The sequence below is a fragment of the Phaenicophaeus curvirostris genome, chromosome 8 (assembly GCF_032191515.1).
Source record: "Phaenicophaeus curvirostris isolate KB17595 chromosome 8, BPBGC_Pcur_1.0, whole genome shotgun sequence".
Taxonomy (NCBI): domain Eukaryota; kingdom Metazoa; phylum Chordata; class Aves; order Cuculiformes; family Cuculidae; genus Phaenicophaeus; species Phaenicophaeus curvirostris.
In genome coordinates, this window is record NC_091399.1 from 35031153 (window position 1) to 35159229 (window position 128077).

General features: G+C 40.5%; 4 protein-coding genes across 4 annotated transcripts; all 4 read right to left on the reverse strand.

The window, feature by feature from the left end:
* Nucleotides 1-65452: 65452 nt before the first annotated feature.
* Nucleotides 65453-84024, reverse strand: OMA1 (OMA1 zinc metallopeptidase). The gene is made up of 8 exons (XM_069861832.1): nt 83405-84024; nt 82729-82957; nt 81518-81691; nt 81322-81429; nt 80521-80649; nt 76195-76269; nt 74187-74336; nt 65453-67067 (listed from the first exon to the last, which is right to left on the reverse strand). The coding sequence occupies exons 1-8, from the start codon at nt 83911-83913 to the stop codon at nt 66849-66851; spliced, it is 1593 nt and encodes a 530-aa protein (XP_069717933.1). The 5' UTR covers nt 83914-84024; the 3' UTR covers nt 65453-66848.
* Nucleotides 84025-91719: 7695 nt separating this feature from the next.
* On the reverse strand, nt 91720-95779 carry TACSTD2 (tumor associated calcium signal transducer 2). Its single transcript, XM_069863093.1, is given in 8 exon segments — nt 91720-93770; nt 93773-93908; nt 93911-93980; nt 93982-94043; nt 94045-94373; nt 94376-94426; nt 94429-94545; nt 95548-95779. Coding segments are annotated over 8 exon segments (1071 nt in total). The 3' UTR covers nt 91720-93696.
* Nucleotides 95780-98478: 2699 nt separating this feature from the next.
* Nucleotides 98479-116702, reverse strand: MYSM1 (Myb like, SWIRM and MPN domains 1). The gene is made up of 20 exons (XM_069861868.1): nt 116620-116702; nt 115151-115226; nt 114882-114952; nt 114483-114560; nt 114324-114350; nt 113722-113800; nt 112930-113028; nt 110926-111689; nt 109632-109762; nt 108371-108474; nt 107411-107488; nt 106208-106296; nt 105834-105888; nt 105702-105752; nt 104897-104971; nt 104421-104609; nt 104052-104184; nt 101698-101803; nt 101525-101582; nt 98479-100715 (listed from the first exon to the last, which is right to left on the reverse strand). Exons 1-20 carry the CDS (start codon nt 116679-116681, stop codon nt 100551-100553), a joined length of 2490 nt encoding a protein of 829 aa, XP_069717969.1. The 5' UTR covers nt 116682-116702; the 3' UTR covers nt 98479-100550.
* Nucleotides 116703-119108: 2406 nt separating this feature from the next.
* LOC138723313 (CARD- and ANK-domain containing inflammasome adapter protein-like) lies at nt 119109-121398 on the reverse strand. The gene has a single exon (XM_069862262.1). It carries the CDS (start codon nt 121396-121398, stop codon nt 119137-119139), a length of 2262 nt encoding a protein of 753 aa, XP_069718363.1. The 3' UTR covers nt 119109-119136.
* Nucleotides 121399-128077: the final 6679 nt, after the last annotated feature.

Consider the following 128077-nt stretch of genomic DNA (forward strand, 5'->3'; position numbering starts at 1 on the left):
TGTTGAGATTAGAGCAAGGTACTAGGAAAAACACAGCAGGATGTTTAGTATCAACTTCATATACAAACACATGAGCTAGAACAGCATTACAATAGTGAGTGATTAGTATTTATATTTTAGGGGCAGAAGACAAACACTACCTGGATGCGATCGCATCTCTGTAGTTTTAAACTGTTAAATGCATCATCGAGGATTTCTGCCTTTCTCTCCAGCATTAGCAAGTGATGGAGACTAAATGGATCGTTGATCTGTTTCAATACTGAAAACTGGCCCAGGATATGAAGACTGCCCTTTTGCACAGGCAAACACCTCAACACCTTATCTGCTCAAGAACATAAGTGAATTTCAAGCCCTACTTGGTAACCACATACACTGAGACAAAACTTAATTTTCCACCCTCCTTTTTCATATATCTTGATTTTCTCCCCCATTTGTCTCTGGAAATTTCTGAATTTATCTCTTCAGTTTTATGAGTCAGACCTTAGAGGGCAAGAAGCTGAAACCTTGATGATCTAAATTAACCTCTTTGATATTGCAGCTGCTGCTAGAAAGTAGAGCAGACCTTATCTCTAGAGTTGCCATTACGTGATATTTGCCTAGAATTAAAAAAGACGACTGTTAGTAACAGTAGAATCCAATTAAAAATTCATTTATAAATCCCTTGCAAACAGGGAGATGACAGGGAAATGGTAAAGCAGATCAGTATTGATCGCACAAACTGGAATATTCTTATGGTTTCTCCATGCATATCAAAAAATGATCATTTCCTCCACACCTTCTCCCTGAAATATGCCCTGAGGGTTTCTAATTGATTTATAAGCCAGTGCCAGCTTTCTTCCCAAATAGGCAAGATCACTTACCTCAAAATTTAGGAAATATAAAATCATTATCTACACTACTTAAGAAGATACTCCTCTTTCCCTGCTTTTACACCTTATATCTCCTGTCATAATCTCTTGCTTATTTGCAGGGTAATAGCAATCAGATATCTCACAAAATTGTTCTAAGCCCTTTCCTTTGTCTTGTGCATCTCCTCCTCCCCTCTATGATTTAGCATTCTGTACTTGGAGCAGAATTCTCCCCTAGCTACAGATTCTAATATGCCCTGATCTTTCCATTTCTAAATCAGATCCCAACTGGAAACAAAAGCAATTTTACAAATAATAGGAAAGCCTGAGGTTTGGTATGGAAAAGCTCAAATGGGCAAGGGGAAGATGTGATCTTTCTGCGATGCAAATAATGTTCTGTATTAAATGTGTAACCAAAAATAAAGCTCCCTGAGGTATATTTGCTAGTTCATACAAGAAGAAACATCTTTAGCATATAAACATAGAGTGTAGATCAAAATATTTCTCTGTGAAGATAACCAAGGATATAATTAGCATGGTTCTTAGGCTTAGTTTTATTTTTTAAGAAGTTTGACTTTATGATGTTTGCATTGAAAATATTGGCATGTTGGGGTATTTGCACAAAGGTAGGTCTGTGTACAATCAACCATAAAATGCAGCTGGGAGAAATGTTAAACCTCTTAAATGCCTTAAACATACAAATGTAAGAAAGTTATGGTAAAAGCTGAAAGTCAGGGTCATTCTCCTCCCTTAATGCAAATGTCCAGAACCAGCATGAGAGTTTGGTAATGGTGGACTGAGATTCACAAAGAGCCCAATGCATACTAAACCAAAGCTCATATTTTTAGCCCTTTGCTAGATCTCCTGGACCTTTAAAACAAAATTCAATTATTTAATTTCATTAAATTTTAATATAGATAATTTATTGACTGATTTAGGGGAGGGGCAGAAATATGTTTTGGTGTTTTCTTACTATAGGGCCAGTGTTACTAGATTTGGTGACTGCAGCTGAATCACGTGAAGCTACGTAACTCGCTGGAGTGAAGTACAAAAGTAAACAAGGTGGCTGTACAGCCACGACTGCTTTGTCTGATTCTGCAGGCAACGGAATTCCATATGTGAGACCTGAAGAAAGCAAATAGCCAGCCGTATGACTTCCAGCATCCCTGAGATAAGTTAGTCAAGACCTTTGGAATCTCAGACTATAACCACATTTCCCAGGGCTGGAGAATGTAGGTAGCCTGCTACCTACAGCTCTTGGATATCTACCAAAACAATGCACCCATGCTGCTGTGTTTTCCTCAGAGGCAATTGGTTTGCATGAGATCTGAGAGAACTTAATGGTCTGTCAGATTTGGTTGAAATTAGTTGAGAGCTTCAAAATTTTTCAAAGAAAGATCAATCAATCATGCATAAAGATAGAGAGATCCAATATGCCCCACTTTCTTATAACAGTAGAATAAAAATTATAGTCTTTAGCCTTTCTAATTGCAGTCAGGCCTAAATTAGTCAGATCTAGGAAGCAGAACCCAGAAAAGCAGCCTACAAAATGAGCCAAAACAACAGCTCGGAAGTATGACTTCTCAGAGTCAACCTGTTCAGAGTCAAATCCAGACAGTCAGAGCTGATCATTTAAATTCCAACACTTATGAGTGTTTAATTCTTCAGATAATGAAGAAGGATGTGAATCGTGGTTCTGTGCAATTCAGTCTGAGTCAGTCTGGCACGAGAACTGCCTGTCAGTCCAAATGGACAAACACCCTATTTCTGATAGTCCCACATTCACTTCCATCAAGGCAAAAGCAGCAGGAAGAGATCAGTGAGTCCCCCACACAATCAGTCCCGTGAGCAGCTGAGCAGTACCTCGCCTGGGCAAAGGTTACCTGGGGATGTGAAATTTTGCTGATTGACTCAGGGATCTTATAGGGAACCAGATGCACATGCTCACCTTCAGTTCTGCAGAAACCTTTTACAATTCTTGGTTGGTTTTCTTAAACAAGGTTACTGGCTGTGCACATAAGGGAGGCTGCATTACTGTCTCAAGTATTTCTATTAGAAAGGTGCAATGCTCAGCCTTTCAGTGCAGACCATGCATTCTGCATTATGGTAAGAAAGAGGCTTTTATCTTAACAACGTTGTTCATAAAAAATCAGTGTCATCAGAGACAACATATAAATCACAAAGGACATAAATATTATTAAAACTATTTTTTAAAGAAAATGAGTGTTGCTAGTGTTATCTAAATGAAAATGCCAGTTGATAGGTAAATGTAGAGGGTACTCCTATCAGGTTTGCTCTAAGAGAGACAATTATTATAGAACTGATGGAATTTCTCACACTGTTTCCAGCTGCCTGGTGCTGTCTGCTACCAAGGAAAAGATTCTGGGCAGTAGTGAACACAGAGTTGAGCAAGTACTGACAATGTTTGATGGTCTTTAAGGTCTTTTCCAAACTAAATTATTCTATTATATGAATTCCTCTACTCCAGCACTCAGACTTCAGAGTTTAAAAAAAAAAATAATTCTCCTTTAATCACTTGGTCTTCTTTGATGCATATTCCCCACCCAAAATGCCTGTCTTATCATCTGTCTCACACCAAAGAGTAGCCTGCCATTTCCATATTAAAATAAAGTAGTATTATAAATGAGTAAATTCAGTTAATATATATTCAGCCCGTTTGTTCAACAAGACCCCTAGATTCTGAAATTACATCAAGTTAATTCAGCTGTGGGTCAGCTGCCTGGGATTGGGATGTGTATCTTTATTTTAATTTGGATGTAGTGAGCATCCTTGGCTGAAAGAAACTCCTTTTGCAACATGTCAGCAGGAGACAATGTATTCAGCTCCTTAATTATGTACTTCGGTACAATCACATAGTATTATGTACAAAATCACCACACTGCTGAAAAAAAAGCCCGAAATGCTAATTAGTTCACAAATTAACATTGATTTGATTTAATGTTGAATAAGGGTTTGCAGCTTATACTTATGAGAGAACCTCACTTTCAGGCATGCTCAGACACTCATGTTTTAAATAACACTGTGCAGCCTGTACCAGGTGCACAGTGGGTTCATTATCGATGTATAAAGATGTACGACTTACTCAAAATAAAATCAAACACAGAGACTCCAGCACAATGTCATCCTGCAATACAATATCCTCTGGGACTGAGCTACCAAGTAAAAGCAGAATGTAACAATCACTTGTCTTTGTGCTGCATCATGTTGGGGAAAAGGGAGCAGATCATATTTACAGTATAGTGCCCTTTCCTGTCACTGATGTCAGTACTGACAGATGAAAACCAAAATAATAATGCATATTCTAATAACATTTTGAACTCTAAGTCATCTTCATGGAAATAACTCAGCTTTCAAAGAGCACTGAGGATTTCAGTCCCAAACCACTCCCATGTAGGCAGGGAAATAATGCCCTCCCCATCCTGTCCTAATTCTGTTCATTCAAGGGGTGTTTTGACACTGATGGAATCATAGTGATGGTTTCAGCCAGGGAAAGTGAAGCAGCAAGGAGTTCAAAGGAGAATTTTTAAAGGCAGCTGTTCAGGCTGGGACAGAGAATATGAACATTATTACTGTCTGCTCCAGCATCTGAGCAGACGCAATGCTAATCAATTCAGCTCCTGCTCCTGGAATTCTGAATCCAGTCTTGTACACAGGTCACCTCACTTTGGAATGGGTATGTGAGAGTAGTCAAGGGGGCTGGCAGCTGCCAGGCCTTCACTGCCAGTGCCAAAGGCAAGAGTCCCCCTTTGAGGCCAGTGGACGCAAGCACTGAAAGAGGAGTCAAGCAGGATGGGTGCAGTTCATTAAGTAGTTCACAGACTCACAGAATCACTAGGTTGGAAAAGACCCACAGGATCATGGAGTCCAACCATTCCCATCAATCACTAAACCATGCCCCTCAGCACCTCATCCACCTGTCTTTTAAATACCTTGACCACACTCTGATCCAGGAAGGGGCAAGATGTCATAAGTGCCACTTTCTGTCAATGGGGAAGCGAGGTCCATCCATGTGCTGTTACTGCAATCACTCTGGCTACTTACAGGGAAAATGTTTCAGGAGAACAAGCTGCAGCTAAAGGAAAAGCCTTTATCCTGTGGACATTCCTGTGCCGCCAAAGGGAGCAAGAAACTGCTTTCTTAAAGGCGGCGGCCTGGGGATGCCAAGACAATAGCATGTGGAGATAGGAGTGAAAAACAGACCAGTCATTTGAATTCTTCATTTTGGTGAAAGCTTATTTGCGGCAGAAGTAAAAGATGCCATGGCTAAAGGGGAGGCAGAAGATGGAGACTGATTGACAGAGCTGCGCAAACCACCATCAACTTGTTTGAAATGTTCCAACTTCCAATACCACTGGAGTTAGAGAAAATAATCCTTTAGTACACCATGGCAAGAGAGTGAGGCACTAATGTATTTATCTTCTAGATCAAGGAATAGGCATAGCTGTACAGGAGCAAATGAATATAACTTGAACGATCAGTTTCTAAGATTCCAATAGCTCCTTATCTTTCTCTCTGCAGGCTTGTGTTGGTATTTGCATTATCTCCTTTTGTGCAGCTTAGAAGTGTGAACACCTATAAGCCTATCCCATAACATTCAGCTTCTTTTACAAAGCTACAACAACCCAAACAGCCTGCAGATAGAAGTTTTGACAAGAACCAAGAAATGGAGAGCCAGAACAGGTCCACGCCCCAAAGGAATGAGCCACAGGGTAACACACTAAGCCTATTGCAGCGAAGGGACGCTGCTTTCCCTTCTCAGCACTGTAAGACAGACCCACAGATCCTAAAGGATCAGTAGCAAACTTTCTAATAGCTATTGTCTTTGCTGAAGCTGTAGGGGCCCTGCTCTCCTGAGGGACTGAAATGTTTTAGTCTACATGCTTAAAAAGCCTCATGCATTCTGCAGTCTGTGCACAGAGGACAACTCATCCACTGACCAGCAAAGTGCTTAGAATCATAGAATCATGGAATAGTTTGGGTTGGAAGAGACCTTAAAGATCATCTAATTCCAACCCCTCTGCCATAGGCAGGGATGCCTCCCACTAGATCAGGCTGCTCAAAGCCCCATCCAACCTGGCCTTGAACACCTCCAGGGATGGGGCAGCCACAGCTTCCACGGGCAAACCATTCCAGTGCCTCGTCAACCTCATTGTGAAGAAATTCCTCCTAATGTCTAGTCTAAATCTTCCCCTCTCCAATTCATAGCTCTTCCCCCTCATCCTATCACTACATGCCCTTGTAAAAAGTCCCTCCACAGCTTTCTTGTATGCCCCCTTCAGGTAGGAGTCACCTGGATTGCCTACATCTTTCTATGCTACTTTTCCAGCATATGTCAGGGTGGTTGAAGTCGCCGAGTAGGATGAGAGCTTGCAAGCATGAAGCCTCCTGTAGCTGTAGGAAGAAGGCTTCACAGGTTGGCTCTCCTTCATGAGGTGGCCTGTAGTATACACCAACCACAAGGTTCCTGTTAGTTCCTTGGTCTTTTATTCTGACCCACAAGCTTTCAACCCGTTCGTGGCTACTCTTCAAAGACAGCTCTTCACATTCTACTCATTTCCGGATATAGAGGGCAATGCCTCCACCCCTCCTTCCTGGTCTGTACCTTCTGAACAGCCTGTAGAGATCAATTAGCCCCACTCCAGTCATGGGATTTGTCCCACCAAGTTTCAGTGATGGCAACCAGATCATAGCTTTCTAGTGGCACAGTAGCTTCTAGCTCCTCCTGCTTGTTGCCCAAGCTTTGTGCATTTGCAAGAGGCCCTTCAGCTGGGCTGTTGGCTGCATCACCTTCTTAGTGGAAGACCCATTATTTCTTTTAAGGTGTTTTGCGGAAGTTTCCTTCCTGGCACCTACTACCTCAGGAGACTCCCACTTGCCTCCACGGGACTTCAGCTGTGCCACGGCATCCCCAGCACACCCTTGGGCAGCAGGTGGAGGGCCCATACCAGCAGCCCATCCCTCCAACTATCGTGTGTCCTCCCACTGCTTATCACAGGCAAACCTGATATTATGCCCTCCCCCTTCACATCTAGTTTAAAGCCGCATCAATGACCCCTGCAAGCTCCTGAGCAAAGACCCTCCTCTCACTTTGAGAAAGGTGGCTCCCACCTGATACCTGCAAACCTGGTGCCATGTAGGTCATCCCATTGTCAAAAACCCCAGAGTTATTATGGTGACAATTTTTTGACAACGGGATGCATCCTTCCCTTTGTTTTCTATCTATGTAGGTGCTCTCTCTGCAACACAACTAAGCCAGTGGAAAACAAATGATTGTACTGACAAGTAAAAGAAAGCAAATATCAGATTTATGTAATATGTAATGAATTATTTGGCTTACACCTGAAAATATATCTAAACATAAATATTGTGGGTTTAAATCCTACTTGAAAACATGGTTCCTTATTTTTTTATGCTAACTTGACACTTATTAAGAAAACATAGACTGGGTATAAAACTATATTCAGTGCAACAGAGCAAATGTTAAAATCACGACAAAAGAATCCAGGCATAAATTTATATTTGCTAGGATGAAAATCTAAATGCAAAGTAAGTCTGATATTTTTGCTATTCACAGCTGAGAATTAATTTTATTAAATAATTTTGCAGTTTTCTGGTTCACTGAGTGCACATTTCCTGATAACTCCCCAAGAAGGGAAGTATTTTGTATCTAGCAACTTATACCAGTACATTGCTTCATTCAAGCAGCACTTGACCTGCAATACACATATTCTGTTACAGTTCATGTTTTTCACCCTGTTTGGTTCTCTCTCTTCTGCATTTGCTTGACCTAGTAAACTATTCAGCTCACATACACCACAGTTCACATAATATAATTGTTGAGTGTCACAAATGAATGCCTACAGGAGACCACCCCCAAAAATACATAAAAGAAGGGAAGTCATTATTAAAAAGGTTAATCTTCTCCACTGCTGCTATCGGTTTTAATAGATAAACTCAGGACCTCTTTTTGTTTCTCTTACACAAAATGTCAGCTTCTGCAAACCATTGCCCTCTATGCCCCACACTAAACATGTTACAATTGCATTATCATAAAGCATTATGTAAAATAAAGTGAGATTAACTTTCAATTATTTGGGTCAAAAATTATTCCAAATTGAAACTCATTCCCTGCAGTGAATCAGGTTAAAGAATAAAAGCTCTCAAGAGCAGGATTTAAGATGTTGCACTAACCCACAGACAGTATCTTCACAATTTGCGACCAGCACCAGTGGCTCACAGGTGGCTCAGCCTATATGAGGCTGGCTGTCACCTTAATGCATGCATAACCTCTTACCCTGAGTTAATGTAATATACAACTCCCATTTTCAACAAAAAGCAGCTCTATACCAATGGCAGGAACTGGAAGGCATCTGATTTTTTCATTTGCTACACACTAAATAGAATTGCTAATACAGTAGTAGCTATTGCATTAATAAACCAAATCAACCGATTAGAGAAACCTCTTCACTCTCTTCTCTCCTAAACTTACTGCAATGAGTCAGTCCTTTAAAAGTGATCTACAATTCTATTTTCTGCCAATAGACTTGGGACTTCGAGAGCTCTTATTTACTGGATGGTCACTGGGGATTAGAAGTGAAGTAAACTTGGCTCTAATTCTGTATGTGCAGTACATGACTAGATTTACATCCAACAAAACAATATACTTACCAACCACTGAGAATGATTTTTAATATACGATAACAAAATTGACACCAAAATATATGCACACCCACCACAGTGAAAACGTGTACAACCCCAGTCACTTTAACTAGTGTGGGTCACCAAGCCAGCACCCAGCTCCCCTCGAGATAAAGGAGGAACAGTAAGTTGGCAGAAGCATATGCCAGTCTTATCTGTTGAAGCAGCCATTAGAAGAGGAACGTTCTGTATTTCTGAACTGCATTGTCAGTCCAGTTTAGGACCAAGTTCTGCTCAGCAGCTCCTAGTAAAGGCAGTGGGAGCTGTACAAAGGCACCTCATACAATACCTCACCCATTGGAAACTACTTCCCTTTGCCTCTGCTACAGAGAAAAGAACTGTAACTCAGCACATAGTGAATTATAAAGGTGGGGTGGAGGAAATGTAGTATTTTTCTTCTGGCAGATGCTCAACTGAACCCAAATCTCCTCAGACAAGCACTACAGCTTTTCTGGAGAACCGGTTACTGCAAACTGGGACATGAGAAAACAGACACTTTAATGTGCTTGGCCTTTCAATCCTCTAGCAGAGAAAAGCCCTGACACATACTGTTGCCTGGTTTGAATTTAACTTGTGATCCTGGAGTAAGGGCAATTCACTATTTCATGATTCTATGATTATCAATGCTGTTCAAATTACTGGTAGACAGTAATCTGCATTAGTGCACTGCGCTTACGAGGAGCAGCACATTTTCATGCTAGCAACAGGAGAGAATAGCCTTTAATTCCTCCAGAAGGGGCTCTTCTCAGGCAGAAATAGGTCAGTCACAAGCCAGAGCACAAAAGGGCTTGTATTCACACAGCTGGAACTCTCAGGGGCACTAGGTGACTTAACCTTCACAGGTGCATTTCTCAGTTAGTCGAAGTTATGCAGTAAATACAGTTTTAAAGAAGCAAGACTTAAAGGAGTCCAGTATTTTTGTGGAGAGCTTGGTTCTGTCAGTGTGCCTGCATTACACTTCTGTCCTCTGACTGGCATTCCACATACAAAGCCCCAAGAAATGCGTCTTCAACAGAAGAATTAATAAGATTGCTGGCATTTTTAAATGTCAGTCAGTTTTTACACAAGCTCTCTGCCGCTGGAAAAATAGGAGAGCCACAATCCATAATTGTCCAGCGGGACTGTCTTTTTAATGAAATTGTTGAGGATTCATTTAGAGGATCCTCTGGAATGGCCATCTCTTCCACTGCTGTCTGGGGTTGCTCCCACAGCTCCTGTCCAGCATCAGTAGGAATGTCAGCTGAGACAGATGATAAGATGAAATGCTATCCTCCTCCCAGGGTAGGCATCAGCACCTCCAGCTCTCTGGGGAGATTCAGCAAAGAGAGTGCAAGGGGCCCCAGGGCTAAGGAAACAAGGAGGTCGGTGACTTCTCCCTGATAAATATCTGCCTTGGAGACACCACTACATGTACGCACTGCTGCCCCTTGTTCCTGCACTGAGCAGGGCAGGTGCTGAGAGGATGGGGTAGCTCCTGAAACAAATGTACTTTTATTGCTTATCCAAATTATTTTGGAATGGTAAAGAGAAAGGGGAGAGTAAATTTCGTCTGGCCTTTAAGTCTCAACTTGAAATTCATGTACCACAATTCAAGATATGATTCACAGGGGTCAGATGCACAGCCCCTCTTAACCCTAACTAGATTTATGCCTCTAAAACCCCAAATATTTTAGAAAATTTTAGTTGTATTTTAAAAAGTACTATAAAAATACTATCAGACAATTGCAGGTGCTTACTATTCATTTTCTTGTAGAATTCTTAAAGTCATACCATCAGCCAAGCTCTCAAAGCAGCCTGTCAGATTGTACCTCACTCCTGCAGGGAGACATGTTATCAAAATAATCTAACCTCTTAATTCCTCCTGTTTTCATTTTTCAAAACCCCAGCAAGGACAAAAACCAGACAAACAGCAAGAAACAGCAAGCATTGCCCAAGTTCATGGCAAAAAGGGACACAGATCAGTGAATCATAAACCGTCTACAGCAAAGTCAGGACATTTAAAAGTAAATATGTATTCAAAGTCAGCTCAGACTCTGCAGCTAATCCTACAGCCACAGGGGGTCCATACCTGAGTAGGGATATGCTGATCTTGATTGCTCGTGTGACCTTTCCTGCCTGTGCTCCAGTGCCACATGGTGAGCAGAACAAGCTGCTTTTGCGCTGCATGAAAGCTGCAGGGTTAACCCTGGAGGCAATCAACACATTTCATCCTTAGCAGGACCGCGATGGAGTATATCACATGCTACCACTGGTTATCAGGAAACCCTCTCCAGTTCCTAATTTACATATGCATAAATTAATGATCCTTATAATTTTTATTCCAATAAATAGGCAAGCTCTTGTAGTACACGAGAATTTAAATCTTCACTCTAATTTTAGGCTTAAATCCTATCCAAATGGGCACAGTGAAGCAGTTTGGCTGCATGTGGAAAAGAAATCACAGCCTTTATCCTCCGGTTTTTGGAGAAGCCAGGGCAAGGGATGGAAATCAAATGGCTTCCCTCTGAGTCCCAGAGAAACTTCAGCCAAACCTGTGTTTATCAATTAAGTTAACTGCTCTCAATATAAATACTCAACAGGAAAAGGAATTTGATCAGTGGTTCCTGCAGTCACCTGGGAATGTAGCATCATAGAATGGTTTGGGATCGAAGGGACCTTAAAGATCATCTAATGCCAAACACCTCCCACCAGACCAGGCTGCTCGAGGCCCCAGCCAACCTGGCCTTGAACACCTCCAGGGATGGGGCAGCCACAGCTTCCCCAGGCAGCCCATTCCTGTTCCTCAACACCCTCATTGTGAAGAATTTCTTCCTTACGTCTAAATCTTCCCGCCTCCAATTTAAAGTCATTCCCCCTCATCCTGTCACTACAAGCCTTCGTAAACAGTCCCTCCCCAGCTTTCTTGTAGCCCCTTCAGGTACTGGAAGGTCACTATAAGGCCTCCTTGGAGCCTTCTCTTCTCCAGACTGAACAACCCCAACTCTCTCAGCCTGTCCTTGTGTGGAAGGTGCTCCAGCCCTCTGATCATCTTTGTAGCCTCCTCTGGACCTGTTCCAACAGCTCCATATCCTTCTCAATGTTGAGGATTCCAGAACTGGACACAATACTCTGTACTGGACACAATACTCATACACCTCTATTCCACAGAATTCCTTCATGGGATCACTTCGGTTGCATTCTTATGCTATAAACAAGTTGCTTGTTTGTCTTTAACACAAACTAGTTCTTTGGCTGTAAAATCTGGGCCAAGAAAATTTCTGTCAAAATAGAGCTAGATGAAGGCAGCCCTAAGGACAACTTTGCTTAGTTTAGCCATGATAAATCTGCAGCACTTTTTCTCTGCTGGGATTTTACACCATGAGAGCTGTGTCTGTCTTTGTATGGTGAAAACAATTATTTTCCTCTCAATTGGCAGGCAGCATAAAAACTAAGTGCCTGTGTCTCATTTAATAAAACTAATATTTGTACTCTGTTCCTGTACACATATATAGGAAAAGGCTGTGCACAGCTTTTACAATAGCACTGACATTAGAGTTAGCTTTTTCCTATTCATTATCATTGGAGCTTTTTCAATATCCTCAGCTGCATCTCCCTATCTGACAGCCAGCTACAGCATCAAGGGAAAAAGACAAAACACCAAAAGCCCTGAAAGAGGCTGGCCAGAGACAACACAAGGCAATAACATTTTAAAGAAAATTCAAAACATTTCTGGGTTTGAATTTAGGAATAAGCTTTTCACCATTTACAGCCCAAGATTGCAGCAATGATTGCTAATAGACCTCTGTGAAGAGTAAGAAATTACATTGATTAGTTTCCAGCAGTGCCATTTGCCTTTGCAAAAAAGCCTGAAGTAAAATGAGTGTGAGGGCTTGTCCATGCTGTGTGAAGGGAAGAATTCAAATTCCACAGCACGCTGGGGAACCAGATACAAACCCGTTACCTGTGACAAGGGCGCCCAGCTGAGTACAAGTGCACTGGGCAGCCTGCTTCCTCTGTAAAAGTCTTACCTATATTTATTGTCCATTTTAACCTTGAAGGGTTTCTAATGATGTTTACCTCTTTTTAAATGATGGCAGTAAAATCTACTGGTCAAATAGTTGCATGTTTAATGCAAAACCACTTTATGCCAACAGTGAAATGCTAAATGCAAATAAACCTACTATTCATGCAACCCTGCCTGAAAGAGACAGATTGATTTTTTTTTCTAAGATAAGGGGGAAATTGTTAAATAAGATTTTGCTGATTGTCCCAATCATATTTTCACTTCAGTCACATATTTACTGACCACTCACTGGCAGAACTGGAATAGAAATTCTGCCAAACTTATGTCAGGGAAAAGTATGCTGAGCGTTTCTCAGAAAAAAATGCTCTCCTCTAATGCTTTAGCAAGAAGAAAAGGCGTTGACTACATGGTTTAAGAGCTGAAGGGTTCTTGCAGGATACAGAGACATGACAGTCTCATGTGGCTCTCAATGTACAACTTCAGGCTTTCCTTCAGAAGGCTTAGATTATCAGTTTTCCCACCTCGACGCTTTTGAAGAATCTGTTGTTTGATATGTGTGTGAAGAAAATGTCACCCAAATAGAATAGCTATACACACTGTTTCCAAATAATTGACAAGGATACACTTAATGCCTGCGAAGGTCTCAGGCACAGTGGTGAAAACCAGTATTGAAATGCTTAGGTAGGCAAGTGGGTATTAGATACTAACAGAATTCAGAACAATTGCACTAAAAATGACCTTTTTTTAACTTGTCTTTGCTTCCACTGAAACCTACTGCCATGCAGGGATGGCCTTGGCCACTTATTCAGCAAAAGAAGAAAAATCAAGGCTTATTTGTCAAATGGCAAAAAGTGAAAAATACAAACCTTTTTCAAGACTTGCAGAAATGCTTTATCCACTGGATATAAGTGATGTAAAAGGCTTTTTCGCTTTACTATTCACCTTTAAAAGAAAAGCTTCTTAAAAAGATGTATTCACCATATCAAACCAAAAGCAACAAAGGTCCAACAACTGTTATAAGTGTGAAATATGTGGAAAATTAAAGCTGCTGTGCAAACTCTGCCAGCAGCTGGAACTGCCAACGTCCAACCTCAGTTGTGTAACTGACACTGGAAGGAACCTCTGCAATAATGAGCAGCTGAGGAGTGATCTTCATTCATATCATACAGCTCTCATGCACTGGGATATGTTAATTCACCCAATCTCAGTGTGATATAATTTAATGATAAAATGTTTTATTTCTCTGCCTGTAGAGCACAGTAAGACTGTGAGAATCCTCAATCAACTGAGGGGCCACACACGCACATTATGAATGCCACCACAGCATCCTTTTCCATCTGAGAGCTTGTGCTTGTCAGACAATCTTCCTATGATGTGGGTGCTGTTGTCCTTGTCACCCTGCTCAAGTTTGACACAAAAGAGAAATGATACTCACAAGCATCAGAGAAAAGCAAGTGATTTCTACCCAAAAGCTCATACAGTTGGAGGATTACCCTTTCGTATCTCTCTCTTGTATTTTAGCAATGCAAGGGTGGATGGAAAATACGTACACCGCATCCTGCTCTAGCTCTCTTCTCCCTTGCTTGTTACTTTATCTTTCTTTTACTTTCAGCTGTCCTGCACAAAGAGCACAGAGTGCAGCAGTTGAGCCCTGGGGGACATTCCCCTCCATGAATGAATAAAGTGCTCGCGTGGAAAGGCTTAAGCAGAGTCAAGACTGGAAAGAACAAATCTCTCAGGACTAACAGCTCTGGGTTAAGAAGAAGGTCTAACTATCTCTTACCTCTTCATATTGCCATGAGTATGGTTCTCTATCTTAACCCTGTACCTTTAATTTCTGACACTACCACATATGATTTTATAATGAGCCCTTTCTAAAACTTGTTGCTTTCACACAAAAAGAAGCTAAATGGTAGTCTATTTTCTATCCTACTTTCCCTGCCTAACAAGGCAGATTGACAGGCAGACTGACAATAAAAGTAATGCAGGGTTTTTACTTCATGCCTGCCTACACACCAGTCACTCCCATGCTCTGGAAAGACATTTGCTACCTGCTGTGTTGGTCTGCCTCCTTCCACAGGGTAACTGCCTTGGAGACAGCTGATGCATCTGCTTTTGCTCGTACCTTACCCTTCACAACGATGGAATATGATTTGAGGTGCATTTCTGAGGTGTCTCTCAAGCAGGAGCACACACAGACGGGTGCACATATGCACAGACATACATTAGCACGCATGTATCTATGAGCTGGTGTTGAGCTGAATTCCCCTCAGCTTTTCAGTATCTGTACTCTGAGTCTCATTTGCACAGATAACTTGTCTTTAAACACACAGTTGCACTCACAAACAGTTAAATGCAACATAATAGTGTTCATGTTTACAGCCACTTCACTGGGCTTAGACACCAATGCTGCAGCAGGGCATCACTCAGTAGCTCACTACATGGAAAATCCAACAAAGCAGCAGTTACAGATGAAGCGAGCTAAAAGAAAACAGAGTCTGAATGTGCATCACACACTTAATCTAAACTGTGGAAGTGGGGACGGGAATTTCTAGAAAACCTTAAGGGAAGATTACAATGGAGTTATTTTCAGGGAGGATTAGGGCTTAAGGTTGCCCATTTCTAGAGAGAGCAAAGGAAAAGCCATTCAGCTTGAGTGGTTGGGACTATGTAAGGACAGAGAGATCAAAATGATGGGGAAGCAGGTGGAGACAGAAAGCTGAGAAACTTGTCAGAGGAGAAACTGGACCAGGGTCTCTGCGTGCTGCCTGGAGGGGATATTCCTGTTATCTTTGCAGATGTTTGTTCAACAGATAAGCAGCCACCTGAATTTGAATTTAAGAATGAAACTAGTATGTTTTCCACATGCCTGAAACCATGCAGCCAGGTCATAATTTTGAACTTAGATGTTCCTAGCCGCCTTTTGAGATGCCAGTGTCAGAAGGTCCAACCCACACAGCTCATAGAGTTAAACAGATATGTGATTTAGATGACCCGTGCTGGAGTCCTGTCGCCAAACCATTTTTGGTAAGGTTATGAGTTATTTTTCAGAGGGATATGAATTTATAGGGAAACCTCTGCTTTAGGGACTGCCATCAGTTGTTGGGCAGTTGGATGCCTGCAGCAGAGCTGGCTGCAATAAGCAGTAGCCAAAATAACCTTTCTTACAACATCGAACTGACAGCAGGACATGCTTGCATTCTAACCCCTGCTGTACTCTTGACCCTCTTCATGGTCTCATTCCTATCATTAAAAAGTTGGCTTCTTAAATAATCTCTGCGATTATTAAAAATCAAGTCCTGATGTAAGAGGTGGCTTTTGCAAATGTTGGTCTTTGCTCTTCTGGTTTACTTTTCGTATCTGTGAAATGTGAATCTGATGCATGAAGATAAACAGTGCAGTTACCTCACATAGGAGGCCACTTCAAGGGTGAAATATGTCTGAGTGTAAACACTACTTTCTGAAAATATTCATTAGCAATGTTTAGTCTAAGGAAATCCCTGTGGCCATATGGGCTCCAATAGCCTTATTAATCTGCTTCGTTAGTGCCAAGCAGAAAGTTGCATTTATTAGACCAGTATCATTTTTTTAAGCAGCAGGGGCTTCCCCTCTTCAGTGTGTGCCTCTGTTTGCAGGATTCTCTTTCTCATGTCCCATGTACCTGCACCTCTTGCTGTGTACCTTCCCCAGCACACTGATGGTAGACTGACACCTAATTTCATTCACCTCTCCTTTCTTAATGCACACTGGCAAACCTGTTTTTCCCTGCAGCAAGGCTTAGTCATAAATTCATCTGGAACTTTTTACAGTGCTGTTGCATTTGCATGCTAATCAGCAAAGTCTTCATCTCCCAGCCCAGAAGACTGATCAAGCTGTAGGCTTACCAAAACCCTTTGCTGGCAGGGCTAGGAATCCTTTATTACTCCACAAGTCCCTCTGAGCTTCATTTAATCTATCAAGATTCAAATCTGCCCTATAACCTTGTTTGCCCCCTCTCCCCCAGCCCTGGCCAGTATCACAATTTGACATCCCCAGGTCAATGCCATGGATTTTCTGCCTCCAGCTGTTCCTTTCTATTCCCCTGTGCTAATACTGGTTACTACAAGGATAAGATTGGATTTTGCAACTCATGGATGAAACACTGGAAGGAAATGACCATTTTAACAACTCCTGCTCACTGATGTTAAAGTGATGATATCATTTTACCGTCATTCAGGACACTTCTAGATCTTGGCACTTACCAAGCCAAACAAAATTTGATCAGTTTTAATGAGAAGATAAATACATATTTACATAGGTGATGCCCAATCCATTTCTTCACATGAGATTAATAAACACTTTGTTTATATGTTGTTCAATTTAATCTTTTTGTTGATAGATATAATTCAAAATATTTAAAAGTAAATGGAAAATTTCCATGTCCCTAATATAAACCTAGCCTAATTTCAGTGCAGTAGCAAATATTTGTTTGGGGTCTTAAAAATGTTTTTTTCCAGTTACGTTCAGCCATCATTTAACAGTACTTTTACAATATATTTGAAGCAGTCATTTCTGGCCCTAAGTTTCACAACAGCTGAGCTCAGCTTATGAGATTTGAACACAGACCTGAATTTTTCAAAGACCTCCACCTCCAGTATCCTAGCTGAGGCTCATCTCCAGCACAATTACATGTGAAGAAAATCCGTACCTCCTCCCTACAGCACAGAAAAACTGGCAGGGTCCAAGTTTTTGCTATTTTGGGCTCCTTTCAGGTTGCAGAACATACACCTTGCCCTGAGCACTGCCCTGTTGGCTTTCCTGAACAGAACAGCTACAGTCACCGTGGGTTATCCAGTTGAATGCCATCTGCTTTCCAGGGTTCCCCAGACTAATAACATGCATGAAGCTGTTTGCACATCTTTGTTTCATTAATAAATCAGGAATTTAAATAAGGGAAGATCATCCAGCAGTCAGACTGTGGTCTTGGTATTTTTGTGTTCCCATCTTTCCCTGCTAAAGATTTCTGTCAGGCAGGGTTACATTCACGTCGCCTAACTCTAGATATCTAAAAGTTAGTTGCCATAGGCTCTGAAAGAAAACTCATGTGCCAATGATTCACCCTCTGGAGAAACCAATTCTTTCTCATTAACTATAAAGGATACATAAGGCTAGCTTCTAGATGCCTAAATTCAGTGGGATGAATCCCACTTTGGTAATTAAGTCTCCTCCTGTAACAATAACATCGTCCTACTTCCAGTATGCTGCATAGGATCTGAAGTTGAATGAAAATGGTGAGTCTAGACATTTTTTCACTGCGGACTTCCAATTCATCCAGTCTCCCATCTACAAATTAAAGTAATTTTCAGAAATAGCACTGGAGAAAACACCAAGCACTGTAAGCACTAATGTAAATTTTCCTTCTTTTCTGCTGGAGGAAAAATCTTTGCTGACAAGAAAGCTTCTTGCTCCCCTGGGTGAATGTAGCTCTGGCTCTGTCTGTTGAGACTGACATAAAGATTATTGCTTGAGATCCTGCTCTTTGTGCTGTGGACATCTGGGACAGGGATTAAAGCCACTGAGCTCATCTGACATATAAGAGACCACTACCCCCTTGGAAAAGGGTAACAGACACCATCTGATTGCTTTCAAGCCAGCTGCCTTAAGGGTCAAAGTTAGTATAACCAGTTTATGGTTATTTAACACACACCGTCATTTAACAAATAGATATGTAGTTTCAGCAGGACTGGGCCTGAATGGACAAACAGAAGTTCCCTGTATACAAAATGAAACCTTTAAAAAGCTACAACTTCATACCAGAAATGTTAAAATTAAAAAATTCATCTTAATACATGTTTTCCCTTGGTGTATGTTGAAAATAGCTTTCACTTTTAATATATTTTTGTAAGACTTTAAAGGTGACTTCCACAGGAGGTGTCCTACATTGTTTTCTCCCTTTCCTGCTTACTGAGAACTGAACCAGATGGCATTTTAAGGATTGTTAAGCGGTACTTTAAACAACAACTGACCACACTAAAAAGCCCAAACTCTGGAAAGACTTAGTCCAGACCAGGCACAGGCCCTAAAAAACATTAATGACCCAGAATCAGATGAGAAAACACACTGACATCTGACTTTGAAAGCAGCTCTCCCCTTCCTTTCTTCTGGGATAACAGCTCCCATCTTCAGCCTTCTCAACAGGGAAATTAATTTGAAAATGGCTGCTTGAGGTTTGAAAGCTGGTATCCTTAGGGAAGCACGGTACCTTTAAGTAATCCTAAGTATTTCTTCATGTATTTTCAATCCCAGTAACTGACAGCCTTAACTGGTGTGTAATAGCTAATGGACCTCAGTAGGCACCCAGCTGAAATAATAACCGACCCTTGAATATAAAAAAGCAGGAACTCAGAGCATCTATAACAAGTGAATTTCCTTGAAAACTAGGATTCGTGTAATTGGCGTGCTTTTTTCCCAACACAGCAGACCCCCATCTCTAAACGCATTGGGCCCAATTCTGCTTTCAGCCACTTGCTCTGTCAGGCTTAGTGGATTTATAGAGGTGGAGGCATGGGAAGAATCATACTTGCTGCATTTAGCTTTAATTTTAAAATAAATGAATTTTCCAGAACAGTGACAGTATTGACCTTACATATTATCCAAATAGAAATTTTAATGAAACAAGTATAACACTGAGTATAGCTATAATAGATATGCAAATATTGGTCTTTTCTTAAAGGTCTTCCTATCTGGTCACATGGATTTTTCTTGCATATGTGGGGGTGAACACAGAGATCATTTATTAGGAGCACAGAGGAAAGGATGGCTGCACAGCCATGGAGAATCAGACCATCAATTAGATTTTCATTCTCATTTCATGAGAATTCTCCCTTGAACAATGATCACAGGAGAGCTGTAAAATTTGTTCCCTTCTTAATTTCTTCTTGCTGTGTGACAGCATCTGCCTTTGCTTTCCTCTGGCTCTCAAAAGCAAGCCCTGCTCCAAGCCAAGCAAAAGAATTAAACACATTTTATTTTAATTGTGCTTGACTAAACAAGGCATAGGTGTAGGGAATCACATGGATGGTGACACACCAAATTGTACACAAACCGGGTTAAAAAAACCCAAAACCAAAACCACAACAACGGTGTCTCTGAAGGTTCCCAGTCCTAGCAGACCAAAATTGCATTTTGCTTACTTTAAAGCTCAAAGAAAAGCAAGCAGAAGGCGGTAACTTAGCCTAGATTCATGCAGAAGAGTACAAAGGTTATGAAATAGAAGGTTCGAAAAACAGTCAGAGTCATCAGCTGAGAGGGGGTTCAAATATCAGCCTAAAATCAGGAGTTCCAAAATAAAAGTCAAACAAAGAAGACCACTGAAAGTAGCTTAAAAGCACATGATCTGAAATCTCCTTGTCTGTCTACTAGCCAAAATCAATTACCTACCTATTACATCTGCATAAAATTTTATTGAACCTTATTGCCTAACACCAGATGGTTAAAGGTATTTAGGTACCTAAAGATGCAGAGAGGTGTCTTCTGGGAGTTTCCACTCTTCCTAGACATCTAGTTCCCATTTACATGATTTCCCTGTGCTGTTCTGGCTGCATGCATCACCTCTCAAAATCAGGACTTGTGAATGAGATTCCCCTAATGCTTCCTTCCCCAGCTTTCAATTTCTACAAAAAATTCTGGGTGTACATTTCCTGGTAGAACCTGTGAATGTTAGAATGTTCCTGAAAACTTGCCTTGTAACTCCCTGAAGTGGTGCCTGATTTGTATCGAAGACCGTCTTTTCCCAGGCATAGAAACAGGGCACTTAAAACCTTTCTTTTCGGGAAAGTGGTGCTACTTTGTGGTTATTTATACACATTTGTATGTAGCAGGTGCATGGAGTGACTCAGAGCAATAACATTATCTGTTATTCAGAAATGACAGTTGATCATCATTTGCAAATGATCCGCAGGGTGCAGATCCTGACATTATACAACGGTGCTGTGGAAAGATGCTTGGGTTAGAGAAGAGTTTACCCGGGACTCCATTAGTTGGACAAAATCCTCATAGGCTGAGCTCTTAAACCTTCTTAGAGCTTGTCTGAAACCCAGTGAAAGACAAACAAATCAGGGTAAGACCCCTGTCTGGGAGCAAGCAGACATCAGATTCTGAGAGCTCTGTCTCTTCCATTCCTCGCCCTGTTCCCAGGACTGTTGCCTGTGCTGCTCATTTGTGAAGCACGAGCATCAAAAGGATCATAGCCCTGCCACTCCCACTCAGGCACAAGAGCTGAAAGCCTCCAACAAAGCAGAGCTGCACCCCAACAGCGTCACAGCAAGAAACCCTGGACAGAACACTCTCTGGCCACTGTGCAGCTTTACGACCCCAGGTCTAGAAAGGGCACCAGCACATGCTCTCCAGGACTTAAGGAGAACAGACTCTACAAGGTATTTTTTAACACCTGCCTTAACCTAAATATTTGACACACCCATCACTTGCACGGACAGAGGATAGATCCTGTGGTGTCAAGAAAAGGTTGGGCAGATGTGCATGAAAAATGGAGCTGGGGGGGACTCCTGCATTTGAACCTGATGCCCTGCAAGAGCAAATAGACTGAACTGTGACATTGGGTTTACTCAGCACTCCTGAGATGCGACTAAAAAACTCTGCCAGACAGCTTGGTTGCCTGGTTGTCGTGCACACAGCTCTGCACTAGGTGATGACTCTTCAGGCCTTGGAGAGGATAAGGTGCAAACATCACGTGGGTGTGCATATTCCAGACAGGCAGCAAATAGAAATCACTGTAGTGGCTAAACATAACTGCTGTTAGAAATGGAGGAGACATCCAGGGAGAGGCCATAGCCTGTCTTCTCCTGGTTCTTTATTCATGCCGCCTCTGCCCTCCCTCCCTCCCTTTTGGCCTGTTTGAGTTGAGGTTCAGGTTTCCTCTGGGATAGTGCAGCCTAGACAGCCATCCATGAACTGCTACCCAATGTCAATCCTTCTCTCAGATCCATGTCATATAAAACTAACTAATAATAACTACAACACTGATTCATTTTCCCAGAATTCACTTCTCATGCTCCCCCCGTACACCAAACTCTGCAGCCATTTCTTAACGAGGCTCTGTGTCGCTCCTGCTCTTTGCTTTCTGGGGAACATCCTGCTGTCTGGTGACTTTTATGGTAACATTGCTCCTTCCTCTTTGGAAATTTCACAGGGCCTGGCCTGGGCTCCTTTCTCTTCCTTTGTCTCATGGCTCTCTCTGGCTGTTCCACTACCACCTCTGTGCTGACAACTCACAAATCTGCGTTTCTCACCCTACACACATACATAAATCTCTTCAGCACATCATCCAGCATAATCCCCCTGCCAGCTCAAGGGCAACTTGGACAAAATTGAGCACCTCATTTCTTACATCCTCCACCCTCCCCCTTCCTGCCTTTCTCCATTATTTTCTTAATTTCTCCTCCCTCTTCACTTCCCTCCCCTTCTCCCAGGCTAGCAATGTCAGCACTACCTTTTATTCTTCTGCTACCTCCTTCTCATGTGCAAGCTGACAAGATTCAATGAACTCTCTCCTGCATAGTATTTGATCCTTTCTTTCAGTCATATCAACTCAACATTTGCCTATACCCTTTTCATCGTCACAACTTCACACTTCTACAACTACAGCCTCCTCTTTTCCTTCAGGCTGTTTAAGATCCGTGAAGTTTCCCCTCCTGCCCATCCGTTAGAACTTGGTGCTCCTTCTGTACATTGTTTCATTGACTTCTATTGTACCAACATTCTAGTTGTGTATCTAAAGCTCTGCCTACCCAGAGAGCCTCCCTTATCCTATATTCCTTTTTGTTCCTTGAGTTTGCCAGCTGTGGCAAACTTGGTCTCCATGCCTCGTGCTGTATAGGGCACATTCTCTTTGTTCACAGATTCGAAATATCAATGCGTCTTTGTCTGCCCAAACCAGAAAAGCCACGACAAAAGAAGTTTTGTTTTATTTTTGAAGTGTGTGTTAGATGGAGCTATTTACAATCTCCAGAAATCCTTTCCTGAAGTATGACAGCCCATGTGGTTTGGAAGAAAATTTAATTCTGGTAGGTAAGCTTTATTGCAAAAATTGTTCCTCGCTCCTGCAAAATGAAGGTAACAACGCACTGAGACTTCTAGCTGTAGAGCCGCAGGTACTTGGCATAATTCCATGCGTATCCAAATTTGAGTTTAAATACCAGTGTTCTGTCACAGCTTTCTTGCATGGGAAAGGGGAGAGGAGAAATTTAGGGTGCATCTGAGTCAAAACCAGGGCTCCAGCACTGTCCCTGGGAATGTCAGCATCAATAAAACACACACTAGGCATCCCTCTGAAGAGCAGAAGGCTAGTGTGAGACATGGCATACAGAACGGCACACCTTTATTTTTTAGAGCAGGCAGACAAGAGACTGGGTCTCAAATATGCAGGTTAAGAGGAACAAGCCATAGCTCCTCTTATCTGGTAAAATCAAACCTTTAATTTCTCTGGATATTTTTACAAGATACTGAAAAAAAACCCATTTCACTCCAAGGTCAAAGAGACTGCTTCGTTTTGTGCTAATTAACTTCCTGATTTCTATTTCAGGATGAAAACCACTTATCTACTTTGGTTTGATCCACACCGATTTATTTCCTCTATATTTACTATCCAGTTGCAAACTGAAAGGCAACTCTTCAGCCCTCTAGATGAAAGCTGATGTTTTGCTCCCATCCCTCACTAAGAGTAGTTTCAGCTGGGCCTTTTCATCTTCATGGTATAAAAAAGACTTTTTTCTCAGTTCTGTCTGGATCCCTTCCAAGTGTCTCTCATTTTTCAGTCTTTCTCTGAAAATAAAAAAGGACCCTCTGCAGAGAACTATTTTCTAACCTCTCCTTTGAGTCCCTTCCCAACGCAGTCAGTTCACTGGATTCCCTGTGCTCTTTGTATTTCCCAGTAGGAAATGGCTTGGAGTCTCACATTCCCCTCAAGTGCCCTCTGAATTCCTCCTCCTTATTCAGGGCACTGAGATGAGTCCCGTGCAAACTACCCCATCCTACACACTCAAAAAGGGCCTGTTTTGCCCTTAATGGTTCCTTAAGACTTCTCAAAATAAAGCAAAATGAGAAAAAAATCAAACGCATTTGCTCAGAAAGGAAAACCTGTCAAAGCCACAGTTCCATATATACCTATAAGCCTGCAGCAACTCAAGACCTACAAGGTTTCTCATTGTACTTAATGGGTTTCAAAAAACAAAGGCATTTTGTCCATATCTAGGGGAAATCCTGTGAGCCTTCCCATCGATGTCACTGGACTCGACAGGAACCCATTTCAGTGCAACACACGGTATATAAAAATTAACTCTTAATGCAAGCAGGTTTTAGCCCTTTTCAGTTCCTGAGAAAATCTTCCAGTGTGTACCAGCCTCTCCAGAAATATCAGCAAATGAAGAAGCCCCCTGTTCCCGCAAAACAGAAATCATTTGTTCTGGTCAGAACAGAAGCAGAATGAACAGCAGGGAAGAAAACAAAGCTGGGTGCTTCCACAGTCGTTGTGACATACGTTCCCAGATCCTGCAGGGGTCACAAAGCAAAAATGAAGACATTTTGCACAGACAGGTGCAGGCACGGCTGTGATTAATCAAGCCATAATTAGGGACCTGTCGGCAGGCACTAAATATATGTTCTAAGGCTTCAACCCTCTTAGAAATCTGTGTATGGAAAACTTGCCAGGCAGGAAATTTATAAAAACAGTGAGTGTTTGGATGATGAATGCATATAAAAAAAAGAAACTTTCACCAGGCTAAGATAATGACAAGTCTCTCAATTGTTTCACAACTGTAAGGCCAACTGTATCCTGGGCTGCATCAAAAGAAGTGCGACCAGCAGGGCAAGGGAGGTGATTCTGCTCCTCTGTTCCTCTCTTGTGAGGCCCCACCTGGAGTATTGTGCCCAGTTCTGGAATCCCCAACATAAAAAGGACACGGAGCTGTTGGAACGGGTCCAGAGGAGGCTACAAAGATGATCAGAGCACCTCTGCTATGAGGACAGACAGAGAGAGTTGGGGTTGTTCAGTGTGGAGAAGAGGAGGCGCTGGGGATACCTTACAGTGACCTTCCAGTACCTGAAGGGGCTACAAGAAAGCTGGGGAGGGACTTTTTATAAAAGCATGCAGTGATAGGACAAGGGGGAATGGCTTTAAATTGGAGGAGGGAAGATTTAGACTAGACATTAGGAAGAAATTCTTCACGATGAGGGTGATGAAACATTGGCACAGTTGCCCAGGGAAGCTGTGGCTGCCCCATCCCTGGAGGTGTTCAAGGCCAGGTTGGATGGGGCCTTGGGCAGCCTGGTCTACTGGGATGTGTCCCTGCCCATGACAAAGGGGTTGGAATTATGTGTTCCAACCCAAACCATTCTATGATTCGTTCTATATTTTTTTCTTTCTACTTTTCTGAGTTTATTTAAGTATTTTAGTATCAATTGACTGCATAGTTTAACAGACAAATCCTACTCTCAGCCCATTCAGCAAAATGGGTATAATTTCTTCATCTACAGAGGAGTAGTGTTTTTACTGTTTTACATTGAGTCATGCACCTGCAACAGCCTGCAGAAGCATTGAGGGATTCAAATACACTCTGAGAACAAAACGGGTCCCCTCTTTCATTGCCCTCACCTTACATACCTTTGCATTTAGTCAAAAGGGAAGCATGTCTATTTGACCATGAGCAGAGGGTAGGAAGTTCAGTATAGCATCATTTTACAATCTACACGTGACTTAGTGCAAAGTCAAGGCTTCAGATATTGTACTTATTTCTATGCAAATGTAAGATAAGGGATCCCCTGCTCTGAGTACGGCATCAGCCTGGGGCTGAACTGATCGGTACCTGCCACTGCAGAAACTATTATGGTTGGTACTCAAAGGGAAGAAAGGCAATTTGGGCAGCCTGATCTAGTGGGTGGTGTCCTTGCCCATTGCAGGGGGGTTGGAATTAGATGATCTTTAAGGTCCCTTTGAACCAAAACCATTCAATGATTCTAACTAAATCTTGATAAGTCTTGAGAAGCACCATGAGATAGGTCCTGGGGAAGCCCACAAAATGAAACAGAGTTATCTTGAAGGTCTTAAAGGGGACCTACAAGAAAGATGGGGAAAGGATCTTTATCCAGGAGTGCAGTGATAGGATGAGGAGTAACCATTTTAAGCTGAAAGAGGGGAAATTTAGATGAGATATTAGGAAGAAATTTTTCACCATGTGGGTGGTGAGGCAATGGAACAGGTTGTCCAGAGAAGTTGTGGAAGCCCCATCCCTGGAGATATTCAAAGACAGATTGGATGAGGCTTTGAACAGCCTGACTCAGTGGGAGGTGTCCCTGATCATGGCAGAGGGGTTAGATCTCAATGGTCTTTGAGGTTCTTTCCAATCCAAACTACTCTGTGATTTTATGATTCTGTGCCAGCTAATGCTGCCCTGTTCAGGATAAAACAGCTGTGGGGCTGATGCCACTGGTTTACAACCACCTCTCTGACAGATTTTAATTCTTCACATGGATATCCTCCTCTCTCTGTTTCATAGAACACATTTCTGCCTCTATATGAACTAGTTCCTTTACATTATAAGACATTTCTTTTGTACTGATCTGATACGTACACGTCTCAGTTCCCACAGCTCACAGACAAACTGTCAATAACACGAAAGTGCAAAATGATGGAGGTCGATGCTTAACAAAATGTCCAGTCACCAGCTTCTCAGCAGGGTTTTGTAGCCAGCGCTGACTTTCCCACTAATGCATATTAGTTATTTTGAAGCTAGTTCAAGCACAACTTTATGAGCTAAAAAGTCACTTTTGCATAGGATTTTCAAATTAAGATATATGTTGCCATGTGTGCTGACACCATGATTTGTGATACTGAGGCTGTGGGTTATGTGATTAATATTGTGATTGAATTATACCACACTATACTAGGTAACACTACAATCTTAAATAAAAAGGGAGTCCAAGAACTAAAATGCTGCTCTGGACAACCCCCTAACCTACAGACTCACAATCTGGAAATTCCATAGTCCGAATCTTTGTGTATTTCTTCCTCTCAGTGATCAATCGCTCTACCAAATTTACAGCATTTTATTTCAAATGGATATTGGTTAACATTTTCTGAGGAAGGTAAAGTGATAGGTGTCTGATTGAGTTCAGTGTTATTAAACGTGAGGGGAAGTCATCTAATGTCTGTTTAATTGTACCTGCCTTTGGTGAGTAATATTGATGATTAATCAATTGACCAAAGGGGACAAGCTGAGAAGGGGAATAAGGCTGAATCGATGTCCAGGAGAGGATGTGAAGTAAGATGGACTCTGAATCGATGGTGTTGCTACTTGCTCAGTTAGGCTGGTGATTGGGATGTGCTCTCTGCATGAGCTCACGAGCAATGCAAAGAGGTTGCTTCACAACAAAGACATTTCACTGCTTTTTATTTATATTGATTTCCCGGTGAAGTGTGTCTTGGCATTAGGGATTCCCACAGAGCTAGGAAGAAATATCAGCTTCTTTCCTCAGAGTGTCAAGAAATCCTGAATGATATATCTTGTCTTCAGAGAAGAAGAGACAGGAGCAAAGGTTTGGGTTTGGCTCTAAGTTGCCTACTAGAAAGGAAGAACTCAAAGTGCATCATTAAACAGGAGGAAAATATAAAAGTATCTGCAGCAGAAAAGCTGTGATTAGGAGGGAGGAATATGTAAAAAATGTCTGGACAAAAGAAAGACAGATTGATGAGCTCAGTGCTGTTAAAGGGAGTGTTATCTGATATGGTAAAATTTATTTTTGTATTTATGTAGGGCTTTTGAAGTTAAGACAGGTGCTTTCTGTAGATGCTAAAACATCACAAGGATACAGGCTTTCTTCACACCCCACTCCCAGGCAAGCGGTAAACCGATGAAGCACAACTGGAAGAGGTGCTGTCCTCTGCTGGAAGGAATTCCCTTGGCTTAGCTGTGCAGAGCTGTTGAGGTAAAGTGCAAAGTCTCCTACATTAGTGACCTGTCGCTTACCACCAAAGCAGGAGGGAAGGGTGCTTTGCTGGGCAGCACTTCAATTCTGAGGTAGTGCGTATTAACTCTGAAAGATGTGAAGCAGCATGTGGCTATCAAGTCGTTTCAAGACTTCTCCCTCTTTCTTAATGATGGGAAACTGGATTAAACACAGAATAAATGGCAAAACAAAGAGGAGCCCAGACATCCAACCTCCTAGACAGGAGTTGTACAGGCTGTACCAGAACAGCCATATATAGCCAATCCCTGCAGTACCAGTTTGGAATGAGCCTCAGTAATACTGATAAATCATTTAGGTATTGATAGAAATGAAGACATTGCTAATATTGAACTCTGCCTTGCTGCTTTCCTGTACTTCCTTTAAGACTTGTTTGGTTTAAAGGAAAATCTGTGTTATACAGCAGGTAAAACAGGCTTGTGAGTAAATACACTTCCCAGAGAAGCTTATGAGAACAGGCAGAAAGGGCTTGGAACTTTACCCAGATTCTATTGCCAGGTGATATTCAAACTCTGGATAATCCTGAGGACTCACATGTAGCTTAAATCTTGCAGAGTCTGTGTGTCCGTGACTCATTAGTACTGCCTGGAATATTCCCCCATATCAGTATGTGGTAGTAGATAATAAACTTCACTCTTTAAGCTGCTCCTGAATGTCATAACACATCCACCTATCTTACAAACTAGAACAAATGAATATGTATATCTTTATCTCTTTTCTATTTCCCATCTGCATGAAACATATGCCACATACAGTGATTCCAAAAGATCAGAACGGGGTCTATAGTCCACATGCTAAAATTCGTAATAAAATATGCATGATGAAACCTTACAGAGCACATCACATTTCAAGCCAGGAAAAAAAGTCCTCAGTTTTTAATGAGAGTTTAATTAATGTCAGATGGGCTCAGTTGGTAACATTCTTGCCTCTGGTGTAGAAGGTCATGGTTTTGAGCCCTACATTAGGCTCTGGGCTCATAACCAATGCTGACACTGCAATGTACTTCTGCTACACTGTTAGAGGTTCTGACCTTCAAATGAGGTGTTTAAACTAAGATTCCTCCTGCTAGTCTCTAGTGGTTCTTCCAGCTGGAAGCTAAAGATGTCCTGGCACTTTTTAAGCAGCACAGGGAATAGCCCTTACATCCTAACTTACCCTTGCTGAATAAAGTAGGTTATAATACACAAAGCAGCAACTCTTAGCCATTACTGACAGTTGACAATACACGCTAATGAGACTGCTCTGTTTATTTATGCACTGACTCCTCTTACTATACAAGAAATTCTCAGTGCTTTTTCATAAAACAGTGAAGGACTTTTTCTCAGTGTTTGAAGAGGAGAAATATAGAGAAGATGTTATAAAAGCATTAGGAGTGTTGATTTTCAAAATGAGAATGCCCTGTGTATTTTACGAGAAAAATTGTCTCTCTTAGAATGGGCTAATATTGTAGGCAAGGAGATGAAATAAGAAAAATGTGAGGCTTATGAAATAGATAACAGCTGTTTTAAGACTTCTTGCAAACTATATGTTGCATGAGTGACCTTCAGCAGTAATAGGGTTAAAAATCTCAGGAAAAATATTGATGAAATAGTAGTCAGATTGGTATCAATCTACGTGATCCTGTTAATCAGCGGAGTCATCACAAAAGACATCATATGAACCCATCAGGAAATTAAGATCTTTATGATCTGTCCATTCAGGCCATCACATATGATTTAGAACTAAATATTCAGAACAGCTCTATTTCCAGCCTTGCCAATTCTCCTGTCCCCTGCTCTCCTCCGTCCCCCCACCACACACATGACTGCAGAACCAAAAAAAGATCTGATTTCAGCTCAAAGGTAACTCTCCTACCTAGAGAAGAATTAAATTTGTAGCTTAAGGGAAAAGGCACTAATATGGTTCTTAAAAATAAGGTCTCTATGCAAAATATGAAACTAGTAAGAGAGAAAAGAAACAACAGCAAAGCCCAGAACTTCATCTTGCTGTTTCTCACGTGAACCCTTGAGAAGTTTTGCTACACTCACTTAAAATCTCAGATACCTAAGGCACTGAACATTCAAACCTAACAGAAGCTTCCTAACATGAACCTTACTGTTTGCGCTGCTGAACTACCCTGGTGTCCCCCACCCGGCAGTGACAATGGTGTGCTGTAGGGCAAATAAAAGGAATTCCTTTCAGCAACAGCAACCTTTTTCTATTTAGTGTAACATGGCTTAGAGGAAAACAAAACAGGTTACAGCATAAGCTTGTGTACACTGTGCCTGCCACAAAACAACTTGTTGAGAATAACTGAATAAATGCAGCAAGTCAAAGCTTTGATTATCTAGAATCTGGTTTATGTCTGGGTAAATAAAATACAATCAATTCACATACAGAAATATAATTGAATTTATTTGTTAGACATCCTAACTCCTTCCTTTTGTTCACTCTGCAGGGCCAACTGCCACTTGAGCAGAGAAAAACTGAAATGATGCCATCTACCTTTTTGAAACTACATCTAAGATATTCAAAGAGGCTCACTTTTTAAAGATGGACTTTTTTATTCCTCAGTAACTCATTTCTGGTCTTCAGGTGACAATTCTAGTGGTAGAAAGGCTTGAAAAGCAATTTATGATTTTTAAAATCAGAGAAACCTGAAAAGAACATATGTTTTTAAAGAAGAAGCTAAGCTATAGTCCTATGGAGCCCAGCCGAGCTCCCAGCCAGCTGAGCACGGGTATTCAGTCATACAGGTTTTGTACGGTTGCATTATTTGAGTACCCTGAGTAGTGATAGAATTCCAACTTATTTGGCTGATAGCATCTGTATAACTCTAGATATGGCTGGTCTTTTCTAGGAGCAGAAAAAAAGGGCTTTCATGGTTGCTTCCAACTATACTTCCTGTGATTTTATATGCAGTGCAATGTTGAATCAGCTTCTAAGAAGGCACAGGGTTCAAGTGCAGAGCTCTACTGTACTAACAAAGAACTTAAATGTCCAATTACAAAAGAAAAATTAATCCCTGACAATTTAAGCTAAACCGGTTGAGTGCAAATGACATCCTTGTTGCAACACAGGTTGCTAAAGCCACCCTCTGCCCCCCTGAGCAAGGCATGCACCTAACGGCATGGGGCAGGATTTGGACCCTGTGGATGAAACTGCTGAGTGGTCAGCTAGCGTGAGCACCTCGTGTGGGACTTATCTCACCTAGTATTTTTAGTCTAATGTCAGCAGGGCATCAAACCTAAATTAGCTGTGTAGACTATCACTATACTTAATGAAGAAAGGATAGGCTCCTCCTCAAAAGATTTTATGGCCTTAAAATGAGTGGGATGACTCATTCTACATAATTGTCCATTTCCACCTCTGACTCTAAAGAGAATTCAAAAAAGTGAGTGAAGACTTTAATGACAAGCCTGAAAATGGCACATGTCCTTGGTCTCACAAGAAAGAGATGCTATTAAGGAAATGATTAGTAGAGATTCTTGTCCTTTCCTTGTATTTTTTACCACATAAAGAATTAAATGTAAAACCGAAAATTAAATAAGAGAAACTTAGAGGATTCTCAGATTTGGACACCTGCCCGTTTCATCAGTGACTCTCAGCCTAGAGCTGACGGGATCACTCGAGGTTCACAGATCTACTTTAATCCTTACAATGTAGTCACTTTTAAGCAATGTCACATCCTGCTAAACTCCAGCCAAGGTTTCCCAAGGCTTTTTAGACATCGTAACTATAGCAACAGGAACCCAAACAACTCTGTTCCCTACATGACGTGACTTTGTTGGGTGTTTCTTACAGTTGGAACTCAACTGTGATCAAATGTACAGGTGACAGCTCTGCTGAGGAGGTATAACACACACACAGCAGGACCTAATCAGGCTGCAAAGTAACCTAAAGAGATTAGCGCAGTGGGAGCTGGAGGCAATGCAGGTGAATTCAGGAGCAATGCCAGCCCCACATCACACAGTGAAGAAATCAATTGCACTGTCACAAAACGAAGGCTGGAAATAGGAGTTTCTTCCTTCATCAAAGTGAGTAACATATTAATCTTTTTTATTGTGTTCTTTTATTGAAATGTGCTCTGACTTTTAATGTAAATAGATGCTACGCTTGTTACAAGGGACACATGGAAGTGCAAACTAATATTTCTTCAGTGAAAATGTATAAATGGTTCCAGAATCTCTGCTTTGGTGACTTTTTCTGTGGGCCTCTGTCCTTGCCCTGCCGTCATGGCTCACTGGCACTACTTCCAGCAATGAACAAGGCAGGGTCTTGTGTTCAGCTCTTGGGAAAAGATATTTATGCAAGTATTGATTGAGCAGACTGAAGGGCAGGCAGACTGATAGCTGGCTGCAGCAGCAAGACTGCTTTTGTAGTATGGCCCAGAAGCGTGACAGTGAAATCTTTTTTATTCCTTATCATCACCTCTGTCAATGCCTTTTAAAGCAAAGCAACAAGATTTAGCATTTGATTGCCACAGTGCATTTAACATGTATGTGCCATAATAAAATACAGTCAAAATCATCTAGAATAAACAAAACCACAACCAAAATGTCAAGTTACTTAATCATTCAACCATTCATTGGTATCCCCATAGCAAACTTACGGGCCTTTTGCTTAGGAACTCTCTTAAATGGAAGCTCATATTGCAGCTGAGCAGCTCTGGGCTGTGGGAGCATGTGGGAGCATGGCCGAGCCTGAAGAGACTTCCCTCTGGAAGGCATAGTCACCTCTAGATAGAATACAGGGCAAACAAAAGGAAGATAGTGTTCCTTTTTGGAGGACAGAAGATACTGTTTTTTAAGATTTCTATTTAAATCTCCTTGATTGCAAGTTGCATAAAAACTGCTGACAGAACCTCAGTGTATTCAGTTACATGGTTTCTGTGTAAAGTCTCAATATAGATTCCATAATACAATAGCACAAATCCACTCATTAAGCACAAGTGCTACCCAACCTGACTCTACTGCAGCAAAGAATACCAAATTGGTCATAATTACAACATAAAACTCCTGTTATGCTGTGATTAATTTATTCTTCATTTGTATTTATACCTAATGAAAATTATATACGACGATAAATAACTCCTCAAAAGTTCACTCCAGTGACAAACAGCACAGGTGTGGCCCATGTTCCTATTGCCTAAATTGTCCTGGAGATGAGTTTTAATTTGCCATAAATATTTCATGCTGCATCCTTTACTACTGTATTATTCATTCTCTAGGAAAACGTGAGGCAAGTAATCTCACATGGGAAAACACTGTAGATGGATATTGGCAAGGATTTTTTTCCTTTTCCAATCAGCCTTCAGGGTTTTCTGGAAAGCAGGAAAGACTGCTGTTACTGAGAGAAAGTGGAAAGAACTCCAAGAAGTATGTAGGAAATAGTTTTCCTCTATTGGGAAATGCTTCAAGATTCTTTAGTTTTGCCAACAGAAAGAAAAAATGTGAATTTTATGCAAAAAATAATTCCCTTTCAGCCCTATGAAATATTTCATTTAGATTTAAAATATTCTTAGAGTTACTTTAATAAAAAATTCAAAAGGAGTCATCATTTCACACTACAAAACCCAAAAACCTATTCTTTTTCAGAAGTATTCTATATGAACACTTTCGGGCTTCTCCTCAAAACTTTGACATAAAACCATCTGTGCTCTAATAAACAGACACTTCAAAAACTTCCCATCATGCTAAATTTTTGTCATATTGTGAAAGTATAGAAGCCTTTAGGGTGATTTCTTAATGCCAGTTGTTTCTTAAAGTACTCCCAAACTCAACAACAATTTAAGCCACTTGCTCTATTCTTCCTCAAATAATTTAACACTTTAATCTTTAGGCAGGTCAGAGCAGAACAGTACTTCCCAGTGAACAGGCCCCTGGGCAAGAACGTGATCCACTTTCTCCAGGAGAAAGCTCTTGACTTAATATTAATTCAATCTGACAAAAAGCACATTAGACCTGGCTCAAAGCACACTGAAGTTATTTAGAATATTTTTCTATCTGATTGTTGAGACCTAAATGGACTTCCTGAAAAAATAAAATAAAATAAAATAAAAGAAAAGAAAACAAAAATAAAATAAAATAAAACAAAAATAAAATAAAATAATATAAAATAAAATAAAATAAAATACCTGCTATTTCCTAACAATCAAGGAATCTTCAGTGATGGGGCTCAGAAAATGTATTACAGTTTAGACCTTCTGAAGCACTCTCAAATTTCCTGGTCTTTCCTGGTCCTGTCCTGCTGAGTTCCTTCTCCTTCCCTGCTCTGAAAAATATGTGTAACCAACCTCGCCTACCCTCAGCAGCATGTCACAGAGCCCATCCATGCAGCCAGTCTACAAATCTGCACATCTCAGCCATGCTGCCTTTGGAGGAAATAACTAGATAAAAACAACGAGAAAAAAATGGAGCCCAGGATCCTGCTCCCATCCTATTGGAATTTGTTCCTTTGAGCTAAGGGTGCAGGTCTCTCGTATGATCTTTTGCAGAATAACTGACAAGAACAAAGCCCACAATTATTAACCTTTCCACTTCTTCCCATAGTTTATTGTGACAAGACAATGCAATAAGCTTGAAGGTAATCAAAAAGCAATTTTGTAGTAGTGAGCTTAAAATGACAAACCTTCCCTTTTCTAAATAAATCACCATTATTCCCACATGGTCCATGCTTGACAAGTTTGTTTCCTTAGTAACAGAGTACTTCAACAGGGGTTGTGTGCAAAGATTATACCTTTAGCCACAGAAGTGAAAGAGGAGACAATAGGACAAGAAGTGGGCCACCCACCTAAGTGTGTGATTTAAATATTTATCAGTGGGATAATGGCAGAAGATGAGGATGTGCACAAGCCCACGTATGCGTATTCGCTTCACGTGTATGTGCACTTAGTGGAGTCTATGGACTCTGAGGGGTTTTCAGACTACAGTGCCTAAACTGAATTTAACACTCCCTGATGTTTGTTCAATAGCTCACCTAATGTTGAGGTCAGCTGTCTTATAAATTATTGAGCAGATTAACAGTGTTAGGACTACAATATAAATAAAGGATATGCACCAGACAAAGACGACATACAGTGTGTCTGGCTCAAAGACAAAAGAGTGAATAGACAGAAAAAAAGATTAATACGCTGTAGATACATCTAAGAGCTTTCTGTTTTGTTTCATCAGTAATTAAATGACTGATTGCTTTGTAATAGTAAATGTGTTTGACTGGATACGCAAAACCTGATGTTATGCGATACTGAGCTCAACTACTGCTGGAGAAAATCCTTCAGCCCACTCTGTTTGTCGATGCCTAATAAATTCCTAGTTCTCCTCCATCAAATGTAGACAAGTCCAGTAAACACTGTATGGGCAGGCCTTTGAAACATTCAGCTTGCTCTGTAATTAAACAAGGACAGTTTTTCTAGCAACAAGTTAAGCTGGTGCAAAGCAGATTAATTTTAAGTCTTTCAGCATTTTTTTAATATATTTTCCCCCTTTGCCAGCTGATGGATTTCAAATTCTCCTTGATGAGCATATCCTGAGCAAATGCCATAAAAGGCTCTACACAACCAGAATGCTGATAACTCCAAATCAGATATTATACAGCCTATCATTTTTACAGTCCTAGATTCAGCTACCAGCCACTAATACATAAAAACACTGAGCCAATGTCTATAAAAGATCTGCTGCTTATCCAAAATACAAAGCCCACTTCCCTCCTGACTCAACCATTTCAGCAGCTGTCACAGAATCACAGAATTGTAGAATCATAGAATCACTAGGTTGGAAAAGACCTCTTGGATCATCAAGTCCAATCATTCCTATCTGCCACTAAACCACAACCCTGAGCACCTTGTCTACCCATCTTTTAAACACCTCCAGGGAAGGTGACTCAACCACCTCCCTCAGCAGCCTCTGCCAGTGCCCGACAAACCTTTCTATGAAAAATTTCTTCCTGATATCTAGTCCGAACCTCCCAGGAGGAGCTTGAGGCCATTCCCTCTTCTTGTCCTGTCCCCTGTCACTTCGGAGAAGAGGCCAGCTCCCTCCTCTCCCAACCTCCTTTCAGGTAGTTGCAGAGAGCAATAAGGTCTCCCCTCAGCCTCCTCTGCTCCAGGCTAAACAACCCCAGCTCTTTCAGCCGTTTCTCGTAAGACTTTTTCTCCAGCCCCTTCACCAGCTTTGTTGCTCTTCTCTGGACTCGCTCCAGAGCCTCAACATCCTTCTTGTGGTGAGGGGCCCAGAACTGAACACAGGATTCAAGGAGCGGTCTCACCAGTGCCGAGTACAGAGGGAGAATAAACTCCCTGGACCTGCTGGTCATGCCATTTCTGATCCAAGCCAGGATGCCATTGGCCTTCTTGGCCACCTGGGCCACTGCTGGCTCATGTTCAGTTGGCTGTCAACCAACACCCCCAGGTCCCTCTCCTCCAGGCAGCTTTCCAGCCTGACTTCTCCTAGTCTGTAGCTGCATAGGGTTGTTGTGCCCCAAGTGCAGGACCCGGCACTTGGCATTGTTAAACCTCACGCCATTGGTCTCAGCCCAGTGGTCCAGCCTGTTCAGATCCCTTTGGAGCCTCCCTACCCTCTGGTGGAACGATACTACCTCCCAGCTTAGTGTTTTCTGCAAACTTGCTAAGGGTGCACTCAATGACTTCATCCAGGTCATTGATAAAGACATTGAACAGGGCTGGACCCAGCACTGAGCCCTGGGGAACCCCACTTGTAACTGGCTTCCAGCTGGAGTTAACTCCATTTCCCACCACTCTCTGGGCCCGGCCAGCCAACCAGTTTTCCACCCAGGAGAGTGTGCGCCTGTACAGGCCAGTGGCAGCCAGTTTTCTAAGAAGACTGCTGTGAGAAACTGTGTCAAAGGCTTTACAGAAGTCCAAGAAGACTACATCCACAGCCTTTCCCTTGTCCAGTATGGGGTCACCTTGTCATAGGAGGCGATCAGGTTAGTTTGGCAGGACCTGCCTTTCATGAACCTGTGTTGACTGGGCCTGATCACCCAGGTACCTTGCATGTGCTGTATGATAGCACTCAAGATCACCCGTTCCATGACTTTCCCCAGCAGAACCAAATCACAGTAGTTTATCAAGTGCCACGTAACTTAATGTATCAGAAGACAAAGAAAAGAAAAAGTAATGTGTCTACTTCTTGCATCAACATTAACAATTAGAAGGCATTGGTGCTTGCCAGCTGTAAATAATAGAGGCCAAGATCATTTCTGCATAGATATTATCTGAATCAGTTTAAACCCAGATTCAAAACTTAATTTCTAATAAAGCTGGTGAGACTGTGATAGTGATTAATTATATCTGTTGTTTACATATAAATTTTCTCAGTGAATTCAAAGGGATGTTTATAAATGAATATCAAACTTGTGATCTATAAAAAAGTAAGGCAGTATATATTCTAGCAGACATAGCTTATTTTAAATGTCAATGAAAAGCAACAGACTCCAACATTCATTATGACTTGAAGTATTACTCACCAACGCTTCTAAATTACCAGGAAGGGCAGAAGTGTTCACCCATTTCCTTATCCTTCCCAGCAGCTGTACAGCTTACTCACAGGTTTGAATAGGCTCCTCAGGATTACAAAATACGCTGCTACCACTGGAAATATTGCAAAACACTGCTGGCCAAGAGACGTCGAGATGGGTGATCTGTTTAAGGTCACCAGATACCTTAGTGTAATGAATAGGGATGAATATCGATAGTTACTTTGGAGAAGAGATTTCTTCTCTTGATCAAAGTAATCTAAAGTGTAGAGATGGGAAGAATTTATGCAATTCATTTTTCTTCAATATGAGTTTTCTAGAAGTGGCCCAGAAAACAGGGCTCACTCACCAAAATGTAAGAGCTCCAGATAAAACCTGGATAGCTGGTGGTTTCATTAGTTACTGAGAATTACCAAGAACAGCTGAGACAAACCAATTCATTTGTTTGTTACTGGCTTTCAAATAGTGACCACAACAACTGTGAGTCACTCTCATACATATCAGTAGTGTAGGAATGTTAGTCTCACAATCAAAAACCTCTTTTCATTTAATTCCTGCCTCCTGAGCACCTACTCTCCCTCTTGCATCTTTTAGTGTAAACAACATTCAATATTGAGATGTAGGATGAAAATCAATACAGAGTTTTGCTAGTAAGACAATTTACCTCTGTGCATGGGAAATAATGAGCCCTATTCCTTCAACTCTTGAAATTAGGCTGTCTTTTTAAAAATGTACTGAAATATAAAAAGTGCTAAATCTAAATTACCAGCTTAATAACATATTTGCCCAAACATTCTTGGATGAAATATCAATTTGGAAGAGGCATCAGATTAGATTCATCAGAAAACATGTTGCAGAGTAATTTAGAAAATATTAAAATGTCAACTGCTCTCCAATCCCCCCTCTGAAATGCAAGAGAGGATATTGTTCAGCTCAATAATTCTACAGTGTTGTTTTCTTTCCCCTTCCCCCACATTATGTTCTCTTCTAATTGTATCCTGCTACAGGAGAGGAGCAAAATTATTACAGGTTTTTGCTGAGTGCTTTGTCTTTATCCTCTCTGATCAGGAGTGAAACTTCTCCCCCTAGTACTACTTCCACCTTCTCAAACCATGTACGACTTCCATCTTCCCAAGCCATGTACAGAGAGTAAATTCCATTGTTCCACACACTCAGCGAGAACTTAGAAAAATGAAAAATGGCTGCACAATTTCTAAGAAATAGGATTTTGATCTTTCATCTGTGACAACTCAATGTCTATCAAGTATTTCAGTAAGAAAGTAGCATTCGGTATTACAGGACTGAAGTGGTTAGAAGTATTTGCTAAAAAAATTTACTGTTCACACCTATTTCAGTAACTGCAGTGAAGATTTATGCATCCCATACTGGCAATTTGCATTAGCAATAATCAGATTAAAAAGGATATGCCTGCAAGAATGACAGTTCCTTCTGCCTTTAAGAAATCAAGTGTGCAAAGCTATTTGCTAACTTTTAAACAATTTTTTTTTTAATCACGTCTATGATAGGCAAAGATACCTGCAAACTACGTATTTAATCTGTGTTTTAGAACACTTTTTCATTAACTGCTAGTAAGTTGATTTGATTTACTTCTTCACAATTTTTTAGGGAACAGGATAGAGTACACCTTTCTGCTAAGCAAAGACTCCAGGTTACTTTACCTGACTCTTAGTTTTCCTGTGTGATCTTTGGTGGATTACGTACCTTATCTTTGAACACAAATATGCATCCTGAGTAACTGTACAGAGTATTCAGTAAGGGGAATGACCAGATCACCAAGGTCAATTTTTAAGCATGGAAAGGATAACCCACACTCAGATGTCAAGGTCGTCAGAAAGCCTGTGAGCTACACTGGCAGGATTTAACCTCTGGCAGGTAGATCCTGAAACAATTGGGAAAATAATGAACTGCATTAACATACTAGGCCTGAATCCCTGATCCTTTGACTGCAAACTATTGATGCCAGTAACCTAGAATTGCCAGGAGAAATCTCTCATTCACATATTATATTAAGTGCACTTTTTCTTACTTCATTGATAAAACCTGGAAAGATTCTGACTCTGGGAGTAAGGTACCTTTCTACCACAACCCATTGGTGCCACTCTGCCCTCTGGCACCAGCAGTGCCCCTCCTTACTCTGAACTCCAAAATTTATTCTGTAACAGACTGTACCGAACTTGTACCGCAGGATGGACACCCCCCTCACCACACCATCCCCTCCCGCCCCCTCCTCTCAGTAGGTCTGTCTGATAGCCACATCGAGTTCAACAGGAACAGAGGGCTGCCCAGGGCTTCTGCTGCAGAAAAGGTAGCAGCCTGGTTTTAGGACACCCTGCAGGGTGCCAAAAGGTCTGAACTGAAAAGCACTTGCACAGAGCACTCAGTTGCCAAGTAGAAACTTCACTGTTCCCTGCTGGGTTTTCTAGGCTCCTGTGGTAGGAGCTGGCCCTCTTCGGGCAGCAAGGAATAAACTATTTAGGACATTTACCACTGAAAGACAAGAAAAGCTAAGAAGCATTCTCTTGGCTTCCTGGACAGAGAGAGGATAACAATTTGAAGCTTGGGTGCCTTGCTCTAGCTCCCATAAGACCACAGTCAAAGTCTTCTATTTACCCACGTAAATATCTGAGATCTTCTGCAAAGTTCTGCTTTAGATCTCAGCCATTACAACTGTAATGCACAAGAAATAATGTCTGTGACAGGAATTGAAGTTTCTGGACAGATCAGTGACATCAGGCTACTAATTACCTACTGTCTGTAAGTCTCTTTGAAATGTAATGTGTAAGCTCTAAGCATTATTAATAAATTCTCAATTATCATGCTGATGTGCAGTTCAAATGGTTAGAATAAATGTTATTCTCGACATTATTCAAATCACTAGAATAAACAGTAAAATCTTAGAATTTCATTACTGAGTGTCTGGCTGGAACCTAATAACTTTTACAATGGAAAATAAAATCCTGATAATAAATTCTAAATGCAACATATATGGTAGTGTCCATCTGAATTTGCAGATAGCTTGAGACAATAATTCTGAGAGATGTGAATATCTGTGGCATTAAGCCTTGTATCTTTGAAGGTTCACTGAGAGGACCTGCATACACGGGGGAGAGCACATTGCCAGCGGCACAGCCAGTCCAGTCCTGATAGACAATTTTTGGCTAGTGGGGTGAGTCCTGGGTCTCCCTGCTACTCTGAAGTCAGCTCAATGAACATAAGCTAGAGAAGGATGCTGCAACATCGCCTCTGCTAGAGAGCACTGCAGCAGGGAAGAATCAGACAGACTTACGAGGGCTGAATCACTGCAAAGACCTATATTCTGTAGAGTCCCTGATGCCCTGAATTGCTTTAGTAATCACTTTAGACTGAACTGCTTTTAGTGAGTACTTCACCCTTCTGTGCCAGCTTTTCTTACGCAGATATACAATTTTAGATGAATTTCTTGATTAGAAGCTCATAGTTATCCAAGTCCTTTGCTCGTCAGTAGTGTGACATTCACAATCTGCCAACACACCACTCTGGGAGATTAAGTAGAATAGATTTTAAATGGTATGTTATTGACATTTCAATTATTTAAGCTTCGGTAGAAAGTGACCAGATGAGGTTTAGATTATATGATCCATCTCAAAAAAAAAGTTCTACCGGAAAGGAGCAGAGGAAAAGAAGCGGTAAGGGGCAGCTCAGATGACCATAGATCATGGCTGAGGAGAAGAGGTAGACAAACTGGATAGATTCACTACAGGCGACAGATCCAAAAGCACTTTATAAAATAATCAAAGTGAAACAAGTGCTTTTTCTAAATACCTCAGGAAGACACAATGCCTCAAGAAAGAAGCAAGAAGCAAAAGGGCATTAGCAGCAAGCATGAAATGAAAGGGTGTTATCAGCCCAAAACCTAGCAGTACCAATCAGCTACCAGCAAAATTAAGAAGCTAGTTAGGTGGCTTCTAATCATGAGAAGACCAAGATTTTGGAAGGCTTCCAGTGGAAGCAAGACAATCTATTTGTGAATGGGATTGTAGTACATGCTTGGCAAAGCCAGCAACAGGCAGGACTTGGGGACTCAAGAAATCTTTCCCAGCCCCATTTTCCCCAGAATCACAGCACTCCATTGAAACCAATCATCATACTACTATTACAAAAGTGTAAGATGTAAAAATGTAAGATATAAGTGACATAATAACCTAAGACGACTGCTCATAGAAATTAACAGAGGATATCTCAGGGCTGCCACATGTTCTGTGTGACAGTAACTGCATCTGGATGGAAGGCTCTGACCTCAAAATTGTCTGACTAATTTTGCGTAAATTCTTGTTGTAAATGTTCTGTGTTTCAGAACTCTTCTGTCAAAACAGCTGGCCAGCAACATTTTTATTCTTATTACTACTTACAGTTTTGCAACAGCCTGTCAGAATCAGGTGGACCCTCTAAACATGAATAAAATGTTTATGTATGAGGTTTTTGATTTTCACCTACTAGGTTAATCTTTCCATTTACAAATAAGTACAGACACACTGAACCACATTGTAATGACTACAGAGCAGGGAAGAAGCAGTCAAGTTGGGGTTTTGTGTTAATAATTACAATAATTAAATCCGTCACTGGTAAGAACTGAAAACTTAATGGCCAGAACGTTCAGCCACGGATGTCTTAATCCAGACATCTAAATTCAAATCCAGCCACATAAACAGGGGTCTGTTTTTGAAGCTGAGCATCTCTGACTTCAAAGGGGCTGATCCACTCAAGAACTTTGATAATCACCTATTTATGAACAACTGCAAAATCATGTGTCTTTTCAAAAAAACACTTCAGCACATGCTTAAGTGCTGATGGAAACTGGGACATTATTTGGACATTATTAAGCAGAGTTAGGTGCCTAATTTAAGCATATGAGTTAAAATACCTTGGCATAAATCATGCATTTCTGTAAAGATACTCTCTCTCACATAAATAACAAGTCAGAAGTTCTTCTTACACTGTAAAACCTCTTGCCAAAGTGTGACGATAAGGATATTCTCTTCAATTTTTAAAGACTATCTGAGGCACAATAACTGCCAGACAAGGAAGAACACTCTGCCAACAAAAAGCAAAAGATTTCCCAAATTTTCTTCCTGGGAAAAAAGTTTGTCATGCTACCTGAAGCCATGAAAAGAAAACAGTAAATATAATAAAGCATTAGCACCCATCAGGCAGCACGGTTATTGGCAATTGTCTGCTTCACACACCTTGAACTGTATAATGAGACCAAATGAGTTTTACTACCTATGAAGTACAGTAATCATTCTCAAATGAGCTGCCTGGAAAGTATTATTGTTGTTACGAAATGTAAAACTAATAAAACACATTTGAGTATTAAGTAGGTCCTTATTGACATGACTGGAAACAACAAAAGCCAACCAGAAATTGCCTGATTTATAACAAAAGAGAGTGGGATCCAGGAAACCATTTTTTTCAATCTTCTATAGACCCTGAAACAATTTTTTTTAACTTGAACCTTCCTCAATTCATCACCCTTAGGGCACCATGAAGTTTCCATTAGCAGCTAATTGCAGACTTGTCCCTACTTCAAAATTAGTAAATTCTTCTTTGGTCTTAGCTCAAACTGAAATCTTAGAAGCCTTAAAACAGGGTTCATAAAGTAGAGAGTGAATTGACTGCCAGCTAGAGAGGCTCAGTCTCAAAGGAGTGCAGAAAGCTCACCTAATATCCCCATCTGGAGAGCCAGAAGCAGCCCACAAACAGCAACTCAACATCAATTAAAAAATAGCAGCATTACAGGACAATGAAAGAAGAGTGTAAAACAGACATCAGGCATAAATGTAAGACAAATTTCAGCTACGGGACCAGATATCACTTTTGCAGCTTTCTCCAGGAAGACTCGATGCAGGGGTGAATAAATGAAGGGGTCTGTGTGTCAAATGTTCAAACTACTCTTCACATCCTCATTTTCTCTTGGTCTTCCTCTCCAGAGGCTTAGCTAGTTCACTTATCTGCCGGTTGGCTCAACAAAACAGACCTCCTTTCCATTTTATGGAGAGACACAGATTTCTAGGTTTGAAGGTTTTTAAAGGTAGTAAACACAATCAACCATTATTGCTCACTGTAAAGATGAATGGCTGCAGCTCTGAGACAAAGTAATGAATGTGGAGCTAAGTGACATACCCTTTATGACCCATGAGAAAGCAAGATTTCCAGACCTAAGTCCTTAAAATCTAACACTAGGTCCTTTCCCATCAGACTCTAGAAGATGTTCTCTTGGCTTGCATCACTGGAAAAAGACACTGCTAGGTTTACTCCGTTGTAGAAGAAAGGCCAGACACAGATAACCATGATTAACTACTGATTAATTACAGTGTAAAAATGGCAAGTTATGTTCCTGCAAAATCTTCCCATTGTTAAGCCACAAAGAAATAAAAATGTGTGCTGGACTGGCTAAGAGATGTCTGATTCCATCCTCTCTTCGGTGGGTGCACTCCAGAAAGCATAACTAAGGAGGGCATCTCTACATGGAGAGAACCAGGCTAGGGAATATGAAAAAGTGGGCAAATGACAACATTTTGTCCTGCATGTGGCAGTCTGCACAAATACAGATTTTCTTTATAGGTACAGAAAAGGAGAAACTTGAGTGCTTTGTGAGTTGGGACAGCTGTCATATGTAAGGATCTCATACACGCAGCCCAGAGGATTTTTTCCCTAAATAAACTTGCAATCATCTGTCTTTTTAAATATAACTTCTGTGACACACAGAGGGAAATCAGAAAGTGATGCTGAAAGCTTTCTATGCTCTATTAATTTTATTATGTAAATCCACTCCCCAACTGATATTTTCATTCAAAACTAGCAGAAGATCCATCATTATTCCTCAATGTAAAGGGAAGCAAAACAAGTAGTATTCAAGTAAGTACTCTTATCTGGGTTATTACTTAAATATAGCAGTATTGTCTGCAGGTAATTTTTAAAGCATGTTTGCAAAGCAAGTTCTAGTCTGCTCCTTCCCAGAGGGTCTTTAGCTTTGTCAATATTTATTACTATTGCTTTTGTAAATACAATAAAAAGCAGAAATGTTTGACTTTAACCTAATAAGCAGATTTTGAGAAATGGACAACAAAATCACTTTTCTGCTTTTTGAGTTATCTGTCTCCATACCTAATAATACAGCAACAAAGGGAAGTGAAACTCACAGGCTGAAAACCCATGGAAATACGTGCAAAGCATCCTCAATGTTTTAACATCAGCTCTACTGCCACAGGTGAGCATTAAACAGTTGGTTAAAAAATGCTTTTAAGGTAGTTAATGTGACACACGCTCACCTAGTCCCATGTACATACAGCCAAATGTGCATATTTAAACTGTTACATTCCTTAAAAAGTTGGATGAGGCGTTCCACAATGGCATCGCCTACGAATTGTACTTGGTGTAAGGGCCAAACACATGGTTTGACTCCACTGTGAATATTGTAACATAATTACCTGGTCCTAAAACATACAGAAGTGAATTAGAGTAGAACAAAGCAATGGAAACTTGTTTTCCCTACAGAAAGGTATCAGTAATGTGTTCTCCAAAATAGTATCAAATTATGATTTATAGTACAGAAGGAGCTAGCGTTTTCAGGTAAAAATTTTGACTAAACACTCGGAATACCCAGCAAGAATTAATTCCCAAAGCAAAGAACTTGCAAGCACAAAAAGACAATGGTTGGGAAATCAAAGCAATATAAAGGGGATGTGATTTGCACTAGCCCAGAACAGACACACAAACAAGTTCTCTGTGCTGTTTGCAACAACTTGGGCAATCAAAGTACAAATTCTGCATCACATTTGACAGTTTAAAACTCTTACAGCTTTATTGAACCATAGCATGCCACAAACTACGGGTTTAACATTTCCTAGAGGATCTTAGCACAGACTATCAAGGCTCTGAGGGCACTAAAATCCTTAATAGCCCTAACCAGCCTCATCTGAGGCTTCCACCCACACCCACAAGACCATAAACTCTATTTAAGCTCCTCCCTTAGGTGTGCTGTAGGAGCACTGCTTGCCAATGGAACTGCAGCTGTTCCTGATGTTCCCTGATGCAGACATCAACCTGCAGACTAACTCCCTGGCTTGACCTCAGCCCTGCCTTATCAATATGGGCCCATGTGCCAGGTGGTGATCTTGACCTGGATTGGTCTCAGACCTGTCTCATCACCATGATGTCTCATGATCTGGACTCCTAATTAGACCTGGCCAACACCTTTTCAACTCTCCTATTTGCCTAGTACTTCTGTGGGATGTGGCTCTGACTGGTGAAGCCCTTGCTCTGCTTGTTATTGCTCTTGGCTCCCCATTCCTCTGGGAGCTGTTGGCTTTGCTGTTCCCTAACAGAGCAGATAAAGATGCTGTAGCAAAGCATTAATGAAGATATTAATGATGTGTGTTTAAGTGGAAGCATTTTCTGATAAGAGATTGGCTGAACCAAAGACAAGAGGTTTTTGTTAATATTCTCACAGGTAAGAGAAGTTTGGAAAACGCGGAACCTGAGAGGCAAGTGAACAAAGTGCACTGCCTCCAATATTGTCACTGCCATCTAGGAAACCTTACAGGACAGGTATTCAGAGCTGCTGAGCCCAACAGGTGGTGTTTGAGGCCAAACCTGAAAACCTTCCTGTTGTATGTGGGAAGGGAAAGGTTGCTTGTCTATAGAACCTGTAAATGCTGAATCAAACTCATTGGGAGCAAAAAAAAAAGAGCTAGGATTCGGGAAGAAGACAAAAGCCTGCATCTAGCTTGACATGGTCATCCCCTTTTCAAGGTTCACCACACATCTTCTGATACAGAAGAAAATTCCAGGTGAAGGAAAAGTTTTGTAAAAATCACATAGAAAAGCACATGTCCCCATTTGGCACTGGGGAACTCATCACTATCGTATTTGTCACAGTTATGTTTTCAGCTACTTTTGAGTAGGGCTTAGTTGCTTATAGTTGCATTTTGCTTATCCTTAAATGCTATGAGCATGTTTTGGGTGTCTGGATTTTATGGCTCAATTATTTTAGTATGGAATAACTGCAACAGTGTCTATGTTTTACCAAAGGAAAAAAGCAAGTAAATTTTCCAATTATCAAGGCAATGTAGCACTTGGTGTATATCATTACGAAGCTGTTAACAAAAATGCTACATTTTCATTAGCTAAAAGGCTATTTATCCCTAATGAGTTGTTAAAGACTAAGGGCAAAATTCTGCTTTCAGTTACACCAGCATAAATCTGTTATCCATTTGAGTGCCTCTGGATATATTTTGGTGTCAGTGAAAGCAGGATTTGGCCTGAATGCTCTTGGATTTGACTTTGTAATCTGTTTCCACTTAAAAAAAGTCATTATTCACCAGTAAGGACCAATCAATAACAGTAATACTGGGAGGAAGGAGAAATCAAAGGGCCTTCTTTTCTTCCCTCCTGTGGATACTTTAGAACACAATACATCTATTGATATACAAACCATAGCCTAAAATCTCAAAAGCAAGAGCACATTTCAAGCCTGCTCTGCAGCCTAGATGCTGATGTGCATCTACACCTGAATGACAAACACAGAAATTCAGCCTGGCCAATTTCTAGGGCTTCCCATTTAAAATAATAGTAACTGTCAAGCAGGCAGTGACCGACAGTAGAAATGTGTTCTGGGACCAATAAGAGCCTTCTGAACTGTAGCCTACCCACCAGTGAAACACCTTTGGCACAATATTCAGTGTTATTAAACATTTGAGATAATTTCTGAATCATGGCCTTAGAAAAAATTTAAACTAAACTGGTTGTACATGATGGATTTATACATTATAGTGAATTAAAGGTATATAAGGGCCCTACAGGCCGTAACACACCCATTGAAGTCAAGTATGCTCTAACAATGATGTTTATATGACTAATAAACTTAAATATTTAAACTGTCAAGATTTTGAAAAATGAATAGAAATTATAAACTTGAAAAGCAAGTGTACAACAATAGCAGAGAACCTGTACAAAGTTTAGATTGGACATTCGGAAGAATTTCTTCACCAAAAGGGTTTTCAAGCACTGGAACAGGCTGCCCATGGAGGTGGTTGAGTCCCCATCCCTGGAGGTGTTTAAAAGACAGGTAGAAGAACTGCTTAGGGATATGACTTAGTGGTGGACGGGTATGGTTGGAGTTGATTATCTCAAAGATCTTTTCCAAACTGATGATTCTATGATCCTATGAAATTATCTGAAAGTAATTAATATGCTACCTTCAACACAGGAACATAGCTCTGCTAGGGACTGTCTACAGGAACCTTAAGAACGAAGTATTTATTGATGGCTAGTGATACTGTGCCATATGTGGTATGGTATTGATCTTCACAGTAATCACTCTGGGTTTATTTTTCACCGAATTTCTTTATGTTTCTTCGCAACCATACCATACTGTACCTGATTACAACAGTGCTACACCCAGTCCCTTGGATGAATTAATGCATCTAACTGCTAACTGAACTTCTACAGCTTAGAGTGATACTTCTGCATCCTGTGTTTTTGCTGCATCTCTTTAAAATATTTGGAGTAATAGCTTAGATTCTAGGGCAATGATTCCTTACTGAAACAATAAATTTCTCCCTACTTTAGCACTACATAAATACAAGAAAGGTACTCCAGCCTTTATAGCTGCAAAGGTAACATGTGAAAAGACAACATAAGTTAATATTAAGGACTTGGAGATAACAGAGATGGGAATGAGCTGTGAGATTGATCCCAATGTGACATTTTTATGAAGACTAACAACTAGATTTAATAGGTCAAAGTATTAAAGAGAAGTTGCAGTGGCCAAGATTTTCAGAATCTGTAAAGAGATCAACTACTTCATGGTGTAAACACTATATTTCACAACATTTGATAGGCAGTCTGATGACTCTACAGATTACTTAAGCCAAATATATTGGACAACCCTAGGGTTGCAGGTTGCATTTTCGGTCATCAGTGACTCTTGCAGAGGGCAACATGGCCTTTTCTCTCCCAGCCTGACCTCCTTTCAGCTAACCTAATAGGTCTGTTCTTTCTATAAAGTTCTGGAAGCAAAAATAAGTTCTGTTTGCCATACTGTATTCTCGTACAGTAACAGTAGTAAGTGTAACCAGAAAGTATCAAGTTCTTGCTTGCCCTACTTTTTAAAAACAGCAGATTGTTGCTAATACACATTTTTCCCGTCTTTCATGATTGATTCACCTATTCCTTTTATCTACTTTCATCTATGAAAGCATTTGCCATCAGTAAACAAATAATATAATTATAATTAAATACAAAAGGGAAGGGAGATGCCTTGCATTGTATGAATTATTACCCAGCATGAATAAAACAATTTTTACTTTAAAAGAAATAGAAACACGCAGCTGTATGAACATTTCTCAGTATTAGTAGAAGTCTGATTTCTCGTTCTCCTTTACTTAGTTGAATACAACTCTGTAATCCTATAAGCCACTAAACCCTTGAGAGTTTAGTGGCTTACAGCATCTTCCTTAAAAAATACTCTTACCTTGACTTGTTTTGATCAACAAGAACAAAAAGTTGCAAGCAAATGGCAAGGAAGCAATATCATGATACCACCAAACACACTTTGGTCCTTGTGCACATCAATCAGTTCTGCAGATCGTAACACATGTATTTTCACACTTTTTGGAGCAAAAGAACCAGTTATAACACCTCTCTGCTCCTGGACTGGAACACAACTAAAGGAAATGATTTTCCTTGGTAATACAGGAAGCCTGTGACAAAGCAATGAAATTAACTTAGGACTCTTAGGTATAGTCCCTGGCCTCCAAACTATTTATTATTCCACTCTTTCACATTGGGAAAGCAGATCTATTCCTTTGATAGTCTCTTAAGGGGCAAAAGGGAACCCAGTACAGAGGTTCATGAGGTTTTGTTATTTTGTCATTTGTGTTACTGGACGGTTTGTCCACTGCAGCACACATTAATCGGTCTCGTGTTTTCAGTCTTTGTTGAAATTCCCCAATTCTTTTGTTTCCCCTTCCTTGTTTCTCTATTTTTTATCTTCACTATGTCTGTCATCTGGGGTACAGCCTCTTTTCTTCCATTTATTCACTTTTCTCCCTTTTAGCATGCTTATCACATCTTTGTCTGGTGCCTCATTGCAGCAGAAGCCAGCGCAGGAACTGTGCACCTACTGCTGATGCGTAGTATGCACAGAGGATAAGATGAATCCAGGTCTTCTTTACATCTTGGGTATCCGAGTATGGAATAAACGGGAACTCCACCAATCTGGCTTTCACAGCTACCTACCTGGTACTTATGTATCAGGGTTTAAAGTCCTGGGAGAATATCAGCCACTGTAGGATCTGCTTTCGATTTCAAAGCAGAAAAAAGCAGATTGAGCATTCTGTCTGTAAGGAGAACAATGATCTCAAAGCCATAGGGCACAAAGCTCAAGACTTAACTGTTTCCATCTTGTGATGAATATGAACGTCACAGCAAATTTGCAAATACTCTTCGGAAAGCATAAGTGAAAACTCAGCCTTGAAAGACAAGTCCATGAAAGTGCTACTGCAGACCTTGTTAGTGAGCAAAAGTACTTTGAAATCAATATAAAATGTCAATCAATAACAAACAGATTGCAGAAATTCACTTGTGCTTGAAATTAAAAGTGAAGTTTGGAATCAAACCACCAAAGTAACTGTTGTTTAAGACAGAGGAGAAGATTTGGCCCCAGGCCTCTCAGGTCAAAGACCAGTGCAACAAATATTCAGTTCCATGTATTTTTTGTCTTCCTTCTCCGTTCAGCTTAACTTCCAAGTCTCACTTGTCCTTTATAAAGCATTCATTTCTTCATCTCTAACCTTAAAGAACTTGTATCAGATCTACATGGGTTTCCAAATGCCCTTGCCACTTCATCAGTCAGAAAGACTCGAACTAAAGCATCATCTCAATCCTGTTCAATTTGTGCTTTTTTACATTTACTTTCCCATTAGTCTATTGGCCAGATGAAAAAGCAGGCTCCCCTTTCAATACCCTTTGCAGAAGTCCATGAAATGAAATCTACTATTTCCCACAAGGATCTTAGCACATTTACTTTAAAATTTCAGAGGGAAGCTGAATCCTATTATGATATGCCACTGATTTATATAAGGAAGGCTCGACATCCAGATATAATTTATCATGGCCTAGTGTTTGGAAAATGAAGCATTCAACACTGCATCTTTTGACAAATGTATGTAGGCACTGGATCCCAGAGGTAACTCTAACAAATGGTTTTATTGTTGCATCATTCTAGAAATGCCTAAACCCAGCAGCTTTACAGAATTGCTTTCACAGATTCATAGTAAGTAGTCTCACTGCTTTTGGGGAGAATTAAGACCAAACCACTAACCTTCAAGCTCAAAAGCTGGAGAACTCATTTATTTTTAAACAAAATAATTAAAAGAAAAACACTAACCACTAAGACTTCACCTTTAGAGTCAAGCGGCCTAATTGAATTTGTGCCTGGAAACCTTACAGCAGTAAGGAAATAAATGCACATTAAAGATAGGGTTTCCCTTCCAAGTGAATGTTCCACCAAGAAGAGAGAATCTCTTCGTTTGCTTTGGATGCAGTCATGTATCTAATCTTTCCATAAATACTGTATGACTGTGTTCGACTCATTTAATGACAGCTCTATAAATACAAATCCCCTTGACCTAAAGTACTGGCCCTTCTGCTGCCATGAAGTCAAGGTGCTTGCAGGAGCTGAGGGTGCGGGGCAAAGTCCCAGAGCTGCATCCCAACCTAGGAGACATGTTGTTAACAGCTGAAACTTGGATCCCTCCTTCCCTGAGCAGCTCGTGTTTTGCTGGGAGAGGGTGGACTAGAACAAATTCTCACGTGGCAGGATATGACTTGTGAGTTGTTTATGAAGTGCAGACTGCAGACAGATGTACAGGGATTGCCTTTATTTACAGTTGGGAGTGCTTTTTGTCAGCATGGTACTCAAGGTACTCGGGGCACTGCAGTAGCTGCGTGTCTATGTTCCTCAGAAGACTCTGGGCATCTACTTACTGATGTCTAGATGTTCTTGGCTCCAGAACAGCCAGATGGTAGGATAGAGTCACACATATTCCATGGCATCTGGGGGATGGACTCACCCTTCCTTGCCTCACCATGGGATTTCCCAGCCTGCAGCTTTAATTACCACCCAGAAAATTCTCAACTGGCTACAGCCACACTGAAACACTGACCTAAGAGAACCAGACCTGCCTGTGTTCTGTCCTAACTGCTACTGACCTGCACATGAAAAGAACTACTAGCTCTCCCAGAGACCTTATTTCCCATACACATATGCTTTCTGCCAGTGAGATAGTGAACAGGGCTCAAAGGATATAAAAATACATTGCATTCTCAGTCCAGAGACCAGGATTGGGCTCAGAAATTGAAGCTGAGCTTACTGTGCAGCACAGCAATGTGTCTAGCCAACTGGCTAGCTCGTGTACTGCTGTTTGACTCTACCTTGGCAGTATCACTAAATTCTCCAGGCAGTCTCAATACGCCTCTGTGGAGATGACATCATGATATCAAAATGAAATGAGACTATTTAAATGCAAGACTATCGTGGTGCTAGTACAATGTGAAAATGAAACTAACTCAATGTAACCCCCACAGGGAGCAAGTTACAGTTTGAAAGAGAAATAAAACAATGTAAATGCATGTTACACTGGACTTAAAGACCCCACTGGGGCCAGGGTCTGTTGCTGAATTTGTTTGGGCGTTCAGCTTAATTTGTGTCATATATCTTGAGCTGGACGCATTGTTTTACTGAATAGCTATTAACTAAAATTAACATGCAGGAATGTATGTTAGCGTTCAGGCAGGGTTTGACCTAAGCTGTGAAAAGCAAAGACACACACTGTGGAAGTCCGGCATTTCATCCCTAAGTGGGAAATGTCACTGAAACAACTCAGTACTACAGAATCACACAATTATGAGTATTCTGGCATCATCTAAGAAAGATGTTGAAAAACGCATTGGAAACTAAAATGGGAAAACATAAATGATAGGGGAATGTGGGTATTCGGTCTGAATTAAGGCTATCAGGTTAGGGTGGGGTGGGGGAAGCAAAAATGCAGTGTCATCATCAAGTATTTGAAGTGTGTGAAAGAGCAAAAGCTAGTTTTAGTCCTTAGGGGAGCTATCTAGGTGTAATGGTGCACAATTGAGAATAAGAACTGTCAGTCTGATTACCAAAAATAGTCTTGCATTAGTGAGATCTGCCAGTCTGTGACAGGGTCTCCCTTGGAAACAGAAAGTTTCAGCTGCATCTGTAAGAGGTGTGCTGGGATTCGTAGCACAGAAATACACCTTCTTGTGCTGCTTAGCGTAACAGCAATGACGTACTCATGAAACACACACTGCAACCGTCATAAGCAACAGCAAGAGAAATACATGAAAACCTGGCATTTTGACAGCCATGCTGGAGGTGATATTATGGACAGTTCACCAGACATCTTGAAGTCTCAAGGTCTGCCTGGGCAAAATTACCAGCTGGAAAAAGGACATAAACAGGTAGACCCAGAGGCATTGTCATCCTCCCACAGCAGCACATTCACAGTGCACCTCTTCCACATATTTAATAACAAGAATGCAAGTAGACACTGATTTCCCAGACGATCACAAACCTTAAATGAATTAATAAGCAACAGGTTTATAAGATACTAAAAGATTTTATTATCATTCATTGAAGAACCACCTGCAATCTATCAGAAGTCTCACAGAAACATGAAGGGATGCTAAAATTTCCCCTCTGCTCACTGGTGACAGAAGGAAGGGACAGAAAGATATATAACTAAAATGATGTAGGTCACCCTAACTCTTTTATTGACATGCATTACTGGAGTGACAGACTACAGATGCTCCCAAAGAAGTATTATAGCTCACAAGGCCTATAATGTCAACAATATTTCCGGAATCTGTAATACAAATAACCAGAGGTATTTCAACACATCCTCAAAGAGCGCTTAATCTATAGCAACTGGCTTTACTACAAAATCCCTGGGAAATTTTGGCTTAGAACTACGTGCCGCCACTATAAAATTCCAGCTTTGTTGAAGTTTTAAGTGTATCAGCTACACACATAATAAAAGGAAAAATCTTAAAAAGCAGAAAATAAAACAGGTCTCAAGTAGACTAGATTTGGGATCAAAGACACAATACATGTTTGAGCAGTTTTTAGGATAGATGACAGTAAAATAACATTAAAACTGTGTTTGCTGTGCAGCATCATCGTTATGAAACTCCTTGAGTCTATGCAGAGAACTAAGAAGAAAAGGACAAGGAAACACAGCAGGAGCTGCAAGCACCAAACTGTGGGGGAAGAAGAAAAATTATCATTCTGACCATATTTAAGGAACTTACAAAGGACTAGAAAACAAAGCAACTGAAAGCATCAACAGACTCGGGAAAAGATGTAAACTCTTAGCTTTCTAGAAAGAAAGAATATGGAAGAAAAAACCAAACAAAACAAAACCCCTTGACCACCATCAACAAAAATGCACCCTGTAACTCACATGGTTGTTTGGCATCTGAAAGAGCTTGATAAAGCATTCCGGAGTTGGGGCTGAGGCCGGTTCAGGTGGCACAGCTTGCTTAGTGCTTGTTTGTTGTGCCTAGATTTTGCCTAGACATTAGCCCATGTTTGTGACGTAATTCCCATCCCTTTCTGGCAGCTCTTCTAAAGAAACACAGCAGACCGTGATCCAAGAGAGAGAACTGCAAAAACAGTGATTTGAAGTGATTGTCTGTGTCCTCAGACATCAATGGAAGAGGACTACAAAAATGTAAAACTCCCGTGCTGCAGGCTGATGCCTATCATCTAACTTCAAGAGACCCAAACTTGCCAATTCCATCTTTAGGCTTCAGGTCCAGCACCCTCCCTTGCAGCCAGCAAGGCCTGTTATTAGGTACGGCTTCCTTATTTTAAAGCCATCAAAGGACTGGACTTTGGGAAGATTCTGATCTCTGGGTAGGTGACAGTTACAAATGATCTGCACAGCCCCTATGACAGGCTGCTCACTTGGTAACTGATGAGCTGGTGTCCTGGAGAGCAGAGCCCATGTATTTAGCAAATGACAGAACTGCTATGTTGATCGAATCTATGTGGATAGTAAAGAAAAGCAAATACAGGCTTTACACTAAATGCCCATGATGGATAGATTCATCTTGCTGTGTGCTACTCTGATTCCAATGTATTCATTCAAACTACACATGTAATTCAAAATTTTCTTTGAATTTATTCTTGTTTACAGGAACTCTGAAGCACTGTGCTTCCAAGTGTTTGCAAATGACAAAGTACTATACTCTGCTCCAGGGAAGGATTTGAGTCCATATCCTAAATTAAGTCTGTAGCACAGTCTTGCAAGCTGCCATAAATAAAGGGTAGGCTCTGATTTGTCTATGTGACAGTGTAAATCAAAGGAAGTAGAGGGAACAAAACCCCAACTCATGGCACCTATGAAATGAGAAGAGGAGGTGCAGAGAAGGTGATTCGTTTTCTTCCATAAAGCTCTGGCTACAATCTAAATGGCTTTGAAAGAGCAAAAAGCTCAAACTTCCCACCTGGAGGGACTTCAAACGCTTCGCCTTTGCGTTCCACAAACAGTGTGAAATCTGCATCTTTTACTGTCAAAATTAATTACAACAGTGGGGCTTTAAAGAATTGTTTATACTAAAGGAAAGAATGTTGCAAGATGTTAAGTTTCCTAGGTGACTAGTTTTGGGTTGTTGAAGCCTGCCTGTGGGGGATGAGAGATACAGATATAGATTCTCTTTTTTCACACTCCTTTCTACAAATCACACACAGCTTTATGAGGTACCTTTGCAGCAGAATCTCTAAGGCCTCAGGAAGTCTAAGCAAGCTGTAGTTTTTGACAAGAAGTTTTTTAGGTTGAGTTGGGATTTTTTTTTTGTTGTATTCTCTATTTAAGTATTTTTTTCTAGAAGCAAAAAAAACTAATAAAATTCTCTCAGTATTAACAGTCCCTTTGTTGTGTGTTTTCTATTACCATTTCATTAGTTCATCCTGGTGGACTGGAGCAGATGTGTAAAAACACAATCTCATTCAGTCCAATGAGGTAGTGCAGTCTGAACCTACCAGCATATTAATCTGAAAATGTTCTACTCTACATTCAATTTCATTTTAAAAGATGCAGGATTTACCATGTTAGCCTTTTAAACTAACAAAGATTCAGAGTAGCCTTGTCTTACTGAAAACATGAAATCACTGCTATCTGCTTCCAAGACGGGTTTCAGAATTCAGATTTGCACAAGCCAACCTGCCCATCAGTCTCTGTGACCTGGCAAAGGTCATTCTTTTGGTGGATGAGTTTTCTGACCTTCTAAAGACGGGGGAATGGAGTTCAATATGCAGCTTGCCTTTCATCTCTGACCTCCAGGCTGGATTACTGCAACTCATTAGACTGCTACAGTGAAACATGCTAATAGGTTGCACATCAAGAGTCGTTGATATATCAGCACCCAGGGAGAAAGTCTCTATAGGAAGAGTTCAAGATGCCATGTATTACTTGCAGCCACTGCCATACTCCACGGGAAAACCCACCTCATCTCACCCAGGCTCTTTGCAGTCAAAGTTTTTCTTGCTATTTTAAAACAGAGGCAGAAAAGAGTAGTAGCTAGAGTAGCTACCTGGATTTATCCTTAGACTTTTTACAAGCAACCAAGTATAAAGTAGGAAAGCACGCAATAAGAAAAAAAGGCTAGGTAGAAGAAGACTTATAGGAAGATAGAGGTCACAAAGCAGCTCTGTCCGGTGTTAGAGAGCAAGAGCTGTGTTAGTGACTCCTGCAGGAGAGGCCTGCATGTGTTTTGTTCCAATTGTTCCAGGACGCAGAACTACATGCACAGTCTATAAAAATGACACCAAATCTAAATGACTGCCAGGAACATTTTACTAATACAGCAAAACTTGTAAACCATTAAAGCAAAGTGTTTCTATGCAGGCCAAGATCTACATGAAAAAAAAAAGCATCTTTGTTAGTGTACCAAACCAAATCAAAACTGGTATAAATGTTTATGGGGCTATATTCCCTCTACTAAAATAGTTAAACTTCTATTATGGCACCTTGCTGTGAACCTTCTGACCATCAGCAGCCATATCTCTTCACAACCACTTCTGACAGCTATGCTGGCACCTGCTGGCAGCAAGTTAAAGCGTGACTCCACATCAGTGGCAACAGAAAGAAAAGTTTTAAGACCCCCTAACTCTACAGTTGCTTGGAAAACTGACCAAGGCATCAGGTACCAGTGCATGAGAGCCTTCTGAACACTTCTCTTTGCTAATGCTGTGCTCATTTTATTAGCTGCTCTTGTTATTCTCATCAAAGTTAAGGTTCTCCTTCATAAAGTCCTAGACGTAATAGCTCAGGATAGCCACTGAGAAACTTGCTCCAAGATGTGAGGCCTTTTGACATATACGTCCCACAGACACTATGAAAGATTAAAATGGTAAAACTGAAAGTCCAAAGTTAAGAGATGGAGATTTCTTCAGGGGCAGTCTGATAGACTGGGACCTGCTCACAGAGGAAAATCAAGTCTGTAGGTCCCAATGGCTTCCATAGCCACACAGAGAAGTAATTTCAGTGGATCCTCTCTCTTGCAATACCGACAACAGAGATAAGGTCAGCATACCAGAAATAAGTTAGTATTAAAAACAGCTTGTCAGAACAACAAGAGAAACCAAACAGCCATGAGGAATTGAAGCTAGAGCACGTTTAAATACTGCAGCCGGGCATGAGATGCTCTCTAATACCATAGAGGGACATGTGTAATATCACAGAACTACTAGGTTGGAAAAGACCCACAGGATCATCAAGTCCAACCATTCCTATCAACCACTAAACCATGCCCCTCAGCACCTCATCCACCTATCTTTTAAATACCTCCAGGGATGGTGACTCAACCACCTCCCTGGGAAATATGTATGTTACATCAGCTATGCCCACAAACACCTTGTCAATAAAGCTGCAGCCAAGGAAGAATGGAGTTGTAACAGAAGTGAATGATGCAGGATCAGCAGCATTCCTGACAGCAATCACTACTAAAGATAGGACAGTACGCTACGGCACAGCCCCAGGACACACTTCCCCTGGCTTCAGCTAAAATAGAGGCATTTGGCCTTTTAATGCCAGCTGTCACAACCCACCATATTGTCCGAGACTGTGTCCATCATCGTTATTCACAACAGCAATGGCTTTAGAGAAAGCACTGACACCTTCCACAGACTTATCCAAACTCTGTCTTAAGGGTTACTGTGTGATCAGCTTGGGCCACCACATACCACACCCTGAGTGAGTGTGCAGTATACACGGAATACCTGATAGCTACGATTCTGACACACAGCAGCAGTGTGCAGTCACTTCATCTTGATTAAAAAAATAACACATCATCTGGGATAAACTAGCTTCCTTGTCACCAAATCATCACCATGAATTTAACCACTATCATTACAGCTGAACTTTCAAGCCCAGTCAAATGAAGTAAGTCAATTCCTCTGTGCACTTTTTTGAATGTTTTCCTTCCTTGGTGGCTAATTATTGAACATTTTTTCTAAGCTCTAATTCATGCCTCTTTCCTGCTTACCGAAGATAAAATGTCATCTGTGCAGGAGCTCATAATCGGCTGATTCTGACAAGCAGAGGATAAAGCACAAAAGGAAGAATATTGTTTTAAAGAGGGAGAAATCCAGATCTAACTATTGGGACATTTGCCAGGGATTTCAGTGTGAACAGAACAGAGGTCTCATTGTTGACAGTGAAAATTGAACCCTGTTGCTTTTCAAGGGTTTTGTTTCCTTCTAGCTTGTTGGCTGAAAAAACATGGTGCAGTGTAGCCTCATCTTATCAAAGTAATGAGAGAGTGATACAAGCTGAGGATATAAAAAAGACATGGGAAAAAAACCGCCAAACATAATGCTAGCTGAGGTTCTGATTACTTTAACAAAAAATTATTCTTAAAGTTCTTAAAGAAGATGTAGAAACCTTCTTCAGGCTCAAACTTCGAAGACAGTCTTCGTGCACCTGGCAGTCTCTGAAATCCAGCTGACTGGATTCGGCTTCTCCAAATACCAAGCTGAATTATTTCCCTTTATCCTTTTAGCTCATGAAATATATCCCAAAGAATTGGGAAAGAGCGAGAACACCAAATACTGAGACCACAGAACAAAACCACAGTTCTCTCATTTCACCCCCTCCTTAATATGTAGGTGTGCCTGATGTTAGGAACTGCTATCCTTTTAACCCCTCCACTATCCCCGATACTGTAAAAATGGGATACCAGAGAAGAAAATAAAACTACCTTACCCTAATAGTTCAATTTTATCCTTACCTCAGATACATATCCATCCTGATAAACTTTTGCCACCTCGTAACTTGAATGAATTTTTTCTCTCAAATTCCTGTGTTACAGAAGAGAAACTTACTATAAACCCATGTGACCTCTGCAAGACATCACAGGAAACTGGAACCTGGAGCCCCCATTCCTTAGCTAGGAATTTCACCATTCTTACATTACACAGTCAAATACGCTCTCTATCCCAGGATTTGGTGGCCCAAATGTGCCAGCAGACCTTAACTGCCCTGACCAGCCTCAGCAGGGAACTCTGCACAGGTATCCACCACCCAGAGCTCCATTTCAGCTCAGCTCCCAGGCCTTGACGAGCTCCGCTGGAGGCAAGCCCGTACACAGCCCTGTCCTTTGCTGATCCAGGCAGGTTCACTGGGCCTCACACTGATCTTGGACCAGATTTGTCTCCTAGAATTTGTCTGATGATTGCTGGACTATCAGCGGGACCAACCCTATGCTGTTCACCCTGCTTACGAGACGACTTAGCCAGTATTGCAATCATCGTTAGCTCATGGCTTTCCCTCATGGGGCAGCCTCACTCTCACTGCTCCTTGACAGGTTGTAGAGGGCATCAGAAACACAGGTGGAAGCATATGTCTTACCCCCAGATCCTGCTTTGATCATTAGACCAAGACAAGCAAAGACAGCACCAAAATTAAGTGTTCTGTCTTCATTTGTTACCCTGCAGTAGTAGGAAAGCAGATCAGATTCGCAATAGTGGTTCAAAATTGGCTATTACAAGTGTAAATCCAATGGTGCATGCTTAATTTTTGCATGTACAATTTTTCACTGAGTCAGTCACTCCTTTCTGATCATTTGTACTAAAGGAAAGTAAAGCTTGCCAGGCAGCAGCTTTCTGTGAAGTTATCCGCCACCCAGATAAAGTAGAACGGAAAGCCTTCAGCAGGACCACATGAGATTCACTGGCTTACAAGGATGATGTTTCAAGTTTACTCCAGGGAAGAGTCATTGCAGTTAGCACTTAAACGGAAAATCACCTTGATAATTTACTAAAACCAGACTAAGAATGAAGGTGCCGCAAATGCATGTTACAAGACCAGCTCAGGCAGCCCAGCTGCCATCTCGTGGCTAACAATCACACTGCTGCAACTCTGCAGCTTTGCTACATTAGTCCTTCCTCATTTACTCCTTCATTTTTTACTCCATACATGAATGGAATAAATCTGATGACAAAGTATCCCAGGCAGGAATAAGGAACTCTGATTCTCTAGAATCCAAATATACAATATAGATATGTTGCCTGAAGGGAAAAAATTATAAATTTAATTACCTCAAGTCTTAGATTGCATAGTGGTAGGAAGAGGAGCATCTGAGTTGAGACAGGAGTCTATCTAAATTCTGGTACTATTCTGCGCACACTGATCTGACAAAAGAAAACCAACTTTATTATTTACATGGAAAAAACATCCTGTAAAAGTTTTGGGAAAACATTTCATTTCACAGTTGGGTCAGATAAACAGTGCTCTATGCAATCCTAAAACTGAGGCAGCAAGAAAATTAAAAAATTACCACTTTTCTGGCAAATTCTTGCAGGTTTTGTGGCCTGTTGGGTTAACCTTAACAGGCACTTGAAAAGGTCCAGAGTGGGAGCAAAGACCATGAAAAACCTGCAATGAAACTTGCACAAGAACTTTTTCCTAAAAGTTCCAAGTTTTCAGTTATTTAGCGCTTTCAATAGACTCTGTTGCTGTTGCATGTACTGCCTTACATCCTTGTTTACACTGACTTGATCACAGAACTACAGAATCACTAGGTTGGAAAAGGCCCACAGGATCACTGAGTCCAACCATTCCTATCAATCACTAAACCATGCCCCTCAGCACCTCATCTACCTGTCTTTTAAATACGCCCAGGGAAGGTGACTCAACCACCTCTCTGGGCAGCCTGTTCCAGTGCCCAATGACCCTTTCCACGAAAAAATTTTTTCTGATGTCCAACCTCCCTTGGCGGAGCTTGAGGCCATTCCCTCTTGTCCTGTTGCCTGTCACTTGGGAGAAGAGGCCAGCTCCCTCCTTTCCACAACCTCCTTTCAGATAAAGAGCAATAAGGTCTCCCCTCAGCTTCCTCTTCTCCAGGCTAAACAACCCCAGCTCTCTCAGCCACTCCTCATAAGGCCTGTTCTCCAGCCCCTTCACCAGCTTCATCACTCTTCTCTGGACTCGCTCCAGAGCCTCAACATCCTTCTTGTGGTGAGGGGCTCAGAACTGAACACAAGATTCGAGGAGCGGTTTCACCAGTGCCAAGTACAGAGGGAGAAGAACCTCCCTGGACCTGCTGGTCACACCATTTCTGATCCAAGCCAAGATGCCATTGGCCTTCTTGGCCACCTGGGCCACTGCTGGCTCATGTTCAGTTGCTGTCAACCAACACACCCAGGTCCTTCTCCTCCAGGCAGCTTTCCAGCCTGACTTCTCCTAGTCTGTAGCTGCACAGGGTTGTTGTGCCTCAAGTGCAGGACCCGGCATTTGGCCTTGTTAAACCTCATCCCATTGGACTCAGCCCAGCGGTCCAGCCTGTTCAGATCCCTTTGCAGAGCCTCCCTACCCTCCAGTAGATCGACACTTCCATCCAGTTTAGTGTCATCTGCAAGTGTCATTGATGTCAAAACATTGGTGTGTTCATCCTACTTCTGTGGCACTTGATAAATTTTCTACATTGGATCATGTAGAAAAGGCATGATAAGAACCCGAGAGAAACTTACAGGCCTTGACCATAATGTCATTCACGAATGGGTAAGAAAAAACTCCAAATTTTACGATGTTGATTGAACTCACCTTGGAAAACAGTCTTTGTACCTGTCATTAGAAATGAAAGACAGAACAACCAAAAGCCTGTCTGCAATATGTTCCAGTACATTTATAACAAACACAACTTTCCCATGAAATGCCAGTGGAAGCTGAAGGAAAAAGCAGGCAACTCTGATCGTACAGCATACACCACAAGCAAAATTTTTTACTTCCACTAACTGAATTAACTGGTTTTAAGATAAGCTATGAGAACTTCTTCATATCTGTGCCTCCACCAATTTTTACAGGAAGGCAGCAGCAAAATGACCAGATTCTGAAGACATATTACCTTCCCCTCTACCTGTTCCCTGCAGTTCCAGCTGGAGATGCCATTACCCGGAGCTGAAAGAGGTACCTTCAGCTAAAAGATTTGCAAGCAAAATGCTACAAAATAAAATTGTTTAACGTACACTTTGGGCTCTTATCACCAAGAAGTGATGTCAGTCAGCAGTGTTTTTATCAGATAAAACTATAGAAGACAAGCATATCAAATGGAAAGTTATTTTTCAAACATGTATTTTCACATCTGTTTTGCTGGTCTCCAGTAATATGAAAGACTGTATTAAGAACATCATACAGGTGACTTAGTTACATATCAGGTTTCTATCAACTGTTGTCCCACCAGATGTTGGTTATGATTTGCTAATTAATCCAGTATTGCCAGAATTCCATTTTAAATTGAAATATTTTAGTAAGCTGTAACAAAAAGTTTAGGAACATCATCTTAAAAAGGTGATTGACATGAACAAATAGAAGACTGCTTGAAAAATGTTTATGCTTAAAATATGACTACTGCACATATCCTTTTCAACTTTTATGCTCTAGTCGATGTATTATAATTGAGCTCTACTGAATTACTTTTCTAGTGGATAAATACAGTACACGCTGTAGTGTGAAGAGACATCATGTAATGTATACTAATTAAGCCATTATATGTGTAGAGAAGATCGTATCTGAAATATCAAATTAGCAAGAATTAAACATCTCAAAGGATTAATGAAATGTTATGGAGTCATTCACTTCCAGGTCAACAGGTTCAATTTCAGCTTAGTTTAATAGTTATAATGAATTTATGTGCTGTAGATAACAATTCTTTGCATCCATTCATAAATCAGAGGTAAGAGCCCCTGGGTTGTACTAAGAACAGCAGCCTTTAACCAGCCCAGCCAGAGCAAGGTGGCCAAGAATACTATGCGAGGCCTATTTTTGGTCTGTAGCCTTAGGCTCTATGAGATCAAATGGCACATTTACTGGATGCCTGCAATCTATGTAGGCAGCAATGAGGGACACCAGAGACACTCAGTCAGTTCTCTTTATGGGTCTGCCAACAATTGCCAACCCCAGTAATAAAGTTATCACAGGCAGAACATTCAACTCCACCTTTTATTTGACTTATTTAAGAGTCCATTCTGCTTATCCTGATTCCTCTCTCAGCAGCCTTTGCTGCTTCTAGCAGACACACTTGCAACACAAGAAAAAGATGGGGCAGGGGCACAGGCAAGGAAGAATTGTAGCCAACTTTTATGCAGTTATCTTATAGCTTATGTGACAGTAAATACACACCAAACCCTGATTTTGTGGTGGAAGGGTGAATTTAAGATTAAACAATAGATTTACGCAGCAGCTCCTTAATGATGACTGGCAGTAAACAAACAATAACCAGTTTACACAAAAGAAAAAAAAAAGTAGTTAAAAAATAACTAAGTCAAGAACAAATAACTGTATCTTAGTCAAGTATGCATAAAGGTACATCCAGCCTCTGCAGATACACATCTAAAGGCGCCGAACTGTATAAATATAACAATTCACTGATTTCTTGCAAAGCTTTGCTAAAATCCCTGTCTTACCCAGCCTCAATATGCACAATAAAACTGTTTGATAGTTCCACCTGTGCAGATATTATGGAAAAACTTAACTAGTATTTATGAGATGTTTCAACTGATCTAGAAATGCATGTTATTAAGATCTGTCCTTACTGAGGGCAACTAAAAAACAGTCAGCAATACGGATTGGAAACCAAAGAAGACGCAGCATACTACTGACAGTGAAGTCTTATGATCATCCTGTTCCCCCTTCAAAAGCTACCAAAATCTGGAAAAACAAGGATTTACAGCAGAGAGAACCTTGATGGCAGCTTACAACAGACCATTACATTAGAAATATTTTTTTGAGCTGGAGTACTGAGATAGAAACACCACACTGAAAAAACCCCAAAACTGTGGCAGCCTACACGATATATGAAAAAAGCACCAAGCTTGCAGGATTGTTCTCTTTTGATGACTACAAATAGAATCCAGGATCAAAGAGCACTCTAACAGCTATTTGCTTTGCTTTCCTGGCATGTATGTATTTCAAGCCAAAAATCAATCCCCAAAACCAGTAAACATGACAACCCAAAAGTTAGGAGGCGCAATGTTTATTACAGAAGTGCCCTGAATGCTCATCCCTTGCTTATCAAATCTCTCAATATTCCCACTACAGTAAATGCATTAAGAGATTTGGTGAAATTTGTACTATATACTTAGTCTTTCAACTGGAAGCTGTGGAGTACATCATGCAGTACCGGTGGTGGAAATGCAGGTGCATTTTTACCGATCTATCTTACCTTTCTTCATTTTAGCCGATATTTTCCCTCTTGTACGACTTGTGCCTTTCAAGTACTGAATTCCTTCAACACTACATCTAGATATATTTTTCTCGTAACACACTAAGTTAAAAAAAAGCAGGGAGAAGTTGCTACAGCGAAAGTTTCTGCAATAAGAAGGTTGCAACCAGAGCATTTTTCTAAGAGATATATTTTGAAATTATATTATTACTATAATCAATTATATTTTTATATATTATTGCTTATAGTAATATAATAATTTTACGTTGTGTGTAGATGTTCTTTAATTTTAAAACTGCAATTTTTACTATGACTTGTCAAACCTAGGCAAGCAACATTTTTCTAATTTTTCTGTTCAAGAAAGAAAAATACTTTGGCAACATAGCAAGACGTACTGAACAGTACTCTGACAATTAAAGGAAAAAGTGCCCTCTGAGAGCCAGATGAGCACAAGGCATTTTCTGGACAGTAAAGAGAAGTAGAAAGAAACTCCTGCCACAGCACTTGAGAAAAATATTAGGGGTAATTCAAGATATAAAGTAAAAACTGTCATTTTCAACATCCCGTTTTTAAAACTGTAATGGTTTAGTGTAGAGGCCCTGTTCTTGTGTTTGTGTGTGTACTTTATACACACATACATGTGTGCAGGCATATGTAAAGTTTGTAGGAAGAGAAGTATAGCTGTCCAGTATAGCTGGACAAAGCACATAAGACCCTTGTTGATTTATTACAAGCTATTTACCTCTCTCTTGAAACCTTTCCTCTCACATCACAATGGTCATAGTTACAAGGCCATTTACATAAAAATTAAAAACAATTTCCCACAGTGAACTTAAAAACTGCACCACCAGCATTCCACCGCAATACTTTAGCCAATTAAAATGGACAGTAGAAATGTGAAACTTGTGTAGTCTCGTACTTCAATCTTGAATGCTACAAAAACTATTCTGTGTTCTTCTTAGTCCTAGCAGGCACAACCATCAAGCTGCATATCAGCCAGGAGCCCTGGATAACAAAACAAGCTTTGACACTGGAGTGTGAGAGAGGCAGCAGCACTGGGGTCTTGGTGTTTCACTATAAACTATAACGTCCACAGGGAAATCTAAATGGTGTGTTTTTCTGTTTACCTCCCGGTGACAACGTCCAAATGCTTCAACACATCACTGAATGTTTGTTACAAGAAGTCCTGTCACTAAGAATAAAAATGGATGGATGAATAATGGTCAGGCTGGACCTTCTGCCTCTTGCCAGTAATACTAAGCAGAGATACAAAACCAACTCGTAAGTGATATGCAGCCAATCTAGACCTATATAATAGCATCTAGAATTATCAACATTGCAGATACATCAACTTACCTCTGAACAGAGATAAGTTAAGTAGTTGCTGGTGTTTCTCAAAGAACCCTGGTTCGTCAACTGAAGTCACTAAAGGAATTACTTGTTTCAAAATTTTTTTTCCAACTATATTCACTGACAGCATTGAATAGGTTATTTTTTCTCTTATAAAGCTTGCATTCTGATTTAATTGAGGAAATATGATAAAGCACCTCTCTCCATATAAAAAAAAAAGAAAGTTTCAAAGCACAATACACTGTAAAATATTTTGACTGCCCCTTTCATGTGAATTATTACCGTATACTAAACAGATTTTTGTTTTATTATGAGTAACAAAATGACTAATAGCAAGTACAACTTAACAAGATATAGGAATGGGTGTTCCCCTTTTTATTTTCATTCACTGCGGCCCCATTCTTTGTTTTCCTGCAAGATCAACATTTCAATATTGTCATCAACTGCAGAGCAAAGATGACTCAAACAGTTGCAAATAAAGATCAACATGCTGGCTATACTGGCTAGTCCACCATGAAAGGCAGAGCTTTAGCTATATTGTGCATATATTACTCTCATGATACAAGATTTGGTTTCAAGGGACTCCGGGGCAGTGGGGATGTTCAGCAGTAGATGCCAGTTTCTGAAAAGAAGTCACCTCTTAGGATCAGGTACAGCTGCAAAAGCTGTGCAGTCAGGAAACTTTGTTGTATTTGTCTACTACATAACACCCCCATGGCAGGGGGGGTTGGAATCAGATCATCTTTAAGGTCCCTTCCAACTCAAACCCTTCTATGATTCTATAATATATTTCCACATCAGCAACCACATCTATCCAAAAGGATACATCCAAATCAAATGTCACTGCAGTAAAACTGCACTGCCCTCTGACAAGGCACCCTTATCATGTGAAAAAGACCATGGCCACCCTTGCAAAGCATTCTAGTGCTACAAACCATGGTTCTTACACAGTGCTTCTTTCAGAAGAAAGAATTCCTTGAAAATTATTTAACTCCTTTTCTAAATTGAACTTTGCACAACCCTTTCAGGTTGCTTTGAAGAAAAATGTTGAATCAATCCATATTCTAAAATGCCTCAGAAAGAAGAAAAATCCCAGCAGTAAATCCACCTAATTAAGTGGGGGTGTATCTAGCCCATAGGCTTCTACCGCATCTCAGCTTAATATTCTTAAGCATCCTATACATGGAATGGATGGTAAGGACTCCTCATTATTTCTCAAATGAAGTTGAACAGATCTAAGCCAAATTACAGCAAGATAAACCAGAACTCTTAAGTGATGAAAATCGTACTTTTTCCTATGCTTTAGGGATGCTTCTGGCTCATCTGTCCTCTGATCAAGGTGAGCCTGATAAAGCTGAAAATTACACTGTGTGACTGGATTGTACAAGATTATTTTTCCCCTGAGAAGTGATTTATTTTAGTAACTCTCGTTGAATAAGAAACTTTCTGTTCCAACATGCCGCTCCTTCTTGTGTAGGCATGGTTCCTTATTGCTTTGAGTGAGAGATCACATAAAAGAAACATAGAATATGAGTGGCTACATCTTCTTTATGGCTCAAAGACAAATTTGCATTATCAGACAGATCTTCAGGGACCACAAGTTTCATAAAAAGTGAAAATTACTACCATTAGCTCGTAGGTTTAACTGTAAAAGTTACTGGTATATCTTCCACTTTTTGAATGTGAGGAAAATCCAGTTTGGGGTTAGAGAGATCTTGCTTTGTAGAATTTGGGGTTTCTTGACCTTTAGACAATTCCAGGAGGTGTTGCATATTAAGTTTGAAAATGAGACGAGGATCTGGTCCAGAAAGAGATGGGCAATTGCAGCTCTCTCTTATTTTAAGAGCCTGTGAACACATAGGAAAACAAAATCAAGCTCATTTAAATAAGAAAAACAAAAAAAAGTTTTCAGTTAGCGATTTGGCTTTCTGGCAAGGTCTGCATTTGCATTTGCTCAGTAAGTGTAACACTGAGTCTGAGTTGTTACTGAACAAATTTTCAACAGAAATTAAGAATTCCTGAGACAAATGCAGCAACATGGTAAAACAATGCCAAAAAAAAGAAGAAGGAAAATAATTTTCTCACAGACAGTTTCTCAAAGAATGGATATTCTAAAAGGTTTGGCCTAAATAAATAGGAAATTCTCCAACAATGTAAATTAAAATGACTGCATCAAAAGGGCTGTGAACAATTTACTCCATCAAATATGTTCTATTATTTAAATAGCTATATACAGATGTCTGACTCAAAAAAAGGGGAAAAAACATAAAGGACATTTAACTGTTCAGTGCTGAGATCAAGGCAGTTGATCAGTATAGTTAACGTCCAGTTACACAAGTGATTTAATCTCCAAGAATAGACATGGAATAGACAGCTTTCAAGTGTTCTGAGAAAACAATGTCTCTAGAAGTTAAAAATTTATCTGGATAAGATCGGCAATAAGAGACCAAACTTTAATATACTGCTGGCCCCTGAGTAAATGACACTGCTTCCATTCTCCAGGTTATAAAGTACAGGCACAAAGAAGCAAAAGAATTTCCCAAAGAATCAAAATCCGCTAGTGCAGGCATATTTCCCCTGGCATCATGCTTTGTGGACAACTTGAGAAAGGTACGACAATGGATGAATCTCACTTCTTAGAGGCACAGTGGAGAAACTGATGTAGAGCACTATGAAGTTGGCTGTTTGAAAAGGTGCTTAAGTTGGTGTTCATTGTAATGAAGCCAAACATACTTTAATTAGTTCATAAAAACAGGCTGCTCATTTTAGACCTAACAATGTATACCATACAACTAAGTCCAGTTCCTACGTATCATACAGCAAAATATTACATGAAGAATTTTAGAGGGTTCTCTACCTGAGAACGATTTTTTTCAAGATCTGCAAAATGAAACACCAACAAAACACCAAGTCAAGAACTAGTCTGACTTTTAGCATTAATCAATGGTCACTGTGGTATGGTCACTTTTCTGCAATATTATCTGTATCTTGACCTCAATTAAGAGCAAACTATAAGCAGACTAACACCCAGGTTTATTTTTAATCTTTTCCTGGGAAATAAGTTGAAATTTTTATTTCACTTCACAACCCTGGGTTCTTGAAAAGTAATAGCCCGACCTGTCCTGAGCTGTAGCCAGGTGCCTCCTGACCAGGACTAAGGACTGTTAGCAGAAAGCAAAGGTTGATTCATTTGTTTTCGATGGATTAAAGAGGGAGAAGAAAGTAACACAGTTTTCATAGCAGTCCTACCACTGCACTTAAAAAACAGAGCAGGAATTCTAATCTGCTTTCTATACAATGGATTTGGCTGAAGTATCAGATCAAATATTCCAGTACACCTATGCCTCAGTATTTGCCCATCATTTCAAACCAAGCTGTTATTTTTCCACAGGGACACTGGGAACATCTTACTACAGCAGATTTTAAAATAGAAGAGCAGACCGGAACTCATTTATTTTTATAAGGAGGTACCAAAACATATTTCTATCAGTTCACCATAGCAAAGTTAAGGAAAGGTTTGCTGTAAATGGCTACAAACAAATAGAATTTAAATTTAACAACTGTTTTTGGGAAAAAAAGCGACACATTCCAGGAATGTTACAAGAGTTTCTCCATCTGTTTCTTGCTGAAATGCTACATTCAAACTACTGGATACATAAGTCTGGATTAAGCATGCGAATATTCCTCTTGTGTAACTTTTAAAAAATAGGAATAAGGCTTTCAGGATTTGTTTTTCTGCAGCATGATCGTCCAGGTAGTCACCAAATGCAACTGTACTGCTGAACAGTCTTCTGCTTCAGTGACCAATTAATTTCTAAACTGACATTCATGCCAAACCGAGAGTTTTCTCTTGTTCTCTTCCAGAACATAAGCTGCTGCAAGACTGCATTAATGTCAAGCAGCATTATTGAAAGCAAATGGAAATATAAAGATTTAGGCTGTATCCTGGAAAGGGCAACATAATCCTCTTTTAAACTAATTTAGCTATTTTATATATCCAGTTTTCAAGACTATATAGTGTCTGGCCTATTTCCATAGTTTCATTTATCTAAAAATACTAAAGTCATAACAGCAAAGGTAAAAACTCAATACTTCAGAGTTAACATTTTTACCCTGTGGATGTCTTTGCATTCTTGCTAGATGTAAAGCAAGGGGGGTAGAAGGCATCTATTCAACCCCATCAACTCAGATGCCATTAAAATGTGTACAGTTATAAGAAGGTAAAGCTATGCTGACACATCATCTCACTGTTAAAGACAGCTATGGCTACACACTCCAGTGAAAGCAGCCTTTGTGTGTACGATTGTGACTACCATGCAACATTCAAGCCCAGTTAGGAAGTGTTCTTTCCTGGGCTCAGTTGACTGCTGCTATTCTGTTCTGTGCCAGTAGCTCTGCAATTTTATTAAGATGCCACTAACAGGCTGAGGAGTCTACAATACAGTTTTTCCTGAAAGATAAAACAGCCCAACATGGTCAGCTGTACTGTACTGCCAGAATCACTTAGCAACTTCAAACCCAGTAATTTAATATTGTTCAAGTAAATTGTTTTTTTGGTAAGAGGACGAGTAAAAGCATTCTTCATAAAGCACAGACGTGCTGATAATATAGTAAAAACATGTTTCATTGACTGTTTTTACTGAAGAGCATTCTCAACAAAGAAGATGGACAGAACTGAGAGAGGTTACGTAGCCACAGTGAGTACATAGATTCACCTGGGAACTGAGAATACTTTAATGCTATTCTTTTCAGGTTAACCATAAGAGACAAGTACTGCTGTTCAGAACAAAGACCACCTGCACGCTTACTGGTTCAGGAGACCTCAAATAAAATCTCAAAACTAATGCTTGTGAGTAGCAAAGGTGAATCTGTTTTTCTTATCAATAAAATTGCAGTCACCTCCCGCAACGTGCTGGGAGAGGGGAAGGCAGAAGCACTAGGGAGGTCCACCTCAGCCTATTGCTTTCATATATAGCCTAAAAGCAGAGGCAAATACAGAAACAAGTAATTTTTAGCTCTCAGTATTAATCCTTCACCACTGTCAAGATAGCAGGCTAACTGCTGCATCTCAGCCCCTTATAGTCTTTTGGAATACACTGTATCTCTGAGGCTGCTGGCTCTCAGTATAAAAGTCACATCATTCTCTGGTCCACAAAGCAGGCCAAGGGTTATAGTCTCTTGTGTATTAACTGTGATTACCTCGGCAGGGCTGACTTATGCTCTGACCTTGCAATTCTGACAAAAATTAAGAAACAGCATGAGCATATAGGGGAAGAAGGAAAAAAGACATTTAAAAAATCAGAAATGTCAAGTTGCAAAACGAATTATGATTAGCAGGCACAGGGGAGACAAATGAAGTAGTATTAGTAGTAAGATAATGATTAAAAGAACAGATAGACCTATTACTTGAAAGGAAGATAAGCAATTTATATATCATGTTAATACTTCAAATCCTTCACTGCTTCTCTTGGCATAGAAAAGAAAAATTGTGACAAAATATTTAACAACTTTATGGGGACGACAAACACAGGTCAGTATTTTTTATTCTTCTCTTCCATTAAGCTTTCACACCGATAGCGCTTAGTTCTAGTACTAGAATATATTAACAATCTGAAGTAATCTTCACATCTTAAGCAAAGGGTAAATATACCAACCCATTTTTGACAACAAAGTGAAATAATTTTAATATCCAAAAGGCAGCTGACTGAGGAAACAATAAGAAAAATAATATACAGCCAATGTGAATTTGATAAGAACAGGTCTTGCCAAAGTAAATTAACTTTTTTTTTTTGACATGTTAACTGACCTAACAATCAAAAGAAAAGCAGTAGATGTGACGCATCCCAACTTAATACTACAATCAAAATGATCCCAACATGGCATTTCCACAAGAAAGAGTGGGAAATGGGAGTTACAGTAAATAAAAAATAGAATCTGAGCCAATAACATGATGCCAAAAAAGCAAATGTCACTCCAAGACAAATTTTTGTGTCACAGGTAAGGCTCAACAGGTAACCTTCTGCTTTATTCAGTATAGCAGAGGCTTCAGCTGATGCACAGGGTTCTACTTGAAAAGGATACTAGGAAGAAGGTAGGCAAACTGTACTAAGTCAGAGAACATTAAACTAAAAGGTTCAGAGATGAACTAGAACATCTTATAGCTTCTCTCTGGCACTATGCTCCCACAATTTTTCTCCCCAGAACAATGGCAAGTGTCCTTCCTGCTACTACAAAATTTGTTTAAGATTTCTTTTTTTGAAAATAAAATCCGTAGGCCTTTGTTGAGCATCTCACCCCTGTCTGCGCAGGAACTTAGGAGATTTCAGTTTCCTATTTAACAGTATATTCTGTCTTCCTAGTTTACAATCCAAATCTCTACCAGTCTTAGGGGTAAATCCTTTAAAAACATTGTAAGTAGTTTTAATTTCCTTTATTTCCTTTCGAGGACAACACCATTCTGTAAGTGCTTATTTAACAATTCCTCTTATTCAATTATTCCTCTTATTTATTAATTCCTCAGCTTGGCTGTGGCTTCCAAATTGTTCAGAAAAACAAACACAAGATCTTTAAAAGACAGGAAGCAAATCAAATGAGTTTTAATTACGTGAAAAGAGAATCCCTGTGATATTCCTGCTTTAATTCATATTTCCTAAGACTGTTAAGTCACCTCACTGAGACATGTCATTTCATTATCCAAAGAAAACAAATCTCACTTTACATGACAGAATCTTACTGTGAACTTGCTTAGAAGCCTGTAGAGAAAAACATCTGTGTGGCCCAAGACGTCCAAAAATCTGTCCCTATTTCCCCCAGCTACAGTAGCTGCTGTAATAATAGGTACCATATTGTCCTGAAAACCATTTCAGCTTCAAAATCATCAGCAAATGAAACACACCACTTCTCACAATGGATCTGATACTGAGTCTTAAGAAATACAGGTTCTTCACAGAGAGATACTAGAGGGATAAAAGGGCACTTCTCAAAATCTGGCCCTCTGGGCTCTGAATATCTAATGGTCATTAATATACAGGAAGCATACTGTTCTAAAAGGCCTGAAGTATGTGAGCAACGAAACAAAAAGAGAGCTGATATTGAACAACACCAAAGCCCTGGGGTTCCCTTTAAATGCCTGACATCCAGCTTCAAGAAAGCAGCTCTCAGATAAAGGAGAATCAATGCTCCAAACAAGAAATCTCCAAACACCTCTACATACTTTCTTAGATTTTTTATTCCACTTCTATAGTATCAACCTCACTTATCTACTGAACTTCCTTTAAAACCGGTAAACCTTCGGCCCCTGATTTCTCGCCCTGCTCCAAAGAATGCTTAAAGCAAATGGCAAATGAAAACACCCCCTCCTCAATCACCTTTTGGAAGAAAAATTCCTAGCCAATAACGCTCTTGGAATCAACAGTGGTTATAAAAAGATGAAGGTTACCCTGTTTAACTACAAGAGATAAGACAGAAATAAAACGGCTGCCAGTTCTACACAGTTGCTCAATTATTTAACTTATTTGCTCAGTTCCGGGGTAGAACATAAGTAGTAACTTATTTCATTACCACTTTATAAACCAGCCAACAACTGTACGAAAATAAAGTATCCTGAACCCTTTATATTCAGTCTAACTAAAATCAAGGCTCCATAATGAGTTTAGTTTTCCATTCAGCAGCTCTAATGTGTTAAAAAATCCATCAAAATAGTATCACAGTCTGTTTTTGCAAAGTACAGAATTTTCAGCGTAGCCAGTCTCCAACCTCCTCCCCTTAATGCTGATTTTGATTTACACTACCATTTAGAATATTTACTGAATTTGTTCTCAAAGGACTCACAAAAATCTTTTTTTTCTCCTTTGAAATCAGCAACACCTCAACATTTTAGTGCTTCTTCTATCAATAAATCTTCAATTGTCTTTACAGTTTGGAACTGAGAAAGATTTGAAGTGACTAAGCATTTAAAAAAAAAAAAAAAAGAGGAAGAAGAAGAAAATACCAGTTGGTTTTAAGAAAGGAAATTTCCAAACACACCTCAGCTTGCTGAAACAGTGCTGTTGTGAAGTGCTTTAACATTATATTTAAAAAAGAAAAAAACAGTTGAAAAACAATGCAAGTTATATTTATGTAGTTAAAAAACCCACACTATTTAAAGAAATGGTAAACAAACGAAGATTACTAGACTTGGAACAGTTATCTGTCCTTAAGCTACCAGCGAGTAGCACATCGAATTAAGAGAATTCCCAAATAGCTATCCACTTGGCATTTCTCCAAGAGGAAATCTGAAAGAACAAATAGAGAAAAGACTGCAGTTTGATGGGCAATTGCGTGAATTAGCTCAATCTCCTCGGAGTGGTATGGAATTTGTTCCCTAACGTGACAAAACTGAGATTTGAAGGAAAAAAAAAAAAAAAATCAAACTGCAAAATCTAGAGAGATCTATCCTAACTAAGGCTATTAAGAAATCTTGCATTGGGGATCTGACATTCTCCTGCGGCACCATTCTTCGAGGTGCATTCAATCCCACGTCCTATCCTGTATTTGACAGCCTAGGGCTGGCTACAAAAGCAAAAAGTGAGAGCTGTCATGACAGTTTAGGGTTCCAACTTAAAAACTGACTTCCGAAATGAAAAAAAAAAAAGAGAAAAAAACCCTAATTAATCCTGTGACACTGTCACATCTATCCTGGAAAGGCCATTCAAAGGCAAAAATATAATACTTTGATCAGAAGCCAGAAAAAAACCCAAGCCCTAGAACATAATTACATTCAACCTGTGCCATCTTTTCCCCGTTTAATATAACCTTTAAGGTTGAGAGCTTTGTAACAAAAAATTTTTGTAAGGATAAAGAGAAAGACAAACACCATGCTAAAAGAGTAGATTGTGAATCAATACCAAAGTACCTCATAAATCAATACCAAACTAATCCTGGCAACCTTTCTAAGAGAGAAAGACACTTCCTTCAACTCTGCTCACCTCTGGGATAAGCCGGTCTAAGTGTTCAGCTCTATTTTCATGAGAAGGGTGTGTGGAAAGCCACTCTGGTAACCTGGGCTGCCCTTGAATGGCTTCTGCTAATTCCATTTGTTGCCAAAATACACTGCTTGCTCTTACATCCATACAAGCCTAAAAAATAGAAAGGAAATGAATAAACCACGATATTTTACAAGTAATACAATACACATTCTAGTGAATATTGAACTACAAAAGACACCTTAAATTTTACATCTCTAAAGCCTGTTTAGATGGTCCCCATTATACCTGACAGGAAAAGGCTGTTCTAAAACACAGTAAAAACCTCATCCAGATAAGACAATGGATTTGTTCCTTTTATTGTCTATGTAATTCTACCAATCTTAAAAACCTTACTTATTATGCAATTCAGAAGAAAAAAAATTCACAATTTCTGGCATGTATTTATTCTTCAAAAAACCCCTCAGCTACTTGTTCTAAGTTACATTTGCAGTACAGTAAAGAAGAAATTAATCACCATCACTCTGCAGATGTAGGCAAATTTACCGGAAAAAGTTCGGAGCAAAAAATATGAAGTGATAATAATTCATAATTCACTATCTGTAAAGATGAACTGCAAAGGCTTTTCCGTAAGAGATTACACTGCCTTTTTCAAGGGTGATGGTATAATCCACAACAGATTAAAACATTAATTCCTATCTCTCTCCATAGAGGTATCTATTTAACCAGAGAAAGTCATGCAACACTAATATGTAAGAATAGCATTTATACATCACCAACAGACTCCTTTATCTTTGCATTTAAGTGGAGGAGGGGAAAGAACAAGATTTCTTACATTAATTTTCATTCGTTTAGTAGGAAAAGAGACCAGTACTCAGGTAAGAAAATGTCTCCCTCCCCTACTCCCCCCAATACAGAAGTGGTGCTTTAACCCTTGATTTTATTTCTTAAAATTATTAAATTGATTTCTTAAAAGTATTATTATAAAAATATTATCCACACAAGCAAAGAAATGCTAAGATACCATTTGGCTTGTTTCTTCCTGGTATGGCTCTACATCTTAGTTATTACAAAGTAGTGAGCACCCACACAGCAATCACATTTTTTAATGGATTGCATTATTCCCTTAGATGACTTTAAACAACAAATGCAGTTTTTATCCCAGAATCAAAGTTATTTCTTCCTTGAAGAAATATTAACACTTATTAAGAAAAGGAAATTTTCCTCATGAAATATTAACACTAGATGGTGCTGCTCTCATAGTTATCCAACACCCAGCTCTATCGCACTTAGCCAGAAATAAGTGAGTCATTCCAGTTTCTTCAATTTAGAATTAAAATCCACAGAGACACAAAAAAACCTCAAACCCAAACAAAATACATGACTAAAAAAAATAAATTATGAAAAAAATTTTGTGGTATTTCAGCAAAGCCGCATTATTTTTATGGCTGTATTTAGACTAAATCTCTAAATATGAGAACAATATTGATATAATTAATAATTATCAGAAATTACAGCAAATATAATCACAATATCAGAAAGTTCTTGACTTTCAATGAATCGTTCTGAGAACTGACATTATAGATCTGCATATTTTAGGTGCACTGCAATACAGTAAAGCATTCCTCAGAGCTGTTCATACTAGATGGAAACTAAGAAAAACAAAAATCTGAAGAGTAATTAATATCTTTACATACAATTAATAAATCCTACTTGTGGAAGCTCGCTGTTTGGCATTCTCTTTATAAATATGTAGGTTTTTCTTCTAGTAGTAATAAACTACATAGAAAGTATGCTATGCAGTTAATAATGCACAAGTTTACAAATTTCAGTTATATTACATAATTTTAGCCAGAATGACTTTGTCTTTCCCTATGAACTGTTTCATTTCCCACTATTTCATTAATCTACAGATCTTAAAAAATTTGGGAATCCTTCAAGTGTAAAACTCTATTATAGAAACTGAAAAATGTCTGGTAAATTGCTAATAAAACAAGCCAGTTGCAGTTACCTTTGCTGCAAACTGAAGTCCCACTTTATCAGCTTCAGCTTCCAATGTCCTGCTGTACGGTCTGTCAAACATAAACTGCAAAGAAGCACACCAAAGCTCTATTTCTTGGGTTCAAATGTGGACAAAGCCAGAGCATTGCAGCTATTTTCTCATAAGAAATGGTGTTTCTCTATCATGTTGACCAGTAATAATTTCTTAATGTCATCTTCAACTCCATTACATGTAATTCATCAATTCAAATTATACATATTTTCATGCCACTCCACGAGCCACTCTCACAGCATTTTGCAGCAACTAAATGGTCAATGCCAAGGTTGAATGAGATTTTTTTCACTCCACTCTTTTATTGGCATTAAGATTTTTGTTGTAGTTTTTTTGTACGTAAAAATTCTAGTGGTTGCCTTAAACTTCCAGGATGACTGTCCTTACACCTGGTATGATCTATCTGGTATGGCAAATAGCCCACAGTATGGAATGTAGCCATAAACGTTTTCATGCAGAAATCACTCCTTTGTCATTATTATCCCCCAAAACAAGTTGCAAATTGCCCTTGAGAAATCAAACTAGAAGACATAAATCTGATCAACCCCTCTCCCACCTTTCTAGGGTAAGACATTTTACTAACACAACACACACTGAGAGACAGTGACAGTTTTCTCAAATGGCAATTTAGTCATATGTAGCAGGATCTTCTGGCATATGTAACTCATGTAGATTTGGGCAGCCTTGCCCTTGTGTACCAGGTTATAGTAAAAGCAAGTCAGGACTTGTCAAAACATTCTGCTCCTCCAGAGATAAGGGAAACCTCTGGCTTTCTTAAAGAAAACATCTGGCTTACACGTTGATTAGGAAATACCGACTGATGAATGGGGATGTGCAAGATTACTGAAAAGATTTTATCAGCTCTTTATCTTGTTACAAAACCATGTCTTCCTCCTAAGTTCCAGGAAATAAAATAGATCAAACCACAAAACAGTCTGAAATGAAGAGCACCAAATTAGTGGTCCAGTCCCTTGAGTAGACAGGGGTATCTGTAACTTTTTGCTTCTTTCTAAAGTAGAACTGGTAGTTTTTCCTTACTGGGTCAAAAATAAAAGCCAATCAAAGCTAATCCTCTATGGGTTCTGTAAAGCCAAATACGCTGGTTTATAAGTACACATAGATGAGGTCACGTTAAATTCTTAATTTCCTTACACACCTTATCTATTGCAATTATAGATATACTTTTAAAATCCTCTGATGATAAAGTCATTATATGAAGTAGAATATATATTCTTATCACTTTGAAAAGGGCTCTGGTCTACTGGAGCACATACATTCACTAAACAGCAAAGATATCCCTGGCTAGTCTGTCATATGTTCCTGAAGCACCATTTTGCAGGCAGCACTATAAACTATCTTGCTTAACTATCAAACATTTGTCAGACATGAAAATGAAACTGCTAACAGGACTACCCAAGGCACTAACTGGAATGGAGGTTTACACAAGTAGGCAGTTCTCTACTTCTTCAGTCACAAGCACTTGTGGTTTTCTCCTCTTCAAGGTTTACAACAATTTTAAATAAGAAGGGGTAGCATCCGTCTCAAAAAAAATTTGCCAAAGTTTAAGAACTAGGAAATTGATGGTCTGAATACACGTGTCAAGAGACCATCTAGAAGGAGATTTGGAACAGCAAGAAGATGGTAATAAAAGATAAGCATTTAAACACTTATGCCTTAAATACTTTCATTGCATTTACAGTTAAGCACTAGGGTATTGCTATTAACCTCTGTGTCTAGCTAAATCTCTAGTTTAGGACCCACCTATGCTGCAGACTGTGGAAGCAGGGATGGCACCTGAAGAAACCATCAGCCTACAATTGCTGTTACTTCCTTTACTTTTCCTCTGTAATCTGCTACTGGCCAGTCACAGACAAGATAGGAGCCTAAAGAGACTCCGACGCAATTCCAAATAGCAATTGTTTTGCCAGATATAGCTTAAGCCCAAGCGGAGTTCCAGATGTGTTATGTCCTAATGATTATCCAAATTTCATCAGCTTACAAGAGATTTAAATGTGACCTCTGCAGTTTTTGACAATTCTGTGTGCTTCTTCTGCAGATTTAAAAAACGAAACTATAAGATAATCTGAATCTCTTGAAAAAACTTGGGCTCTCTTTCACAGGGTGCTGTCAGCCAATAAAGTCCCAGCAGTAGTCATGTAAAAGGGTCAAGGCATCCAACATACAACAGTGCTCACCTGGGACTGAAAAATGATTTTTTTAAAAAAAATATTTCATGAATGTGCTGAAACGAAAACTTAGATCTCCAAACTCTGATCCAAAATCCTTGTCAGCAATTTGACATAGTAAAGAAAAAGGATTTGATTTTTCAAATTAATTACCAGACCTGCCTGTGTAAATTAAAGAAAAGGACATTACAGGTAAGTTGACCATCCAAAATCACCAGTTTCCACATGAAATACAAATCTGACTGTGTGAGATGCCCAGGACAGGGAATATAAAGTACTGTAACTACAGATGCTAGTGCATGGGACATGAGTAAAGCTCAGAGTCACACTTAATGCTATTCAAATAATTCTTAGGCTTTAACTGCCACATAAAAAACCTGCTGCTGTAAAACCAAGGCAAACGTGTTTCAGTTCAGAAACACATGACTAAAGAACAACCACGAATGAAGCACACAAGAGAACTTAATTTCTCAAGGCAAGCCAACCCACTAGCTCTGGAGAAAAAAAGCAGAACTGGAGCTAACACGCCAGAAGGCTTACAGAGTCACTGGAAACTACTCAGAGTCAATAATAAAAAATAAACAATAGTCAGCAGGCAAAAAAGTTAAGCCTTTGAGGACATAAAAGCAAAACAAATACCGAAATAGAAGCAAGTATTGCAATGTGTCTTAAATAACCCTTTCGTAAAGCGAGTTGCTAGAATTCGAAAAAGTAAAATACAGTTATGGAAGAAGAGGAAAAGAAACATCCTGAGAAAAGATGCAGAAAGATTCATTTTCACGTAAGCACAACAGGCAACAATTAACGGAGATAGACACGGCACTCCTGGGAGACTAAAAGAATTCCTATTCAGCATCTTTTGTATATAGATGGCAGCATTACCAATATTAATTGGTTATTTATTCTGCATTAAATATGGATATGTCTAACCTTACTGAAGATGAGTTTGATCAGAGTTTTAAACCAGGACATTACTATATAGTATCTCATATATGACAGATCTTTTCTATAGTGCACTAGGACTATGAGCTTAAACCCAGATTCCATTGGCAATCTAAAGCACAACTCCAGTCCATGATGCCAAAATACCAGTTGCAGTTGGCCTAGAAGAGAAGAAAATATGCTGACAGGGAGTTAAATCTTGCTGTCTAAATTATGAGCAGTCTCGGGATTGATTCACACTTTGCTTTTTCCAAATTCAAAATGCTGGCTAGCATTCATCCATGTATTGGTTTCTTAGCTACTTGTACAAATACACAAGCTCTTTAGAGATAATTTATGTTCAGAATCCACACGTCTACCCATTAGCATAAGAACTACCAAAACAGATTGGTTATGTTTAATTTTATGTTTTTGAGGAACCAGGGGAATTCTTGGGAAAAGCATCAAGAGAAGGCAAAAAAACCAAAGAGCTCTCTCACTTAAATTCCAATTCAAGTTTTATGATGTAAGCAAAATTTCTTTTAAAAAGTGGGTATTTTTAAAAAATAAATGGATCGGTAACTGTCTAGAGGCAGAGAGTAAATTAGACTGCTGAAGAAAAATGGTACCACAAAGCCTCTGATTTTTACTTTATTGGAATATATGCTGTCTGAAAAGATTATTTCACTAAGTTTTATTATGGCACGGTTTCTACTTTAAAAGAGTATTTAGATTCCAGATTTTCTTATCTTTGAAACAGTAACAATGTATTTAAGCAATTCCATATATTTTGTTTGGTTTTAGAAACAATTTAACTACTCAGAATAAACTCATGGCATTTCAACATTTACAACTTCAAAGGTGAGCCACCCTTCAAAAAGACAAACACCTAACTTAATTGGCAAGCAGGTACTTGGAGCCTATTCAGCTAGATCCTGTCATTTAGGGAAATCTAAAGTTCTTCCAGATGACAGGCAAAAAAATATATATCAACTGAAGCACCTGAAAAGTTACAAACATATTTCATTCATAAACACACTTAGATATGAATTTTTGCTTATAATATTTCTCCTCTGGCCCTTTCCCCCAAACATACTGTCTAGTGGTACTACCTCCCCAAAATTAAAAATGTTTTTCCATCAAACTCAGGAATAATAATACGAAACATCAGTCTTACCTCCTTTAATTTGCTCTGAATCAACTGGCCAACAACTGCCAAGCTATCACGAGGACAGATGGCCCAAATCATAGTGAGAAAGATAAGTGATAGAAAATCCAAGAACTGAACCAGGCTGGCTTTCTCTGCCTGCAAATAGAAATTGTCCCATTCTCATTCTTTCTGATGCTTCTTTGGAACATAATAGAATTTAGAAATACTGTAAAAAAACACTGATTTTGTTGTTCTATGCAGCCACAGGAACAGGGCAAGTACAAGCTCCCCTCCCTGCACAGAACAGGTGGATACAAGGTACTTTCACTTTAGAATCCACATCAACTGCATAAACACGGCTGAAACAAATACATCTTGGCTACCTCCCAATTTGAGAGATTCAAAGCTTGAGATAAGATGATAGCAGCACACAGACAGAGCTCTTTAGTAAAAAGGTCATGAAACAACTTAGTTGGAATGAAAAATCCATAAAAAAGACCTAGAAGACTGTAGTTCAGCTAAATTTGAGACATCTCCAGACCAAGCTCTAAATGACTGTTAATAGTGAGTCATAATCCACCCATACAGCTACAAAAAATGCACTTGAGAGACTTTGTCCTGACACTGACTACTACAGGACTTCTGATACTTTTTAAGTACTATATGTGTAATAAGGATATTCTGTATCAGAATACTCTCATTTCAAACTCAATTTCGAATTAATTAGTAAGGGTCACACTGCAACTTTGGTTGCTAGTGATAGGAAAAAAACATTAAAGTGATTAGAATTCATTTATGAATTTTAGACAGCCTTCTTTAAGTACTTACTGCATGTTCCAGGACAGCATGAGCTATTTCATGTGCCAAAATAAAAGACAGCTGATGAAGATCAGAAACTGCATTTAGTAATCCAGTGAAAACAAACACCTGGCCATTCTGTAAACAAAAAGAGAGTGAAAATTAAGTAGAAGAGACAAAATAAAATGCTCTTTCGGTACTGATTTTTGTATTGTGTTCAACTTACTGGAAGCACAAAAGCATTTACACCTGGTTCGTCTACCACATGGATAACCCACTTGAGGGCCGAGATTTGTGGGATGTCCTCATTGCTTTCAGATAGATGACCAAAAACTGCCTCCACAACCTGATGGCGTGCATCTGTCTCGGGCAATATTTTACTTTCAAATTCCTCCATCCTCTGAAAAAAAAAATCATTGCTTGCCACACAGAATTAACACACAGTAAATGACAAACTGGTAAACTAATGTAGCAGCTACAAACAACCTAGATAAATCTAAGTTTCAATACATTTTTCTTTCATACAGTCAGCATATTAGATTCAAGCTTTTAGACCCACAGTTAAGGATTAAGAAACTTAAAAGGATCAAAAATAAGGTAGCACAAACTTGGTCCCACAGCCTCCTGTATCTGGCATCTTCCCCATGCACAGTTATGCTTGGCATCACAATCTGGCCCATCTTTCTGTCCCTTCCCAAATTTCCATTTGAATTTATAAATTTTCTGTTTCTGTTGTAATTTGTAAAGTGGACAATTTTATATAAAAGATGTAATTTAAATACATCCTTGCACTTCTCTTGCAATGTTCTTATCTCACATTCGCTGTCAGACGGAGCACAGTGACATTCACATATGGCTGGATTATCAATTTTCACTGACTTCAGCACAGAAAATCACAGAACTCAAAGTTAAAGAAATTAGTGCAATGGACAGTTTAAAAGAAAGCAATCAGATAAAAATGAGCTGATTCAATAAAAAACTAGTAGAACTGAATGCACTTGGAAAGTACTACCTTAGAAAGTGACAGCTTAGAAGAGAGGACCATAAACAAGCACCAAAGAATGCTCTAAATTGGCACAGAAAATGAGACAGATCTGAGCATTCACCTATTATCTATGCTTTTATTACTTACACTGTATTTTTATATTTCTTGTTATATTACTATAATGCAGCTAGAAATGTTTGTTACATACATATAATGTGTTCTCTAACCATCATGTGCCCCTGGTGGTTTGCTGATGCAAAAGGAACTCTTAAGAAGGATGGGGACAAGAGAGGGTGTAACTGATGCGGGTGCTCTGCAGGGTTCCAAGTATGAAATTCAAAACTTATTAGGATATCACCAAGTTTGTTTGCCCATCTCATTAACTGCTTTGTATCAGTAGGAAAAGCATTAACAATTTTAGAGTATTTTGAATTTAAAAAAAATAATCTTACCATCACATATTCTATCTCTGACAGTTCTCTAAAATGCTCTTTTCCAAACACCAACAGTCGAGGGCGCCCAGTGATAGGTGTCTCCTCCAAATGAGTGAAATAAAACACGACAAATAAAACTCCCAAGCTACTAACACCTAGGAGTATTTTCCATTTATTCTTCCTTGCATTTTCTTTAAAAAGTTCCCGCTTATTAGGAGGAAGTGCCTTCCACCATTTTCTTATGCTCCTGTAAGATACAAACAGTGTCAACTTGGGACATGGTTAAAAAGGATTTTTTTCATGTCTGCCCCTGCTATACATTACAGTCTCAACTCATGTAAGAGCCTGTGGAAGGCTATACTTTAATTAGCGTCTAATCCACTCCATTTTTTCCCTCCCACAGCAGAAGAAGGAATGCCCCTTAGTGTCTTGGCTTACCTTCGTCTACAATATGCACATGAGAACAAGAAGAGGAAAAGAAAACATTTAACACCACTGATAATGGAAATAACTTGTTGTTGAGCAAATTGTCAGTTTAGGCCCCAATCCTACAAAATTTTGCACAGACAATAAAACGAAAATGTGACAAATACACCTATGCCATTCTCCACAAAAAAAAACCCCAATGAACTCCAGCACACATCTTTGCATAGTAGGGTCTTACACTGAAATAGGAAGGAAGGAAGTATTTTACCTGCCAAGAAGGATAGCAAATAATTTCTGAATTGGCTTAACAATAATCCAGAAAAAGGGAAATGGTACAGCCTGAAAAGATGGTGATGTGCGAAACGACCTGATGCTCTGAATGTTCCAAGCAGAAAAATGCTGTGGGAGTTGCCCTACAGAACTGATCCGGAGGGATGAAGTCTTCTCCCCAAATGACTGAAGGGATTGGAAGCAAAAACTTCCAGAACTGTGGTGTGCATTCTTGTACACTTTTGTATTTGAGATGTTCAAAAGACACCTCTGTCCTTTACAGATGAGGTTCGTATAGCAGTCAGGGCTTCCAGTCAAAAAACAGTTTCTAGTACTTCCACTCAAATCCAGTCTTTGGCATCCACCTTGTGTACAACTGGCTAGCGTTCGGCAATATCCTGCGTAAGATCTATAGAGATTATTGCACCTTCCCTGCTTGGTGAAAGAAGCCACATGAAAGAAAATACAGTTCCTGCCCAACAACTTTAAACCACGGACGATATTCATAACTTCTTTGGTTGGTTACCCTGAAACAAAGGAAAAAACAGTATAGAGGTATTAGGAAAACCACACAAACAGGAAACTCTGAAGCAACACTTCATTTCACCTGAACAGGTACCTTGTATTTTCCAACAGTTACCGTGCACAAAAAGAACAGCACAATTACAACTGCACCCTGCTGCGGTTTTAAGATACTAATCTGCTCTGGGCTGTTAGAAGAGCCACTGTCTTAGTGACACCGAAAATGTCAGCAAATAAACTCTCTAAGACTTATTTTGGCGTTTCAGAAAGCAAGCACCCAGTAATCAGGCCTGGGCAACACAAGGGAGCGACTGCCATTAATTGTGTGCAACAAGACGAGAGCTGGGACAGAACGTATTTACCACTCACAAGCATATGTATAAATTCTCACAGAAATCTTAAGCACATTCTATTACTCTCCAAGGACTAATTTGAACTTTATTATGAACTTTACAACAGTCAAAACTCTTGCCAATCTGGAGCTTTGGAGCCAGCTCTCTGCTTCACCTTGGCTTTGACAGAGAGACTGCAAACAGCAGTGATTACTGAAGAAGACACATTTGTCAGCACAGATCACCCTGAACATAAGATGCTCCCATCATCAAAAAATAAACAGTATATGGGAAAACACTGTTTTGAAGAAAAAAAATCCTATCAGAAGGACATTCTGTCTAACTTTCAAAAAAGCCCATAATTATTTAGATGAAACTTAACTCAACCTTAGCTTAAATAAAAAATATTCCACTTTTTGTAATGATAACCACTTCTTGTACCGCTGGATCACTGAGAACAAAACCAAGTGTGCTTTTCCTTTTGCTTTTATTGCCACCAGATCAGAATGACTGTGGTCCTCCATGCCAGCTGTGCGTGCATCACCCCCTCTCCATGTTGGCCTCCTTCCACTGATACTGAAAATGCCAGCAAATAAAATGCTCCCAGATTCGTTTTGGAGTTTCAGAAAGCAAGCACCCTTTATCAGGCCTGAGTAACATGCGGGAGTGATCTTCATCAATCGTGTCCAACAAGACAAAAGTTGGCTACAAAATGTATTTCCCACTTACATGCATCTGCGTATACTTCCCCAGAAATCTTACATGTATTCTATGCATAGGTCCTACACCTGGGTCAGGGCAATCCCCAGCTGCAATACAGGGTGGGGATAATATGATTGAAAGCAGCGCCGCAGAGAAGGACTTGGGGGTACTGATTGATGAGGAGCTCAACATGACCCAGCAATGTGCGCTCACAGCTCAGAAGGCCAACCGTATCCTGGGCTGCAAGCATGACCAGCAGGGCGAGGGAGGTCATTCTGCCCCTCTGTTCCACTCTTGTGAGACCTCATCTGGAGTACTGCGTCCAGTTCTGGAATCCCCAGCATTAAAAGGACATGGAGCTGTTGGAATGGGTCCACAGGAGGGCTACAAAGATGTCCAGAGGGCTTGAGCACCTCCCATGCGAGGACAAGCTGAGAGAGTTGGACTTGTTCAGCCTGGAGAAGGCTCCAAGGAGACCTTCTAGCAATCTTCTGGTACCTGAAGGGGCTACAAGAAAGCTGGGGAGGGACTGTTTACAAAGGCTTGTAGTGATAGGGCCGAGGGGTAATGGGTATAAACTGGAGCGGGGCAGATTTAGACTAGACATAAGGGAGAATTTCTTCACAATGAGAGCGGTGAGGCACTGGCGCAGGTTGCCCAGGGAAGCCAGTTTGGCTGGGGCCTTGGGCAGCCTGGGCTGGTGGGAGGTGTCCCTGCTCATGGTAGGAGGGGTGAAACTGGATTATCTTTAAGGTCCCTTCCAACCCAAACTATTCTATGATTCTATTAGTTTCCAAGGTCTAATTTTAACGTTATTTAACTTCACAACAGTCAAAACTCTTGCTAATCTGGAGCTGCCTCCAGCTCTCTGCTTGATTAGTAAGGATTCCAAACAGCAGTGACAACAGAGGACACCTCTGTTCAGCACAGATCATACCCAACACGAGGCGTTATCATCTTCAAGGACAAACAATTCCTAGAAAACACCGTTGTAAGGAAAACCTGCTGAGTGACATCCTGTGTAACTCTCAAAAACCACAGCAGCTTAGCCAAAACAGAATCACTAGGTTGGAAAGGACCCACTGGATCGAGTCCAACCATTCCCATCAATCACTAAACCATGCCCCTCAGCACCTCATCCACCTGTCTTTTAAACACCTCCAGGGAACGTGACTCAACCACCTCCCTGGGCAGCCTCTGACGATGCCCAATGACCCTTTCCGTGAATTTTTTTTTCCTAATGTCCAGCCTGAACCTCCCCTGGCAGAACTTGAGGCCATTCCCTCTCGTCCTGTCCCCTGTCACTTGGAAGAACAGCCCTGCTCCCTCTTAACTGTACTTACTTAACCGTACTTTAGCTTAAATCAAAATACTCCGCTTTGAAACGTTCCCGATGTTGATTCCATCACTACCGGCGCCACCCGCCCACAGGGGAAACTCTCTAACACCGGCCTGGGCGCAGAAACCCCGCATGGCGGGAGCTCAGCCGGTCCCGACTATGGCGCTACAGGGACTCGGGGGGACGGCGTCACCGTGAGGCGCCGGGAGCGGCTGCTCTGCCCGCCGTCACAGCCGGCGCGCTGCGGAAAACACCTGCTTCACCGCGGCCCTACTCACCACCCCGGGAGGCGGAGGAGGAGGACGGGGTCACGCAGGGCTGGGCGGGAGCCGGCACCGGCACCGCCCCCCTCCTGCCTCAAGCGGCCCCGCGCTGTGGCGCCTGCAGAGACCCCTCCCCTCAAAGAGGTTCCTCCCCTCACAGAGGCTCCTCCCCTCACAGAGACCCCTCCCCTCACAGAGGCTCCTCCCCTCACAGCGGCTCCTCCCCTCACAGCGGCTCCTCCCCTCACAGAGGCTCCTCCCCTCGCAGAGGCTCCTCCCTCATAGAGGCTCCTCCCCTCACAGAGTCTCCTCCCCTCACACAGGCTCCTCCCCTCACAGCGGCTCCTCCCCTCATAGAGGCTCCTCCCCTCATAGAGGCTCCTCCCCTCACAGAGTCTCCTCCCTCGTAGAGGCTCTTCCCTTCACAGAGTCTCCTCCCCTCGCAGAGGCTCCTCCCTCATAGAGGCTCCTCCCCTCACACAGGCTCCTCCCCTCACACAGGCTCCTCCCCTCATAGAGGCTCCTCCCCTCATAGAGGCTCCTCCCCTCAAAGAGTCTCCTCCTTCGTAGAGGCTCTTCCCTTCACAGAGTCTCCTCCCCTCACAGAGGCTCCTCCCCCACAGAGGCACCGCCCCTCACCCTGGCTCCGTGCCCCCCCAGCCTTGCCCAGGCTCCGCCCCCTCGCAGAGACTCCGCCCCCCGCCTCGCGCCCGTCACGCGGGGGCGGTCGAGGCGCCCGCAGCCGCCATTTTGTGTCAGCGAGGGCGGGTGCTGCCGTGCCTCGTGGCTGGGTCCGGCTGAGGAAGGGGAGGCTCTCAGGCACTTTCAGGCCTCAGAGCTCACAGGGGTCATGCCTTAGGCTCGCCTGCTGCTGCCTTTGGAGATCTGAGGTGTTTGTTATTGCCAGAATTTCCAGAACTGGCAGTTGGACTTGGTCCCCTTGGGGATGTTTTCTAGCTGTACCGATTCTATGATCCCTTTGCTGTATGATTCCAAGCGGTTCCCGCCCCCAGAGCCAGTCAGTGATCCTTTGTGGAAGGGAGCAGCAGGCTCAGCAACGTTCAGCTTTTCCCATATCCAGTAAAATGGCAAGCTGCTAGTGTAATATACAAGTTTTGGCCCATTCATCCGGCTGGCAGAATGAAGTCCTAAATTATGTGAAAAATGGCATATTTGCTGAATGCGAGGGTGAAGGCTGGGACACACAGGGCGATGAGAGGGCAGCCCAGGCTTCATCCAAGTCCTAGGGCTTTGCATATAAACAAAGGCCCTCTTATAGTGAAAGGTGAAGAAACGTAGGCTTTTGCGTATGAGCGCAGTCAAGGATTGTTCAATGGTTGCTGATACATTCATTGGTTGCCCAGAAAAACCGTGGCTGTTTCATTCCCGGAGGTGTTCAAGGCCAGGTTGGATGGGGCTCCGGGCAGCCTGCTCCAGTGGGAGGTGTCCCTGCCCATGGCAGGGGTTGGAACTGGATGATTTTTTAAGGTTCCCCCCCCCAGCCCAAACCATTCCATGTTCCCTTTTTACTGCTGAGGCCCTTTCCTGTGGCTCTTCTCAAGCACTGATGTCCACTGCCAAGGAAAATAGATACCGAAAATACTGACCAGCTCTAGGAGTCCAGCCTAGGAAGAAACTTTATATAGTGATAGGTAAAAGGTTTGTTTTCATTAGACACAATTCCTTTAAGACCTGCCCAGCTGCCATTATCCTAACAGTCATGAGTAAAATCTGTAAGTCAATTAGCACAGCAATCATTGTTGTGGCTGTTGGTTCTAGTCACAAAACCAGCTGAGCTGTAGCAGTGAGAAGCACTTTGTCAGACCTAAGACCTCTGCGTGTCCCAACTGTCAGGAAATAAAGACCTGAGATGGAAGCTCTCATGAATGCCTCCTGATGCTTCATGTCCATATGGCTTTATATTTGCTTGCTTTTCTTGTCTTCTTTATTTAGAATTCACTATTCTTAGGCTGAGCATGTTGGCTTTCTGCTATTTTGTATGTGGAGCAAATGTCATTCTTCTGCCTCACAGCGTCCATTTTATTTCAAGTGTGCTGAAAATGTGGGTTTTTTTTCTTTTGCATACTTCTTTCTGCTCTTTTTTGTTTCTCCAGTTGCATTGTTTAACTCTGTGTGCATAGAGGCCATAGGAGCTATTTCTGCATTCCTGACTTGCCTATATTCCTGTTAAACTCAATGGAAGTTTGGAGTGTGCAGGGATGGGGCAAAATTGAGTAAATATGAACTTATCAAGGCTTTTGCTCTCCACATACACTGTACGCATACCCTATGCAGTAGTCATTAGCACAATTAACCAGTTAACACTTTTAACAAGTAGAATTTTCCTATGTAATGTGGCTACGAGTATTTGTGTATCTCTCTATATAATCAGTTGTACTGAACTGAATGAGAGTTTGTTTGTGTATGAAATTATTCACCCAAGCAAATGTCAAATACAATAAATGTAATAAACAGCTTAAATGCAAATATAAGGAAAAAAAATACCTGTACAATCAGGTGGAAACAACTTGGTGCTAAGGTCTGCCTGCTACCAACTTTTAGTTACCCCATATGTACAGTTTGTTGGTGCCTTTTTTCAGCACTGGTGTTCCTGGGAATCACTTAGTGCTGCCAGTCTTACACTGACTTGCACTAGTGCTGGGTACCTCGCTGGCCCAGGATGTGAGTCAACCCAGAATTAAATGTGTTAGCTATTTTTCTTCCTCTGTGGGGTAAGATAAATACAAGATACTGAGACTTAAGGAACCAAATGTACAAACATTCAGATTAAATGCATTTTAGGAACTTCTGATTTTGAAGGCCTCAAGATGAAGTAATGAAAATGAACTCCGGTTTGCTTTCAGCTTGCCAGATCTGACAGTCACTATACTTCAGAGAGCAACTGGGAGTCTCAGTTGTTGGAAAACTGGCAAAAATTTGGATAGTCCATCATTTATTTGTTATTCTCTTAGCTTTTATCTCTTACACAGTTTGTAAACTGCTACTGAAGCAGCTGACCTGCATAAAAATGCAAGTGAAAACAGTAAACACGACAGAATTATTCTACTAGATCTCTAAAATGCAATGTTTATTTGCAGAGGTTGGAAAAAGGGGAGCATTAATTAACCTTCTATACTCAAGAGATTTTACGTAAGTCCTTCAGCAGAACTAAGACAATTATAAAGCCATCTTATTTCCAACAACAGAAAAGAGCAGATGCAGATAGGAAGAAAAAAGGAGAACTCAACAGACCTGTGCCAAACGTGAGTGTGTCTGCACTGCACATTGCAGTGGCTGCAGCATAGCCACATCTAATTACTTTTCTCGTTATTCCACTTAGTTTTTCTGGGTGCAACCAGACTAGCAAAAAAACCTGAGATTTCTCATTTCAAGCCTTACAAGGACAGACATTTATTTTAAAAAAAAAAAAAACTGAAAAAAGTTAGGTGTGTGATGCACCAGCACTGCTGAGCCTGCATGTGAGAGTCTCAGGGGAGAATCAGAACTGCATTCCCATTCAGTCTTTCATTTAGATAATACAAAGCCTCCCTAATTGTTTCTGTGGCGCTTGATTTGTGCTGGAGTGGGACTGTGAAAGTGTTATCCATTGGGGAACAGGGATCATCATGAAAATGAGATGTGAATCTTGTCAGGATGCCCAGCGTGTATGGAATTTTAACTAGATAAAGCCTGGGACAAGGAATTCTGTTGGAACTGCTGAATAATAATTGTAAAAGTTCTGGAAGTTGATTTTTCCTGCTCTGATAGCAATTGTAATGACTTAAGATTAATTTTAGCATTAAAAAGAGGTAATTGCAGTACTTAAAACCCTGAGGCAAACTGGTGGAAGTGCTTTGGAAAGGATAATTACACCTGCACAAGAAAGACTGTCTGTTTAATAGTATTAACTAGTCCAATTAAAGAGATGGACGAAAGGCCAATTTGTTACTTTAACGGTTCTCTGAGCAAGTGGTTTTGATATGCAAGCAATAGAAATTAGTTTGGTTTTTTCCCCCAAAATTTAAACGTTTTAAGGACTACTGGAGGGATCTTTTCTCTAGTTGTCATTAAGTGCTTAACATTACAGATGCTGCTGTTTTACCAGCTAAACAACAAGAGAGGCGTTGGGTGTGTTTGTGCAGCAGGCATTTTGTTTCACACTGTTAACCTGGCCATAACCCCAGTCTAAACAACCACACAGAGATTATTCTTAATCAGGGGAAGATGGGACAGGAAGATTCTTTGTTATTCCAAAATAGCAGCAGGTTTGGGCTATTTTACCACTGGGAAGAGCTAGAGCAGGGTGTGGGCTGGCTGGATGCGATGTAGGATCTGCTGCCACAAAGCTTTCCCTAGGGCTTGCCTGCTCTAACAGAAGGATGTGTGTCTTTAAGTAAAGGTGTGGGAACACATGTGTGCACACACACTAGTCATTTGCAAAGTAACACAGGGATTTTGTGTCAATGCGTTTTGAGAATATGTACTTGCATCTATGAACAGGCATGGATTTTGCCAGGGGAAGTAGCAGGAACAGAGTTTAAGAGGGTTTTAATCTGTCCATGAATCCTTATGTTTCATTTCCTTACTGTAGTGCTGGCATTGCTTCTGACACTTTTCTTAGAGCCTGAGTGGTTCAAAAAGTTTTAACTACAAGCTAAAAGCTAAGGCCGAAACCCCTTCATGCAGCTGATAAAGACACTCTTGTAGTAGCACGAATGCACTCTTCTCTATCAGCTACAGGTGTATTTCTGTCCCTGCCCACCAACAGATGCATAAATACTTGTGTATCATGGAGTATTAAAACAGCTTTCCAAAACAAAATAACCACCTGAATGCATTTATGCCTGAGCAGACCGCCAGAAACTAATACAAGACTGATGTTAATCACATTGTTCAGGGCACTGCCCTGAAGCTGTGTCAGCCAGTGCTGGCTAGAACACCATCTACCATCAGTATCACCATGCTGGCTGTGCCCACAGATCCCATGGCAGAGTATAAAGCCTAATTACTTGTATATGACAAACACACACGCCCCATTAAAACAGGGTGATATAATTGGGAAAGCAATAACTAGAATTTTCTAATTAAAACAAACCATAAAAAGCACTTTAATTTTGCAAAATTTAAAGCTGACAAGGAGTTAATTTTTTCCTTTTCAGTGAGGGCATTGTCAGTGGACAGAAGGCTAAACAAAGTGAACATCATGGACTGTAACAGTAAAATACTTGGTTTACCATGTGCAAAAAGATATATACATATAGCCTGAGAGGTGGTACAAGTGGAGCAGCAGGAGAGAAATGAGTGCTTAGCAGGAACAGCGGGCATGGTTGGTTTATTAAAGTCCAGATCCTACAGTAGCTTTACATAGCTTTATTCAAATAGAATGATCTAATCCAAAGAGAGGTTCTCTGAGCTCTACACTGCAATTAATCTTCCCATTCTTTTGATTAATTGCAGACACATACCTTATCATTCCTGTTAAATGACCCTAGTGCGTTTCCATTCTCCAGCAGCATGCAGCCTAGCAGTGCTTCATGGCGTGCAAGGAAATAACTGACCACAACGTGATTTTCATGGGGCAGTCCTTTAATGATTAATACAAATATGAATGGCACCAATCTCAGCTTCTAAAAAGAAAAGCAGGAGCCCAAGAAAGATATCGAAACTGTTACTTGTTAATATTCTTTCAATTAGTCACTTTAGCCTCTTCTAATCAAAATTATGCTCCTGTGTTTATATTCTCTTCTAATATAAAATCTCATCATTCAACCCCCCAACCATCAAGTCTCCTCCTCCGTATAAGCAAAAGCAGAAACTGAATGAAAGCATCTGCACCCTTTTCCTTATATCCCATTCACTGAATAGAAGCAGAGATGCATATTTAACAGTTTGTCCTAGAAGTAGCGTGTTACTGACTGTTATTAGAATTACAAACTAGTAATGTTGTGAGTAATTAAGAGAACAAAAGCACTGACCCTGCTGCAGTGCCTGGATGTAGTGGTCTGATTTTGAACGTAAGCAGATTAGACTGATGGGACTTGCAGACATCCATATGCAGCATGGAGAATATAACTACCAATATTTCAACATTTAACAACTAGCATAGTTTCCTTTAAAACGCCCTTCATGGTGGATACGACCTCCCAAACAAGGAATGCAGCAGATGAGCAGGTAGCAAAGAAGTCCAGTTGTAGTACGTTGGCCAAATTCCAACTTCAGTAATTACACTCTGCTCTTAAATTCCCCCTGCAGCTCTGATAGAATAAAGCTCTTTTTCAGCTTGCCCTGAAGCATTGTGTAGTATTTCTGTGAAGCCATAGAGCACTGAAAAATATCTCCTCCCATTAAAATTGCAAGGGGAATTTAGGTAGACAGAAAGCTATTACCAGAGTTTGAATCTGGGCAGCAGACCAAGGTTAACTTACACTTGCATTGGGATCAAGGGATCTTTGCTGACGAGGAGTGTCAGACCCTTGTTAAAGAGCGCAAGTGGGAATAGCTCACTGTGCTGCCTGAATACAAACTTGGAAACTTGGGATCTCCAAACTTGGAAGTGACTGCAGAAATGTTTCCTAATAAATGACTGTATAAAAGCCTCTAGTGCTGTAAAGAATTTTATCACACCCTTGATTGGTTATTGAGTGGTATTTCTTAAAGTATTTGTTGATAAAAAAAGTTCTGGCAACTTTAAAGACCCCTACAACAACCCACAATTAAAAGTCCTCTTCACCGATGGACAAGCAGCTCTATAACTCAATTATACCAAGGCAAGTATTGGAATTTCAGTCCACAGATCAACCCAGAGCCACTCAGCATTTCTGCAAGCCGAACGAGGCCTGCAGTACCAGTGAACAGGTTCTGCTACGCACACAGCTTTAACAGGTTTCTTAGCCTCTAAACTGGGACTCTTATAGGCAGATAACTGACCGGCCACTTAGTTTATACCCAAACCCCCAAAAGTCATTCTTACTAAACAAGAATAATTTAGAACAATTATTGTGCTAATTCCTTGAATTTCTATAAAAAGGAAAAAACCCTCTCCAAATCCATCCACATACACAGAGTCTGTTTGCTATTTGTATTTTGTGCCTTTTTTTCCTTTTCTTCCTGTTGTTGCCTTTCTTTTTTCAGATCAGGGCAGCTGTAACCTCAGTCCTCTTATTTCACCCATTTATTTAATCTCAGCTTTCTCCCATTTTCTTGTTGCAGCTCCCTCAGAATAATGGCAACGCCAGAGCCAGCAGCCAGAGTCACCACTGTCACCGCAACGCTAACCCCAGCAACCAGTCATCTCATGCAAAATTCCAGTAGCTATTCATCAACACGGTAAATCCGTAGTTTTTTCCAATATCCAGTGCATTTCCACTGACAGAGACTGTTAATGTACTCTGAGAATGAAATACAGAGTCATCTTTTATCTCTTTCAAAGTAACAGGCTACTTTAGCGATATCTATATCACATCTGGATTTCCAGGTCTGTATCATTCAGGCAGATTTGGGTAAGCGGGGAATTATAACTAATGGCTGCATCGTTCTTGGGGTGCAGTTTCTATTGACTCTCAAACAGAAGTTTCAGGGCAGTGCTGTTGGGATCATCAAAGGCACTGGATCTTTTTTTGTGCTTCAGTTCATTGTAGATCCAGCTCATTCCAACCAGTTCACCACAACTCAGGCTTCTGTCACCCTTTTCAGTTCTTATTCTGACAGCGCTTTCACACCAGGAAGCATCAGTTTGATTGCGCTGCCTGGCGCTGACAGTGCCACTGTCCTCACAGTCTGCAATGTAAATGCCAGCCTTATCCCACAGGCACGGCCCCAGAAGTGCTTCGCCATCAGGGGGATAATTTCTGTCCTCATCACAAGCATTTTGACATCAGTGCTGCCGTGTGATTTGAACCTGCCAGTGTGCAGGTGCAGTTCCCAGATCCATTCCTGGGCCATACCCGCCACTTGTTGGCCGTGGGTACAGCTGCTGCTGAAACTGCCGCCCAGCAAAACCCCAGGCAGAAAAAGCACGGATAAAGTCAGTGGCAGCAGGCAATATCCAAAGCTTTAATCCATTGACAGTCTACTTATTTCTATATGCTGGTGTGCTGCTCCCTTTATCAAGGTTCATTTCAGACCCACCGAACAGGTTCTCCTTCCAGAACAACTGGCATCTTGTACCCAAATCCTAGGGAAGTCACCAAGCTGTGCTTCCAGCTGTTACTGCCTGGGGAGCAGCACCAATGCCTGCCTGCCCTCTTACTTCACGAGGAAACAACAGGGAAGAGACAAAAGCTGACCTACCTTTTCCTTCTTTAGACTTTTAATGGGATATGTAAAGGCACATTTGAGGAATTTCTCCCATTTCTGTTCAAAGAAGTCCTACTCTTCCATCATCATCACTACGGTGACTGCCATCATTTCTGTTTCATTCCACTGTCTAGATTATCAGTTACAGACTTCTTCCTTTCTGCTTTCATATACTTATAAAATTAGGCCTTTTGGAGTTGTGTGTGCTGCCTGGTGTAGCTGCCAGCTCAGGAGGAACGACTGCTCATCAGCTGTCTCCTCTCCTGCTTGCAGAGCACAGGAGCACACTCTCCCAGCACAGAAACCTCCCCCCCAGCTTCCCTTCAGTGCCTCCTCATCCCAAAGCAGTACTAGGAACAATGATTTTCATGCCTGCATTGTTCTTACAAAGCTGTTAGCTGTTACTGAAGGAATTTTTCAGTCTGAACAGCTTCTCGCAGTACACTCCAGTAGCTCCCAAGCGTCCTAAAGACGTACAAAGCACAAGTTACTGTTTCCATGTATTTTGGCTGCTGCTGCAAGCTATTTTCCAGTTTGCATTAAGCAACTCCTATTCATGTGATTTGTCAAAGACTGCCAGACGCTTTGTAAATCATTAGTTTGGGACCAGTAACGACCACATATCAATGCGCCTGCCGTTCTCCCATCCACGCTACTTGCACACCACCTTGCAGCCGGCCCCTCGTACCTGTGTGCTGCTGTCCTGAGGGCCTGTCCTGCTTCACATCAGTGTGAGCTGGGCTACATGCAGTGAGGCTGGTGTCTGATGAGTAGCAGGAAGTTACCCTGTCTGCCAGCCCGCATTTGTAACACGGTACAGCTTTCAAGTTAGAGCTCCAGCTGTAGATACCTTCTGCCACTAGAGAAAGGCACAACCTAGAGTAGAACTTTGCAGCCAGACCTATTTCTAAGCAAGCCATAGAAACGCATGGTACTTGAGGGAGCAGACAAGTTCTTCAAATTACTCCTGGCTCCTTCATAGCACATTATCCCACTTCGCCATTTCTCCTTCCTTCACACAGAAATAACAGTAGTTACCTTTCTTAGAAAGTAAAAGATGTACAGCTAATTGTATGATAAAAACTGCTTGTGCTTAGAAAGGGCCATAGGGACAGACAGCAACAGGCCTTTCAGTAAACAGTAGTTTGGTTGTATGATGCTTACAGACATTCTTGTTTTGCTCTCAGCTTCATGTTATCATTTGGCAGTTTCCCCTTCTTACAGACACTTATAGTGGTGAAAAATGAGGTGGTTTGTCAAAAGACATGAAAGAAAAAACACAGGGAAGATTCTCATTGTTGTTACCATAATTAAAAACTGCATTCATTGTCTCTCTCTTCAAAGCTGGCCAGAGCCTGCTGACAGTTTTCCAACAGACCCATCTCTAAGGAAAACATGTCAGACAGTGGCAAGAGAAGGGCAAAGAAGGATTTTAAGTTTCCCTGACACAGCTACATAAATTATCAAAATAGAAGTGACTTTTTCGTACTTGTAAGTTTTCTCCTCTGTAAATAAGAGCAACAGACTTATTTTAAAAATAAAAGTATTTCCAAATATCTATATACATACCTATACTTATAGGCATAAATATATATATATAAAAATGCCTCTGTGACACTAGAAGAAATAAGAAGTATTACTTCCTTGAATCCATGCTAAGCTGTAATAGCACTACAAGAGTTAATTATTTAGACCAGCAGGCTGTAAAAGGAATAATCCTGTAGGAAACAGGGAGTGCATTATTTCTTTAGTGATCTCTGCTTCCATGGAAACAATTTCTCAGCACAATTCTAAGTCTCATAAAAACAGGGCACTAGGTCTATGTAAAACAGCAAGACATTTCCAATTAAACAACCGGAACGCTTTTATATAGGCCATTAAATACTTTGTTCAGTATCAAATACGATTATCAAGTTCACTGGGACGGGAACAACCAGCTACTTCCCATGCACTCCGTGAGGCCAGCTGAAATCATCCTGTATACACCCCGATGTCCCCTGCAGCCTCAGTGGGGTTGGCAGTGGCAGTGCAGCACGTCCCCTCCTGTCGCAGAGGCCAGGTTGCGCTGCTTGGCCACAGCCACCTTGCCAGGGCCACTGGACACCCCGGCTTGCTTGCCTTCCATCCCCACAGCATCTCTTTCCCCTGTCAGCACAGCTCAGTAACGCCCAGCAGAGCAGATTGTCTGCTAGCGCAATGTAAAAGAGCTACTCTGGCTCCTTCTGCTGGCAGAAACAGAGCTAGAACCCACACAGCCAAATCCAATTTGGCTAATGAACGCAGTTAAAACGTAATTTGATGATTACCTTCAGAATTCATTGGAGTTGCCCCTGGAACCAAAACCATTATATTAGTGATCCTATAGCAAGGATTACCTGGGAAAACTGTGTGGGTAATACAAATCTACCTTCCTGGCATCCCTGCCACAAAGTACCACCAGGTAAGTTTCTGAAGGAGATGAAAGCATCAAGTTTTTAAGAACAAATGAAGGAAACAGACCTACACCAAGGCACACGCTGCTGCCCATTAAATGTCACCAGGCACCATTAGGCACGGGTTTGCTCTTCCGTGGAACCAGCTGTGACAGAGCTCCCTCCAGTGGTGTCACACCCCACCAAATCACTCCTTACTGCTACTGACCTGGAGCAAAAGCCAGACCTTACACTCCAGACAAGCAGCTGTTACTCGTACGGAACACATCTCTCATGGTATGCAGAAACAGTCTTTATTAGCAGACTCCTGATACCATCCCTCAGGAATATCAAAGCAGCAAGCAAAAGACAAAAAAGTACTTAATATCACTGGCAATGATGTTAACCTTTAGTTTGGTTGTTGCGGGGAGGAGTCCCCTTCCGTCCCCTCCCCTGGAACACAATCCCTGTGGAGGAGCCTGGCTGGCAACTGGGACAGCAAAACTTGGCTCAGCCAACAAACACCCACATTTCCCAGAAGTTACATGGTCGGGGTTTAGGGTTGGTTGATTTTTTGAACCATTAACTCTTTGAGTTTAAATGGTCTCATTCTGCTGGCAGCTCAACCATTTCCCATGTCCTGAGGAACAACTCGGCAAGGCATCACAGCTGGTATTAAACAGAAACTTGGTATTAGGCCAGCATAGGTGCTCTAAACCAAAGCCAGCGCGCAAGAGCTTATGGAAAGAAACAAAAAAAACCCCCGGATCTTCCCAATAAGAACACGTAATGCCTTATGTGTTTGACAGTGGACCTGACAGCATTAGTAAAACAGAACTTCATCTTCTTAGAAGCATGCAACTTCCAAACTTAGTATTAAACACAGTGAAAATAAATGATAAAAAGAGGTTACTGATTTTCTTACCATGGCTCCTTCCAATGAAATTATTAACTGGCATCACAAATGCAGTATTTCCAATTTACACCCAGTATCACAGGATGATGCTGGAAGATAATGGCAATAGCAGTTTCATTTCCTCCTACACTACCCCGCTAAATAACTCCCAGAGAACCCACAGGCTGTATGTGTGTACCAAAGGCTCAATACTGCACCACATCCTCTTCTCAAGAGAGAACAGCTTCAAAAGCATGTCTTGCTCAAAGCTTTTCTAACCTAATGCCACTGTTAAATCAAAAAAAAAAAAGACTTGTATTACTTTTAACTGGTTTTAATAATTAAACAGAGATGTAGCTTGCATATTGTTACCACGACTTGAGTAATGCTGACATCCAGCCTTCCCGGTTGGGAATGGACTGTATGTGGACAATGAACACGACCTACTTCATACGGCTGTTACACGAGAGGTTCAAAATTCCCTTCCTATGAATCAGAATCAATTACAGCTTTTCACACATACATTAATACTTGGTGATTTTTCTAACCTATGTAAAACCACAAAAGAACACCTCACACTGCAGACCACTCCCCGACACAGCAGGGAAGGAAAGCTGCCTTGCCAAGATGAACAATAGAAGTACAGAAAGCCGTGCAATGTTTTTAATGAGGAAGTGCCAAAGATGACATTTTAGCGCATACACACTGAGTCAACATGCCTTATACAGAGGGATACACCGAATTTGTAAATCATACACAGGAGCAGTAGATATCAATCTGAGCACCAGATCTGAACAGAGAAGAAAGCACTGAACAGTCATCAATATTTTTAAGTCCTTAGCTCTTGCATCTGCATTGGGAGAGTCACCGAGTATTTAAGGGCTCACATTTTCCTATGATCAGGTTCTGTGGCTTCCACTTTGTAACAGAAAGAGACATGTTAATAAAGTAATTTTAACTTCCTGTAAAGGAGTTCCCTCTTTGGGATGCAACTCTACAATTTTAAAGCTTTTCAAACTCTTTATACAAATGAAAAGCTGAAGTGAAAAATGTAAACATACAAAACGTTAAAACCCCATTTATGTTATGTAGGACTAGAGATACACACAAACATATATATTTTTAAATAATAACTGAGTCCATTGTCACCCCCTCTATATATAAACTCAAGGTCTTGCTTGCTTCATGGTTTCAAATATATTTTAGACCTGAGAAACTCTGTCAAAGATAAATCTGTGTCAATAATAATAACTGTATCTAAGTCAAGTTTCCTCATTACTGAGAAAGCACAACTTAAAGCACATTTTATCTAAAAAGATCCACAGTGCTACAGCTCATGAAACATTTCCAAGTTGCCATCAAAAAATCCTCAATCAAGATTAATCTGTTTATGACTAATTTATCTGAATACCTACTTGTAGGAAATTACAACTGAAGAACTGATAAAAAATAGTTATTGAACTGCATATCATAGAGAAGACTCCAAATATAAAAGTTGGAGGGTGTTTTTCTTTAAAAAGACAAATATTTTTCTGCTCCTTGCATGAAGGGTTGCCATCAGTCAAGAGTTCTTGTTTCCACAGGAAACAGTGGCAATTAGAAGTGGACAAATCCCAATGATCTGGCAGAACAACGTATCACCTCCCCGTAGAATGGGAGATCAGAAAGACTGCAACCTGTAGTAAGACAGCAGTTACTATTTCCACTGGAAACAAGCACAACTACTACTGAGGAGCCATGAAAACTCACCAGGTTTTCCTCCCCAGCACAGAAGTGAGATGGCAAACATGCCAGAAAGCTACTGGACCGAAGGGATCAGTGGGGGAAAAGTAATTAAAAAAAAAAAAAGAGATGATGTATTAAACCACAACTGAATAAAACTTGAGGCTGGATACCAGGAAAGTCTGAAATCGGTGAGCTACAACATTTTCATTTCAGTTAAGTTTCTCTTTTGTGAATTCAAACTTAGAATCTCTGAAGCTTTAATGAACAAATTAAGAGTTTTTGTGTACCTGTACATGAAAAATAAAAGAAGATTCCCAAGGTGGAAGACTCTTGAGAGGATAAACTCTCCGTGAAGACCTAAGCACAGCATTCTTGCTAGGGCATCCTCCTTCCCGAACAGCAGACAGTCGGCCACTCAACTAATTCTGTGGCACTTGTTTTCTACAAAATGTTATCATTAAGGGTTCCTCACGTAGTCAGGTCACACACATTACGAATTTTTAAAGTATGTTTAAACCACAACAATAATGACACTGGATTCTGTAATGATTACTGTGAAAATGGATAATAATTCCGAAAGAGTTGACAAAACAGGGAGGAGAGGAAGAAAATGAAAAAACAATCAAATACAAAATCCATAATTTTTCTTTGTTAAAGCCATCACACCGGCAATTCATTTGAACATCCATTCCCATGTTCTTCAACATTACTCTTGTTCTCACTCTTGTATGTGGAAAGGAATAAGTTCTCTATCTGAGTCAAGAACTCTTCAGCAATGAAGCAGTTCGTTACCTTGCCCAAAGTCTTCCTCATGCACTCCAAGAGCTAGTCAAAAGAAAAGGAGATATTTAAAAACTGTCAGCTTTACTGAGTTTATTTTTTCCCTTTCTACCTGGTTAAGTATTCTGAAGGGATTAACACTACTGAAAGTGTTTAACCATACAATGGAAATTTTAGAAAGGAACAGACACAGGAATACAGAGTGGTTTAAAACCAGTGCTCTAAAAGCAATTACACAAGAGCTAAATTCAAGAGTATTCCAGCAACTCAAGTTTAAATTTAAGTTGTTTATAAGCAAAGTCATGTTGGGAGGGAAAAAAGAGGATGTGGGTAATTATTGTGTATGTGTTTACCTTTCGCATTGGGCAGATTTTCTGTCTTCTTTGTGCAATTAATGTTACAGCAGTAGTTACTTAGAACTTCCACTGACTTCTAGTTTCCAGTCACTGGAAAACTAGTTTCCACTTTTGCGTGACAAATGCAGCACAGCACTGCTTCCCTGACTGAACAAAGGACTAGGAAGTCCAAATCTTCTCTCAAAATGCATGCAGTTCTCAGCACTGAGAGCACACAACACATTGAGAAGAGAGATTGTTAATCTGACATTCATCCTTTTCCAAAGTGAGGTTATAACTTGGTGTTTGCATGTCACCACTGGCCTCATTTCTCTCAAATGAGGACCCTTATTCTCACTGTGTTTGTACATAGTTATGCTGCACTACAGAAGTAATTTATTGTGTTTAGTTTGGATCTCCGATTTGTAAAAACGTAACTCCAGGTGACTTCCGATGATACAAACCAGACTTTTATTAAAAAACATATTTAAAGTTTAAAAACTAAAGAAGAAAACTTACTTTCTGCAAACAAGTCAGGTCAGAATCTCTATGAAAAATTTTATCCATGGGGACACTGCTGTTGAAAGAAAAACAAGTTGTAGAAAGCAGACGCACATCTTCTCTGAAATGTAAGTAATAAACATGCAGAAATGCTAAACTGGCTATTCTGTATAACACAAGTAGACATTTACCTATGGCAGAGTCTGTATTTTTCAATTATCCACCTTGTTTTTTCAAATATTAATTCCCACTGAGGTTCCTCCAACATCTGCTGTATTTCAAATTTGTAGGGCAGGCCTGTAATGAATTGAACATGATTACCCAGTGTTTCCAGTTAACCCAACTTTTTTTATTCCTTTTTCTTTCTTAACTTTAGGTGCAATCCCTTCCTTCCTCATAACTGTTCGTAATTTCTTACTGACTGCAGAAGCTTGCAGTCCCGTTACTTGCCAATGTTAGAGATTAAAGTAAAAGTATGACCTATTTTGGATTCCAAATTGAATTTTGCTTGGAGTGGGGAACAAACCTGTTCTCTCCCCACTTTTGCCAGTTCCTCACACCATAAGGAAGCATGCAGAAATTTACTGCGCAACAGAAAAAAGGCAAAATAAGTTTAACGTTTATAATGTGGTACGACTTACGCTCTTGTTTCCCTAAGATCTATGTGGTTCATAGAATTATACAATGGTTTGGGTTGGAAGGGACCTTAAAGATCATCCAGTTCCAAAGCCCCTGACAAGGGCAGGGACACCTCCCACCAGCCCAGGCTGCCCGAGGCCCCATCCAACCTGGCCTTGAGCCCCTCCAGGGATGGGGCAGCCACAGCTTCCCTGGGCAACCTGTGCCAGTGCCTCACCACCCTCATCTGATCTAAATCTTCCTCCTTCCAATTTAAAGTTAAGTGAATGAAAAAGGTTTTGGTTTTTGTGTGTGTGCTGGCTGATGAAGCAGTAAGCTACTGTTCTAGGTTTCAGAGGAATTGTGTTTCTAAAGGAAAAAAAACTCTGTTTTTTGCAGATGGTGCAAGAGGAATTTAGAAAGTATTCTAAAGGAACACCAGAAAATTACTTGCAGAACGCTGTTCAGTTACCAAAAAACAGGGAGAAAGAAACAAACTGTAAGTTTCAGTAAGTCATTAAAAATAAAGCCTTCCCAAGATCATGAGACTTTAATGAGATGAAATGCATGATTTCCAACTAGACCTCAGAGTAAGTGAAAAGAAAGCAATAAACACAATTTCCTATTTGAACACATCTCAAATGTGAAACATTCAGTGCAGAACACATTTCCAAGCATAAGAATTCATCTACAGAAATAGTTATGGCTGATACGAAACACTGATGTTTATTCATTTACAGACTACCACAGCACTACTGCCACTGTATGGCTTTTCTAAAGTGCTGGAGGAGAGATCATGTTGTGAACAGCTGATTTCAGGACAAGAACATTAGGTCACCTCAGACAGAAAATGTATGTGACCAAAACAATGTCTCCTTCTAAAGGCAGATAAAGATTCCAAGAATTTTAACTCCACAGTGCAAGGGTGGGCTGCATGGGAAACGAGGATAAGGTTATGGTACTATCAGTATGGTAAACAGGAATCATGGCACAGATGTGGCTGCCACGTCACTTCCCCATGGACTACGAAGCAAGTCTCCATGCAGATGGTCTCCCCTGCTTACTTCCACAGGAAAAAACAGAGGGGGAACTGTCGGTTCACACGGCCTCTGCTACTGCCTTGCCAAGATAACTGGAAACCTCAGAATTTGGATGCAAAAATCAGGACTTAAACAGGGGAAGGAGGAGGAGAGGGAAGAGACATCTACCATAGTTACCATGGCAGCTGTCCTCAAATTAATGTCAGGGCATGAGCAGAAGATCTGATCGTCACTTAAAATGTCATATATTTTACATGCTAGATGTTCTTAACTGTTCAAGAAAGGAAAACATCTTCTTTTCATGAAACACCAATGATACTTTTAATCACAAATTTGTTCTTTTAGGTTGGGATTCTCTCCAGCACAGCATTTAATCTTTTACATCTTGTCTTTTCCTGGACATTTGGCAAGTTTGATCCTTTGACTTTCTGAATGCTAAGTTACTCAAGTAAGGATTTTTGGCCCCTATAGAGGCCAGTCTTTTGCCACTGTACTTCTGTCTCCTGGATCACAGGATCCATTTGGAATTGTGTGATGCAGCAAAGTGTAAGCCACATATGCAAAGCAGTTGCTCAGCTGTTCGTATGGATAGGATCTGTAAATAACAGTGACCCTTATCCCAGCCTTTTAATTTCTTTTACAGGCTACGGAAAATACTAATACAGGAAAACAAGTTTTTATCTATTTATACCTGTACATTCTTGTCATGACATCACGAACTACTTGCAGGCCTACATTTTAAGCAAAATTCCTGGCTTCATACAGCACAAGTTACCAACAAATATATGACTAACTATTTCTCAAGTTCAGAATAAACAACATTTTTACCATTAGTATCCAAAAGGCAAAGAAAAAGCAATTAAGACAATGGACATATTGGTACTTACGGTAGGAACCATCAGAGCTGATCTCATCGCTAATTACTAGACAAGTAATCTGAGAATATGGCAGAGGGTTATTTCGGTTGTAAGGACTGATAATCATTCCAATGAACATGGCACCACCCCTGGAGAAATAACTCTAAAAAACAAAACAACAAACAAAACCCTCACACATGAATAATACAACCTCTGTCACAACAGCATTCTGAAATTAAAATAATAGAATTTCTGTTAATTTAAGAATGAACTGATTTTAAGATGCATTAGAGCAATAACGTGCAACACTACTGTAAAGACCAGGGAGGCTTCAGGGTTGTTGGGTTTGGATTTTTTTTTTTGCTATGTATTTACTTGTAAGGTACAGACCACAAATACCTGGTATTTAGCTTGAGTGTCAATATCTCGTATTGAGGGGTTGGGGTCAAAGGCTGGGTGGGAATGGTACCATCCAACAATGCTGTATCCTCTGGCAGCCAGTGTTTCCGAGGCCTGTGTTTGAGACACTGGATCCATCTCGCACTGCAGGCCTGTACTGAGGCTACTGCACGGCTCTGCTGCACAGACCTGTTAAAAAAGCCTCCAGATGGATAAATGCAAGAAATCTCCATCAGTTAAATAAAATGTAAAGAATTTTAAGAGTCATATACCAGATCTTACTAATGATAGAGTTAACAGGCCAACACTTGAACATAAGCATAACTCTCACACTTCAAGACTACAGTAATTAACTTCAACTTAAGTACATTAAAATAGTTACCCTTCAGAAATAACATTTTCATCTGTTCAAATTATATATAATAATCATAAGAGTTCTAGTATTTTAGAGAAAATCGAAAAAGACAAACACTTACTTCTACAATTTTATCAGCTTCAGAGTATCTTCCACCCAACAGCCCTATTACTTCTGCCATAGACACATGAGAGTGCTAGAATGATACCAAACAATTATTAAATTCAAAGTTGTAGAACTTCTCCTAGTTTTGATCCACACACGACAAAATATATTGGCTTCACGGCTACAAGTCAGTAATTTCTTAGTGACACTTCAAAGGAAAACTCAGGACAGCTAGATTCTCAAATACTCAGTGTTTCAGTTGAAAGCAAACAGAACAGATCCTGTCTGCTTATTTTACACATGCATGCACACAGTACATTTGTATAAAACTTCCACACAGGAAGCAATGCCAGCTTCAAAACCCGACACTTGTGCAATGAATGCTGTGCAGTGCTGCACAACTGCACAATTTTAGTACAGCTTATAGTTACTAAATCCCTCCCCCACTGCTTTATAAACAGAAAATTTATTCCCAGACTGGTGGAAAATGAGCCCATAAGATTTCAAAACAGCAGTCTATTTCAGAGAGCAGCTTTAAATAAATTATATTTTAAGTATGAAGGAGAGTAGTAAACAGTAACATTCTTATTGGTATACAACCATTCACCTTCTAGAAAAACTGAGCACAATATAAAAACACATTAAAATCATTAGGGGCTTTATTTAGTACTGGATTTTCACTGCTAAGTCTGATTAAAGAAGTTAATGTAAGTACTGTATTTCTCAATCTTCTTATGCTGCTCATAAAAAAAATAAAGAAAACCCTATATAACCCCACAACATCTACTTCACAACTGCTTGAAAGATGAAACCATCCTCACCAAATCCATTATTAAAAGTGCTTCAGAAGACACTTTCACCTGAAAGGGCTCCTGAAATGATAAACACAATGAGTATAAGAGAAGTAACTTAAGCAATAAAGCAGTCTTGATTATTCACTTATAGGTACATACCTGTTTTTCTTCAGTGAATAAACAGCACGGTATCAGCTGAAAGGGATCAAAGGAACTATAAAATGAAAGAAAATTTCTCTAAAGATGTAGGACAGTCAGGAAACTTTTATGTTTCCCTCTGTCTCCTTGGCAGAGGAGGAATAACTTAATTTTCTTTCCTGGATTATTCATCCCACACTAGGAAGACTTCCACCAAATATAGAAACTTCACTACCCACAGTCCTGAATTTCCATACGAACCATTTGAAATGCACACATTACTTCAGACCGTTATACATATTAATGTCTTGCAGCATTCCAGCCTGATGCTACGCAAGACATTTGTTTCACTTCTAGAAGATCTATGTTTGAACATAACATACATCAAATAATACCTTTTTATTTGTCTTGAACCTTTAGAAGACTTTGCAGATTTCAATTTTTCTTCTTCTCTTCTTCTTGCTAATTCTTCAGCAGAAAGGTGCTAAAAAAATTTAAAAAAAAGGAAACATGTCTTAACATTTTTGCTGCTGTTTCGGTACTGTTTTGAAAACCAACCCAGAATAGACTCTTGACATCAGTGTTCTCGATAGGCTATGCATTTGTGTGTGTTACGGGGCTACTACAAAGAGCCACAACAGAAACAAGCAGTGTGAAAGTAATGACGATCAGACATCCAGGCCACAAGGTGTCTGTTGATTCTTACATTCCCCAAGTCAATAAAATTCAGTGAAATCACAGCCTGTATTGCAAGCCATGCATAAATGCAAAGGTGACAACTAAGGAGAAAATCTGTTGTTTCTATCCATGGACAGCATTTACCATGACCCCAGAGTAGGGATGAGGTTTTTCAAACTTAATTTCAACCCAAATTTGATTTTGCAGAAAGTGTTAGAATTATTAACCACAGTTACTGAACAATAGGGATGGCTTTATAAAATTATGGAAAGAACTGTTACATATTCTTATTGTAACATTGTATTCATATTAACTATTCTTATTACTGAAGGCTGTACAATAAAAACAGGATGTTTACAGTTCCTCATTTTTTTCTGGAAGGACAGACATGCTCAAGTACACATTATGCTTCCAAGTATTCTATAAAATACTTAAACTTCTAAGAAATTTTCTAAGCGTTTCATAAACCACAGTATTACTGAAGATATTGCTAGCAGCAGAATTAATATTAGGAACTCCTGTCTTCTGAGTTATAAGCACAAAGAAATCAATGGGGCTGATAGAAAATAAATATTTAAATCTTATTCTCCTATCCCCCACTGTTCACATTGGTAGGCAGCTAACTGAAAACAAAGGGTCACTAAACCTCCTACAAGACAAGGCAAAAAGTTTCGTAGGCTTAAACCAGTGCAGGGCCACACACACTCACAATATAAAAACCTTTGTAAACACCAAAGTACAGATGTATTTATCAGCAGGGTAAATATTTCACAGCTGCTCCATTATTTTCAAATTACTGCTTCCACAGAGAGCAGTACCTACTATACAACTGCTTCCCTTGTATATCTGACACACCACCACCTGCTAGCAATTAGCAAGAATTAATTCTGTAAGGGAAGTTTAAGCCACAGAAGGGTTACCTCAAATGTCTGTCCTTCCAAATCCTTTGCATCACACCAGTTTCCCCAAGGGTCTCGCACTCGCCGTCTTCTTGTACGCTGCAACAAGGAAATCAGCACGAGTCAAAGACCTTACTCCTGAAGAAAACTGCACTTATTTCATTTAATGAGCTGTAAGAACATTGTCCAAAAGGTTACTGCCACATGAATGTCACTAACACTATGATGTATTTCCAGGAAAGAAAGAACACCCTGGAGTTCTGTAGGATTAAGTTCACAATCTGTCATGAAATATCAGTGAAGTTCTCAGGTTTTAAGGCTGTAAAGCATAAAACCTGGTTATTGCTTTAGGGATCACCAACATCTCGGACAGCAACAGTGCGTTATTATCTAGCTCTGAATTATAGCTCAGACAACACAAAAAACCATAAAGCCAGTATATGTTGACACCTAGCATATACTACAATTCTTCATGTTTCAGGTTTGCTTTTTCTTTTAGAGGGACTTATTTATTTTTTTTTCTCATCAACTCATTTATTTCGTTATGAAGTACTTAAAAATGATACATTAAGTATGAATAAGAAAATTAAACCTGGCAGGCCTTGGTAATTCCTGTAGTTATAAAGGAGTTACTACACATTGTGAACATAAGGCTTTCTGTAATTCATACTGTATACGTGGTATACTTAACAGTTCAAATGCAAGCAACTTAATCACACACAACACACTCCAATTTTTCTGGCTATTATGTAACCCATACAGAAATCAAATGTGCAAGATAGCAGGAGTTCAGGCAGAAAGCCATCAGACAGCAGAACTTGTACCCAGACTGACACTGGAACTACAGGGCATTCCAATGAAACTGCAAACTGAATGAAAGGGGAAATTTCCTGAGATGCCCTTGCTTGAGAATCAAGGCTGAAGAGGCCTTCTCCTTGCCAAATGTTTTTTGCTGCCCCCACCTGCCTCACCAAACCGTACCATGGATTGCAGGCGCTGAGCAAGTTGATACGCTTCCACCGTGTCTTTGCCTTCTTTGGATCGCGTTTTGTCAGCTGGCTGGGGCCGGTTATAGACAGCCTGTTCTACAGGACACAGGAGAGACACCGTGCTTCAGGAAAGCGTGAAGCCACTTATTTCTGCTACAGAGCCATGGATCAGATAGGTAAGTGGTAAGGACAAATGACATAAAGAAAAAAGCAACAACAAAAAAACTCGCAGTGAAAAGACATCTCTTAATGTCCACATCACTAACTGATTATGCAGCCCTCTCCCACCACCACAGCTTTTTTTAAGATAGGAAAATTTCCTTTCTTATTGATAATTTATTTGAGACAAAATGTATTTGCAGGCCATTCCTCCTCTCCTAGGTGACTATCATTCAGCTTTGGATGAAAATAAATTCAGAGACTAAACCAACTTATAGGTGTACATATATTTTTAACTTGGCACCTAATTTTATTATTTGTATCTCATAAAACCTTGCCTTGAGAATGAAGACACTGGTTTGCATTTAGGAAATAGTTATAATCAGTACAGGAAAAGAATCAATAACTTGAATTCTGTCTCACACAGAGGCAGGGCAGAATTTCAGATACAGCAGGTATCAGGAAAATAATCCAACACTGGACACACAAAAAAGCACAAAACAAAAACCCACCCCACCAGCTAGTGTGAAGTAAACAGGAAAGGGCAGGGGTGGGGAAAGGAAGAATCAAAAAAGAAAGGAAAAGGTCTTTTGTAAAACCAAAAAATCCACAATCCTGTAAGCAGGTTAAACTCCTCTGGATTTTCACAGGCCATGAGACACAAGCTGCTCAGGGCTCCTTCCTAGCAAGGACTAACGTGTATCCTGTGTGAGCAGTGCACACTAACACTGAGCACTCACTTCAACATTACTACCAAGGCAGGGTGCAGCTGCATGGTTGAAACATGACTACATTAAACACAGTCTAAACAGAGATTCTCTCCTGCAGAACTGAAATTTAACAATTACTATTTAAGACATTAAGAGTACAGAGAAGTTGGACGATTACCCACATGGTCACTTGATTCCGATTAAGTGCAGTTATCCATGCTTCAATGAAGTGAACTTATGACTCTTAAGGTACCACCTGCTAATCTTCCTTCACATGGCAATATTCATTTTAATAAAAAAAAGCTGACAGTCAATAATAGATACATTCAGTAAGAACTGACTAGAATTCAAGTTCTGAATTGAATGCAATGAAAATATCCTTACCACAGCCAAAGTTAATCGCTCCTATTAATTCCAAGTACGTGTGGATCCGCCCAATGCAGTTAACATCACCGCAGTTCTTCAGACCTGGACGTACTGAAGTCTTATTCAGGTACTTGGGTTTACACCTTTCCCTAAAAAAAATAAAGTATGGCAGATTGTCAGCTAGCAAAATAAATCATCGGGGGAGGGAGGTGTGACTTCAGCCAAGGTTGAGTCACTGAAGCAGCGTTTTCCCTTTGCAATGTACACACTACACAGGGTAATCACAGCAAACACATAAGTTTCACAAAACACACATTTTGGAGTTATTTATACACATTCATACTTATGCAGTGTGAAACTTGTGTTCCATGCATTAAAACAAACCCTTCAACATGGTGCGAAGAAGCAATGAACTACTCAGAAGTGCTCCAGTACCATTAAACTGATACAAGAATGGCCGCATTAGATTGGTCTAAATAGCTCATGTAATCACAGGCTTCCTCAGCGTAATAAATAAGCCTGCTTGACTCTCTGTACGCTTATAACTTGCTTTTAAACTGCTACTGAATCATTTAGGTTTAGCACTTCTCTGGCAGGGAGTTTTATATTTTCTTTGCAACTAGAATAAGCTAATACACAAGAGAACTGAATGAGAACAGAGTTAAACTCAGCAACTCTTCCTACCTGAAAGCAAGCTAACCAACATAAGAACCACCCAAATCTGGTAACAGAACACATTGAGACTGCAACCACATATCACTAAGGTTCTTTAAACCGATTCTTCAGAGATGGAATATACAATATCCATTACTCCAAATTGATTCTTAATTCAAATTATTTTTTTTCGGTCAACATCATGTGCTCTAGCACACACTATTTCTTCTGGCTGCTTTTCTGTAAAGGCAGTAAACAATGCCTACAGACCTCATTACAGAATTGATACCATCAGTTATTTTGAAGAACCGTTTCTTGAAACCATATATACATCATTACATATAAGACAAAAGCTGGGAGAAAATAATATAACTAAAGTGGATGCAGCTTGTTCTGATATAGGACACATTTTCATAATGCTGCAAAGTATTTTTACTGCTTTAACTTCCAAGAACGCCAGAAAAAAACTGAGAAGATGCAAAAGAAGCATTAAAAAAATCAGTACTCTTTACTGGCAGTCTTTATAAGGCTACCATAAAACTATTTTTACTCTTTTCAGAAGTAAGCTATTAGCATTAAGTACTGTTTTAACTAAAACGAAACAGGACATGAATCCTCTTAATCACTTATTTCAGTAAATTAAGTTAATGCATTTTACCATTGATCCAAAATATAATTCCTAATTTTCAAATAACGCTCTGGTGTTTTGGCCTGGCGCCCTTCAAAAAATTCAGGAATAGCTTGCTTTTCTTCTTCCAGAATGATGCTTCTGTCAACCTCCACTTCTTGATCAGGCGGCTTAAGCTCCTCTGCTTCTTCTTGATGATCTTCATCCACTTGGCGGGGAGAAGGAAAAAGCAAACCGTTATCAGCAAGGTCTCTCTTCTCCTCATTTGGCTCATGATCAGTGGCTTGTGTAGTACCATGAGATGTTACTAGCCTGCCTTGTTCAGCTTTCTCAACAGAATTATTACATTGCCGATAATCTAAGTTCACAGAATTATCACCGTTCAGGTGCTGAGAACACATTGCTGCAACGCTTGGAAATACTAATGCATCCACGGTATCTGGTTTGGTAGGTCGAGGATCTTCTTCCAGTAAAGAAATTGCAGTACTATGTCCAACAGATGAAAAAACATTTTCCATTCCTTTTGTTTCTTCTACGGGACTTTTTGAAATAACAGATAATTCAGATTTTCCAGTTTCTTGCTGGAAGGTAGGAGAAAGTAGTTCATCCATGTCATCAGTTATATCCACTTCTTCATCATCTGACAGCTTTTCAATTTTCACTGCATTCAGATTGGGGTCGGCAAGGCCTCTTAAGTTTCCAGATGACCACGCTGCAACCCTTATCCCATCCTCAACAGGAAGACTGCTGCCACTCTGACTTTGCTCTTCCTTTTCAGAATCACCATTTTTTGCCTTAGGAAAATCAAAAATATTTTTAGTATGGAAAACCAAAACAAACCACTCTGCCTCCCAAATAGAACTATTTCACTCGAACAGCAGATATTCTGAAGTATTTCTTACCCTTCTAATACATTTCAATCCATTGCAACTAAATTTTATACAGCATCACAGGTATACTTCTAGCCCAAGCGTAAATGAATATGTATTTCCATCCAGAAAAACCCAGACAATAGTCATTTCTTCTTAAATACTCACAAAGTCTCAAATGAACCTACAACACAGCTGAAACAGCTGCGTTGTGGAAAACAAGTATTTTCGGACTAACAACCAACGGTATAAGAGACTGCAATTATATTGCATTAATTGTTTAGTTATGCCAGCAATAAAAACACTGAAGTCATTCTAGGAACTTGAAATCAGCCTGACTCCATGTTTAAATCTGCAAAAGAGCATAGTCCACTTTTCTGAATGTGGGAGTAAATATGGGAAAAGCAATGGATGTCATTGATCTGGACTTCTGTAAAACCTTTAACACAGTCCCCCACAACATACTTCTCTCTAAATTTGATTTGATGTGTGAACTGTTCAGTGGATAAGGAATTGGTTGGATGTTCACATTCTGCCCCTCTAACTCTGCTCTTGTGAGACCTCACCTGGAGTTCTGGAATGCTCAACACTAAGAAGGATATGGAACTGTTGGAGTGGGTTCGGAGGAGGTCTACAAAGATGATCAGAGGGCTGTAGCACCTCTGGTATGAGGACAGGCTGAGAGGGTTGGGGTTGTTCAGCCTGGAGAATAGAAGGCTCCAGGAGACATTAATAGTGGCCTTCCAGTACCTGAAGGGGACCTACAAGAAAGCTGAAGAGGGACTTTTTACAATGACACATAGTAATAACACAAGGGGAAATGACTTTAAATTGGACGGTGAAAGATTTAGATCAGACATTAGGAAGAAATCCTTCGTGATGAGGGTGGTGAAGCACTGGCACAGGTTGCCCATGGAAGGTGTGGATGTCCCCTCCCTGGAGATGTTCAAGGTCAGGTTGGATGGAGCTTTGAGCAGCCTGATCTGGTGTGACGTGTCCCTGAATCTTTGAGGTGCCTCCCAACCCAACCCATTCTATGATTCTATGAAATGCAACATTTACTTTAACAGCAGTACCACGAGAAGACAGACTGAAATCAAGCCACACGTACAACAGCACACTTGTCAGACAGGCTGTTCGCTAACTACAGAGAAATGCTGTTTACCTTGTTCTTAAAATACTGCCGAGCATAGCTCTTCACTTGTAGAACAGTACGACTTCCAATCAACTTGGCAATTTTCGTCCACCGGCGGCCAAATTTCACCTAGCACACAGCAGCACACTGAAGTTACCCAAAATCTAACATTCTGGATGTTGCGCTTACAAGTGTCAAAAGAGTTTAAAAACTCAATTATTCATTACAAATGCACAAACACTACAGCAAACTGTGGTGAAGAACCTTGCTACTCATACTGTCCCAAGACGAAAACCTCTTCCAACAGTTATTGTTATTCTTAATCAGAGGATCTTCTTCACCAATTCAGACATGCAGTAAACTACATTACCAGCTAACTCAAAGAATACAACTGAAATGGATTTGTACTTAGCAAAGCAAAACCTTTCACATTTAGAGATCATAATCTCTAAAGACTTCAGAACAGTAGTTAAAGGATTTCACTTTATTCACCGATCTGCCATAAACACAAGCTACACTTCCTGTAGTTAACTACAGCATTGTGACTGTAGTGTTCATAAATCTGTATATTGGAGATATTTTGTGACCTTAAATTGTCATCAGCCCCACATGAATGAAATTTGGTAAACAAAGCCACTTGGGGGGATTCATCAACATAAATCTGATTTATCATTACACTCTTAGAAGATGACAATTATTTTTAATAGGTTAGAACTAAAAATCAGAAGCAGATAAATACAACATAATTATTTATATTAATTATAAATTTGCTAATAAACTAATGACATCTATCCATAATATTACATATATAAACAAACTTACCAGTCCTTGTTCAAACAGTTCTTTTTCTTCTGACTTCCACTTTATTGAGTAACTTGCTGATTTTGTAGGTGATCGCACCCTAAGAAAATAATTAACGACAGTGAGTGCTTTCTTAAAAATACATATTCTCAAATCCCAGTAACTGAAGGCAACTTCTGACACAGGAGGGCTACTCTCTATCTTCTGTAAAACTCATGATATTGTTCTAAATGTGAATGTGGCTGACAAATAAAGCATCAAGAAACATGTCAGCTCCTTCACCACAAAGGAGGATTCAAGGCAATGCAACATTCATAAGCAACTAATGGTACAAAATACATAGAAGCTGCGAACAGAAAAGTTCATGCAAGAAAGCCAACTACAAGTAACAGATACTTTTTCCATAAGGACCACTGTGATAGAAAAAACAAAGTATTTTACTACTATTATTAAACACAACAATATTTCTTTGTGTAGAAAGGTCTCAAATAATTTTGGACAGTCAAACAAAAGGAACTAAAGAACTACATTTTTTTTTTAACGGTGTCTGGAAACTTGATAGAAGTTAAAAGTTAACTTAACAGAAGTTTAAAAATACAACTCAATCATAAAAACATACGTACATGACTTTTCCAGTTTTCTTATGTGGGCTGCAAATAAAAAACAAAGTGAAAATAAAAATTAATAATTGCAATGCTGTTGTATATCTCAGCAAATAACTTTATTTTGGAAGGACTTTTCATTTCTTCTCCCCTGAGAACTTCTCCCAGAACACAGCTTACCTTTTTGTAGATCTTTTCTCTGTTTCCTTTTGATTGAGCCATATGTTTTCAGAAAGTGATTTATTAGATAAGTAATATCTGTTGTAGTTACTAAGTAAGGTTTTGAAGCATCAGAGTATGTATTTGTACTCATGAGAATTCTAATAATTGTATAGATTATTATAGTTCATAATTATTCAGATGTAGAAGCAAGTACCGCACTGCTTTCAAACTAAAACAAGCATAATTTCACACACTCCTGCTATTTTAATGCATAAGGAGGTGACATTTGACTTCTGAACACCCACGCTCACCCTACTTGCAGCAAACTATGTACCCTGTTTCTACAGCAGTATTTTTCTTTTTTTAACTTCTACTTGAAACCAGGATTTTTTCTGCTGTTACACAGCAAAAGGATACTCTTCTTCCAGCAACATTTTCTCAATGGCAGCCCTGTTTTCTTCACTAATGCTGCTGTCCAGCGTCCACGGCTGCAAACAATATATGCTTTAATATTTGAATTTTGCCACTCTGCTTTTTGATTATCAAGAATATTGAATAGCTTCTAATAGTAAACAAAAAGCACTGTTTACAAACCTAGTAAAGCACATACATCAATGGAAGAAAATGGAGAAAAAAGAAGTTCTGATAACCTTGCCACATGTAGCTTTCATTTAAAAGGTACTTACCAGGCTGTTATCAGTTCTCCAAGATGAATCGAGATAGTGATCCTGCAGCAAGCTTGAACCTGTGTTTTCATGATCTCTGAAAAAGATTCCGGTGTTCAAAACAATGCAAGCATATTCAAACAAAATGAATGCTGTCAGGGGAAAATAACATGCAGTAAATAACAAAAAGTTTAACAGAAGTCGACAGAATTAGATGCTAAAATTAAAACCACATACTGCAGACTAACATATAACGTTACTCTTTGAAATATTCTATCAGATTTGGCGTAAATCCCCCTCAGTGAGTCATCTCTTTCAGTAATCTCAGTAGCAGCTCCCCGCCTATCTTACTGCAGACTGTACGAGATACCAGTGAAACCCTGAACAGCAAAAAATCTCATCTGGAAAGACCTGAAATCAAGAGGGACCACGTAAAGATATACACAAATTTAAAAAGCCAGAGTTCTGGGGACAATTAAAAAGCTATATTTTTACTATTACAATTGCCACTGAGTTGTAGAAGTTTTAAGTGGAGATAATACATCTCTCCCTCAATAAGGGAAAAACTTCTCCTTACAAAGAAAAAACTGTTTTCCTCCAAAGGAAAGCTCACACTTGCACAAAGTTTAATAGAAGAATCCTGTCATACAAAATTGTTACAGCTTTTACAGACTTCATCCTGAAGGCTGAGGGGAGACTTCACTGCTCTCTACCACTGCCTGAAAGGAGGTTGTGGAGAGGAGGGAGCTGGGCTCTTCTCCCAAGTGACAGGGGACAGGACAAGAGCGAATGGCCTCAAGCTCTGCCAGGGGAGGTTCAGGCTGGACATTAGGAAAAATTTTTTCACGGAAAGGGTCATTGGGCACTGGCAGAGGCTGCCCAGGGAGGTGGTTGAGTCACCTTCCCTGGAGGGGTTTAAGGCACGGGTGGACGAGGTGCTGAGGGGCATGGTTTAGTGTTTGATAGGAATGGTTGGACTCGATGATCCCGTGGGTCTCTTCCAACCTGGTTATTCTATGATCCAGATCATATTTGATCTTTTCCGTAAGTAACTACTAATTACTTGTAGGAAGCCATCCATCAACTTTCTTTGATTGAAACGCAGCACAGAATCTACTCAGTAATCCAGGTCACTATTTTTGTTGTCATCCTTCCCTTCCAGGCCGTTCAGACTCATCAGCCCGACACCTCTTGCAACGCCACTAAAATCAAATTCTCCCGCTATTCCAAAATCTTCTGCGCCGGCGGCTCAAGTTCCCATTTACTAAGCAGAGACACACGCTGAGGCAGAGGCCGCGGGTCGGCCCAGCGGCCCCGGGGCCCCAACACGCTCCTCCCGTTCGCTCCGGGCCCCTCGCCGAGCCTCACGGGCCCTCCCGGCAGCCTCACCCCGCGCCGGGCCTCTCGCCTTCCCCGCGGCGGCCCGCAGGCCCCGTTCCCCCGCGCCACCCGAGCTCTCGCTGCGGGGGCCCGGGCCGCCCCCGGCTCACCCCGGCCCCGCCGCCGGGTCCCCCTCGATGTCCACCTCCGGCTCCTCGCCCGCCGCCGCCATGGCGCCGGCACCGCCGACCGCGCGAGACCCCGCGGGAACGAGGGGCGGGGCCGAGGGGGGCGGGGCGAAGCCGGGCGGTGGGCGGGGCCACCTCTGCCAAGGCGGGAGGCGGGAGGCGGGAGGCGGGAGGCGGGAGGCGGGAGGCGGGAGGCGGGAGGCGGGAGGCGGGAGGCGGGAGGCGGGAGGCGGGAGGCGGGAGGCGGGAGGCGGGAGGCGGGAGGCACATCCCGTGGGATGTCCGAGTTTTGTTGGAGCGTGGCTATAAAAGTCACAACTTTATTCCTGTACATTCATAATCACAGAATCGTAGAATAGTTTGGGTTGGGAGGGACCTTAAAGATCATCCAGTTCCACACCCTGCCACCAGCCCAGGCTGCCTGAGGCCCATCCAACCTGGCCTTGAGCCCCTCCAGGGATGGGGCAGCCACAGCTTCCCTGAGCAACCTGTGCCAGGGCCTCACCACTCTCAGCATGAAGAAATTCTTCCTCATGTCTAGTCTAAATCTGCCCCTTCCCAGTTTATACTGTTGCCCCTCGTCTTGCCCCTACAAGCCTTTGTGAACAGTCCCTCCCCAGCTTTCTTGTAGCCCCTTCAGTTACTGGAAGGTCGCTATAAGGTCTCCTCAGAGCCTTCTCCAGGCTGAACGACCCCAACTCTCTCAGCCTGTCCTTGTATGGGAGGTGCTTCAGCTCTCTGATCATCTTTGTAGCCTCCTCTGGACTTGTTCCAACAGTTCCATCTCCTTCTTACACTGAAGATTCCTGAACTGGACACAACATTCCAGGTAAGGTCTCACAAGAGTGGAATAGAGAGGCGGAATCACCTCCCTTGACCTGCCAGCATCGGGAGGGGAGTTGTGCTGGTTGTGTTGGGCCGTGACTATAGAAGTCACAGCTCTATTCCTGTACATTCATAATCACAGAATTATAGAATGGTTTGGGTTGGAAGGGACCTTAAAGATCATCTAGGTCCAACCCCCCTGCCATGGGCAGGGACACCTCCCACCAGCCCAGGCTGCCCAAGGCTCCATCCAACCTGAACACCTCCAGGGATGGGGCAGCCACAGCTTCCCTGAGCAACCTGTGCCAGCGCCTCACCACCCTCATTGTGAAAAATTTCTTCCTAATGTCTAATCTAAATATTTTCCCCTTCCAATTTATAGCCATTTAATTGGAAAATGGGGGGGGGGGGGGTGTTGCATTTTCATCCAAAAGAAATCTGCGTTTCTTTTCACATGATGTATTTGTTCCTCATGGTAACAGGGTTTCTGACTGTGTATGGACGCAAAGAACTGTGATGGATCGTTATATAAAAAATGACTACAGAGAGCCTTCTGTTGGCCCAAGTAAGTGTTTCTGGTTTAAGAGATGACAGTACAAATATTTTGAACCAATAATCTCTTGCAAACTTTTTATTCTGAACATTTCATTGTTGTGCCAGAATTGATTTGAAAGTGAAATTGATAAACGGCAAATATGATAGTTTTCATTATCTCTACCTAAAAATGCAAAATCTAGACAAATCGTGAAAGGTAGAAAGAAAAATAGTTTTTACAGTCCTAGGTTACGTCAATGCCACGTCACAGGAGCAGGAATTCCCAAAGAGAGCACAGCCCAACACCAAAGGTTAGTGTAGCAACTAATGGTGCCCTGAAAACAGCAAGGTCTGGGGCACACACTATGCCTCTGGTTGGTTTATGCCAAACCACTTGATAGGATTTGTTAGCATGGGGAACGAGTCTAGTGAACCTAGACTAGAGCAACCCCACACACATACCTTTGCAGGGAGATTCCTTCTAATCTCCAGTTAGCTCAGAAAGCAGTACAGCAGTGGGCATAAACCAAGCTAATACCACATTGCCCTCCGGAGAGCCACTGCTGCTCGGCTGTTTGCTGCCCTGCTCATCCCCACGGTCAGCTACAGCTGTGAAATAAGTTGGCTCAGCTCACGTGTGCAGCATTGGGCAAGCATACATGGCTGGACTGGCGGGGATAAGCCAAACCAGGGGCACATATTCCAACATCTCTGTGCTCTGTAACCTTGAGGATACAAATGTCTCCTTATTCATAAGAGATGGCTTCTTAAAAATGTGATTTTACCAAGAAATGATTAACTAAGCTAGCCATCCAGGCTAATGTTCACAGATATATGACAATTTGTTGTTTTTTCTAAAGTCTTGATTTATACTAGAGGAGGAGGTCGTACTCCATGCGTTTAAGACAGGTACTTTTTAAGTAGGTTCCAACTATGAGTTTCGTGAGAGAAGCAGAAGACTAATCAATACTTAGAAGTTTAACAGTGTCTTTAAGATCCTTTTTTTCCATGGCCACCTTTGATTTCTAACTTATTCTGCCTGCCCTAACACAATTCTCAGTCATACTAGGCAACGGAACTATTTAAATTATATTAAAAGAGAATTATGCATTTAAATTTAGAAGTTTTTGCTTTACATCTTCATTTTGTTATTAACATTTTCTTTTTCAAAAGTGTTACAATTTGAGCCTGGTTTTCTGTTTTATTAAACTCCGCTACTTGTAATGGGCTCTTTTTGAGACTATTAGTGGCTAGTAAATTTGCTTTTTCTCCTTGTGACCAGTTTATGAGGGCATTTACAGCACTGAAATGGCCAGCCTTGCACGCACAATGCAATGGAGTATTCTTGCTGCTGTCTAGGGCATTAACGGCTGCCCTGTAGCTCAGTAGTAGATTTATCAAGTCGCTGTGTCCATATTCTGCTGCAATATGCAGTGCGGTCTTTCTCCAAACATTTCTGTCATCAATGTTTTTATTGTTCCCTGATGCCAGAAGGAGTTTTACAATCTCTGTGTTTCCCTTGATGGCTGCATAGTGCATTGGAGTGCATCCATCCATGTCCTTAGCTCCAAATCTTCCTTTTTTAGCTAACAGAGCTTTCACAACACTAAGATGTCCTCTTACAGCTGCAGCGTGCATGGGGGTCTTTTTCTCCTTGTCTTGTGCGTTGGGGTCAGCATTAGCATTAAGAAGCATCTCTACCATTGTTTTGTCTCCCCGTTCAGCAGCAAAATGTAAAGGTGATTTTGACTGCTTATCCTTAACGTTAACATTGGCTTTGTGGTGCAACAGCTGTTGTGCAGCATCAGTGTTGCCTCTTTGACTTGCAATATGCAGAGGAGTAAGAAAATCTTTAGTGACAGCATTGATCTTGGCCCCAGCATTAACTAAAAGGCCAACTAATGCTCCTTTGTTATGAAGGGCAGCAACATGGAGTGGGGTTTCATTGGCTTGGTTCACAAGGTTAGTTTCCATCCCTTTTTGCAGAAGCAGGTTTGCAATGGAAGCAGCCCCAGCTTGAACTGCCAAATGCAAAGCTGTGTCTGAAGTGGGAGTCCTTATTCGGAAGTCTGCTCCCTTTTCAATTAGAACTTCTGCTGATTCAGACTTGCTTGTTTCACATGCCAGGAGTAAAGGAGTGTACTGTATTTCGTTGTAGCCATTTATGTCTGTACCTCTGTCAATTAAAGCTGCTACAATACTGTGCAGATTTTTCTGTACAGCTCTAAAAAGAGCTGACTCCTTTATGTCAGGTGACAAATCTTTAGAATATTCTAGTAGTATATTGAAGATGGATGGGTGGTTGCTGTTGAAGGCTCTTTCAGCCATCTTGGAATCAACACTGGCTCCGGCCTTTAGCAATACTTTTGCTGTATTTTCAGCCCCCTGAGAAACAGCATAACTGAGAGCAGTCTGTCCTCTTTTATCCTTTCCATCAACAGAGGCACCAGCCTTCAAAAGCATTTTTGCCAGACAGCTCTCATCTTTAAGAGCTGCCATGTGCAAGAAGTTGTGCTGGTTCCTATAGTTTCTTGCTTCTTCTTTCACGAGCATCTTTAGTATGTGACTGTGGTTATTCTGTGCAGCCAAATGAAGTGGTGTCTTGCCTTCCATATCCAAACTGTACATATAAGCACCACATCGGAGAAGCACTTTCACCGCATCACCATGGCCTTTCTTAGCAGCCCTGTGCAGTGGTGTTCTTCCTTCCTTGTCCATCACATCTAGCTTAGCACCTCTGCTGATCAAATATTCCATCATCTCTGTATGTCCATTAGCAGCCGCCACGTGCATAAGTGTTTCACTTGAAGGATTTAGTGCATTAATATCATGATCTTTCAATGTTTTCTCTAACTCGGACAGATGGCCTTTAGCCACTGCATCAAAGATGCCAACATCAGAAAGATCTTCTCTAGGTTTTGCTGCTTGTGAAAGTTGAGTTTCTTTTCTTTTCTTCTTAATAGCCTGTTCTTGCTTTTTTCTTCTAGGACTGCTTTTTTTTCGCCAGTGCCGTTCACTGCTGTTTTCAAATGAAACCTTATCTTTTTCGAGTAAATATCCTACCAATTGTCTTCTAGCATCTCCAATGCTTTTGTTTACTTCACTGACGTGTTTTCTTATCTTGCTGTAAAGTTTTGGCTCCACTTGCTTTAAACATGGATAAAAAAAGAGCCTGCAAGCTCGTTCACCTTGAGACATTAGTAAGTCTAAAACGCGAGAGTTCTTTTCAGTTCGTGTCCTGTAGAAGCTCATGACCATCTTTTTTTCTGGGGTAAAAATACCATTGTCTATCAGCCAGTTCAGCAGATGGTCTGGGTTGTTTATGCCTTCTACTAGTTCTTCTTTTTTAGTCCTGAGGACTTCAATTGCGTAAGGATTTGTAAACAGGCTGGTTGAATGCATGATGATGTTGATAATCAAAAAGTGAATTCAACTGTTGTTTGAAGTTAAATATAAAATTGCAAAGAAGGATCACATCATTTCGCACATTTTTTTTCATAAAATTATGAACCAGCAGCCATTGTATTTCAGTGATAAATCTTTGAAGAATGAGAAAGAAGTCAAAATTCCCTCACCTTTGGTTTTCTAGTTGTTAGAAGTCCTTTTGATCTCCCATGTTCTTCCTTAGCGACAAGTGAAGTTTAATAACAAAACAAAAAGTCTGTGATGTGTAAAGATATTCCACTTGGAAGACTTCCAGATTTTTTATGCATAATTTGGAGAAAAAAGCTTTCGCGGATCTGATATTTGAATAGAAGATGTTTATTGTGTTCCTCTGTTCCTCTGGCCAGGCTGTTGTTTGTATGTGCCTCAATGACTGGTCTACTATAAACATGACAAAAGAAAATCCACAGCATAGTTACTGTTGCCGTGATTACATACCTTGTATGATCTTAAATGAAAGAGTACACATTGCCAGCTACGTAGGTGAAAGCCCTATAATGTAATGAAAAAAAAACATAAAGACCAAGATAAAAAAAACCTGTGTAAGGTGCTAGCTATAAAAAGTGCTCCAGCCTTTCTAATATAAGCTACAACTTCAGTCCATGAGGTATATTTAACTTAAAGGCTATTTAGCCTGTCATTCCTGCTGCAACCTGGAGTCTGTCTGGAACTTAATTCTTTTACATGAGGCAGATCAAGGCATGTGATTCAATGTGCAACATTTGAAGTATAATTAAATAGAGCTTCTCATCTGTGAATATGCATGGTCTTCAATACGGGTGTAGGCCCTTTGAATCGAGCTGTAATTAATTTAACTTATTGCTCTTAAAATTCCTTATGGAGAGAAGGAAATAAAATAATAATCATCTGCACATTTTAAATCCATTTGAGAGAGAAATTGAGATTACAGCGTTCTTTAAGAGCTAGACGTAAAATGAGCTGAAAAGCTGAAAGCTTGACCTTATTTAAGCAAATGGGAAATTTTGCCACCTGCTTCTTAGTTCAGTGCCCTTTCTGCTGGGTGCTGCCTTTGCCTGTGTTTTCTTTAAGAGTACGACAATGTGACCAATAGAATTTTTAATATTTTTCTGTTGACTTTAGTTTTATAAGTAAGATCACAATGCTTACTCTATTAAAAATATTTATTGAAGAAATAGCTGGGAAAGGCAATTTTTAATACGTATTTTGAAAGCCAGCCAGTTACCAAGTCAGCAAATTTGACAGCCAATTTAAGAGCCCAATAACTCCTCTGAAATGCAAAGAAGGGCACTACACCAAGAACAGCAGAACAGCAAAACCTTTGTCATTTAATTAATGACTGTTAATGCATAGCATTGAAAACTATGGTTTATTGTAGGTAGTCAGGAGGTCTAAACTATGTTTCCAAATCTCCTAATATCTCGGTCTGTGATCTGCATATTGTGTAGTCTTCAGATTTCACTTAGCAAAGGACTGGAGAGTGATCTGTGTCTTGAGTAAATTAATAATCCTTACTAAAAGCTGGGTGAAATGGGATCTTTAGGTCATTGTTATTTTTGTTCCCTGTTAAACAGCAATAGCCATTCTTGACTGCCTTCACAGAGAAGGTTTGAGTTCTGTTAGTGGAAAACGTTGCAAGCTTACTGAGAAGTATTGTCTATCTAGACAGCACAAGGGATTTTGGAACTCGTGAAAAATTTAAAATGACAAATTGTAGTATTCTTTACGAGTTTCTTAGTATGGTGACAATTTCCTAGATTTCAGAATACAGAAACTGTCCTGGTAAAGGGTTGCCATGCAAGGGTGCAGTACTCCTGACTGGCCTTCAGGAGGAACGTTTGAACAACATATACGGGCAGCATCTCTCACAGCCACTGTGGGGCTTTACATGGGGAAAATAACATACAGCAAATTACTTCTTACTAGATGCAAATCACAGTCTTCCAAATATAATTATGTATTTTTTAAGAAAGTTCTTCATTATAAGTCTGTGCCTTATGAGGAAATGCTGTTTTAAGATAAGGATCACATTGGACAAGAAAATCTTGGAAGCTTGTTGCATGAATTAATTTTTAGAAGTTATGTTTTAAAAGCTTTTATTTTTTAATTAGTATTTTAACTACTTTTAGAATTAGGCCTTTGTTCCAACAATGACTTCACAGAAAGATTAAAAACCCAAACAGTTGAGAAGAGATTCAAAATTGGCTATTTGAAGCGTGCTTTCTGTTTGCATCTTTTAAACTCAATTTATTTGACATACAACTATTTCGGAGAAAGGAAAAATATTAAGATTCCACAACTCTTCTCTTTTAATCAAGCGCCTGAGACTGCAAACATGTGGGATCGCCAGGAAGCTCTTCATTAAAAATGAGAATGGTAGAATTTAGTCTTACTAAAGATCTAAGTGAAATAAGGTAAAGGGAGGGAAAGGCAAATCTTTTGTTAACTTTACATTTATTTATTGTCTGAGGGGCATAAGGTGTTTTTTTTTTTCCTGCCAATTGCATCGCACGCCACTTTTATTTCTGCTGGCTCCTTTAGCTCCGTGTATCCAAGGACAATTCTTTATTGCGTTCTTTTCAGAATAAAATAATGGGGTTTGCTTCTGTCTTTTTTGTCACGTAACACGTAAGGGTCTTTGTGTTCAGCAGTATGAGTACACAGAAGGCATTATGTTATACGCATTGGAGAAATTTTACGTTTTACTCTAGACAGATGTAAGAAAAAATTCCAGTTGGTGCTGGTGCAGGTTCGGCTTCAATTTTATCATCAGAGAAACTTCATGCTGTGGGTATGTGGTTTTACTTTAATGCAGTGTGTTGTCGAGAAGCCGGCAGCGAGGAGATTGTCTTGACATCGAAATACTGGAAGTCTTCAGGTGGATCACATATGAGAGCACTGTTGAAAGCAGAAGTCAGACACTGTGTAGACATAACCTTCCCTGATTCAGATAGGTCTGTGCATACTCGGCACGGGCTTTGCAGGAGGATATCTGCTGAAAAGAACGTGGTAGAGTTTAGAGCAGGCCCTAAAAAGGTCAGGTGGTGCTGTTGATGGGGCAGATCTCTGTTTTGGGTGCTGCTGAACACCAGGTTGTGGCTCAGCCAGGCTGGTCCCAGCGAGGGCACTGAGGCCAGCGACAGCCCTTCTGACAGGCAGCCCCGGTTTTGCTGCTAATTTGTGACCTTGGGCACATCACTTAATCTCCGTGCCCTGTTTACACAAGCATTAGGAAAGGAAATTTTTCCCTACCTCTCAGACATGTCCTACACGTTTATTAACGTTGGTGCCGTGCTTTGAAGTTACAGAGAGCTTTGAAGTCGTTGTCCTTTGAAGTATTGTTTTCTACCTCCTCAGAGATGAGCATGCATTTATTAAATTAACGCGTGCCCGTGTTTTCTGGCTTATTCCGTGGTGTTATGTCATCACCGAGCACACGTTTAATTGCCCCCCTGGTTTAATTTCCCCGAGATGAAAGGGGCTGGAGCCCGGGGGGGGCCGGTAGGGGTCGCCCTCTCCCCGCTGGAGCCTGAGGGGCTCGGGGCAGCCTCCGGTCGAACCGTGGAGAGCCGGCAGCGCGGCTGCTCTAACCGGGGTACTTTGTGCTCCCCGACCTGTAATTCCATTTGAGACGATTGTCTGCAGTCATGCAGCTGTTTATTTGGAATATACCTCGCTGCAGAGAATCATAGAATCACAGAATCGTAGAATAGTTTGGGTTGGAAGGGACCTTTAAGTTCATCTAGTTCCAGCCCCCTGCCATGGGCCGGGACACCTCCCACCAGCCCAGGCTGCCTGAGGCCCATCCAACCTGGCCTGGAGCCCCTCCAGGGATGGGGCAGCCACAGCTTCCCTGGGCAACCTGTGCCAGGGCCTCACCACCCTCATCGTGAAGAAATTCTTCCTTATGTCTAGTCTAAATCTGCCCCTCTCCAGTTTATACCATTGCCCCTTGTCCTGTCACTCCAAGCCTTTGTGAACAGTCCCTCCCCAGCTTTCTTGTAACCCCTTCAGGTACTGGAAGGTCACTATAAGGTCTGCTTGGAACCTTCTGTTCTCCAGGCTGAACAACCCCAACTCTCTCAGCCTGTCCTCATACGGGAGGTGCACCAGCCCTTTGGACATCCTTGTAGCCCTTCTCTGGACTTGTTCCAACAGTTCCATATCCTTCTTATGTTGAGGATTCCAGGACTGGGCACAATACTCCAGATGAGGTCTCACAAGGGCAGAGTAGAGGGGCAGAATCACCTTCCTCACCGTGCTGGCCACACTTCTTTTGAAGCAGCCCAGGACATAGTTGGTCTTCTAGGCTGCAAGTGCACATTGCTGGCTCATGTCAATCTTCTCATCAGCCAGTACCCCCAAGTCCAGAGTAAGTACTCTGTAAGAGATAGTAAAGCCAACATCATTAATCCAAGCATCACAAGGGATGGAGAAATACGTCTGGTTAATCAAGGCATTCTCATCCATAAACATGGCTCAGGAATAAAGCTTGATTTTGGATAACCAGAAACTGAAGTATGCCCTGGCTGGTTGGACTACGTTTAGGTACAGCCTGGATGGAGGAACAGCAGTGTTAGACATGTTCATGAGGCTGATTAGAGTGTACTTGACTTATTATAACACTGGAAGAGAAGCTGACTAGTCAGAATGTCTGGAGAGACAAAATGTAGAGCTTAGTTTTGCCTGCAGTTTGATTGCAGTAAATTAGGCAAGTCAAAAGGGAAGATTTGGCACTGAGTGATCTTGTGTTAGTCATATTTTTGTAGAGAGGAGGCTCGGGGCCTCCCTGGCATTTAAAGTTGTGGTGTTCCCTAGAGTCGTGCTGTCCCTGAGTGGTACTGGCACACTCAGAACACACATGTCATCACGCCCGAGTGGTGCCTGCTGGAAGAAGGGAACAGCTGCCTTGTCCAGTCTCATGGTTTGCATCCCCGACGAGCACCCGGGGCTCTCTGCAACCCACGCGTTGGCAGGACATCACCACCCTGCAGAGTCCCCTGCCACGTCCTGGGCTCGAAAGGGGTACTCACAAGGGCACAGTTTTCCCACTTTGTCCACTATTCATCAGTGCTTTCAAAATACTAAGTAATAATACAACAGCTGATACAATAATTCGAGTGTTCTGCTCTATTTCTAATACAAGTCACAATGTTGTCCCAACACTATAGTACTATTTCCTTAAGTCTAAACAAATGAAGATCATGTTAAGTGCTCCACCCGTACTGTAGAAACTGTTCTTTTTTCACAAAGATTAGCATGCACTTTGTGACATTCTCAAGCTGAGGTAACTATAAATGGATAATACACATCTGCAAAGTGTTGCTGATGGCTGTAAATGCTGATAAAGCCGGCTGTCTAGCTGGACTGAACAGTAGGAACGAGGCTTAATGCACATAATACATAACAGCCAAAGTGAGGATTACTTTTCAGTTTACTGGGTATGTATCAGTGGAGTTTAAAAAGAGTGACCAAACTACTTAGAAACTATTTTTTGCCATTCAGGTTTTTGATTAACTAGATTTAAGTACATTCCTAAAATTCGTCATGGAATTACCTGCCAGGTAGTTTTCTGAGAAGTAACATAGTGGAGATGGAAGGGAAAAACCCTTTCTTATTTGGCTTCACAGAGCTTAGGAAAAGCAAAGTTCTTGTTTCAGAACCAAAATAAAAATTTGTTTTGAAAATGTTAATAATGGTACGGTGAAATATATATTTAGTTATTGCAAATTTCGTAGTGCAAAATAAAAAAGAAAATTTGGGGGTCTAAGTGATGAGTATTTCTAGTCATTTGTTTCTGTACCTGTTCACTCCCCAGAAGTCTTTATTGTCACATGCTTCATTTAAATTTAGGAACTTATTTGCCTGTATGGACACTAGTACTGATTTTACTAATGAGGAGATACCATTTTCCAATTTATTGGTTTAAAGTTGTATTGGTGTCATGATTTTTATAATAATTATAATTTTAGAAGTTTAAACGTGTCCTTTCTGACCAGTGCTAATAGAAAGCAGCCACAGCAAAATGCTATCCTCTATATCAATAGCATAAAATGTAAATGATGTCAAAGTATTAAGTTACTGAATGCTGAGGAGCTTTGAGGAGCAGCAAAAGCAAATAAAGAGAGGGCCAGGGTTTCTCTTCAAAAAGGGCAGACTTTTTTTTCCATTTTAAACCAAACAAGCCCTTGTGGTTTTGAGTCAGGGACATACATTCTCTCAGTGAAATCTTACAGAAGGAAATGCTTTATAGAATCTAACTGTAACTGTTTAAGTCCAAGATCCTGGTTTCGTCCCCTGAGCCCGACAACAAGCATTACTCCCAGAAGGTGAATGCGGTGGTGCCACTACATCTCCCACAGAAGCCTTTTGGCCAAATTTGCTTTGTAGATGTAGAGTAATTTGTGAGAAACTATCCTGAATTTACACAAGCAGAATCAGGTCTCACTGATTATAAAACACTGTAGATATGAATAGAGACTAATGTGGCTTTGAAAGGAAATAATATTTTGCCACATCATAAACCAGTTTTAATTGCTGTTATTTATTAAGTCATTACAGTTAGATGTCAAGCATCAGACACAGCACAGACATTAACCTGAACAATGTCCTGCTAATGAAGTCTACAAACACACACTTTGAAATTTTGCCCTCCCTG

Bases quoted from the DNA above. Each gene is read 5' to 3' on its own strand.
- OMA1 (XM_069861832.1), bottom strand. From the start codon at position 83,913: ATGAATATCGTCCGTGGTTTAAAGTTGTTGGGCAGGAACTGTATTTTC. The intron at 82,958-83,404 runs GTAAAATACTTC...TGTATCTTACAG, and splicing joins TTTGCTATCCTTCTTGGCAG to GAGCATAAGAAAATGGTGGA. The intron at 67,068-74,186 runs GTGAGCAGAGTT...ATGTGTTCACAG, and splicing joins TAGACCGGCTTATCCCAGAG to GCTCTTAAAATAAGAGAGAG.
- MYSM1 (XM_069861868.1), bottom strand. From the start codon at position 116,681: ATGGCGGCGGCGGGCGAGGAGCCGGAGGTGGACATCGAGGGGGACCCG. The intron at 114,351-114,482 runs GTAAGCTGTGTT...TTTTATTTGCAG, and splicing joins GAGAAAAGATCTACAAAAAG to CCCACATAAGAAAACTGGAA. The intron at 101,583-101,697 runs GTAAATGTCTAC...TTCTTTCAACAG, and splicing joins AAATACAGACTCTGCCATAG to CAGTGTCCCCATGGATAAAA.
- LOC138723313 (XM_069862262.1), bottom strand. From the start codon at position 121,398: ATGCATTCAACCAGCCTGTTTACAAATCCTTACGCAATTGAAGTCCTC.